The 142,832-nt window shown below is 51.7% G+C and overlaps 1 protein-coding gene and 1 long non-coding RNA gene across 5 annotated transcripts; one reads left to right on the forward strand and one right to left on the reverse strand.

Moving 5' to 3' along the window:
- Positions 1 to 5,987: 5,987 nt before the first annotated feature.
- Coro2b (coronin 2B) lies at positions 5,988 to 117,929 on the reverse strand. Of its 3 annotated transcripts, none has more exons than XM_006971453.4 (12): positions 117,405 to 117,929; positions 69,582 to 69,782; positions 32,525 to 32,641; positions 19,600 to 19,749; positions 18,495 to 18,659; positions 17,492 to 17,608; positions 16,310 to 16,414; positions 15,304 to 15,400; positions 13,893 to 14,005; positions 13,513 to 13,603; positions 13,194 to 13,333; positions 5,988 to 7,925 (listed from the first exon to the last, which is right to left on the reverse strand). In XM_006971453.4, exons 1-12 carry the CDS (start codon positions 117,417 to 117,419, stop codon positions 7,794 to 7,796), a joined length of 1,443 nt encoding a protein of 480 aa, XP_006971515.2. In that variant the 5' UTR covers positions 117,420 to 117,929; the 3' UTR covers positions 5,988 to 7,793. The 3 variants fall into 3 exon arrangements, with proteins under 3 accessions (XP_006971515.2, XP_042137007.1, XP_076432557.1); XM_042281073.2 differs by lacking the exon at positions 117,405 to 117,929 and adding an exon at positions 70,327 to 70,448; XM_076576442.1 differs by lacking the exon at positions 117,405 to 117,929 and adding an exon at positions 70,048 to 70,122.
- LOC121830875 (uncharacterized) lies at positions 24,849 to 30,616 on the forward strand. 2 transcript variants are annotated; one of them, XR_006074163.2, is made up of 4 exons: positions 24,849 to 24,977; positions 26,687 to 26,800; positions 28,518 to 28,601; positions 29,624 to 30,616. It is a non-coding gene; the product is annotated as an uncharacterized LOC121830875 (long non-coding RNA). The 2 variants fall into 2 exon arrangements; XR_013052771.1 differs by having other exon boundaries at positions 29,695 to 30,616.
- Positions 117,930 to 142,832: the final 24,903 nt, after the last annotated feature.

Below are 142,832 nucleotides of genomic sequence, written 5' to 3' on the forward strand. Positions count from 1 at the left end.
GTAGATACAGTCAGTGCTCTACCCTCTAAAGGCAAGAGAGGGAGCAGGTTAGTGGGTAGAACAGGCAGAGACCATCAAGCAATGTACATCAAGAAGATCCAGGGAGTGGGTGAAGGAGGGCTGCTATTCCAGAGGACTCAGGCTCAGTTCCCAATACCCACTCGGAGGCTTACAGTATCTGTAACCCCAGTTCCAGAGCATTTGACACAGTCTTCAGGCCTCCTTGGGCACTGGAGGCTTGTGGTGCCTTGCCATACATTCAGGCAAACGTTCATTAAAAAACAATCCAGGTAACCCCAGGTGTGGTGGCACATACCTGGGATCCCAACACTTGGAGTCTGAGGATGGAGGATCACGAGTTTGAGGCTAGCCTGGGCTACTTAGTAAGATCTTATCTCAAAAATGCAAGGACTGAGAGTTAGGCATGGGCAGTGGAGGCAGGGGGATCAAGAAGAGCCTGCACCACATAGTAAATTCAAGGTCAGTCTGGGCTATATGAAACACTGTCTCAAATGACAGCAAAACAAATGAAAACCCATCTCCTGTGGAAAACAACGGTGAACTGTAGAAAATGTAGACATGTGTGTGTGGGGGGGGGGGGCGGGCATGCCACTTGTGTGTGTGCCCGCAGGGGTCAGAAGAGGGCATCAGATTCCGTGGAGCTGGAGTTACAGCCAGTTGTGCGCCATGGGGCAGGGATGCCAGGAGTGGACCTCTGGCATCCTCTGAAACTGGAGTCCTCTGAAAGAGCTTTTGCCTCTGAGCCATCCCTTCAGCCTCCCAGGCTCGGTCTGCTCGCCCTCGCACTGAGACACCCCCGCTAGCTCAGTCCTTGCACACATGTGCTGCATATGCACTTAAGTTACACGCCAGACTGAATCTCTAAACAAATTACACACTGCACTCTCTCTGAGACCAACAATGGAGTCGCCGTCCTTGTTCCCCAGTTTCAGCATCCAGCAGAGTTTGGGGTGTGGAGGGACATGTGAGGAGCACCTGGCTAAATAAATTTTTAATGAAAAAATTTCCAAAATCTCAGTAGGCAAAAAAAAAAAAAAAAAAAAGAAAAAAGAAAAAGAAAAAAAAAGAGGAACTTATTATTTTTGCAAATAATTTTTGGGGAACTGTGAATTCCAGGCATCTTAAGAAGTCGATGGGAGATGATGTTAGGGAAGGAGACCCGTGAGGTATGAGGGAACTTTCTAATCATACTGCTAGGAAGCCCCAAGGGGCAGCCCGGTCTTTCAGTGATAAAAGTAGCCAGCAGGGTTGGGATGTAGCTTGGTTGGTAGGGTGCTTGTCTAGAATACATGAAGTCCTGGGGGTGGCTCTCAAGCGCGACATAGGTCAGGTGTGGAGGCTCATGCCGATGATCTCAGCACTAGGAAGGTGGAAACAGAGGGATCAGGAGTTCAAAGTCATCTAAGTCATCTTCAGCTACCTTTTGAGTTCAAGGGCACTTTGAACTCCAAGAAACCCTGCACCCCTCCTCACTCAGGAAAAAGAAAGTACTCGGCATATATTTTACATCTGATCTGAAAGGCAGAGAGAAGCAGTCTGCACATTTTCTAAGACTGACTCCTTCTCCGTTTTGTATCTCAAGGGACATCTGCTAAGCTCCATGGCGTGTCCCCTTTGATAGTGGGGGTCATCTCAATTCATCTCTAGTTCCACTCCCAAGCGTTCTCCTAATGTGTCCCTGTGCCCTCTGTCTCCCTCAATCAAGGTCAATTCCATAGCTCAGCACGCTCTCTCACCCTTATCCAGGCCACTGCCCCCCCATCCCACCCCGAGCTGGACCTGGTGTCGCTGCTGCTTCCACGATGCCCTTTAATCCCCTCCGGTCGAAGCAGCCGGACTAGTATCGCTTCACTCCAGGCCCTTCCTCCGCTTCTCATCCGAGAGGGGTGCAGCCTCTCTGGCTGGCTCCACCTTCATCTCTGGCCCTGGACACTTTTGTTTTCCAGGGCGGGAGGCGGGAACTGGGGAGGACGGCTTCTGTTTCTCTCACCAGCAGCTTCCTGGAGATTGCGTAGGCTGGAGCTGGCGAGCCCTAGGACTGGGCTGGGCGGTGACCCTCGGCTACCAGGGTCTGCCCTGGACCCCTGGCTCCTCCTCCCAGCTCCTTTCAGGCCTCCTCTTCTCTTTCCCTCTCTGCCCCAAACCTCTTGGAACAGCGGAGTCTCTGGGCAGAAAAGGCCCCTCCCAGTTATCGTCCCAGGGGGAACCTTGCTCAAGGTCACCGAGCAGGTCAGATCCGCGCTGGGACTGGAAGCCAGCCTCAGCCTCCTTCCAGCTCCCAGGCAAGCAGGCGCGCAGCCCGCTGTGACAGCGGGATCTGAGGAAGGGGGAGGCGAGCGCCCTCCTCTGGCCGCTCTCTGAACGCCGTCTTCCTGGGCCAGGAGGCTGTGGGTCCCTAGAAAGCCTCCTTTACCCGTGCCTGGGTGGTTCAGATCTGAGTGACTGAGTGCCAGAAGGCCACGGTGGTCTATGTTTGGGTCATTCATTCAGAAGTGGGATGGGAGATGGCACCCAGCTCAGAACAGTCTATAGGAAAGCCACAACCTACCACCTGCTGGCTAGGTTCGAGTTTCTAGCAAATTCTTCCTGGTCTTTGGCTCTTGCTGGGTGATCGCTATGACCTTGAAATCTAAGATCTGTATCCTCAGTTCTCCGCCCCCTTTTCCCTCTCATTTAGGCCTCCATCGTTTAACCAGTTCACACCAGTGTGTGTGGTGTGCTGGAGTGTGTGTGTGTGTGTGTGTGCAGTGCTCTGGGAAGTCAACGGCTAACCTTAAGTGACCTCCTAGGACCCAGGTGTGAGGGAAGGGGTCAGAATAAGGCTAACATTGTCCATGTTGCTGAATTGAAAGAGCAAACTGCAGGTTATTTCAAAATAGAAAACATTCCCCAGAACTGGGAGCTTGTTGTCCCAGCAGGAGCCACACACACACACACACACACACACACACACACACACACACACACTTCCTCCCTCTGTGCCACAGGCCCACAGGCCCCAGGGCATCTAGTCATTCTTCCAGTGGCCAAGGTTAAATGTCTGCCACTGCTTCATGCAGCCCCTGTAACAGCATCTTAGTTCTTCCAAGCTGGAAGGACGGACAGGGCTGGGGGTTGTTTTCAGTATGAAATCATTTCCCACAGTGAAGAAGCAGCCGGGTTCTGCATGGGTCCACTGACAGTCTTGGATGCCTGCCCAGTGCTAGAAGTCTAAAAATGCCTGAACCCATCTTAAGATCTCAGGAGACTGGCTGGAAGACAGCCTAGGAGCCAGCAACCTCCCCAGACTGATGACCACCCTATCTTGAACCCATCCCAGAGGGAAGCTCCTCCATGCTCAGTGCTCTGTGTCCTATTGATGGTTAGATGCCATAGACAGATATGGCTGGAGTCCCTGAGGCTCAGTGCCCAATACTCAGTTATCCAGCTCCATTGGTGGGTGCTAAATCAAGTTGGAAATTCAGTCAGGTTTCAGGGGAGGACAGGAGTTCTAGTCATGCCTAGGAGAGGTACCCTTGTCTGTAGAGACATAAAGGCCTATTCATAGAAGAGAAGGATCTGGAATTTAAGCCAACACATCCTTACCTGGGGAAAAAGCAAGAAAATTATCTGGTGGGCAGCATGTCAATGGAGGTGGTTCAAAGGACCATGAAGGGCTCCCTCCCCCCTCCATCTTTAAGTAATTAAAGCTGTGTGGTGGTTTGAGTCATCACTGGTAGAGAGACCAGCATAACAGAGTATGTGTAGAAGATATCATAGCATAAGAATTTTAAAAAATAACAAATAAACAAAAACAACAACAACAACAAAAAAAAAACACAAGGTCTCATGTAGCTCAGGCTGGCCTTGAACTCACTATATCGTCAAAAATATTCTCAAACTCTTGGACCTCATGCCTCCACCTCCCAAGTGCTGAGATTACAGGCATATTCTATCATGTCTGGTTTATGCAGCGGTGGGGACCGAACTCAGGGTTTTCGGCATTCTAAGCAAGCACTCTGTTGAGCTACATCCCCAGCCCAGCGTATAAGAATTTAAGGACACGTAGGTAATCAATGGGAAGCTAATTATTCAACAAACACAGTTTGGAAAATGGGCTACTGAGGGGAGGGGGCACAGGTGATACCGACCTTAGCTAATTTACCATTGCAAGTCATGGTTCAAGAGTCGTTCTCCTGGGCTCAGAGTGGGTGGGCCAGAGGGGCAGGCAGATCATCTTGTTCACTCATTTACCTGCTCCCCTGGGCCCAGGCCGGATAGTCTCAGCCAGGTGACAGCTCTATCTTTCCTGACATCTGATAAGAAGGAGCTTACATGGACCATACTCTGAATGGATTTAGGATTCCTTAAAACCTAGGCTTTGATAATTGACCTAGAAGCAGAAACTCCAGGAGTATCTTTACTCAAACTCACGTTTGCGAATGCTGCCTTCGGGCCTCACAGGAGGCCCTACCACTTCCCCTTTCCCTGACGAGCTTGTTTGTATCACTTGTGCCAGGCACTGGGTGGTACTGGGAATTTGTCCATCCTCTCAGCAGCTGGCATCATGGAAACCACAGGTGTTTGACCAGGAAGGGCCCCTGGGAATTGTTCCCACCCACTTTTTGTACAGATAGGGAAAATGTTGCCCAGTGCAGAAAAGTGACATGCAGGGTTTCTCACATTGGGGCCAGAATGGGATCCAAACCCTCACCTGCCCAGTGTCCTGTGCACAGTTCCCCTACAGTCTTCTCATGCTCCCCACTTCAGCTTGCACTAGTTCCTCGGGCTCCCTGAGTTACCTGTGACATCCCCTTGGCAAACTGACAACCCTCGTCTCAGAGAGGCCTGGCTTGGTGAGGGAGTACTGGTGTACTCAGTTCCTCTGCCATTAGACCCAGAAAAACCCCATCTTTTGGCTTCTCCACAACACTGGCTCAGTGTCCTTGGGCACAGCACTCATTGTTCCACCAATAGAGTAATAGGACCTAGGGAGTCAAACACATGGGCCAGTATCTGGCAGACTGTGCAGTGCCATTCCAATGTAAGACACTAGTCTTCCCAGACCCCAACACAAGACTGGATACTGAACAGACATGGTCTTATATAGCACAGACTGGCCTTGAATTCCCTATGTAGCCAAGGTTAACTTTGAACTTCTGACCTCCCCCCACCTCCCAAGTGCTAGGATTACAGATATGTGCTACTGCCCCCAGCTTATGTAGTGCGTATGACCACATCCAGGGCTCCATGCATTCTGGGTAAACACCCTACCGACTGAGCTACACCCTAGTGTAGACCTCTCCTCAGATAGGATCTTGCTGTGTATCTCAGCCTGGGCTGGAACTCTTGATAATCCTCCTTCCTCATCCTCTGAGTGGTAGAATTATAGATATGAGCCACTATACTTGGCCATAGCAAATACCTTTTGAATAGCTGTAGGAAGTAGTTCAAAAAATTGTGATTTGTGATGTGTGTGTGTGTGTGTGTGTGTGTGTGTGTGTGTACAAGTGCACAAGAGTGCCATGTCAAATGTGTGGAGGTCAGAGGACAATTAGAGGGAGTCAGTTCTCTCCTCCTATGACTCAGGTTGTCAGGTTTGGTGGTGGGTCCCCTTTTCCTGCTGAACCATCTCACCAGCCCCGGAACACTAGTTCTGAATTGGGGGGTGATTCTGATACCCCCAGAGGTGCTGAGGAACATCAGGGGGCATTTTTGTCTGTCAACACCAGGTGGAAATTGCTGATGTTAGGCCAGGGACACTGGTGAGCACTCGTAGGTGTACAGGGCACCCCCCCCCATAGCAAAGCACTGTTGGTCCCACGATATCCAAAGTGCCAGATGAACGGAACATGGCAGGAGAACTGTACAGAGGTAGCTGTCATCCCAGAAAGACAAAGGAGCCATGAGTGTGCAGCTAACCATAGAGACAAGGTGGTGACTAAATAGGGTCTCCCTGGGGCTAAATGACATGGCCATGCCTTGGCTTGATAAGTGAAAACATTTTATTTCAATTCTATCCTTGGGAGGCAGCATAAATAATCACAGAAGACCACAAAGGTCAATGGAGAGAAAGAAAGCTCCGGAAGTGTGGAGGAGGTGATGAGAGCTGGCAGTCTAGCTGTGGTGGTGCGGGAGGAGAAGCCGCTTCGGCAGGCTGGGAGCAGGAACCATCACTGGGTGGAGAGGAGAGGCCCTGAGACTGTGGAATCTTACCTTCCGGCTCCCCAGCAGGGCCTCTGGGGTTGGGAAGTTTTGCAGGGTGGCCACAGAAAGGGCAAGCAAGGAGTGTCCTTGTGTGTAGCAGATCCCAGGCCACGACAGAGATGCCCACATCTCCTCTGCCCAAGTGGCGGTGGCGGCGACTGTCATGACATCAGTGCTGCTGAGCTCCGTGTGGTAGGTGGGGAATGGGAAGAGGGAGGGGGGAGGAAATAAAGGAAGCCTGCAGAAGACCTGAGGGTGATGTAGCATCTCAGAGCGGCGTGCCTGAGGGCCACTTCCCTGTTTCTGTCACTGTAAAGTAGGGCAGATGCAAGAGCCGGTGAGATCCATGTGTCACAAAACTGGGTAAACGTCAAAGTGCTATGTGGATGGAGTGGCTGTGGTCGTTCTGCGTGTGTAAGGCTGAAAGTGGCTGAGAGAGCAGGGATGGAGTGGGAAGGGGAAGGCGGAGGGAGATACAGGCAGACGGCATCCCTGGAAGCCATCAGGCCCTTGCTCTGCCTGCCCTAGGGCCAAGCTCTACCCTTCTCAGCCTCAGCGTCCAGGAAGAGGCCTCATCTCAAATGGAGCCCCCTGGGAGATGGAGTGAGAGCAGAGTGCAGGCCAGGAGGGTCCAGGGGCACTGAGCGTGAGGGGCCGCAACCGGGCAGTATGGCGTGTTGGCACTACTGGTGTTGGGCAGAGAGTAGAAATGGCTTCCAGGTCTCATTCTGGGGGAGCCCACACAGGGGTTGGCATCTCAGTAGACAGAGAAAGGCCCTGGCCAGGGCGTCTGGATGCCAAGGGTACTTGGCCTGCTGCTGCCCCTCTGGGTGATTTTGAAAGTTGAAACCTGATGGTGACCCTCAGTTCTGTGACTTGACAAGTGGGGCCACCTAATCCCTACCCTGCCTGGATCACAAATGAAAAACGGGAAAGGGGTGTAAAGGAGCTTTGAAGAGAACCACGGGGAAGGCAAGGGGTCATTATGGCCTTGGACAGCGTCCTCTTCATCCCTGAAGACAAGGGGGGTCGGGGAGAGTTCAGAAAGAAAAGGACGGGCTGCCAGGTGCTCACCGCTGGGGGAGATGAGCAGGGCGTGCGGGGCCGCTGGGAGCAGAATGAGGTGGGAGGTGGGCAGGGCACTCACTCCACCCTCCATCCAGCCTCACTGTGCTTCAGAAGTGATGCTGAGACCGGGAGCAGCTAATCCCTGCGTAGGTAGGTCCTGGCAGCCCCTCTGCAGGGGGCAGATTCAAGTTCTAAGTCAGGCTGTAATCCTGCTCTCTCCGTCCCTTGGAGGGCATCCTGAAGGGAGCCAAGAGGAAGCCTGGCTCCCGGGGTTGCAGGGAGAGAGGCTGCCAGTCAAGGGTGGGCTTCTCCAGGAGAGGCAGGGGGACTGGTATTAGCATGAAGTCAGGAGGTCAAAGGTCAGCTTCCAGTTCTTGAGGTGGTAGGTAGGGTCTACCGGCCGGTCCCCAGCTCCAGTCCAGGCCCTGTCTCTGGGCTCAATAGATAAGGGGCAGTTTAGGGACCAGTAGAAACAACGGGGAGATTGGCTTGGAAGACAGCCCCCGGGGGGGGGGGGGCTAACAGTTCTTGGGGTTGTTGCGCAGGTTTTTCAGTTCCAGCTGGAGCTGACGGAGGCGTATGTCCTTCTGGGCCAGCTCCTCCTTCAACCTCCGGATCTCGTCCTGCTGCCTGAAGAACATCCTGAGGAGCTGGGGTGGAGCAAGGGGTGCAGGGAGAGAGCAGGTGAGGACTTGGGAGCACCAGGGCTCTCAGACATCCCGCCCCACCCAGGCCTGCCCTGCCCCGTTCACCTTCCGCATGCCTCCTGCCACCCTGGGACAGCCAGCCCAGTGCTCCCTACAACTGTGCTCCAGGCTCATCCCCCCAGAGCTCCTATCTACCCTGGAAGCGAGACGAGAAAGCCCACTGGCCAAGCAGACCTGCCCGAGGGAGGCCAGTTTCTGCCATCCCAAGCTTGCCCCTTGACGGGTCTGAACCCGAAGCCTTTGTTTGAGACAGGGTCTTACTCTGCAGCCCACTGTCATACAGCAGAGGCTGGCTTCGAACTCCTGACCCTCCTGCCTCCACTTCCCCTTCTTTTCTTTCTTCTCTCTTTTCCCTCCCTCCCTTCTTCTTGCCTTCCTTTTCTTCTTTCTTGTAGTTCAGGTTGGCTACATTCAAACTTGCTATGTGGTAGAGGATGGCTTGCCTTCCATGCACTCCTGCTTCTGCCTCCTGAGTGTGAGTGCTGGGGTTATAGAGAGAGGTATATACCACCCTGCCCAGGCTCTTAATGATTTTTTTTTTTTACCACGACTCCCAGCTTAGACTTTTTCTTTTTAAGACAAGGTCATAGCCAGCTGGCCTCAAACTCACTAAGTAGCTGAGCATGACCTTGAACTCAGGATCTTCCTGTCTCTTCCAGGTGCTAGGATTATAAGCTTGTGTCTCGGTTTTTGCAGTTGCAGTGTAGGGGGTGATTGAACCCAGGGCCTCAGGCAAGGCTTAGGTAAGCATTCTCCCAAGTGAGCTGCGTACTCAGTTCCTTTTCTCCTCTTGAGGAAACTGAGGGTACAGAATGGTGCTTAGCCTTGGCCACGGTGGCAATGGTGGTGGTGGCGGTGGCGGTGGTAGTGTGTGTATGTACAGAGCTCAGGACATGCTGGGAAAGTGCCGTACCACTGAGCGGTTGCCCTAGTCCTAGAATCTTGTTTAAAACATGAGACTGTGACTGTAATACCAAAGTCTGGGCAGTGGTTCAGTTCCTGGCAAACATGGATGGGCAAAGCATTGGTATTTTGGCAGCTCCTCATGCAGTCGACTCCCTGGATCTACCAGATTCTCGTGGCTTCAGTGAAATATTCTAACAGACGCCCACAAAACAATGAGTGGGAAGCAGGCTGCTGGGGAGCCCCTGCACTTGAGCACGCCATGAGGAACAGCCAGTAAGCTGCATTTCCCCATGGTCTCTGCTTCTGTTCCTGCTTCTAAGTTCCTGCCTTGAAGTTCTGCCCTGACTTCCCCCAGCCATGGCATGTGATGTAGAAGTGGAAGTTGAATCAACTCATTCCTCTCCAACTCACTTTTGGACACAGTGACTTATCAGAGCCATGGAAAGCGAACTAGGACTCCACAGCCACTGTGGTGTGAGACTCCAGCATGAATTCCATTTGATACTGCATGTAGTTTTGTCATTTAATTACATATAATGTACATTGATGAGATGAGTACAAAGAATTGCCATTTCTATATAAAAAAAAAAAAACAAGTATAAAGTCTTGCTAAAGTCGATGCTTAAACAATTGGGGCAGAATACAGAGTAAGGTTGATGTAACCATGGAGACGGTTTATAGTGGCCTTCCAACTATATGCACTTGTCAAAAATCACAGACCTGAGGCTTAGGGTGGAGCTCACTAGGTAGAGCACTTGCCCAGCATGCACACAGCTTTGGGTTTGATACCCAGCACCGTATAAATCAGATGTGGAGTCACATGCCTAAAATCACAGCAACCAAGAGACAGAGAAGGATGAGAACTTCCAGATGACCCTTGGCTAAACAGTGAGTTTGAGGGCAGCCAGAGCTACAGGAAACCCTGTCACAAAATGAAACAAGACACCCTCATATAGATACATATCAAAGAGTGAATTGTCTGCCTCATCGTACCTGCCTCAAAAGTAGTTTGGGGGCCAGTGGTGGAGCACTTGTAATCCCAGGGCTGGCTGAGGCGGGAGGATGGAGAGTTGGAGCTTGGCCTGGGTTGTTCAAGGAGATCCCTTCTCTGAACTATTGAACGAGTGCATATAGTTTATGTTTCGAACAAAAGTCAATGGTTTAAAGAATTCACCACTTACTTGGTCATGGTGGTGCAAGCCTTTAATCCCAGCTCTCAGGAGGTAGAGGCAGGCAGATCTCTCAGAGTTCAAGACCAGCCTGGTCTACATGGTGAGTTCCAGGAAAGCCAAGGCTATACAGAGAAGTCTTGTCTCAAACAAACAAACAAGCAAGCAAACAAACAAGAATGCCTCACTTCTATGATTCCCTTTTTTCATTGATTTTCCTTGTTTTAAAATTAATTAATTAATAATGTTATTGGGTGGGGGTTGCTGAGGCAGGGTCCCATTATATATAGCACAGGCTAGCCTGGGATTTGAGCTACTCCTGCCTAAACCCCTTGAGTGCTGGGACTACAGGCTTGTAGCCCAGGCTAGCTTTGAACTCAAGTCAGTCCCACTGCCTTGTCCTCCCAACTTCTGGTATTACATGCATGCACCACCATGCCCACTTCAAAACATGGCTTTTGGGGTACAGTTCACAGACCCTCACACCCACACATTTTCAGTAAAGTTACTGAGATATCCAACCATGTGCCTTCCCTCCCTCCCTCTCTTTTTCTCTCCCTCCCTCTCTCTCTTTCTCCCTCTCTTTGTCCTGTTTTTGAGATAGAGTCTTATTCTGTAGCCTAGTCTGGCCCAGAATTCACTCTGTAGTCCAGGCTGATCTCAAACTCATGGCAATCCTCCTGCCTCAGCTTCTTGAGTGCTGGTATTTCAAGCACGTACCAGCACGCCCTGCTTACGAGTTATCTCCTTGTCCTTACTTAGGTCTCCATGTTTTCCTTTCATGCCTCTCTTTCTTGTTGGTTGCTTCCGAGCTTTTGGAATGACTACAGCCATAGGTAAAGGCGGATCTGCAGGGCCTGACTTACTTCTTCCCAAGATGGGAGAGGCACAGCTTTGCTACGGGAGGATAGTGGACTCTGCCTCACCTGAGCAGAGAACCTGTGAATGTTTCCCCCGTCCTCAGTTCCATCCAGATGGACATCCTGGTAGCTGAATGTCACTCCATTAATCCCCTCTAGCCTTCCCTCTCCACCCTCGGGGCTGAGACAGAGCTCCACCGCTCACTGCTGCTCACCTGGGCAATCTCAGCAACCCATGTTTCTACCTCCAAAAGGCAGAGTACTTAACGTTTTAAAAACCGAATATTAAATATAAACGAAACTAGGAAACGTAGCACCAGGAACTCCCCAGTACCTCATCCAGCTTCACCCCTGCTCCAACTCTCTACCACTGTCCTGCGCTGCCCTCCTCCTGGAGGTTATTTTGAAAAGAACCCTGTTTATCACAGGACTTCATCCATTCTAGAAATCTCCCACAGTGGCACACGACCCCACATCCCTCTCTCCCCCTCTCCCAGGTATCTAGCTCAGGCTGGCTTGTACCTCAACAGCACTCGGATTATAGGTGTCTATCACCACGCCAGTTTATATGGTACTGGGTATTGAACCTGGGTCCCTGAGCATGCTGGACAAACATTTCACCCGCTCAGCCCCAGCCTCAGCCCACATAATCAGATTTCATGCCTGTGACCAAATGCCTGTCTAATTTTAAGGCAATCCCTGAGGTCGAGTGCAGTCTAACTTTTATTAATGGTGGTGACAGCCCACCTTTGTGGACCAGCAGCCTAGTCTAAGTTGTTATTCTCTTCCCTCGAGACTGAACTGGACCTAACAGTGTCAAGCAAACAGGAGCGATGATGTGTCTTCCCCGGATTAATTACAGAACTGTTTCGGCCTCCATCTTGGATTCTTCTTACTCTGCGGGAGGCTGGCTGCCAGGATGAAAGCTAGCATGCAGCGAAATCCACATGGCGAGGACAGTGAGGACTGAGGCCCTCAGCATGACAGCAGCCATGGGAACGAATATCCAAGCAGGTCCTCCCTTAGCCGGGGCCTGGCATGTGACTGTAGGCCCAGCTGATAGAACTGCAGCTCCATGAGTGACTCGAACCACAGGCACCCGCAGATGCTGTGAGCTGACAAACCTTTGTCAGGCATTGGGCTTTGAGTGCACCCTAGAGGATGGTGTGTTTTAACGCGGTTTCCGAGTTGGGGGAAAGGCTGTGTAACCTTTAGGAGGTGATGCCTCCCTGGATGAAGTAGGCCACTAGGGTGAGATTAGAAGTTTTATAGCCCCTGCTTCACTTCCTGTTCACTCTCTGCTTCCTGACTGTGGAGGTGATGTGGCCAGATGCCTCCCACTAATGCTGCCTGCCGTGACTTCCCTGCCATCATGGACTGTAGCCCCTCAAACTATAAGCCCAAGTAAACACTCTCCGCTTGCCCCTTCAGGTATTTTGGTCTCAACAATGAGAAAAGTAACTAATACATGGGGTGAAGTAAATGTGCTCTGGGGTAATTTATTACATAACAATACAGAGCCTAACACAGCCAGCCTCTTTGAGTACCTAGCATGAGCTGTGAAGACTACTGGGTACTTGTGCATGATCTCTTAAATGTCACAGCTGTTGGAAAAGTCAGGAAACTCATTCAGTTCCAGCCAGAAAATTGCAGAGCCAGTATTCACACACAGATGGGCCATACAACCAATCACTCTTCCAGCTGCATCAGGCCAAGGGCCTGGCACAGAGCAGGCATCCCCTAACTGCCAGCTGAGCTGAGCTCTGTTGGCATGTGGGCCTGGGGCTATAGACTGAATGGAGATGACTTCAGAGGGCATGGTCAAGAACGGCTCAGCTCCAGCTCTCCCAGAATGGGCTTGCGTCCCTTCTAGACGGTACAAAGAGCCTTTCATAGACCTCCAGCCTCTTCCACCGAGGCAGGAAACACCACAGACCATCAAGCAGGAAGGCAGGGCGGGCTCTGATGATGAGGCCTAGCTGGATCCTGTTTGTTGGTAATTTACAATCCTCATAACAACACCTGACAGTAGCACCCCATGGTGGACTCATGAGGAGATGTTCAACCCTCGTGTCGGTGAATTTGAGGTTGGAGGGGCACAGACCTTTCAGACTTCTCAGACTCTATTCACTGAGGTCAGAAGCAAAGCAAGCCAACCACACACTACTTACAGAATTTGCCACTGGAAGAAAAATGCCCCGGAATAGACCCGGCTTCCAAGTGGTAACAGGAAGGCCCGGCTCTTCCTGAGCTGCGGGAGACACCCTGCACCTTACCTCGTTTTCTGTCCTGGGTGGAACATTTTCTAATAAATCTATGCCATTCACGACAACACTCTTCTTTTCTCGGATGGGGGCCTTAAACACCACTTTTGAAGACTTCTTATAGCCTTCCTTCAAAGACATCAGCACAGGATCTAGGAAGGCAAGGGAGACAGAGTCATATAACAGGTCGGACTGTAGAGTGAGGGAGCCTCACTGCATTGAGCTGGCTGTGTGGGAGGGAGGGGACATCTGGACGGTGGGGGGGGGGTCATGCAGAGGAGGCTGGGTGAGGTAGGGAGGGCTCTTCTGTGGTGCCTGCCTGCTGAGGTACCTCGGTTGATGCCTCCCAGCCACTCATCTGGGGTCAGAGCTGGTTCCGTGCCTGGGGTCATGGGGTAAATGTCTTCTTGGTAGGAATCTGACTGCATGAAGGAGGAAGAAGAGAAAGGATATCTGGGGACTGCTGAGAAAGCCCTTGCCACCCAGCCAGGCACACCTCTGGGCTGTCACTGCCCTCCTCAGGCCTCCCATCTAGAAATGTCCCCTTTCATGCAAACCAACCATCCCCACCCGAGAGTGTCCTCCACCCTCTACCCCAGGTGGAGCCTGAATATTCTAGTCTGTGACACTTCTTTTATCTGGGTCCCTCTTGGCTTCTGGTTAGTGAGATTCAACATGGGGCCCTTTGTAGCCCAGCCCAACCCCACTCACCCTCCGGGGCACAATCATGGAGATAGGTTCAATCAGGCCCTTGAGTGTCACCAGCTTGTAGAAACGGAACACCTCACAGGCAGACACATCCAACCCATGCTTGGGCATGACGCCTACGGAGAGATGCATGACATTGTGGGGATCTCTCTGTCTCTGCTCACTGCCTGATGTTCTCAGGAAGAAAGCAGGGCAACGATCCATCCAGAGGACAGAGGGCGGCCATGATGTCTGGAGTCAGCCTTTGACTCTAGATGGTCACTAGTTTTTTGTGGGGGTGGGGTGGGGTGTGGGGGTGGCATGGGCAGAGTCAAGGTCACGAATCTCAGGCTGGCCTCAAACTCAACATATAAAGGTATAGCAAGGCTGCAGGGCCAGGACCTTCTGGGGTGACCTGTCTTCCCTAAGCCCTAGGTCTCAGTCTGCAGAGGACACAATGGAGGGCAAAGCCATCCCCCACTCATCCAGAGGTTTCAATACAGCCTAAGAGAGGGCGCCCGTTGTTTATCTCCTAGAACCAGCAGCACGTGTGTGTTTCCCTAGCCATGATGTCCCTAACAGCTTTATCTCCTGAACAGACGGAGGCGGGGCAGCACAGTGCTAAGCACTCAGCCTGGGGGTCCACAAACTGGGTTTGAACTGGCCCTCTTCTTCCACTCAGGAGTCCTCGGGTGAGTCACTAACTCTGAACTTTTTTGGTTCTTCGAGCAGAAACAGCCCTGTGTGAGGTCATCAGAGAGTGAGGCACAAAGATGATTGGCACTCGTCTGGCAGCATGCCAGGGGCAGGCAGCACACGCGTCTCTCCTGTAATGTGAGTGTGAGTGAGGGTCTAGGTCTTTCCCACTGGAGAGGAAGCTGCTCTTCCAAACAGAATTCTAGAATGCCCTCCCTCCCACGTAGCTCTCTTTCTCTCTTTTTCTTCACTGAGACAGGGTCTCGGTTCACAGCCCCTAATCTGACCTTGAACTTCACAGTCTTCTGCTCCCCTCTTTGAGTTCTGGGGTCCTGGGAAAATGGTGAACTTCTGCCTGCTCTGCTGGGCCTGGCCAGGGCTGCAGCTTGGGGCTGGAGTCCTGGTTTCCAAGCCACCGAGCCACCTCGTACCATGCGAGCCCCACTGTGGAGTGAGTCTCTCCATCGGCAGCTGGGGAAGAAGACACAGAGCCGGTGCCCTGCAGGCTGCTGCTGGGCAGAGATGGCCAAGCTAGTGCCTTGAGTGACAGCGGGCTACAGGGGCAGCTGACCAGCTGAAGCAGTATCTGTGGGTCCCATTCCCACCTGCCCTTTGGAGTCTGACTACTGTGTAAAAGGGAATATGATGCACAAGCCAACGCCATCTCCCGTTCCGCACAGAGCAGCCCTGCAGCCTCTTTGAATGCCGGGATCATAGCATGCCCCCTCTGGGTCCTTACCTAGGCCTTTCTGTGGGGCTGGGGAGCGGAACTCCATGAGGTAGCTCAGGTAGGGCTTCTCCGTGCTGATCTCATAGTACCGGATGTTTCCATCCCCCTGCGGGTAGCAGAGAGGCAATGAGGATGGAGGGCAGGGTCCAGCAAAGCCAGCCCCAGGGGGCTATGGAGAAGAGCTGCCTGTGTGCCTCAGAGGTGGCCGGGAGACCAAGGACCCACACCCCCCTCCCCACAGGAGGATCTGTGGGGACCAAGGAGACCTGCAGTTTAGACCTTGGTAGCTCTTCTGGAGGCAGGGGTGGAGGTGGGATGGTGTGTATGTGATATGTATGTATGTGTGCTCACGGTGTGTGTCTGTATGGTGTATGAGATCTGGGTGATATTGTGTGCAGTGTGTATGTGTGTGGCATGAGTACAGTATGGTATGTTTGTGTAGTGTGTATATGCTGGGATGTATAAGTTGGGATGTGTGGTACGCATGTGATATGGCATGTATGTAATGTATGTGTGGCTTGTGTGCACTGTGGTATGCATGCATGGTTTGTGTGACATGTACGTATGGTGTGGTGTGTAGCATATATTGTGGTATGTATGTACAGTACAGTCAGTATGTATGGAATGTATGTGGTAGGTACACTGTTATGTGCAGTGTGGTGTGTGGTGTGATATGTGTGGTGTGGTTGGTTTTATTGGGTACACACAGCCTTTCTGACGAGGTCATATTCAAAGACCTCCTGACAGGCGTTTCACCTTCTGCCCTTGGTCACTGTCTACGTGTCAGGGTTAGATCTTTATTCCTCCATGCCAGGTTGTCCTGTAAGGAGTTCTCAGTCACTGACACTTCAGGGAAAACGAGCGAGGTGTGGATGGAAGCCGTGGGAGCCGGGGCTGGGCGGGCTCATGGGAAGCCACAAAGGTTAGGTTCGTTTTCTTAGGGGTAAGGCAAGAGTGAAGGTCTAATGGGGACTGGAGCCCCCCACTAACTGGCAGCCCTCCCTCACCCCACTACCTTTCCAGCCAGGTAGAGCATGTGGGTGTCAGCATCATAGAACGGGAAGAGGAGGCCTGAGAGTCCATCAATCTCCTCCTCGATCATCGGCATGGACAGATCCTCCTGTGGGGAGGGGGGTGTGGGTCAGTCTGCATTTAGGAGGAGGGCACGTCTCCTTCCCACATCCCAACACAGCCCCTTCTTTTGAAGACTCCCCAAGATGCTGAAAAGACACGGGTTGGAAGGAAGGCCGCAAGTGTCTTGCAGGTGGGCAAGGCACTGTCTGGAAGCCTGTCTGGTCCCAGGCTCCATCTCCCGAGGTCTCTGTCCGATCCTTGCCGGTGATGCCATAAGAGGCTGGCTGTGCCAGCAGGGACCTGGCTTTCTGAGGACCCAGCTGGCCACTCCTGCTTCTCACCTCGTGGCCTTCCAGTCCACTCCCACTCTACCCATAGAACCCTGGGAAGCTCTGCTCAGGGCACAGCTAGGATGCGACTGGAAGGACCCGAGGAATGGCTTTCTGTCCTCTGTGTCGCCGAGAACAGAAAATGGGCCTGTCCTCAAGCCACACGGGGCTTTGGCATTCACTTCAGTGCTCAGCGCTGCCTTCCAGGCTGGTTGCTGGCCCATTAGACTGCTCTGGTGGAGGGGTAGGTGGGTGAGGGGACATGGGAGGGGGCTCCACAGGGGTGCTCACCGTCCTACAGACCCAGCTGGAGACCAGCCAAGCCTGCTGGATGGTGCAGCTGGAATATAGGCACGGATACATGCCCATGGGCATGGAGCTGGGGCAGTGGAGCTAAGCTGAGCTGTTTGTAATGGGAAAACGATGACTCAGTTGCTGGGGGGTTCTAGGGGCCCCAGAGGGTGGTCCGGGTACATATTTAGATGGATGCCCATGTCCAGGGGTTTGTGAGCACCATCTAAGCCTCACCTGAGGTGCCCTGTCCTGTCCACTCTCCACCCAGGATGGGCCAGGGTGAAGACTTTCGGAAGCACCACTTTCTTGGTCTCCTCCCCCACATGGGCTTCATCCCAGCCCTTTTCTAGTATATTCTCCGTCTACGTGCATGGAGGCCCCAGGCACCCAGACCACGGACTTCACTCTACCCTTGCCCCATCTGGAAAGCAGAGGTCCCGGGAGCTCAGATCTAGGCAGCCTGCCCCTCCTGGCCATCCTGCTGCATCCCAGCGGCTGACCTGGTCCCAGAGGGCGATCTGTCTCGTGTTCCACCTGGAGACCCCTGTCGTGAGGAGCCGCTTCATGTTGCCCAGGAACACTACCCGATTCACTCTGTGGTTTTTGCAGTTTGCTTCCTGGTGGGGACAGAGACCATAGGTGAGCCAGGACCCTCAACACGTGGTTCTGTAGAGAGCAGAATGGGATGGCAGTTCCCCTAAGAAACCCGTGGAATCAGGAAGCAAGGGTCCTGCATTATCCAGAGCAGCAGCCGGGAACAGGGAAGGACTGGGTTAACTTTCACTATCCCCCTCAGGGGACTGCGTCAAGAACTGTCACCATGGCATTTCTTTTAACCCACACAACATCTCCTGGAAAGAACCATCACATCCTCCTGTCTTTGTCTTCAGATGCTGGGATCCCGGGCATGTACTACCATGTGCATGGTGGGTAAGCTGTCTATCAACTGCTCCTTCTTAACCAAGTACTTCTCTGTCCCCTGTCCTGCCTATCCATATTTTCCATCTTCCAGAGCCGTACGGTTGCCATGTAGTGAGAACTCAAGAAACCGCCACTGGTTATTCCCAAATAGCACTCAGTGCTTTTAATCTGAGACTCGGGGACTAACCTCACCACCAGACTCCCCACGTGGAGCCATCTGTGGACCTGGACCCGTGTGCCATTTGCCCCAGGATCATTCTGTGCAGGTGGCTGGGCAGTGAGTCCAAAGTCCCCTCCCTCTGTACCCATGATGAGACTTGGTTAACTCCTGGGACTCAGGGCCACTTGAAGGCCCCTTGCAGCAGGCTGAAGAATCCCGTTAGGAGGAGTGGTCACTGTGCAGGAAAGAGCCCTCTGGTTCCTTTCTACCCACAACAAGTCAGAAGTCCTACAGGCTGAGAACGGCCCTACGCCGACAGGCTGACCAGCAGGTGTGGGTGAGGTGCATGAGCTCCAGCACAACCCCTTTCCCCTACAGACCCCCCAACACCTCCTCCCCGTCAACAAAATGTAGAGCTCCACCTGCAGCACCCGGCCGGAGCGGGGTTCAATCACGCGGAGCTTCTTATCTTTGCACGTGGTGGTGAGCAGGCTGCCGTCTGTGTTGAAGGACATGCAGAGGATCACGTCGGTGTGGCAGTCAATCATTTTCACTGGCTCGCCTATGTCCAGGTTCCAGATGAGGACCTGTGGAGGCAGATATGCGGGAGATAAAGTCGGCGGCGGCGGCGGCAGCGGCTGTGGTCCTGGGTGCCTGTCCTCCACCCACACCAACAGACCCTGGCCGGAGCTGCCTGCACATGGCCTGAACTATGCTGGGATGCAGGCACACTGTCAAGGGTTCTGTTCAGAGAGGCAGATGCAGCTCAACTACACCCCGCTGTTCGTCATCCCCCTGACAAGATCTATAAATCACCTAGACGACAAGGCTCTGGGCATGTCTGTGAGGGAGTTTTGGGACTGGGTTAGCTGAGGTGGGAAGCCCTTCCTCACATGGACAGCAGTTGAATAAAAAGCACCAGCATTCATCTCTCTGCTTCCTGACCACGGACGCAGTATGAGCAGTGGCCTCATGCTTCCGCTATCATGGCGGACTAGACCTTCCAACGGTGAGCCAAAACAATCCCTTCCTTAAATTGCTTCTTGTTAGGTATTTGGTCACAACAGCCAAAAAAATAACCAACGTATGTCCACTGATATCCCCCAACAGGTCCCCGTACCCAGTCTTGGTTTCTTCAAGAAACAAGGAGAGACATCCATGACGGGCTCCTGACAACTGGCGTGAACCGGTTTGGGGCTGCAGCCTCCCCTGTACTGCAGCGGGGGTTGCTCATTTTTTTCCTACCAGGATGCATGGTCATCTCTTGGTGAGGAAGTTACCGGGCAAAGGATACGGCCATTCTTTTCTAGTCCACAAAACTCCAGAGAAGACAGGAAAGATGCCTTAAGCCCCAAGGTCCCCCAGGAAGAAATTGTGCGCAGGAGATGCTCAATCTTATGCAGAGTGAATGAGTGATTGAAGGAACGGACCAATGCCAGTCAACATTTTTAGGCTATATCCCTTGCTCTCCCCAATCCCTCCTCACTGAGCCAGCTCTAGCCAGGCCGCCCCACACCCGAGTCCCACCTTGTAGTCATAGCCAGCACTGAACAGAATGTTGTTGGTCGTGGGGTGCCACTCAACCAGCCCCACACGCCGGCTGTGTCCGTGGAGCTCCAAGAGAGCCTCAGTCATGTTCCGCTTCAGCCCGCCCTCAGGAATCTCCCAGATCCGCACCTGCAGAGGAAAGAGTCTGGGCATCAGCTGGATGAGCCAGGGGAGGGAGGGCCACAGATGGTCCTGTTCCTAGGTTGCCGAGGGAGGTGCCTGCTGGTTCAGGGTAGTGGACAGAGACTTTGGGGGAGGGGGCTAGTGTTAGAGATGACAGAGAGCATCCTCGTTGGCCTCAGGTGTTCTCTTCTGCTGTGTCCTCAGACAACAAACATTGTTTTCACTTTTTTTTTTTTTTTGGACAAGATCTAACGTAGCTCGGGCTGGTCTCACTATGTATCTCACAATGACCTGAAGCTCCTGATCCTACCACCACCTCCAGAGTGTTGAGATTATAGCAGTGTGCCTAGTTTTTTTTACCACATCTGTTTTATGGGTTGCTGGGGATTGAACTCAGGGTCTCGTGCATGCCAGACAAGTACTCTACCAACAGAGCCACATCTCCAGCCCCCAGCATGCTGTCCTCCTGCCAAGCTCAGCCTGTCCCAGCAGCTTTTAGCAAGCGCCAAATTAAAAATCTGCCTTTGTTTTCCCCCAGCAACCACCCCCCCCCCAAAGAAAATCTGCCTCTCCTTCTTCTGCCTCAGCTCCTCTGTGTGTCCTTCATGGTGGGCCCCTTACTCTGTCCCTGATCCTGGATTGACATCTGGGCAGAGGGAGGTTCTGGTCTATGCTAGGAGATAATGGACTCAAGGGCAGAATCGTTGAGGTCAGTCTAGAGGTCAGGCCTAAGCCTGGATGATGGAGCTGCTGTTTGCAGTCTTGTGGATGCAAAAAAGCAGAAAAGGATGGTCTGTGGAGAGAAGGATGGGCCAAGAGTGGTCCAGGTGGAGAGCTCCAGAGAAGAGCACACACAGCTCCAGAGAGAGGCACTGGGCTGCAGACAGACCTTGCTTACTGATAACCACCCCAGTGGGCTTTGATGGCTCTATCCAAGCATGCTCTGGATCCTTGCCATGTCATCTGCAAGGCAGTGTGTGTGTGTTGGACGAGGATGAGGGTGGGGGGTGTCCTTGCCCTGCCTGGCCCACTGAGATGCAAAGTGAGACAGTGGTGGTAATGCTTATCAGCTATAAGGTGTTGTGTAGAGCTACAGAATTATGATGAGAAGTGGAGCCTGCCTCCCTCCCTTCCTCCCTCCCTCCCTCCCTCCCTCCCTTCTTCCTTCCTTCCTTCCTCCCTCCCTCCCTCCCTCCCTCCCTCCCTTCCTCCCTCCCTTCCTTCCTTCCTTCCTTCCTTCCTTCTTTCTCTCTTTTTCTTTCAGTGGTTCTGGGGTTTGAGCTCAGGACCTTGCCCAGACAGAATAACCATGCAGTTGTTCTTGTTTTTATCATTGTTGATATTATTTCCTAGAGATTAAGCAGCTGGAGAGGAAAGACCACCCATGACAACAACGCTGGGCACCTTTAGTTTTAATTTTTTTTTAATTTATGTATTCGTTGTGTGTGTGTGTGTGTTTATGTGTAGGTGTGTGTGTGTGTGTGTGTGTGTGTGTGTGTGTGTGTGTGATATGCTTGTGAGTATGGGCACACTTACGCCACAATGTGCCTGTGGAGATCAGAGGATAAATTTAGACAGTCATTTCTCTCCTTCACTGTGGGACCTGGGGATGGAACTCGGGTTCTTGGACTTGCTCAGCAAGTGTTTTTACTCAGTGATCCATCTCACTGGCCTTCAGATACCTCTAAAATAACTTCCTTTCAAAGCTTTGAGATATAATTTAAAGTTGACCATAGTAGGTAACTTGGAAAAAAATAGGCGGGGTGAGAGTCAGTGTTTGGCAAGACTTTGCTAGAATGCCTGGAAACTATGGGCATTGATGGTATCATAAGTTGGAGGGCCTCTTCTGATGCCACTTGGTAGTGGTTAGGAAGGGCCACCAAGACATATGATACTTTTAAATATTTTTTGAGGGGAATATATTAACATTTTAATGTAATTAACTTCAGGTTGGGCAAATACATACATATGTACATACATATACTGTACATTATTTTTTTATTTTGCTAATTAAAATTTTTAAAAAAATTAATTTCTTTATTTCTTTATTTTACATCCCAGCTGCAGTTCCCCCTCCCTCCTCTCAGTTCCTCCCCCGCAGCCCACTCTGTTCCCATCCCTAATCCACTTCTCTTCCATTTCTGATTAGGAAAGGACAGGTCTCCCCTGACCCAGAACATGACATATCAAGTTGCAGTAAGCATCTCCCCAAGTATTAAAGGCTTGGCAAGGTGACCCAGTATGAGAACAAATATTTTATTTTTTAAAATACATTTATTTTATTTTAAATTCTCTCTCCTCTCTCTCTCTCTCTCTCTCTCTCTCTCTCTCTCTCTCTCTCTCTCTCTCTCTCTCTCTCTCTCTCTCTCTCCCTGTGTCTGTGAATGTGTATCTATGTGTGTACGTAGGCATGTCTGTGTCTACGTAGGTATATGCCCTTGAGTGCAGTGCTCAGGGAGGCCAGAAGAAGGCACTGGATCACGCGGAACTTGACTTGCAGCACCTAATATGGGTGCTAGGAACCAAACTTGGATCCTCTGGAAGAGAAGTGAGAGCTTAATTAATCATTGGATCATTTCTCCAGCCCCTTCTGTGATTCTCTGCAATGTAGCATGGTGGTTTGAATGAGAATGTCCCCCATAGGCTCTGTGAACACCCCATCCCCAGCTGGTGATGCCATTTGGGGACGTTTAGGAGGCGTGGCCTTGTTGGAGGAAGTTTGTTATTGGAGGTAGGTTTTCAGTATCCAAAGACTCTCTCATCCAGTTGACTCTCTGCTTCGTGTTTATGGTAAAAGATATGAGCCCCCAGCTTCCGGCTGCTGCTGCCATGCCTCCCTGCCATGATGGACTCATCCCTTTGGAACCATAAGCCCAGATAAACTCTTTTATAAGTTGTCTTGGTTGTGGTACTTTCTCACAGCCACAGAAAAGTAACTGATATACCCAGGAAGGCATGCAAATATTCCCTGTGACATCACCTAGACACGATACAAGTGACTTAGTGGAACAACTCAATATATGATGTCATGCTAGCCATTTATTATAACCCTGAAGGCTAAACCATCACAGAAAGCATCTTAAAGGGAGCCAAAGGCAGACCCCAGTCCCAGGAGCAAGGCCAGAACTAAGGTGCTTGAAGGGAATGCCTTCACCAACTTTCTTGACCAATAGGGTACGACTTCCTCAGACTATGGAAACAAGGACCTCCCCTAGAAAGCCCCTATAACTCATCTATCAACTTGGTAAGAAAGAAAGCTTTTCCGTGGAGGACTTGAGACCACCATTCTCAGTTTAGGGAACACGTTTCCTCACTGGGACCCCTTGGTGGTTCTAGCTCTTCAGTAAAGCCCTGTGCCCACCACCACGTGCAAGTGTGCAGGAGTGACTGAAAGGGACCCAGTGGGACCCACTACTGTCTCCTAACAAGCCTGCACAAGGACTTGGGGATGGGGAGTAGTTTAGAAAAAATGGGGACAGAGAAGTCAGGGTGATGACTAGGAAGACACGCATTCCTTTTGTCCCCAAAATGTACTACAGGAAGGTAACTCTTGAACTGAGACAACTAATGCTTGGACTAGACATGGGTAAAACACACACACACACACACACACACACACACACACACACACACACACACACACATTCTTCTTTTGTCTCCAAAGGCTACTATTATGCATGTTCCTTAGCTTATTTTGTTGTTGTTTTCATGTGATTTTAAATAGTGAGTGTCTTTGCATACCGCTATGCACAGATATACTGAAAGGACCAAGCAGACCCTCATAACAGGCTGCTCAGTCTTCTCTCAGTTCATGGGTCAATGTGAGCATGTTAGGCCAGCCAGCCTCCATGGCCGTTCAAGGACAGAGCCTGGGACTTGTCCAGGCCTGCCCAAAAATGATAACTGTAACCCCCAACCAGTAAATTCAAAGGTTACACACCCTCACCCAATCATATGATGCAAAGGCTTGTACCACCTGCTTTTTTGGTTTTTCCTTTTAAAAATCCCTCATTTTGAGAGATCAGGGCTGTCCTCCTCCACCCACTGTGTCCGAGTGTTGTACACGAACCAAGCCTGGGCTTGCTTGTTATCAATAAACCCCTGTGTGTTTTGCATCAAATATTGGCTCTGTGGTGGTCTTGCTCGGGGGTCTCGTAACACGGGCACAACAATACCATACATACACTATATGTATAGGTATATATATACATGTGTGTGTGTGTGTGTGTGTGTGTGTGTATAATGTGAATGCATACATATATACACGTTCTTTTGTGTGTGTTCATGCATGCTGAGGCCGAAAGTTGAGGTATGGCCTCTGCCCGGGGGTCCAACCCCACTCACTAGCTGAGTGACACTGGGTGAGCCATTAACCCCTCAGAGGCTCTGGCTCTTAGTCTAGAAAATAAAGAGACCCATGTGCCTTGCAGAGGCTTGTGGGTTCAGAGTCATGCAAATTGATGTGTTAAAGGGGTAACATAAGGGAGGTGGAACCCCATCTCCAGCCCCTGGGAAGGATCTAAGTCTGAGAGAGAGAGCAAGAGAGAGAGAGCGAGAGAGAGAGAGAGAGAGAGAGAGAGAGAGAGAGAGAGAGAGAGAGAGAGAGAGAGAGAGAGGACACCAGCAATTGTTAAATGTAGGATCTCAAGGGGGACCAGGGAGAATGAATACCGAAATGAGAGGTATCCTTTTTTGATACCTGGCAGTTCCCCTCCTGGGCCCAGCTTTCTCATCTACATATTAAGCCCAGTTAGTTGATCTCCCAGACTTCACTGACATTGCTGTGTGAACACCTGTGGGAAGGAACCACTCAGCTTGACCCACAGCAAAAAGTTGGCACCAGATACTTTAAAAAGCTGAAGAGGAGCTGCTGTTCACAGTGGGCTTAAAACACCCAGAAGGGAACTCTGGTCCCTTAGAATGCATGGAATTTGCTGGAAACAAAGTGTATCTGGGATGTGGGAGGAACACTGTGGTTCTGCCCAGAGGGTGTGCTGGGATCTTACTTCAATAAAACAGGAAGCCCAAGAGTCTGCCAAACAGGATTTGGGGAAGGAAGGGGTGGAGAGAAGTGCTTCTCCAGCAAGCCAGCTGTGCCCCTGACAGTCCCCTTCCAGCCCAGAGCCAGGGTCTGGTCACATTCAGTCACATTTAATCCATTAGCTAAGGGGAGGGGGTGTCCTGGCTTCCAGGAGCTCAGAGTCTTCTGCAAGACAACAGATGTGTGCGTTAAGGTGAGTGCAAGGTCAGCATTAGGGACAGTAGATAAAGCCTCCAAACCAGTGTGGGGACAGGGCAGCTAGCCAACAAAGCTGGGCCGTGTGCTCTCACGGGCTCCCTGCAAATCCAGGCTCTGACCTCAGCCACTGTGTAGTCTGTGGCCAAGTTTCTTAGATTTTCTGAACACTTTCCCTCAGCTGAAGGGCAGCTCTGCCTGTGCCAATGTTTCTCATCTACAGAACTGGATATGTACCTTCCCGGGAAGACGACCATTGGCTAATTTTATGTCAGCTTGACACAAGCTAGCCTCGTTTTAGAAGAGGGAACTGCTGTTGAGAAAATGCACCCACCAGACCGGCCCACAGTGCATTGTCTGGATTGATGATGGATGTGAGAGGGTACAGCCTGCTGTAGGTGGTACCACCCCTGGGCTGGTGGTCCTGGGTGCTATAAGAAAGCAGGCTGAGCAAGCCATGGAGAGCAAGCCAGTAAGGAGCACTTCTCCATGGCATCTGAATCAGCTCTTGCCTCCAGGTTCCTGCCCTGAGTTCCTGTCCTGACTGTCTTGGATGATGGACTGTGATGTGGAAGTATAATATGAATAAATCCTTTCCTCCCCAAATTTCTTTCAGTAATGGTGTTTCATCACAGCAAGAAAAACCTAACTAAGCCAATGACTATGGATTTACAATACTTAGTTAAGTAATGTTCATGTAAAATTAAGGATCATAGACAACTTTTCTATAATTTATTTTTATTTTATGTGCATTGATGTTTTGCCTGCATATGTGTCTGTGAGAGGGTGTCAGAAGCCCTGGAACTGGAGTTACAGACAGGTGTGAGCTGTCATGTGGGTGCTGGGAGTTGAACCCAGGCCCTCTGGAAGAGCGGCCAGTGCTCCTAACTGCTGAGCCATCTCTCCAGCCCCCTATAGACAACTTTTCTATAGATCAAACTTTAGGTGTGACTCTTTTTTCTTTTCAAAACTAAATAGTCGGTTCTGGTGGCGCAGGCTGGTAGGATTTGCTGAAGGAGGCAGAGGCAGGAGGATCTCGAGTTCGAGGCCAGACTGGGATACATATTTTTGGGAGCTGTAGGAGTGGCTCAGAGGTTAAGAGCACTGACTGGTCTTCCAGAGGTCCTGAGTTCAATTCCCAGCAACCACATGCAACCATCTGTAAGGGGATCTGATGCCCTCTTCTGGTATGGGTGAAAACAAAGCACTCCTATACATAAAATAAACAAATATTTAAAAAACAAACAAACAAATGTGTTTGTGTGTGACTGTATGTGTGCATGTGTGTTTGTGCATGCCGATGCTTGTAGAGGCCAGAAGACAGCATTGGATCCCCTGGAGCTGGAGTTACAGGAGATCATGAGTCACCTGTCATGGGTGCAGGGTGCAAGAGCAGCAGGCACTCTTGGCCATGGGCCATCTCTTCAGCCCTTCTCTTCTTTCTTTCATTTTTGAGTTGGTGTTTTGAGACAGGGTCTCATATGGCCCAGGCTGCCCTTGAACTCACCATGTACCTGGGGATGACCTTGAACTCTGTTATCCTTCTACTTCTCAATGCTGAGATTGTAGGTATGATCTGCAGTGCCTGCCTTTTTATTTTATTATCAAAACCAAGGTGCGATGCCCACACCAGCCCACACCTACAGGGTCAGGATCATTGGTATCGCTGTCTTTGGCCTCTGTATCTTTTGTCCCTGCAATGTCTAGGTCTTCAGGAAAGCGACACACGCAGCCATGGCCTCCTGTGACAACAGCACCTCCTCTGGCTCTCTCCTGAAGGCCTGCCTGAGGCTGTTCCACAGTTAACTTGGCCTTTTAAAGGTAGGAGTACACTCTAAAACAACTATTAAAATTATGCACAGGCACACACACTGGGAACAAGGTGGTTTATCATCACTATCAAGTCTCAGGGCTGACTGTCATTATGTCCTGTGCTTTTGTTTTTAAAGTTGATTTTGTTTTGTGTGTGTCTGTGTACATGTGTGCAAGGGTTTTTAGTGGATTCTAGGGATTTGCACTCAGGTTCTCATGCTTGCACAGTAAGGGTTACTGCCCAGGGAGACATCTCCTGGCTCCCAAAAGGCCAGCCCTCTATCTGTCTATCTATCTATCTATCTATCTATCTATCTATCTATCTATCTATCTATCTATCTATCTATCTATCTACCTACGTATCCACCCACCCATCCATCCATCATCCATCCATCCATCTATCCATCTTTCTTGTTTTTCAAAACAGGGTTTCTCTGTATAACAGTCCTGGCTATCCTGGAACTTACTTTGTAGACCAGGCTGGCCTCACGGAGACCTACCTGCCCCTGCCTCCCGAGTGCTGAGATTCAAGACCACACTGGGCTTTGCACTTGCTGTTCTTCACAGGAAAGGTAGCACAGCATCTCTGTCAACATCGGTGTCAACATGTACAGTACTGTGGCATTACGGCGGTTACAGAGCCACCAGGCCATACGTAGCAGCTTCCTGTGGGCATGTCAGCTGCACTGTCCATTCTAATGGAAATGCCACTATGTACTTACCTCTCTTAGGGTGCAGAGACCACCCACTGATGCCCAGCTCTATGATGTAGGCCATTCTGCCTGCCTCCCCAGCAGGGAGAATGCTGCCTGGCACAGAATGGGAACCCAGGACATACTTCCTTCCTTCCTTCCTTCCTTCCTTCCTTCCTTCCTTCCTTCCTTCCTTCCTTCCTTCCTTCCTTCCTTCCTTCCTTCCTTGTAGTGGAGATTGAATGCAGGCCCTTAAGTCTGCTAGGCAAGTACTCTACCACTGAGCTCCTCCGGAGAGATATTAGCTTTGGGTTGTAGAGAACAGATGCGATGCGGTGGTAGGGTTTGAACAGAAGGTAAAAGAAAGACACCGAGCTTGGCCCACCAGGGAGAGGGATCTCCCTCTCGATGCTCGGCGACCCTCTTTTCTCTTGGGAATCTTCTCCCCTCTCCTTGAACTAACTCTTTCTCTCTGTCTCATGCTCTATCATCTCCCTCTGAGTACGGGGTGGGGTGGGGGTACCCCATGAAGGTCGGGGAGCTTGAGCCTTGGAAAGAAAGCTGTACTGCCCTTCTCTGCCTGCCAGCCAGCCAGCTGCCCTCCCTAGCTGCAGCAGCAGAAGCTATAAAAAGCACAGCCCTCCAACAATAGGTGACATCACCCAGCAGGCTGGTGAAAAGAGCTGGATTCTCTGCCAGATGCCAGGCAGAGTTATGGTCCCTTCCCTCCCCCAGGATGAGGCCTCTGGGGGAGAAGCTTCCTGAATCCTGCAGGGATGTAAGGGATAGACTACAAAAGACTCTCATGCCTTGGGGGAGGGGAATTGATCCCAAGGGACACAGCAATCCTGCCTGTGCTAAAGATTTCCCCAGGGAGAGGGATGGGGAGGAGCTGCTGGACTCTCCCTGTCTCCCAGTAGCATCCTCTGGATGTTTTGGGACCAGAGAACAATGAGGTTAGTGAGGGGTGGACACATACTTCCAGGGGAAAGGGCCAGGCCTGCAGCAAAGGCTTCTTTCTGAGATCCTTCCAGATGCCGTTCCCAGTCCTGCTAGGGGCCACTGTGTCTGGCATACCTGTGGACCTCCCAGACCCACCTCCGCATGTATGATGCACAGTAAGTTGACCCTTCAGGCTGGAATGGGTTGGCGGAGGAAGTCCAGAGAACTTAGAGCAGGAAGGCCTGTCAGAGACTCCTGACATTCTGGTTTCCAGGCCCAGATGGAGATGACTCTCTTGCATGGGCCACACAAAGAGGACACCAAGATGGAGTGTTCAATGGCTCCAGCCTGCCAGCCTGTTACGGTTGTGAGCCTCAGTTTCCTCCCCTGTAGAAACAGAGCCTTGGCAAGGTAGCAGGGCAGGAGTGTGGGGAGCTGATTAGGTTCCCCATGTAACCTTGGTTTCGGGGTTCAGTTCTCCAGGGGAGGGGAGCTTCACCCTAGGGCCTGTGGACTCCAAGGTCCTAAGCCCTGGACAGGTGTGGGCAGAAACCCGAGGGCTAAGGTGGGACTCAGAGCCTGGCTTCAGGAGCAGCTGGCCTGACAGCTGCCTAAAGCTTAGCTCCTCCCTGATCTCAGACTTAATCACCTGTCTAGATCAGCAGCCTGGGGGTGGGGGTGGGGGTGGGGGTGGGGGTGGGGGTGGGGCAGGGGGCTGTTCCTATTCTCGAGCTTGCTTTTTCCGCTCCCAGCCTTCCACCTCAGAGCTCCACCCCCCAGTGTGTGTATGTGTGTGTGTGTGTGTGTGTATATGTGTGTCTTTCTGTCTGTCTGCCTGTCCATCCTTCTCCCTGCTCATCCATGCTGTGTGCAAACCTCCATCCAGTTGGCTGGAGCTTCATGTTCTCCAAAAAAAAAAAAAAAAAAATGTGGCTGTGACCCCTTGAGGCTCCCCACCCCCACCCCCTGGATCCCAGAGGATGCTCAGTTGGCTTGGGAAGCTCAGGTATCACTTCTCACCCAGCCTTATCTATCCCAACCTCCCTTTGCAGCCTTCTTCCTTGCTCACCCCCCTGGTGACATCACCCACTCCACCATGCTGGAGGACCCTCCCTTTCTTAGGCACCCTGTGCACCTCCTCCAGGCTTGGGCCTGGGCCAGGGCTCTTCCTGGGGCTGCTTTAACCCTTTCTCTTCAGGTCAAAGTGTAATCATACCGGCAGGAGTGAAGATGCACTAAGGAAACACGTGGCCTCCTTTTTGTTACCAGACTGTCGAGACCATGGCCCCCAGGAAATTACAATTCCCGAAGGAATCTCACGCAGGGAGAAACAAGAGGCTGAATCCTGATGCCAGCCAGAGGCAAAGCCTGTCTCCAGGAAAGAGGTTTCGTACAGTTTCGGTACAGTTTCGGAAGCTCGTTTGGCCACCTTGAAGAAGAGACTGGAGCCCATCATTGGTGGGCCAGTGATAGATAGGGCTGTACCCCACCAGGAGCGCCTACTGGATAAATAATTTTCCAAATGACTCGCCTTTCTCTTTGCTTCACTATTACTTTGTCTGTTGAATTGGCCTATTGCGCATGGGTGGCCCAAGCTCTGGCCCTAACAAAATAACCCCGAGTCTTCCAGGTCCAGCCCTCCCAAGTCCGCTTTCCTGCATCTGGGTCATCATTAGTCCCTCCCTCTTCTCTGTGCCCACACTATTTGTGGAACTTCAGTGTAGCCCTGACTCATCTGCATGTGTCTTCTCTCCAGCTGGTGGGCCCTGCCTCCTTGTGGGGGCTGTTTGCTGAGCCAGACTGAGACAGCAAGTATCTGTGAGGTGCCAGGCGCAGGGCTAGGTATGGGCTTCCTCATACGCCTCCACTGATGGGGATAAGGGCCCTGTTACTAATGGCCTCTCAAATGAACAGAGCCAGGGCCCAGAGAGGTGAAGCCATATACCCTGGGCACCCTGCTTAGCTGTGGCCCTGAGGTCTCATTCCAAGGCCACCAGATCCTGTAGTCGAGTTCTCTTGGGACCTCAGGAGCTCATCAGGCCCAGTTTGTCAGTGGGTACCAATCATCCGGCTCCTGTAGCAGGACTGAGCCCTGAGCTTATGTGACTACACACCGTGGATGTCTTGTGCATCGGCTGCATCCAGGAGGATGAAGCAGCAATGGGTGGAAAAGGAGGCCAAGCTAGCACCAGGCAGGTCCATCTCACCTTGATGTAGGTGAAGGAATCTGTGACCCGAGGGAGACGGTAGTCCCAAGGGCTGGGGCCTGATCTGCCCCTCTCCAGACCCAGATGACCTGACTGTTTCTCCTTCCCAGCTGGGTCTTACACTGCCCTTTGTGTGCTACATCTTCCCTCAGCGGGGCCTGTCTTCCAGGGTGGCATGTCATGTGCCCCCCCAATACCACCACCAGAGTGCATGCAAAGAGCCCCACTTCTCAGAGTGCTTCCTGCTGGCTGGGAGTCACGTCGATCACACTTCAGCAGGCAGGGACAGAGCCAGATGCAAGCCCTGTCCTTCCAGGCTCCCTGGATGGGTAGCCATCTTGCCTGCCCTCCTTCCTCCTGAGCCCCCGAGCCTTTCTTGATCTGACCACAGTGTTCCCTGGACTCACCTGCTCCACCTGCCTTCTTCCCAGGCCAGGGAGCAGCCCACGATTTTCCCTGTCACATGTCCTGGCTCCACCACCTCCTGCCCACATGTCTGCAGCTCTACTCTTCCTGTGACCTGGCCCCTGCTAGCTGTCCCCCGGTCACTTGGACCCCGAAGCAGCTAACGACAGTAACAAAACCACCAGGCTTCCTTTCCTGCCTTCATTCACTGTCCCCACGGGCACTTCCTTCAGGATCGCTGCCCTCAGGAATCCCAGTCAAGTCCTCTCCACTTCTCCAGCTCCCTTCACCTCTCTGTCTGATCTCATCATCAACTTGATGAATTCATGGAGATGCTACGGTCAATATCTCCTTTCCCATCATATCCGTTCACTCATTTATTCATTATCTATCTATCTATCTATCTATCTATCTATCTATCTATCTATCTATCTATCATATATCCATCCATTAAACCATTTCTCTGTCAGTCCATGCACCCAGACGTCCACCCATCCATCCATGTGTGCATTCTTCCAGCCATGCATGCATCCATGCACAAGTCCTTCCATTGATGCATCTAACTGTTCATTCAATCTGCAGTAGGTTTTTTTTTGTTTTTGTTTTCGTTTTTTTTGTTTAGATATGAGGTCCTGTGTTAAATGCCAGTGATGCAGAGCCAAACTTCCCTCTGGAGTTCATAGTCCAGCCTGGGAAGTTAGGGACACAGCTCTGAAGTTGTTTCCAGTTCTAGTACCCTGGGCTCGTGGCCTGTCCTCAGACTATGCGGTGAACACAGGTAGCCCCAGTGGGCTGGCTGAAAAGCAGAGCCACCTTCACTTGGGAACAAAGGGACCCCCCCCCCCCCCCCGTGCCAGCTTGGCTAACACTGTGAATCCGCCTCTGTTCCACTGCCCCTCTGACACATGCAGACCTGAGTGGGGAGTGGGGAGAAGGCTGTGTTGAAGCCAATGTCCCTGGATTTTTCAGCCCCCTTTCTACCTCCATCTCTGGGGACTGAACGCAGATCCTCATGCTTGCCAGCCAGCACTTTACCAACTTGAGCGGTGTCCCAGCTCCTCCTCCTTCGCATCTACACAGTCACCTGCTCTCCACCCAGGTGACCCGCAAAGCTCAGGAGCCCTTCTCCCCTTGCCTCAGCCCTTCCTTCCTTCTCCTCTGCACCTTCCTCCCCCACCCCCCCCCACCCCCCCGCCCTGCATCACAGAGCACGGGCAGAGGCTGAATCACACCGAATTTTTTGATTCTAATTCTCACCTACACGTCCACACTCAGTCAGCTATTGAAGCAGGGGTGTGCCCAGCAAAGATCCTCTCCTCAGTCCCTCCCTGACCCCATCCTCTCTATCTTGGGACTGGCTGGAGGAGGGAGGGATCGGGCACAGGGCTGAGAGGAGAAAGAGGGTAGTGTGTGGACAGAGGCTCTCTGGGGGAAGCGGGAGGTGCGGGCTCAGGGTCGTTCCTGGGGACCACCACTGCTCAGCTCACCGAAGTGTCCTCGGAGCACGAGGCGATGATGTTGTCAATGAAGGGGTTCCATTTGATGTCCAGCACGTTGCCTTGATGACCGCACACCTTGGGGTAGTTTGGCTCGATTCTGCCGGTCTGCAAGGGAGAGACGATGCATTAGTTTGGTGACCCCACTCAGAGTGGCTCAGAAAGGAAAGATCTTTGCCTGGGCTCCTTCACTGGGGTGGGCTCCTTCACTGGGGTGGGCTCCTTCACTGGGGTGGGCTCCTCTGCTGAGGTGGGGCTCCTTCCCTGGGGTGGGCTCCTTCCCTGGGGTGGGCTCCTTCCCTGGGGTGGGCTCCCTCCTTCACTGGGGTGGGCTCCCTCCTTCACTGGGGTGGGCTCCCTCCTTCACTGGGGTGGGCTCCCTCCTTCACTGGGGTGGGCTCCTTCCCTGGGGCGGCCTCCTTCACTGAGGTGGGCTCCTTCACTGGGGTGGGCTCCTTCACTGGGGTGGGCTCCCTCCTTCACTGGGGTGGGCTCCCTCCTTCACTGGGGTGGGCTCCCTCCTTCACTGGGGTGGGCTCCCTCCTTCACTGGGGTGGGCTCCTTCACTGGGGTGGGCTCCTTCACTGGGGTGGGCTCCCTCCTTCACTGGGGTGGGCTCCCTCCTTCACTGGGGTGGGCTCCTTCCCTGGGGTGGCCTCCTTCACTGAGGTGGGCTCCTTCACTGGGGTGGGCTCCTTCACTGAGGCGGCCTCCTTCACTGGGGCGGCCTCCTTCACTGGGGCGGCCTCCTTCACTGGGGCGGCCTCCTTCACTGGGGCGGCCTCCTTCACTGGGGTGGGCTCTTCAGGCCCTTTACTTACTTTCTGTGCTCTGATGGAAACTCATAGGCTGTTTGGACTTTTGTGGCCCAGCCAGCTGCTGGTTTTTCTCAGCAGGCTGGAGCCACAGCCAGGACCTTGAACATTCCTAGGCTCTGATAAAGGTGTCAAGGCTATTACCAAAAAAGGGGGGGGGGTAAGAAACCCTGCCTCCTCCATTCCTGAGCCCAAATCCCTTAAACCCTCACACAGGCTCCACCCAGCCCCTTCACTCGGGAGGGGACACTTCAAGGCCAGTTACAGCCCTCAGTGAGTCAACATCATCAATGCTTGAACCTTGTCACTTGCAGTGGCTCTTTCCTCAGAATCCCAGGTGTCTGGGGGACACCTTGGGAGTCTTCTCTTGTGAGAATTATGCTATTTTTTGGAGTGTGTGTGTGTGTGTGTGTGTGTGTGTGTGTGTATGTGTGTGTGTGTGTAGGCTGGAGGTCAGGGGTCAACCTCTGGTGTTCCTCAGAAGCCATCACCTTATTTTTAGAGACAGGGTCTCTCACCGTGACCTGGGGATCACCAATGAACTGGATTGGCAGGCAACCAGCTCCAGGGGTCCCGTGAGATCCTTCCCCCAGTCGCTGGGGTTGTAAGCATGTGCTACTGTGGCCCCATCTGTTATGTGGATTCTGGGGGTTAAACTCAGGTTCTCAGGCTTGCACAGGAGACACTTTGTACTAAGTTGAATCATCTCAATTGCCTCATGAATGTCATCTTTTGTTTGTGGTGGTATTGTGTTCCCCAAAATATTGTGCACCCTAATAAACTTATATGGGGTCAGAGAACAGAACAGCCACTAGATACAGAGGCTAGAAAATGGTGGCACTCACACCTTTAATCCTAGCATTTCAGAGGCAGAAATCCCTCTGGATCTTTATGAGTTCAAGGCCACACTGGAAACAGCCAGGCATGGTGACACATGCCTTTAATCCCAGGAAGTGATGGCAGGAAGCAGAAAGGTATATAAGGCGTGAGGACCAGGAACTAGAAGCTTTTAGCCTGGTTAAGCTTTCAGGCTTTGGAGCAGCACAGTTCAGCTGAGAGGCATCCAGTCTGAGGAAACAGGATCAGCTGAGGAACTGGCGAGGTGAGGTGGCTGTGGCTTGTTCTGCTTCTCTGATCTTCCAGCATTCACCCTAATACCTGGCTCCAGGTTTGGTTTTTATTAATAAGAACTTTTAAGATTCCTGCTACATTTGTTTTAGCTTATTTTTGTGTTATATGTATGTCTGTGTACCACACATGAGTCCTCAGAGGCCAGAAGAGTATGTCAGATCCCTTGGAACTAGCTTTAGAGACAATTGTGAACCACCATATCGGTTCTGGGGTTCAAACCTAAGTCCTTGGAAGAGCAACCAATGTTCTTAACCACTGAGCCATCTCTCCAACAACATTTCTTGTTTGTTTGTTTTGTTTTATTGAAGCAGGTTCTCACTCTTAACTTGCTAGAACTCACTCTGTAGCCCCAGCTGGCCTGGAATTCCTGGCGCTCCTTCTAACAGCCTTCCAGGGGCTGGGATTACAGGCATGCACCACTGTATCCAGTGTATTTGGTACTAAGTGGGAGTGGGATCCAGTGCTTTGTGCAACCCAGGCAAACGCTACCAACCAATCTACACACACCTCCAGCCTTAGACTATAATTTTTTATAACAAGATGCAAGCTGAGACTGAGCCATATATGACCCAGGATCTACTGAGGTGTTATTATTAACTCTCTCCACAAACCTGTGCATTAGACGTGAGGAAAGGAAGCGTCCCCAAATCAAACAGCAGAAGTCCAGGCTGGGATTTCCAAACAGTGTGATTCCTCAGGGCAAGCCCTTTGAACCTTCTCGCTCTTAGCCAGTGCCCCTCCCCCAGTGCCCCTCAGCTTGGCAGCGGGATCCTGCCAGTGCCCTCACTCTCTCCCAAAGCCGTGGTTCCGGCTCATCTCAAAGCTGCACTTGAGTGTCTGCTGAGCAAAGCTGTCTGCATCAAGCTTCTGGCACCCAGCCCAGCCCAGGCCACTCTGAGAGGCACCAAGGCCATCCATAGCCAGCCATCAGGAATACTGATCTAGGAGCCCACGGGAACACACTGGCACTGGAGGAAGAGGTCTGCCACATTCCTGGACCCTGTGCAGAGTGAGAAGAGACAGATGGGAGCCATGCTCAGAGAGAGAGAGAGAGAGAGAGAGAGAGAGAGAGAGAGAGAGAGAGAGAGAGAGAGAGAGAGTGTGTGTGTTTGGGTGTGCATCCCACAGCAGGCATGTGGAGGTCAGAGGACATGAATTCTGGGACTAGACCTCAGGTCATCAGGCTTGTGCTGTGTATAAGCATCTTTACCTGCTGAGACATTTTTCTGTTTTTTGAGACTTGTTTGTCTTAAAGACAAAATCTCATGTAGCCCGGACTGGCTTTGACCTCGATACCCATTGTTAACTTTGAACTTCAGTTCCTCATGCTTCCAGCTCCTGAGTGCTAGGATTGCAGGCATGCACCACCACTCTCGGGCTTATACCAGGCTGGAGACGGAGCCTAGGGCTTTGTGCCAAGGTTAGGCAAACACCCGACCAACTGAGCCACATCCCCGGCCCCGAAAAGACTCTTAGTAGGACACAGTTGGGCAGATGTAATAGATGCAAAGAGCCTCGTGAACACAATGAAACAGTTAAGCTGTGATGAATTTTTAATACTCTGTGCCTCGGCTTTTATTATAATTTATTTAATTGTAAGTTAATGTAATTTAATTTTTAATAAAGGCCATACTTAACAATCGGCTTTAAAAAATTCCTAGAAACTTAGCTGTAGGCTCTCATAAGACAGCACACACTGATACAACACAACACTCCTAGTACTTCCAGGATGTCTGCACATTTGCTACATTGACATAACGATGAAATAAGTCAGACCTTCTAAAATCATGTGTGTGTGTGTGTGTGTGTGTGTGTGTGTGTAAATCAGCGACAGGAGGATCTGAATTTGAGGCTAGACTGGGCTACACAGACAGAGTGCCTCATAAATAAGTGAATGAATATACAAACAAACAAATAAATAAAGTAGCTAATCCATTCCCCATAGGGGCTATGAATAAAGTAGACCCTCGTCTGTCTGTCTCCAAGCCTGGCTGCAAGCTGCTGACTTCTTCCAATACTTCAGGCTGGCTCCACTAGTACTCACGCTGACACCAGTGTAGACAGATACTACTAATATGTATTAGTATAATCAAATCTGGGGCTGGAGAGATGGCTTAGCTGGTACAGCGTTTTCAGACCCGAGGACCCGAGCTTGGATCTGTGGCACCCTGTAAAAAGCCAGGCACAATGGTGTTCATCTATAACCTTGGAAGTACAGACAGGCAGATCCCTCGGGTTTGATGGACAGCTGGTCTACCTGAGTTGGCTCCAGGTTCAGTGAGAGAGCTCCTCTCAAAAACTCAAGGTGTAGAATGGCTGAGGAAGACACTCCATACCAACCTCTGGCCTCTACACACACACACACACACACACACACACACACACACACACGATCAAAGGAGAGAGTGGATCCTTTCACCTGCCAGTCTTCAAAGCCGCTCTGGCTGCCATCCAGTACCACCTTCTCATACTTAATATGAGCTCCCCACCGATATTGCTGCTGACTCTAACACAGACTATTATTAATATATCTTACCAAATACGATCAGATTTAAACCTCAGGACAGTTCGATTTTACAGCCAAGAAAACAAGTTTGGATTGCTTGTGAGTGTGCCCAGGGTTTTCCAGTGTGACACATCAGAATGACTTGCAGGCTTGTATTGCCTGTGGCCTGTGGGCTGCACGTATCCCAGAAGAGCCATGAACACATCCCAACCTATTTGTAGATACAATGTTATATTGTAGTGTCAAAAGGTTGGACAGCCTTGATAGATGATCGGTGCCCAGAACTGTCCCTATAGTAGGTTCCTTGGGGGCTGGAGTGTAAGATGCCATCTGGTCCCTGAGCCTCTGAGGGCTTTAGCTTCCACAGAGCCAGACAGGGACTTAGTGTAGGATGGATGGGAGGGCTCATGGGGAGGGGAGAATGCAGACCAGGATTAGGTTGCATGGGAATCCATTCCACCTGTCGATATTCCAAGCTTGGGGAGTGGCTTTCCTGGAGGCCCACTGGGCAAGATCATTTTAATACTTTTATTGCATTAATTTTTTTTTAAAAAGTACTTTATTTATTTAGTGTGTGAAGAAGGGCACACATATGCACACATGCACAGGTATGTGAGTAAGCATGCCCTGGTATCTATGTGGAGGTCATGGGAAAATTTTCATGAGTCAGTTCTCTCCTTCCATCCTGTGGGTCCTGGGGTCAAACTCAGATCACCAGGCTTGATGGCAAGAGCCTTTACCCACTGAACTGACCATCTCACTGGTTCTGTGTCTTATTTTCAAGACAGTATCTCAAGTAGCCCATCAGGTCAGCCTCTGACTCAGTTTGTAGCTGACTTGAACTTATCTTCCTGCCTCCACATCCCAAGTTCTGGGATTCCAGACATGAACCACTCTGCCCTAGCATCACAGAGCTCTACCACTCCCCACACTTGTAACAGGTTCACGGCCCCTGGGTAACAGTCCCACTTGGAGAATTTACTCCAGGGAAGTACACCAAGACACCATTATTTTCCCCCTGCAGAAGCCCTGCACAGAAGAGTCACAGCATGCCAGTTTAACAGCAATGGCGCTGTTAAACTGAGGAACATTTATCGGCATGAGGAGTGCTAAAGATCTAACATTTACTGAAACAGAATTGTGTTCTATACACGAAATGATCATTACTAGAAACTGCACAATCTGTAAGAAAACACACTATAACGTTCAGTGTGAGTATTCCTAACTAGCTGAGTATTAGTAATGACTTCTGATTCTTTTATAAAGCTACTGGCTAGTTTTTTTTATTTTTTTTCCAACTTGACACAAGCCAGTCATCAGAGAGGAGGGAGCCTCAACTGAGAAAATACCCCCCATTAGATGGGGCTCTAGGCAGGCCTGTAGGGCATTTTCTTAATTAGTGATTGATGTGGGTGATGCCACCCCAGTCTGGTAGTCCTGGGTTCTATAAGGAAGCAGTCTGAGCAAGCCACAGTGTTGTAGAATATTATTTTAAGGTGTGTTACTTTTGTTTATGTTGCATTTGTTTAATTCTGTGAGGCTGTGTTACTGTGCCTGTCTAAAGCACCTGATGGTCTAATAAAGAACTGAATGGCCAATGGCAAGGCAGGAGAAAGGATAGGTGAGGCTGGCAGGCAGAGAGAAGAAATAGAAGGAGAAATCTGGAAGAAGAAAAAAAGAAGGAATGAGAAAGGAAGGAGGTGGACCCAGGGGCCAGCCACCCAGCTGCACAACAAGCCACAGAGTAAGAGTAAGATTTACAGAAGTAAGAGAATGGAAAAAGCCCAGAGGCAAAAGGTAGATGGGATAATTTAAGAAGAGTTGGCAAGAAATAAGTCAAGTTAAGGCCGGGCACTCATAATTAAGAATAAGCCTCCGTGTGTGAATTATTTGGGAGCTGGGTGGCAGGCCCCTCAAAAGAATAAAAAAACAACCAGCAACACCATAGGAAGCAAGCCAGTAAGCAGCACCCCTCTGTGGCCTCTGCATGCATCAGCTCCTGCCTCCAGGTTCTCTTCCTCACTGCTTTTGATGATGAACTGTTATATGGAACTGTGAGTGAAATAAACACTTTCCTCCCCAAATTGTTTTTGGTTATGGTGCCTCAGAACAGCAATAATAGACCCAACTAAGACAATAATAAACATTTAATTTTAAAACCTTTTTAAAAGATTTATTTTTAAGTCGGGTGGTGGTGGCGCACACCTTTAATCTCAGCACTTGAGAGACAGAGGCAGGCGGATCTCTGTGAGTTCAATGCCAGCCTGGTCTACAGAGTGAGTTCCAGGACAGCCAAGGCTACATGGAGAAACCCTGTCTCAAAACAACAAAATAAACAAAAATTATTTTTATTTATGTGCCTCTGACTATCTGTGTGTCTGCCACATGTGTGTGCTTACTTGTAAAGGCCAGAAGAGGGTTTTGGAGTCTCTGGAGCAGGAGTAATAGATTGTGAGCCACCTAGCTGGGTTCTGGAAATAATCTCTTTTAGCCACTGAACCATCTTTCTAGCCCCTATCTTAAAATTAAAATCTTAAAAGTAAAAAGATTGTTTTTAATTTTGGTGATAGAGCCAAGGATGTAGGTATGCTAGATAAGTACTATCCTGTTGAGATGAGCTATACCCCAATATTCAACATTTTAATTTAAATGTTAAAGATAGAATTTTTTTTCAAATTTAAAACATTTTTTTGTAGGGTTGGGGGTTGAACTAGGATCTGGTGTATACCAAGCAAGCTAAGGTTCACCCCTAGCTCCATGAATGTTGTTATAAAAAATTAAACAGCTGGGGCTGAAGAGGTGACTCAGTGGCTCTTGCAGAAGACCCACATTTGAGACTCAGCACCACGTGGCAGCTCACGATAGTCTGCAGCTCTGGTTCCAGTGGATCAGGTCCTTCCTCCCTCCTTCCTTCCTTCCTTCCTTCCTTCCTTCCTTCCTTCCTTCCTTCCTTCCTTCCTTCCTTCCTTCCTTCCTTCCTCCCTCCCTCCCTCCCTCCCTCCCTCCCTCCCTTCCTTCCTCCTTCCTTCCTGTGTGTGGAGGGTACTTATGTCTCATGGTTCACATGTAGAGGTCACAGGACAACTTGTGGGAGGAGTCAGTCCTCTCCTTCCACCATGTGGGTCCTGGAGATGGAACTTAGGTCATTAGGCTTGGTGAGAGGTGCCTTTACCTGCTGAGCCATTTCGCCAGACCCCTGGTTTAATTATTATTATTATTATTATTATTATTATTATTATTATTATTATAGAATGTGTATGTGTGGCAGGCAGAGGACGACTCTGGAGTCGGTTCTCTTCTTCCACCGTTACGTGGATCCCAGGGATTGAACTCAGGTTATCAGGCTTGCAGGGGGCAGGGAGACGGGGGGGGGGGGGGGGGGGGGGGCGCGGGCAGGGGGCAGGGAGATGGAGGGCAGGGGGCAGGGGGCAGGGAGCAGGGAGATGGGGGGCAGGGGGCAGGGAGATGGGGGGAGGGGGGCAGGGGGCAGGGAGACGGGGGGGGGGCAGGGAGACGGAGGGCAAGCAAGATCCAAAGAAGGAGGCAGGGGGACACCTAAGCTTCAGGAGGCCCTACACCTGCAGATGTCTGGACCTGCTTAGAAGAGCTGACAACATGGAGAAGGACCAGACCAGAGAGGAAGGCTTGGTTCAGACTGCTGAGGAACTTCCACCCTGGGAAGCACTCTGGGCTCTACAGGGAGTGGGGGCCATGGATGATCCTCTGCAGGTGGAATGCCCTGCTGGAGCATTCAGAAGCCCGTCATAGAGTGACCAGGATTCTCGGAGAGGGCAGGGGGCATTGACCCCATGAGCAAGGCTTGCATGACACCAACACCTTCACACCCCATGCCATTGAGGTCCCCCCCCCCCCCATCCCTTCAGCCAGCCATTTCCAAGTTGCTCTTCTACAGGAGAGGGCAGACAGGTAGCCGCTGAGCCCTGTAACAGCCAGCCTACCTGGAGGACCATCTCCAGATCGTTTTCTCTTCCTGCGCACCTGGCAGGGCTGAGCTGATCTCCAGCTAACCTCTGTCCCCTGCTCTCCAGCAGGACCTGTAGGTGGCTGAGGCATGTGGCCACACCTCTCAGTGTGACCGATGAGAGAAACCCGAGGCTCGGAGCCAACAACCAACCACCTTGTTCAAGGTCACGCAACACCACAGAGCGGGTGGCACTGCTACCAGACCCTGCCCAGGACTCACTCTCAGGGGAATAAGCTGTCTATGAAGAGCCTCGTGCCCTGAGCTCTTCTGGCATCCAAGGCCTGACACGTGACAGCATGGGAAGACAGTGGGAGGAGGCAAGTTGCCAGCCTTCTAACCCCAGCGCTGAGTCTCCATACCATGGAGCAGACTGCGGCACACAGAACGCTGGAGCTGTGGGGAATATTTAAGAAGTGGCTGCAAACATCTGGAAGCTCACGGGCCTGGTGGTGATGCCTTCGCATTACGTGGATTGTAGCGAGGAGAAAGGAACTTTCTGGTCCAGGCAAGAGAAAGAGAAATTGGGGGTCCCAGCCCTGGGCTGTCATCACCAGCCAGATCCTGTGCCTAACAGGAAGGCGTGGAATGCTGGAGATGTGGCCCAGACCACCATGGTGTGAGCTCAGGGACTTCAGGGGCTTCTTGATTCTTGCCCTGAACAGATGTCATCTGGGAAGAGGGAACTTCAACTGAGAAAATGCCTCCACCAGACTAGCCTGTGGACATTTTCTTGATTAGTGATGGATGTGGGAGGGCCCAGCACTGTGGGTGGTGCCACCCTTGGGCAGGTGGTCCTGGGGTGGATAAGAAAGCAGGCTGAGCAAGCTAAGAGAAGCAAGCCAGTAAGCAGCACTCCTCCATGGCCTCTGCTTCAGTTCCTGCCCTGACTTCCCTCAGTGATGGGAGTGTAACCTGAGGATTGTAAGACGAAATAAATCCTTTCCAAGCTGCTCTTGGTCATGGTGGGTTTTTCTGGTTTTTCGAGACAGAGTTTCTCCATGTAGTTTTGGTGCCTGTCCTGGATCTCACTCTGTAGCCCAGGCTGGCCTCGAGCTCACAGAGATCTGCCTGGCTCTGCCTCCCGAGTGCTGGGATTAAAGGTGTGCCCAGCGGTCATAGTGTTTTTAATCACATCAATAGAAACCTGAAATAAGGCACAGGCCTTAGTCATTCTGGCTTTTTCCTGGACACTGTACCTGCTCCAGAGGAGGCTGTGCAGTGGGAGAGGCCTAGACCTGCAGCATGGATGACACTGGGCAGGAGAACCAGAGAGCCACCCTCCAGATCAGTCTCCAGTGAGGCCTGGCATCTGTGGTACAGAAGCATCTCTCAGAGGGCCTGCCAGGCCTCTGTGTTGGTCCCTGTCTGTAGACCTCTTCTTCCATAACTCATCAGAGCCAGGAAAAGGAGAGGAGAGGAGCCGGTAACTAGAATATCTTCCCGTCACATGCGGTCTGTTCAGCTCATCTAGTGTAGTCGTAGGCTAGTCCACCTGACAGGAGCATGATCAAGCCACTGTCTGGACAGCAGCAGCAGGTGACAAGGACCTTTCATCACCCCCCCCCCCCCATGGTTCCATGGCTGTGTATCCCTGCCTGAGTTTTTGCCTTTTTTGGTCTCAGTGAAGGTTTAAAGAAAGGGCAGTCAGACCGTGGTCCTTCTGCCTCCCTGGCGGACATTCCTATTCATTCACAGAGTCCTGTCCAAGCCTAATATTCAGAGAGTTGTGGGCAGGAGACCTAAGTGGGTGAATGAGATGGAGTTTCGGTGTCAGCCTGGTGGCATGGGGTTCAGAGAGCTCTGACTGCTGTTCACTTCTGAGCCACCCCTAAGCCCCACGGAGGCCTTGTTGAATTAATCCCCACCAAGGCTGAACATCAGCCCTTCCTTCCTTTCAGGGCCACCCGACCCTCAAGAGAACTCCAGCTAAGATATATACCTCACATATAACATATATATGCATGTACATTTTTATTGAGTGAGCAGAGGGTGCACATGTAGATGTCAGAAGACAACTTTCAAGAGTCAGTCTTTTCCTTCTACCAGGCTGGTTCCAGGGATTGAACTCAGGTCTTCCGACTTGGCAGCAAGCATTCACTGAGCTGTCCCTTCAGAGCTCCAGCTGGCTTCTAAACTAGTCGGCACGGGACCCCCCCCACCCCCCCACCCCCCGTGTGGGTCTTTCTGTAACTGTGACTTTCACCATGCACTCTACCTGGCATCTTTGGTGGACTCCACAGCCACCTTTATGATATCTGGGGAGTCAGGAATCCCCCCACTTCCTTGTTTAGAGGATATTTTCATTCTTCAGCTGCCTTGACCCATGCCCCACGCCCCTGTGGCCACCTTGGGGCTTCTATTACAGGTGTGCACCACCACAGCCAGTTTACGTGGTGCTGGTTGTTGATCTCGGGGCTTTGTGCCGAGAAGCAGGTACCATACCAACTGAGCTGTGTCTCTTTTCCCCAACACGCCTTGTCTCTCCGGGCAAATCCCTGGAGCCCTGGGATCAGGCCTCAGCATCTTTCCTGACAGCCCCAGGGCCTTTGCTCCTGCTGAGGCCTGAGCTGCTTCTGCATTATCTGTAGAAAGCTGTGTGCTGAGTAACTTCTGAGGTCTCTGTTCAGGCTCATGGGGTGCAGGGCACCTTGAGGGGCTCCTGGAAGTGAGAGGACATCTCCAGGGTTCCTATGTATTGGCCCACTCAGAGGCAGCCCACTCCAGGGTTGCTATGTATTGGCCCACTCAGAGGCAGCCACAGGCACTGGGGTGTTAGATCCCAGTCCTGCCTCCGATGGGTGGGGTATACATGGCCCACTAGCAGTGGGCAGGTGGAGGCAGCTGGCACTGCAGGGCACATGGAAGGTGGCTATCCCTGCTACTGGAGCTAACCTGTACCCTCCTACCTTAGAACTGCCTTTAGTCAGTGTCCCAGGCCTACAGGTGGAAAGGGAGCAGAGGAAGAGGAAGGGGATGGAGAGGGAACTGGAGGACTGGTTCACTCTGGCTTTCTTCCCCGTGCTAGATGGAGAGCCGAGCAGCTGCGCTCAGCTCTCACATGCTCACATACAACATACACACTACCACCCTCAGCATGCTCACATACAACATACACACTACCGCCCTCAGCATGCTCACATACATACATACACACTACCGCCCTCAGCATGCTCACATACAACATACACACTACCACCCTCAGCATGCTCACATACAACATACACACTACCGCCCTCAGCATGCTCACATACATACATATACACTACTGCCCTCAGCATGCTCACATACATACATATACACTACTGCCCTCAGCATGCTCACATACACACACACTAAGCAACTGGATCGGAATGAGCAGCGGCTAGTTCAAGCCGAGCCAATCACACGTCTTGGTCTCTGGCCTCCACCCTCTCACACATACACACAGCTGACTGGATCCGGATATTTAATTCAGACTGAGCCAGTCAGGTGCCCTTCACCGTGCTCCCGTGCCTGCCCCTGGTTTATTTCTCCTCCAGGTCTTACGTCCCTTCTTTGAGGCTCTGGGTGCCTTATTTTATTATCTGTTTCCCCAAGAAGGCTGGGCTTTTTTTCCCTTTCTGTCTTTTTTCCCCTATTTTTGTCACTGCAGGGTCCCCCAGCGCTCTGTACACAGTGCCGTGTACATAGTTAGGTGCTCGTGGAGGGTAGTGGAGAAAGTTCTCACTTCCGGGGTAAGTCACACCAGCTAGTGAAAGTTCTCTCTTCCAGGGTAAGTCACACCAGCTGGTGAAAGTTCTCTCTTCCAGGGTAAGTCACACCAGCTGGTGTATTCACGGAGCACCTAATATGTGTTAGGACTTTCTGAGCACTGTAAAAGTGCCCTAATCTGTTACTATCTCTATTTTATTTATTTAACTTTGTTTTGTGTGTGTGTGTGTGTGTGTGTGTGTGTGTGTGTGTGTGTGTGTGTGAGAGAGAGAGAGAGAGAGAGAGAGAGAGAGAGAGAGAGAGAGAGAGAGACTAGTACTCTAGTGCAGGTGCCCACAGAGGCCAGAAGTGGAGGACATCAGATTCCCTGGAGCTGGAGTCACAGGCCCTTGGGAGCCACCGGATGTGGGTGCTGGAAATCACACTCCATCCTCTTCACTTCACCGTGAAGTGCCAAGCTGTTTCTCTAGCCTCTTATCTGTTTACATGACTGGCCCAAGGTCACAGGAGAGAGGCAGAATTCAAAGCGAAGATGTTTGGGGACTAGAATTCTATTATTCCACTAAGCCATCTTGCATGGACGGTTTACAAACAAGTTTATACACACCTTACTGAGGTTCCACCATCCTCTTGGGGGAGGTGTCATCTCCCTAACTTTAGGGATAGGAGACTTGAGGCTCCAAGGGATGAGGGGACCTGCTCAAGGTCACACCGTAAGTAAATGATGGAGCTAAAACTGGAACCCGCGACTTCACTTCCTCCTAGTCCCCATCCTTCCAGATCCCAGGATACCCTGCGCTGTTGGGGAGGAGCTTGAGGATGTAAAGGAGATCTGGGGGCCTCCCCCAAGGAAGGGTGAAGGGGCGCAGGCTTGTTCAAGTCACAGAGGTCGGAGATTGGCTGACAGAATCTAGAAACACTGACTGGAAGGGGGATTCAGAGCACACTGCAGGGGGGGGGGGGGGAGATACAAACTCCCCGGGCCCTGCTCGATTAGCAGCATTCCGCGAGGACGGCTGCTTTCTCCACATTACCTTCTGCTCTATTTCCCAATTACCGCACGGCTCAGGGAGCTGAGAGCCACGCTAAGCCCTCGGGCAGACTGGAATGAATGGGAGGGACGAGATCACCGCCTTTCCTAACCTTGCTGCTTTGTGAAAAGGACTCCAGTCGGCCGAGAGCAGAAACCCTGCCACTGAGATTCATTCCTTTAGTGCTCCGCCTCGTGGCTCCAGACTTCCCCGTTGCTAAGGCGATCGCAATGGGAGGAGCCAGCTTGAGTGACAGCGAGTACGTGCCACAGCGCACGTGTGGAGGTCAGAGGTCTTCACCTTCGGCGTTATTTGGGACAATGGAACTTCTTTTTGTTGGTTGCTTTGTTGTTGCTGAGACAAGATCTTACTGTGTATGCATATTGGTTACGTTTCTATTGCTGTGATAAAACACCATGACCAAGGCATGCGGCAGGAAGGGCAGAGCGCCCGTATCTTCTGAAGCAGGAGTCAGAGAGAACTCAGAATGGCAAAAGCCAAGAGTCCTTCAAAACCTCAAGGCCCGCCCTCAGTGACATACTTCCTCTAGCAAAGACACGTCGTGTCTCCTAATCCTCCCTAAACAGCCACCAACTGGAGACCAAATAATTTAAATGTTCAAGACTTATTTTGGTCACCTCATTCAAACCACCACACTACGAAACCCTGACTGGCTCGGAGCTCACAGAGGCATGCTTGCTTTACGAGTATGTGTGCCAATACCTAGTGCTTTTTGTTTGCTTTTTAAGATGCATTTTCATTTATGTGTCTGTGTGTGCCTGTGGAGGCCAGAAGAGGATGTCAGATGCCCGGGAGTTGGAGATACGGTGGTTGTGATTTGCCTGACATGGGTGTCAAGAACCAAAGTCAGGTCCTTTGCAAAAGCAGCAAGTGCTCTTAACCACTGAGCCATCCGTCCATCTTAACCACTGAGGTGTCCTTCTAGCCCCTTCTTGTTCTTCAGTGTGAAAGCCAGGCTAGCCCACCTGCCGGTTTCCAGGGACTCTCCTGCCTGCTGTCGGGCCACTGGGATTACAGACACATGCTGTCACCTCCAGTTTTACATGGATGCTGTGGATCCACTATCCCCACAGTCCCCCTCTCGCAGGCTGGCCTTGAACATGAGATTCTCCTGCCTCTGCCTTCCATTACTCCCCAGGTGGGTACTCTGATGATAATCTGCAGCACTTGGTCACAGGAGAGGTGGGCTAGCCCTCTGATTGACGGAGGGCACACATTCAATACCTAGAGGCAAGACCTGTGGTCATTCCCCTATTACAGACTCAAGGGGTCGTTACCAGGGAGGGTCACAGTTACTACAAGGAGGCTGTGCTACTGCAGTTTCACCAGCAGAGGGCAGCGGCTGCACTGCTCAAGGTTTCAGGCAGGAGGCCGCTCAACCCTTTCCAAGGCAAAGACAGCTTTGGAGAGGGGGTTCTTTCCTTCTACCGCGTGAGTCCCAAGGATCAATCTCAAGTTTGCCAGGCTTGGTGGCAGGCAGGCACCTTCACCTGCTGAGCTATCTTGGCGGCTCTAAACAAAATCTTTGTTACCTGGAAATTGTCAGAGATTTCTCTGATGAGCCTGCCCTAAGAATGATCTCTCCAGCAAACTTGGGTTTCTTCTTCAAGCTCAGAGGGCACGCATCACAGCTATAACCCAGAGGCAGCCTCACACACCGCTCTTCAAGAAACTGGGGCCCAGGGTCAAGTCAGTCACAGAGACGGAGTCACCTTGTTGCTTCCCTGGCTGCGGCCCAGCCCGTGTTTATGCGAAGTATTGCATTTCTCCCAGAGAGAATAGCCCTGCATCTCTCCTCCCCAGAAGATCTACCACACTCTGGCCTCCTGTTTCTGAATCTGCCTGGGCCAGAGGGGGTGCGTGGGGTTCCCATCGGGAAGCTGACCATTTTCAGGGAAGCGGAGGGGCCTGTAGATGTAAACACCAAGGCGTGACACAGCTCATTTGGTTATATGTATAAGCCTGGCATTCATGAAGCCCTGCATTTAACCCCCAGAACCAGTAAAGTGGGTGTGGTGGTACATGCCTATAATCCCATTCTAGGATAGGGAAGTAGAGGCAGGAGGATTGATGTTCAAGGTCATCCTTGGCTGTCTAGGAGTTCAAGGCCAGGCTGGACTACCTGAGACCCATTCTCAACAACAAAACCCCGCCCAGGTAGGACCTGAGAGACAAAGGCCACAGACTACTTTCACCTTAGCTGAGGGTCCATGAAGGAACAGGAAGTCCCACCTCAAAATCTCAGAGATGTATTATTACATGGTTTTCATTGTTTAGTTCAAGTACGGTGCCAACTTGAACTTGAAACCCTCCAGTGGCTTCTCATGGCTCATAAAAGAAAATCCAAAGCCTTAGCAGATCTTTAGCCTCTGCCTGCCGCATGGACTGCGCATGCTCACCCTTGGGGCTCCACCCCTATGGGCCTTTCCCCTGCCTCAGCCCATGTGTCTCTTCCTAAGACGTCCCTGATCCTGCTGCTGCATGCCTGGCACCTTTGCATCAGAAGTGTCTGGAGGCCTCCCTGACCCACGCACCTCAGAGCCACCCCGCCAACACCCCCAGTTTCTACCATATCATTATGGTTGGAAATAGTCATAGCGTATGTTTTCTTTCTCGTTTATCTCTTGACTGGCTTGCCAACATCCAGAAGGGTCTCTGATCTCTTGGAGTTCCCGGGCTTCTCCCTCCTGCCAGACCTGGGTCTGCAGATGGACACGTGGAGTGGCAGATGGCCCAGGCCATCTCTCAGATGGGGACTCGCTGAGTGCCAGGTTCTGTGTTCGCTCACTGGCTCACGTCTCCCATTCTATTCTGGCCTTGTCACTTTCTGGCTGGGTGAATTTAGGTAAGTGGCCCAAGTTCTCAGTGCCTAGTTTTCTCACCTGTGAAACAGGGGCCCTTTGTTAGGGTTGCTATGACTATCTGGTGAGAACCATCCCGATTCCACCAGCCCTGGGCCCATGAGAACCCTCAACAGATGCGTGCTGATCATCCCTCAAAGCCCTGCAAGGTAGGATTTATTGGCTTCTGGTTTGTAAATAAGAAGACAAAGTAGCCACTCAGGGTGGCTCATGTCTGTAACCCTGGCACTTGGAGGCGGAGGCAGGAGAATCAGAGCTTGCTTAAGGTCAGGCAGGGCTACACAGTGAGATCCGGGCTCAGACAGAAGAGGAGAGACGGGACTGAGGGAGAGGGCTCAGTCAGTAGTGTGCTTGCTAGCCAAGCACTCCAACCTGAACCCCATCCCCCAGAACCCACAGAAAAGTCAGGCAGCACCTACTTGCAATCCCAGCTCTGGGAGGTGGAGACAGGTGGACCCCTGATGCTTAATGGTCAGCCAGCCTACCTGAACCTACCTGAACTACCCATATTCAGTAAGTAAGGGGGACACATTAGATGTCAACTTACAGCACACACACACATATATGCACACATGCACACACACAGTCACACACACTTGCACATACACACACACACACACACACACGCACACACGCATGCACACACGCATGCACACGCACACGCACACAAGGAAAGCTAAGGCTCTGGTTCTAACTGGGCTAGGAAGTGGCTGAGTCAGTGTTCTAAGACTCACCACCAATGTCCTTTATGGCCACACATGCTATTTACTGCTCTGCCGTCCCTCGCCCCCCTCCCATCTTCCTTCTGCACAGCCCAGAGCCAGCCCGTCTTCCTTTACCAGCTGTCTATCTTCAGTGCATGCTCCCATGCCACAGATGTGGCACAATGAGGCTGAGAGGGAGCAAGGAGCCAAGCCCAGTGCAAACCTGGCTTCCAGACTCTAATTTGCTGACCCCCAAAGAGGCTGTTTGTCCTTGAGGGAGTGGTTGTGGGCAGAGTGGGGTCTGCAGGAACCCCTGCCCTGTTCACAGAGCTTGCAGATCTCCTCACTGACCCAGGGGTCTGCAATCTAAAGCCCTATCACCAGGCAGACCTAGACCACAGTCAACAGTCTGCAGCACACTCGGCCATTAAAGGTCTCCTTCCAACAGGACTGCCTGGCATCCCAGCCCAGCCTGGCTGTCCAGGAGGAAGGATGGTCTGGTGGAGCGGCTGGCTGCCTCAAAGAACTAGCAGTAGGGCTGAGCATAGCAGGACAGTAGGGTGGAGGTAGGCTGAGCTCTACATTCCTAACGTGGAGGGGACACAGTGGGAAGAAGCAAGCTGGCCTGGAATGGGTGGCGGGGGGGGGGGGGGGGGGGGGGGGAAGGCGGGCGGGGGGGGGGGGGGGGCATGGCAGTAGGGAAGCCCAGGAGAGCTAGTCTCTGAACTGGAGCCAGGACAGGAGAGGCAGGGGGTGGAGCCAAGAGGGGTTTGGACTAGAAGCAGGGAGCCTTGCGGACTTCAAAGTAATAGGTGACCCTAGACTAGAAAAGGGCTGTTTGTGTTGGTTATACTGGGGACAGGGGAGCCAAGCAAGATTCCCCCAGTAAGGGCAGTGTTTGCCTCAGCTGAGAAGGGCATCATCTTCCTCTGGGAGCAAGAGTTGAGGGCCACCAATTCAGCTACAGTCGTGCCATAGTTTCTGGCAGCATGGTCACCAAACCCACATCCTGACCGAAACCCATGTGTGTTCTTATCCATTCATCCACCTATCCATCTACCCGTCCATCTACAAACCTACCTATCATCCTCCTTATGTGTCCATCCATCCATCCATCCATCCATCCATCCATCCATCCATCCATCCATCCATCCACCTATGTATATGTATGTATGCAAGTGTATTAAGTGGATGTGGTGTGTGTGTGGGGGGGGGGGTACGTGCACATGTATGTGATGCTGCACAAATGGAGGCCAAAAGAGGAGGTCGGGTACCCTCCTCTGCCACTCTCCATTTATCGCCATGAGTCAGGGTCTGTCACTGAACCTGGATTTAGGTTGGCAGACAGCAAGTCCCAGAAATGCTGTCTACAGCCCTCAAAGTGCGATGGTTATATGCGACCATGGCTATACCTGGCTTTTTTATTCAGGTGCTGGAGACTCGAACCCAGGTCCCAATGTTTGCACAACAAACTTTATCCACAGAGTCATCTACTCAGCATTGCATTTTCTTTGCTAATTTTTCTGAGTAATTTTACTCAGGATGATTGCAATGGTCTATCAAGTGTGTCCAAACTGGATCCCCACGCAGCCAAAGTGACTTGGAATGCAGACAAACTTATAAACTTGCTTAAAACATTATAAAGGTGTCTTTCATGATTTAATTTTTATGTAACTCAATCGGACCACTTGAATGTGAACCTTTTTAGATGACCATGTTGTGTCTCAATGTCAAGAGGTTGGAACCACTGGGAGGCCCCTTGTCTATCACAGGGCTGGGAGAGGCCCAGAGCTGTCTGTCTTCATCATCCTCCAACACCAGCACACTCACTCCATGCCTGCACCCTTCCTCTCCTCACAAGCCATCCGGAGTTCGCTCAGGGAAGCTAGAAGGACCTTCTCAGGCCACTTCCCTGCCTTTGGGATTCTGCCAGGAGAATCCACCGGGGAGGAACTGAGGAAGGGAAGCAGTGAAGAAAGGAAGTTCCCACCAGCTGTCAGGAGAGAGCTGATCTTCTGGAATATCCTCCAGCCTCCTCCCCCATCCAGCCCCAAAACTGTGCAGAAGCTTAGAACACTTCAGGGAGGGGGAAGGCTCCTTCATCTCCTGTCCACTGAATATTATTCACCCTGCCCTAAATACAAGCTCGTCTCTACTTCTGACACCACATATCTTCTACCCCTAGGGCAAAGCACAGAGCTCCCCATGGTCTCACTTGGTACCCACACATCTGAGCACAGCCCGGTGACTTACTGTGTGCCAGGTCTGTGTCCCTAAGGAAGCTTTCTATCTTGAAGACTCTACCTCTGGGAAGATGAGATGAGACATGGGTGAAGAGTGAAGGCCCATCCATGTAGCAGAAGGAGAGAACTGGTTCCCACAAGCTGTCCTCTGACCTCTTCATGTGTACAGTGACACACATACACACACACACACACACACACACACACACACACACACACACACACACACACACACACACGCAAGCACACACACACACACACACACAAACTTATACAAGTAAATAAATACATGTAATAATAACCATTGAAAAAAGACTCTGCCTCACTTTGCACACATGGTTATCCAGCCCTGTTGAGTATAGAAAGTTGATCAAAGTTGGATTTAGATTGTGCTTACTATAAAATCACCCAGACATTGCAATGTGCTTGAAATGTCAATGGTAAAATGTTGGGATGCAAATTGATTTTTCTCATCCAAACTGCCTATTGGATAGATAATGTATTGTGATCAAAGTTGGGAATAGGCCATCACCATAGAGCAAGACTTTGCTGGAGGTGTTGGCCAATGCAATTAGAAAAGAAAAAGATAGCAGTTATGAAGAGAGGCAGAGCTGTCCCTACTTGTGAATGCCAGTATCCATTGAAAACTCAAAGGAAACCACAGAAAATTATTGTCAACAATTAGTAAATACAATGACATAATAACATTAGTGTATTTCTACCCACGACTTTCAAAGATGCAATCACCAATGAGTGGATATAATAGTAAAAGATAACAAAATGGCAAACGTACATAGCAAGGAATGTGAAAGACTTATACGGGGCTGGTGAGATGGCTCAGTGGGTAAGAGCATGAGGACCTGAGTTCAAATCCCCAGAACCCATGAACAAAGACAGATGTGGCCACATGCAGGCCTGTCACCCCAGTGGTGTGGGTATGCATGGGTGGAGGCAGGAGAATGACTGGAGCTTGCTGGTTACCAGCCTAGCCCCAGATGTAGTGAGAGACCTGTCTCAAGAGAATAAAAGAAAGAACAAAACAGCAGGACACCCACATCCTAGTCTGGCCTCTGTACTTGTGTTAGGGTGCCCACCTGCTCCTCCCATGTGCATACACACATACTAAATAATAACTAATTTAAAGAGATATGTGGAGACTATTTTCACATACTACAAAAGGAAAACATCCGCATGGCAAGTTATTCCCAGAGACACCATCATACGGTCGCCTTTCTCCTTCACTTAGCTTCTGGAGCTAACATGACCCCACAGTAATAGTACCCAAAGAGCCAAGTATGGTGAAGCCAAGTATGGTGAATCCCAGCAGTAAGGAGAAAGAGGCAGGAGGATCGAGGTGTTCAAGGGTAGCCTCAGCTACATAGAGGCCAACCTGGCCTGCCTGTGATTTCTGTCTCAGAATAAAACAAGATGAAACACCCAAACAAACAGATGAAGAAAATAAAGTAAATTATCTTCAGAGTGCAATAAGTAAATCTAATAAATAAATAAATAAATAAATAAATAAATAAATAAATAATAAAAAAATTAGTCTCCTCACACATCTCTATTCCTGTAAAAGGGGCTTGCCCACAATTATTTCCTGCCACACCGTGATGGTGAAGGCTGACAAATGGTCTAATCACCGATCAGTGTGCAAATGCAGCTGACACACAATACACATGTAGACAAGGGAGCCTCACACTCAAGTGAAAACGGAAGAGGAAACTGTTGCTATTTGATGATGTTCCAGGCATGTAGTTTAGAAAGAAGGCGAGATGCAGAGAGGACAAGATGTTCGTGTAGAGGGCATACATGTGCAGGGACTCCTTCACAGGCAGCCTATGTCCTAATAAACCCACCATAGGCCATACATGTAATATGTGGATCCCCTCAACATCACAGCTTTGCTACACTTCAGTCTCCTTGCTGGTCACATGATGCAGGCTGCTGCCACTGTATACCTGCTTCACAGGGAGTGCTGTGTGCAACTGTAAACAAGGGAAAAGCTCAACATTCCAGTCGAAGTGGGGTTTCCACTGAGCACATGGAAGTTTAAAAATTTTTTTTTCCCATCTGTTTGTTTACTTTGTGTGGTGTGGACATAGTGTGAGGACAGAGGACAGCTTTGCGGAATCACAGTTCTCTCCTTCTATCATATGGGTCCCAGGGATTGAACTCAAGTTGTCAGATCTGGGAGCAAAGTCCCTTTACCTGCTGAGCCACCTTGCTAGTCCACACACACACAAAAAAAAAACCTTGAGTTTCTGTAAGTAGAAACTTCTGTGTCTGCATCCTTGCGTCCCTGCTGTGAATTACTCCTCTCTCTCTCTCTCTCTCTCTCTCTCTCTCTCTCTCTCTCTCTCTCTCTCTCTCTCTCTCTCTCTTTCTCTCGTGTGTGTGTGTGTGTGTGTGTGTGTGTGTGTGTGTGTGTGTGTGTGTGTGTAAACCTTGGGGGAAGACACTGATCATGCCGATTGCCCCCAAGGAGGGTCTGAGTAGCTTCGCTTTTGAGGTTTATGCTGTATGCAGGATCCGGGGTCTGGAAACGTGCTTGTGTATGGGTAGATGGGTTTCTAGGTGGTGGAGTTTCTGTAGGTGGATCCTAGTGGGGAAGGGCAGTGCAAAGGGAGGAAGATCCGGAGCTGGTAGAGGTGCTTGCAGCCAAGCCTGATGACTTGAGTTAGGTCCCTGGTACCCACACAGTGGAAGGAGAGAACCAATTCCTGCAAGTTGCCCTCTGACCACGTGGGCTAACTGGACCTGGGACTGTGGGTCCCCTCCTCTCCAGAACTGTATGAGACCTGGATGAGAAAGGGCAGGGGACATGTTAACCTCCAGGAGCCAGCAGGCTGGTACTCTCCTCCTCCAGGCTGCAGTCTGGCCCTGCCTGGTCCACACCCCCACTGCCCTGCGGGGAAGGCAGGAAGGAGGCCCAGATGGCAGGCGTGGCCCAGGCCCCCAGCCAGGCTCACCCAGCTGTCGCTTTGGAGAGGCCCCTATGTAGCCCTCCTCCACTCCCTTGAACAATTGGGAGCCAGCCAGGCTGGCCCCAGCTGTTCCTGCTCAGCGCCCAGGGTGCCCACACACCCCCCGCTTCTGGGGCTTTGTCTCTTGGGGTAGGAGGAATGCAGATTCCCGGATGTCAGAGACTGCAAGACCAAGACCTGGGAGGACCACTGCTCAACAGCTCACTCTACAGATGAGGGGAACAGAAGCCCAGAAGGGACAAAGGACTTGCCCAAGGCTCCAAAGAACCTGTCAGAGAAGGCAAGCTTCCTGACTGCTAGACAAGCTCTGGATCTTGGGACACTCCCCGGGTGAGGGACACTCAGACCAGCCATGCTGCCCTTCTACAGGCCTTCATCTAGGGCAGCTCTGCCCGGCCTCATGGAGTGATTTCCTGTCTGAGATTCTGTTTCTGGGGCCTTTAGCCCAGGTGGGTCCACACATTCCGCAGTGAGGCCATGAGTTTTTTGAGGAAAATTGAAGCTATATTTTCTTAAGCATGGTCCTTAAGTCTCACACATTCTTTGTTTATAAATACAAGGAACAAAGCCCCGTGGGTTTAGCAGAGCCAGTAATGCTGTCATTAGTAGGCAGCGTGAGATATCCAGGTCATATTCTGCCGTGGCTTCAAAATACTCTCTTCCTCCCTCCCTCCCTCCCTCCCTTCCTCCCTCCCTCCCTCCCTCCCTTCCTCCCTCCCTCCCTCCCTCCCTCCCTCCCTCCCTTTTTGTTAGCAGTGTTAGGGATTGGACCCAAGGCCTCACAAACACCACACAAGCTCTTTACCACTGAGCTATGCCCCTGCCTCTCACTGCTAGTTTGAAGTTCTTTTTTTTTTTTTTTTTTTTTGGTTTTTTCAAGACAGGGTTTCTCTGTGTAGCTTTGCGCCTTTCCTGGAACTCGCTTTGGAGACCAGGCTGGCCTCGAACTCACAGAGATCCTCCTGCCTCTGCCTCCTGAGTGCTGGGATTAAAGGCGTGCGCCACCACCGTGCTTTAGTTTGAAGTTCTTTAGCGCAGTACAGTTAAAGCTCCACCCCGCATGTTCATAGGGCTGGTACACATGTAACGGCTACTGTCAGGGAACGCGTTTCTTCTGTTCATCTGGCTTATGCTCTTACCAACTTCGTGCTAAGGAGGGATCTGTAACTTTCTTCGAACGCCCAAGGGTCTGTGCCTGATTCCCACCACCGGGCATGCCGCCTTCCTGTTGAGGAAGCCAGTACTTCCTAAGGCAGGTCCCTGGAAGGCCTGTGCCACCCGGGCCTGCCTGCCTCTTTCAGTAAAGACCAGGGGGTTGGGGAAATGAGTCAGTTCATGAAACGTCGGGACCCAAGTTCAAGACCCATTGTTCATGTAACTGTGGTGGTGTGATCCATTCATCCCAGGGCTGGAGAGGAGAAACTGTCTTGCTAGCTAGACAGTGGAGCCTGTCTCAAAAATAATAAAATAAAATAAAATAAAATAAAATAAAATAGATGGAGAGCAGTCGAGTAAGATACCTGATATCAACCTCTGACCTGCACACACACACCACACACACACACACTAGCTGTGCAGTCTCCATCAAGTCTCTCATTCTCTCGGGCCCCTGGTGTCTCCACACATAGACAGCAGTTTTAAACACTGCTTCCCCCTGACTTCCTCCTTCTGCATTCACCTGAAGACCTACTTGGAAATTTAGGCACAGGTTGCTTAGCAACTAAAATCAAGGTCTTTGATGAGTACAGCTGGGAGGGGGAGGCAGAGGAGAAGCAGGAACACTCCGTGAGCATGAGTGTGAGCGGATGCCGCAGAGGCAGCAGCGTGTATCCTGAGAGGCTGTGGGTGCAGTGACCCATTCTTCTCCCCGACAAGTCAAGATGACTTTAAAAGCCTTGGGATGGAAATGGGGGGCAGGGAGGAGGAGGGACATGCAGAAATGGAAAGTGCCCCAAGGGCTAGCCCAGGCCTGGGGGTTCTCAGGAGAGGCACACAGGCAGCCATTGTTCCTCTGACAGAGGAGCCTGGCTGAGGCCTCTGGACCCCACCGGGCCCTGAGAAGAGGTTCAGTCCCCTCCCTACTCTTGCACATCCTGTGACACTTTTGTTCCTTGAAGCTCTGGGAGGCTCCAGTGGAGGGGTGCTGTGTGCCTGTTCTCGGTCTCCCTCTCCCAGGGGCTTGGGTATGGCTACCCCACGTGGCACATTTCACTGCCAGCTGGAATTTCATCAGCACCTCCTTCAGGGCTCCCGTGCACGTTCCCTGGGGGAGGAGCTATTGTCGTCTCCATCACCTTTGTGGAGGGACTTAGAACTCTGAGAAGTGACCGAGGGCAGAATTCCTGGAAAGGAGCCAGAGGGTGTCCAGGCACACCATGCAGATGTGGTCACAGCACATCTCTGAGGGGTCAGAATTTGTGCCAGTTGTGAGGCCCTTAGATAGGTGACCATCAGGTCCCCTCTGACTTTTGTATCTGTCTCAACACGAGGTGGCATGGGGCGGACCCTGTGGCACCAGGCAGCTCAGCACACAGAATCCCCAACTCGGGTCAGTTTCCAGGAGGGTTGGTCTCCATCCGCACCAGCGGGGTTCAGAGAGGCCCTGGCCCCACCCTCTTTCTCCCACCCACCTGGAGTTTATCCTACAACACAATGGAAGCTCTGGCCTGAGGATGCCCAACCAGAGGCCGGGAAGGAGCCCGGCTGTGCCTTACCCCACGTTTCCAGCAGCCAACCCCTCCTCAGAGAAGCTGGCAGGGGAACCACCAGGCTCCCCAAAGCTTCCATCTCCAGCACCCAGCCACAGCAGCCATGACCCTGGAGCCTTCAATACCCTCCCTGCAATTCCCTTCAGACAAAAATGGTTTCACTTGTGTGCGCGCCTCTCCTCTGGACAGGTGAGTGCTCACGGACAGGGCTCCCAGGGGACTGTTCCAGGCAGGCCTCCCTTTTGCTGGCTGCAGGCTTTAGTGGCCATTGCTGAGAAAGTGGCATGAAAAGAAGCCCCTTTACATCACTGCAGCTCCTGGTCATCGAGCACATGCTGTGGGGCAGACTACGTGTCAGGCATTTTACGGAACACCTCATTTAATCACCGCAAGACCCCGAGAAACAAGGACCGTTAGGGTTTCACACATGGGGAAACTGAGGCAAAGTGGCTGGGGTTGTATAACTAAGGGTTGGGCTATGATCCCCAAATGCCTCAGAGCAGATCAGACTAACAAAGAGCTTTGCGGTGCAGACCTGGGCAGAGGGAGCATCCATTCACGACCTGATTCAGCACTGCAGGTTCCTGGTCCAGGAACCCCGGTGGTGCTATTGTTTCTAGACGCTGGTGGGATGGGAAGCCCCTTTTGGCGCAGGGGTCAGCTCCACAGATGAATTCTCAGCCTCCCCCGGACTACCCACCAGTCATGCTGCATTCCTGGCTTAGAGACCCCCAAATCACAGAGTACCTCATCTCTTAACTTTGAAAATCAAATGAATTCGAGACATTCCCATCTCTGAGGAAAGGCTTGTTTCACCTTTTTTCCAAAAATAAGAATCTATTCTTCCAAAAAAGGGAACACCACAAAGCAAGACTGTCAATCTCAGGCCTCAGACAAATGGAATGAAGTTGGGACTTCTGGTGCATGTTCTCTCTCTCAGCCCAAGTCTCCCCCCTTTCCCAGAGTCACCTACTCGACTCAGCCTGTCACGGGCTTTGAGATGCAAATTGCATCCAGCGGAAGGCGGGCTTGAAGAACAAAGGATAACTGAGGAAAGATGGAAAAATGGATTTGGAAAAGCTCTCTGAATTCCCTAGGAGAAGGGGGAGGGGGGGAGCTGTCTAAGTAGGAAGTAGTTCAGAGCTGATTGCAGAGGAGGGTGGAACAGCAGGAAGGCCGATTTCCCTGCAGTCCCCTAGGCTGGGCATCCTACCATGCTATGAGCCATGGAACTGTCTGGCTAAGTGATTTTTGAACTTGACTCCATAGTGAAGGCTGCTGCTGGGTCAGCAGGCTAGGCTGTCTGTAAGGGGAGGGAGGGACCACGCCTCTGGGACAAGTCTCAGGTCGGTCCCAAGTGCCAGGTGTGAAGCCATCCATAGCTGGTCTTTCTTTTGCCACCGTGCAAACTAGACATGCCCTCATCACCCAGGTGGCCAACCTGACTGTGAACTCATGTGGATAAGGTCTCGTTTACTTCCGTCCCTGCTGTAGCAACTGGCTTTTCCTTTGTTTTGCTTTTGGCAGGGTCTTACTTTGTAGACTTGGCTGGTCTGGAGCTCACTGTGTAGACCAGGTTGGCCTCAGATTCACAGAGATCTGCCTGCCTTTCGAATGCTGGGATTAAAGTCATGTGCTACCACCCCAGGCAGGAGCTGGGACTGAAGGCTGGTGGATGCTCAATCAGCATTTGTTGAATGGTTGTTGGATGGAGGGGTGGATGGCTGTGTGTGGATAGATGGGTGGGGTAGATGGATGGATGAGTGGATGGATGATGGGTGAATGGGTAGATGGATGGATGGGTGAAAGGGTAGGTGGATGGATGGGTGAATGGGTGGATGGATGGATGGGTGAATGGGTAGATGGATGGATGGGTGAATGGGTAGATGGTATAACCATATGGTCAATAAGGAAGCAGGTAAGTGCTCTAGCAGGGGAGACATGACTATCTGTAGCAAGGTTTGGGGTTAGCAAAGATTTCACAGAGCTGGCATCTGAGATGGGTCTTGAGAGGGAGCAGCCATCTTTGTCTATTGTCCAGCACCAACTTGCAACACTGGTGAGGGCATTTCTGAATAAAATGGTGTTAGCAGGGAACAGAAATGTAAGAGCTACAGTGAGTTCTATAGATCATGGAGTCTAACCTGCTGCGGGCCGCAGGAATATCATAAGAACTCAGCTGGTTATGGCAAAGTCACTACCTGGAGGAATCAGGGAATTCCTCTAGAGGAAGCCAAATTCCAAGGAGATTTTGATGTTACTTGGCTTGTTATATATCAGCTGTATTCTGTTATGAAAATCATGTGTGCCTTCATAGATTTCCCAATTGACTTTTCCCTAAGAAGGGCTAACAGTGTGGACTGATCACTCTCTGGACATACACATTCCAGGTATTTGGAGAACAGCCTCGGGAAAGGCTTTCTCTGGAATCAGATATCTCCCTTGGCTACTTTCAAGGACTAGCAGTAATAAAAGTCCACATGCAAGTCTCCTGACTTAAGGTAAATTCCACAAGGAGACACCACCTAGGTCAGGTGGACGTTAAGTAATAGCTTTACACAATTCAGCTTGGACCCTCCTTTCTTACAGCCTTACCAACTTTATAGACTGCTAACTCCTTACCTAACCACTTCTAGGAATATTTAGATAACCTTCTGCGCTGACAGCTATGCTCAGCCAGAACTCCAGTTCAAGCCTCCCTGTAATTATCATTAGCAGCATCCGGCCAGGTCCATCCCTAGATGGAGGAAAGTACTTTATCAGAGATACCTCTGTACTCTCTAAGAACAGACTTAAGCATCCAGGCTACCTGTTTGAGAAGGCCTGGCAGATGTGCCAATTAAGCCTTACTTCCTCTTTTCCCAAACCTTACCACCAGTTCCAGATCTCCCTTTAGATCACCAGAGGCATCTAGCTGTACACAGGTTGCCTAGCAACTGAGCACACTTTCCCCCACCCTGCAGAAAAACGGCAGATAGCTTGGACAGATAGGAGCTACAGGAAAAAAGAAGACAGTTTTATTTTCTCCCATTGACCTAGCAACTTTTGGAGTCTTAACACTTTCTACCAACCACGTTTAAGATTATAGTTGAGCACATAAGAGCCCTCTTCTTAGATATTGCCTGAATTTAGCCTTTAGTTAATTCATTTCCCCATTGGTCACTTCCCTTTGGGGTTGCAAGTGATAATTAACGGTTATTGCCTCCCTGTGTGATTCTTATCACCCCTCCATTTGACCCTGGAAGCCTGGTTTTGCACTGCTAAGGGAATACTGTTTGTAAGTGTATATATACCAGGACTCCCAGGGCATGAGAGGACAGAGAAGAGAAAAGAGAATGGAAGAACTAGATGGGTAAGAACTTGAGAGGAACAAACTGAGATGGGGAAGAAGTAGATTGAAGGGCTACAAGAAAGTACTAGAGGAACGAGATGGAAGAGGAGGAAGAGCCAGATGGGGAAGAACAAGATGAGGTAGAATGAGAAGAGGAGAGAGGAGACGGGAAAGGAGATGATATGGGAAGGAACAAGATGGATGAGAACCTAGAAGGGGCAGAACTAGATGAAGGAATTAAGATAGAACCTAGAGGGGATCGCAGACACGTGTAGAGAGAAATCAGGCTAAAGATGACCTAAATATGAGAGCAGAATATAAGCTTGTAACTGTCACAGAATAATAAAGTATATGGACTAAGGAGTTCCGTGTACATAGATTCATTTCTTCTCATCAAAGACTAATTATCAGCTGGTTGTAGATTCTTCCCGGACCCTGGGAGGGGACTATCGAGGGGCTGGATCCCCATCAGTCCTCGATACTAACCCTATCCAGTTTGTGGCTAGAAAAACCAGGGCATAGGAAGGCTAAGTGACTCCAGAGGTCACACAGCACCTGAGAAGCATGACAGAGATTAGAACAGGATGTCTGCCCCGGAGCCTGGGTCCCAGTCACCAGCCTGAACTACTGCTCCCGAGCTCTGCTGTCCTCAGACTGCCCGGTGGATTTGTGCTCCCTCCAGAGATCAGAGACAAAGAAAAGGCAAGAGACGGCCACGGAGCCAGGGGCAGTGTGCTGTTTGTAACCTCAACACTGGGGAGGTAGAGGCAGGAGTATCAGGTTACACAGCTCGCTCTAAGCAGACTTGGGCCAGCGAGACCCAGGTCATAGGTTGTAGGATGTGTTTCCCCCGTAAGCCAAGACCTCTGCAGGCTGAGCCATGGCATGATGGGCAAAAGGCAGGGAAGCTGTGGGTTTGACCCCACCCAGAGACGAACAGCAGCTGAGAGTGTGTCGGCCAGAGGCTCCAGGACATGGAGCAGGGAATCACACTCTATCCTTTTTCCCCACTAGTGAGAGTCCTAGATACTTAAACTCAAATGCTCATCCATCTGATAGAGTTGAGGCTTGAGCCAGATGCATGACCCACACGGTAATGCTCACCCACCAGGTCCATTCATGGGATACCCATGGGGCCTTCTGAAGATCAGACCTGGTGGCACATGGATCCAGGATTCCCAGCATGGTGCTAAGGCTCCCGCCCTTGCACAATGGCTGAAGGAATGAAGTTAAGGTGTCTGGCTTCCTCTCCAGGACCCCTTCCTTCCCCGGCTCTCTTTGACAAGGGGCCACCCTTGCTTCATGCCCCCACCTGGTCTCCTCGCCTCTGGCTAGCACATGGCAGAATTCCCTAGAGTAACAGTGACAGGGACATTTGCGTTCTACAGCTCTACCTCACATTGCAGGAAGGAACCTGCACATACACATTGTAAACAGCTCAGGAGGAATGTGACTCAGTGGCCTTGGATATTTGGAAAATCCCGCTTCGCAGGGAGACAATACTGAGGGAAATATGAAGGAAACGATAAGGAGAGAGACTCGGAGACGAGGCTGACAACATGCTCAGAGGGACACAACTAAATCTTGGAATGAGTGACTGACTACTGCCTCTGTTCTGGTATAGGCTATACAAACTGGCGATGAAATGGAAAGGTGTATTCAGATTTGGGGACCAGAGTCCTCTGGCTTCCTCAACTGCTGGCTCTCAGGCTAGACGGTGCAGCTTTGAGATTCAATTCCTGCTTCTGCTCAGTGGCTTCTGTAGAGCCAGGCAGCACGCGCCCTGTATTCCCATCACAGTAACACGGGACACGCCCGCAGAAGAGCCGCTTTTTCTAACCCTCTGTGTGGTAACTAGGTATGCATCCGGGAGAGCTGCGGCTTTCGAGTCTAGCTGTGTGCCTTGGATGCTGTGCCGTCTTGGGGGAGTGGATTTCTTGGTGCTTCTGTCTCTTCCTCTGTAAATGGGGGGAAAACTGCATTTGCACAGTGTGTTACACTCTCAGAAAGTTCTCAGGTGATGACAGAACAGTTTCTTGGCTGTGGGAAGAAGCTAGACACTTGACATCCAGGCTGGGTCCTTCTTGCCCACCAGCTGCCACCTAGTAATTGGCAAGGACCTGTGCTTCCAGCCCCGGTCTTCTAGGGGTTTGGTTCAGCCCTGGGGAGTGCAGCAAGAAAGGGGTGGGGCACTGGGTGGCCGGATGGCTAGTGAGGTGCTGGGCACAGCGCCTAGCTTCTGTAATATTCATAAGGGCCGCCAGCCGTGCCAGGCAATCAGGGCGCTGACTGCTTGCCCATCTGCAACTTAACATTCCACTCCCGAGAGGCGGGAGCTGGAAGCTGCATGTTAACTAGGAAAACATCAGGCACTGGCCACCACAGCAGAGGCTGAGCAAGAGCCAGGAAGACGGGCCACGCCTCCGAACCCCACCCAGAGCCAAAAGGACCTGCCTGTCAGCATCACAGAACTGCCAGTCCTGGGTTCAGATGTAGGAGAGCAGGCTTTAGTCAACGCCTGTTCTGGCCTGGAAGCTGGCCTCAGATCTAGCTCCTGTTGTCTCTGCAGCCTCAGTTTCTCCGCAAAGAAGATGGAGATGGCTCTCTGAATTCTGAGATTAAGTAAGACTGAGTTTGTTCCTGCCGTTACAGCTGTCTGCAGTTTATGAGGACAGGGCCTACCTTCCCTGGAAAAACATCCTTTGAGAGGGTTTCCTATAGTCCAGGCTGGCCTCAAACCTACTTTATAGCCAAGGATGATCTTGAACTTCTCCATCTACCAAGTGCTAGGATTAGGGACATGCACCACCGGGGGGATGGACCAGGGCCTCTTACATGCTAAGCAAACACTCTCCCAGCTGAATTGTATTCTCAGCTCTCCATCCCCGCCCCCCCGCCCGACACAATACTTTTTCTATACAGAATGCTTTAAGTGCTCATCATAAAACAAAATCACAGAGAAAGAAGAAAACTTAAAATGTAGAGCTAATCACCTTTAACCCTGACTAACGCCCTTTTGGTCTTTTCTAGATACGTAGGTGTTTTAAATGAGACCAAGAATGTATTTCCTTTCAAAAATAGCACATCACAAATAGTTTTCTCTCATTAATGTCCTTCTGCACGGATGATTTCCAAAATATGATCTGGGGTCTTTAGACTCTTCAAGACCTTTCCAGGGACCAATCAGATGTCTTAGGTGGTCAGGGCACTTGCTGCCAAACCTGACAACCTGCGTTTGATTCCTGTGCCCACATGGTGTCAGGAGAGAACCAACTGTGGTAGGTGTGGTAGGTTGTCCTCCAACTTGCAGGCATCTCCTGGGGTGCTTTGAATAGGAACGCCCCGTAGACTCATGGGGGTGAATGCTTGGCCCTTAGGGAATGGCACTATTAGGAGGCATGGCCTTGTTATAGTAGGCATGGACTTGTGGGAGGAAGTGTGTCACTGGGGAGGTGGGCTTTGAGGTCTCATATGCTCAAGCCACGCCCAGTGTGACAGTCTTCTCCTGCTGCCTGCAGATCAATATATAGAGCTCCCAGCTCCTCCTCCAGCATCATGTGTGCCTGCATGCCACCATGTCCCACCAGAGACTAAACCTCTGAACTGTAAGCCGACCCCGCTTAAATGTTTCCCTTCATAAGAGTTGCTGTGGGCATGGTGTCTCTTCGCAGCAATAGAAACCCTAGCTAAGACACCTTCCATCAATAAATAAAATGTAAATAAAAAAAAAAAAACCCAGGACCTTTTCAGGGAATCCATGGGCTCAAAACTGCTTTGGACGCAGCGCTCACCCTCCATTCTGCCTGTCCAATCTCATGAGTATATGGTATTTTTTCAAAGCAACTTCTCGGGCGATACTGCCAGAGGCTGAATGTAGAAGCAGCTGTGGGAGTCCAGCTGTGCTCTGTCAAGCCAGGGGAATAGTAAAAGGGGATTGAAAAGTGGAAAACAATGCCGTTCTTGTCGTTCTCTTTTTTCAGTGCTGGGAATCTAGCCAAGAGCCCTCTGCACGCTAGGTGGGCACTCTACCCCCCCATCTTTAAACCCTCATTAACATTGGGGCTTTAGAAAATACTGTTTCTCACTAAAATATTATTTTTTCATAAAAATATGTTTTCCCGGAGTATGTGAAATGAGTTTGCTATTACTTTAATTCATTGATACATATTTTAAAGATTTTATTTTTATTTATTATTTGTTTTTGGTTTTTGTCCAGACAGGGTTTCTCTGTGTAGCTTTGAAGCCTCTCCTGGATCTCTCTCTGGAGACCAGGCTGGCCTCGAACTCACAGAGATCTGCCTGGCTCTGCCTCCCAAGTGCTGGGATGAAAGGCATGTACCACTGCCGCCTGGCAGGGTTTTATTTTTAAAGACAGGGTCTCATATAGCCCAGGATAGCTTCAAACTCACTATGTTGCAGAGAATAGCCTTGAACTTCTGATCCTCCTGTCTCTACCTCCTAAGAACTAGGAGAACTACGAGCCTGAGCCATGAGCCACTACACTCGATCTGTGCGGCACGGCACGGGGGGTGGGGGTGGGGTGGGGGTGGGGTGGGGGTGGGGGGGTGAGGGGGCGCCAGGATTCACGCATGCTAAGCAATCGCCTACCAACTGAGCAACATCTCCAGCCCAAGATGATTTCATGTTTGTGATGAACATGCTGTGATGGCAGATCTAATCCAAGTGAACAAAAGCCCTTCAGAATTCTTCATCATCCGGAAGTGAGGAAAGTGATCCGGAGACTGTGCTGAACAGGGCCTGTCTTGATGACCACGGAACCCACGGAAAGGGAGACATGCCACCTGCTTTCTCCATGACGGGCCTGCAGGGTGCATGCAAATTTTCACTATTACAGCACACCTGTGAATCAGGGTACCTGCTCCATGTGAGTGGAACCTCAGGAATGTGAACAAATGAAGTTGAGAGGGTGTGTGTGTGTGTGTGTGTGTGTGTCACTGTTTCCAGGGAGGGCAACTTCTCTGTATAGAGTACAGAATTTAAAAGCTTTTAAGCAATTTGTGATAGTTTGAATAAGAATGGCCCCTGTATTATATATGAATATTATATATGAATAAGCTCATATATTTGAATGCTTAGTTAGCAGGGAGTTGGAACTCTTTGATAGGATTAGAAGGACCAGGTGTGGCCTTAGTGGGGGAAGTGTGTCACTGGGGATGGGTTTTGAGGTTTCAAAAGCCCATGCTAAGTCCAGTTCTCTCACTCTGCTTGTAGATCTGGGTGTAGCTCTCAGATACTTCTCCAGCACCACATCCGCCTGCCAGTCATGCTCCCTGCCATGATGATAACAAGCCTCTGGAACTATAAGCAAGTCCCCAATTAAATGCTTTCTTTTATAAGCATGGCCTTGTGTTTCTTCAGAGCATCAGAACAGTGGGTAAGACACAACTTTACAAAGGAGGTTTTGTTGTTGTTGGTGGTGGGTTTTTTTTTTTGTTTGTTTGTTTGTTTTTTGTTTTTTGAGACAGGGTTTCTCTGTGTAGCTTTGTGCCTTTCCTGGAACTCACTCTGTAGTCCAGGCTGGCCTTGAACTCACAGAGATCCGCCTGCCTCTGCTAACCCTGGAGTTTAAAAATGCTTCAAATAAGCCAAGCATGGCTGTGCATCCCCCCCCCCCCAAGTTTTCTCTGTGTAGTTTTAGTGCCTGTCCTAGAAATCACTCTGTAGTCCAGGCTGGCCTCGAATTCACAGAGCCTGGCTCTACCTCCCAAGTGCTGGGATTAAAGGCGTGCACCACTGCCTCCCAGATCAATGTGAGTTCAAGATTAGCCTGGTGTGGTGGTATTGTGTTCCCCAAAATATCGTGTACCTTCATAAACTTATCTGGGGTCAGAGAACAGAAAAGCCACTAGTTAGGCAGTGATAGCACACGCCTTTAATCCTAGCATTCCAGAGACAGAAATCCCTCTGGATCTCTGTGAGTTCAAGGCCACATTGGAAACAGCCAAACATGGTGACACACACCTTTAATCCCAGAAAGCCAGCCTTTAATCCCAGAGAGTGGTGCTAGAAAGCAGAAAGATACATAAGGCATGAGGACCAGAAACTAGCAGCATTTTGGCTGGTTAAGCATGTGGCTGGTTAAGCTTCAGGCTTTCCAGCAGCAGTTCAGCTGAGAGCCATTGGGATGAGGACACAGAAGCTTCCAGTCTGAGGAAACAGGACCAGCTGAGAAGTTGGCCAGGTGAGGTTAGCTGTGGCTTGTTCTGTCTCTCTGATCTACCAGCATTGACCCCAATAACTGGCCTTGGGTTTGATTTTATTAATAAGAACTTTTAAGATTCCTGCTACAGCCTGGTCCACACAGCGAGTTCCAGCCCTGCCAGAGCTATAGGTAGTGAGACCCTTTTTCAAAATAATTAAAGAAAAGCTGCAAACATTTGAGTGTGTGCATCTGTTAGAGACAGGGTCCTTCTGTGTAGCTCAGGTAAGGCATGCCTTGGACATGTGACCCTCCTACCTCTACCTCCTGAGCATTGGGATTCCAGATGTGTGTCACCATGTCTGATGTCCTTTTTGATTTTAAAGACAGTCTTGCTATAGTCCTGGCTGACCTAGAACTTGATACACAGCCCACAGGCAATGGTGGGATAACTCTGCTTCCTCCTGCAGAGGTCACAGCACTGTGCCACGACACCCATCTGCTAACTTTTTCAATACACCTGAAGACAATCGGGCTGATGCCCAGGTGGAGTGCCGTCTGTCCGTGTGTTCAGAGGTGAGCAGGCAGTGGTGCCTAGCTCCCTCCCTCGCCTTATCTCACACCTGTGCTCCGCATTCCGCAGTCCTGGGAGTTCTCTGTTAAATGTGGTGTCTTCTGTGAATCGCTTATGCGGGTCTTTTGTCCATTTTTCTTTTGTACTGGTTTCTCTGGGACTCCCCATGTGTTCCAGAACACAAACCTTCCTCTTGTTACATACTGAAAACATTCTGCTCAAGCGTGTGTTTCCTTTGAGTTTTGTGTAGGCCCCTCATTGTAGTACAGGGACTTAGTTGTTTGCAAATATATTCCATTGTATCAATCATTTCCTGGTGTTTGTGGAGACGCTTTGACACATCACGCCTTTCCACACAGCATGATTTTAAAAATGTTCTGCTGCCCGTGAGATGGCTCAGTGGATAAAGGGGTTGCCAATCCATGATGACCTGAATGCTGTACCCGGGACCCACGCAGTAGAGGGGAGGAACTGGCTTCTGAAAGCTGTCCTCAGACCCCACACATGCACCATGGCACATATCCTACACATCATACACATGTGTACACATACAAACACATGCATATATACATACCACACACATACACTGCACATATATGTATATATACAAAACACACACCACATACATACACATATGCACATATACCACACACACGCACATACACTGCACGCACCACATACACACACACACACACACACACTGCAAAAACCACATACATACATACACACTGATCACACCACATACACACACACCACACACCACATACACCACACACACACACATATATACATTCACCACACACACACACATATATACATATACCACACATGCACACACATCATGTACATACACACATATACACACATGCACACACCACACACACAACACACATACACACCAAACACTATGCACACACCACACACAAACACGTTCACACCACACATACAACACACATACATACACATCACACATACATGCGCACACAAAATAAATATAATTTAAAAACTAATATAAAAACCTTTTTAAATGTTTTCCGCTTTTTCCTGATATACCAGCCATTTTCTCTTTTTACCCCCTTTCTTTTTTCCTTCCTTTGAGAAAAACCTCACGTGAGTACCTGCTCCAACCTCCCAAGTGCTGGGATCATAGACGCACACTTCCTGCCAGGCTCCCCGTCTCTTCCTCTTCCCTTCCCCTTGCCTCTCCCCGTTGAAACACTCATGTCTTGATTCCATCTAGGACTTTTGCTGTTGACTTGTCTAAGTCATGAAGTAAACATGACATGGTGCAGGCGGCTCACCCAGCCTGGGGTGCACAGGCCCACACGCCTGATCTCGCCCCGTGGCAGGGAGTTGAGGGTTTGGAAAGAGGCAGGTGGTGTTTCAGAGGTCGGTGCACAAAGCTGCCAACTTCACCAAGGAAACAACAACCATCGATACCGTGTGACTCACAAAGGACCATCGCCGTGCGGCTCATACCCTGCCGTGCGGCTCCTGAACAACACGCGTGTCTGTGGCCACTTGAGGCCATGTGACCAGGGCAGGGAGAGGAGCTCACCCCTGCGTTATCAACACAGAGAAACACAAGACACACGTGAGGAAGGCCTCCGGGCCGGCAGGTGCCTGAGTCACCCCTTGGCCCTTCCTCAGGACCACAGTAGCTGTGGTGGGGAGGAGGACATGTCCCTACACAGTCCCCAAAGCTGCGCCCCCTCCGTGGGAGGAAAGCCTGGAAACTGTCCCTGCGACCAGCTGACTGCCTCTCTAGAACCCGAATTTCCTTTTCTGAGTGCCTCCTCCCTGGAGCCCGGATGAGTCAGGCCAGGAAGGGGAGCTCAGGCATAAACAAGCCAAACTGACAGCAAGCCCTTTGCCTGAGGCTCGTGACCTCCCACGGGCCTCCTGGGACTGTGCCTGAATGGCTGTGCTGCAAAATCGCAGCAGTAAGCTTTATGGGTTTAACCTGCGGCAGGCAGTCACGTAAGCAGCCCCTTGGTGAAAGCCTCCAGGCGGGAAGTGGGTGCCAGGGCCCAGCAGATGGTGGCCAGCCTCCCAGCAGAGGGTGATTTCCTAAGTGCACAGGTTTTTTGCAGATCCCAAAGTACCCACAACTGTCTCTGCTTCCCTCCTGCTCTATACCAAAAGGACATCGCAATGGCAGAAGCCAAGCTGGCCCTAGAGACAGGTGTGTTCCAGTCCTCCAGGCAGGGATCCATCTAGATGCACAGAAAACAGAATCTCAGGCCTCCCAGGTCCAGCCCTGTCCTCCTTCAGAGTCTCAGGGAAACCAGGGCCACCTACCTGCTCCAGGGGGATGACCAGGAAGGAGCCACCTCCCGCACTCTCGGTGACTATGGCCAGGAAGCGGGCATTGACCGCGCAGAAGTGGTTGTCGTGGACATTCTTGGTGATGGGGATCCCATCAAAGCAGTGCTCCCGGTTGGCCACCTTCCCGTACACGTTCCGGAACTTGGAACTGCGGTACTGCGGTCGCCAGGACATCTGCAAGGGACCGACAGAGGCGAGTTTAGGCTGACTGTTCATGAAGGAGCTGGGCAGGGACCCGGAGAGTCAGAGATGCAGGGAGCAAGCGATCTCTCCTTCGTGGAGGGATGAGAGCGATGGGGCCACCAAGAACATGAGGCCTCTAGTGGGCTGGCTGCTCACTGAGAGGGTCTGACCGAGCCAGCAGGAGGCTGTCCCCAACTTTGCTCTTTATTGTCCACATGCCCATCAATATTATAGAAAGAAGGTAGGGTCCTCTCACTATCCATGATAATGACATGTGATACAGCAAGCCAGCCACACGTGATGGTATCCCGACTGTCCAAGCTCATTTTGCTCAGCCCTGGAGGTCAGTAGGCTGGGTCACAAAGACTGAGGACAATGGCAGTGGTAAGGGTGGGGTCACCACCTTCTGCTCAAGGAAGTAAGCCACCACATTTCATCATCTCCTCTTTTGATTCTTCCTAGAATTCCTTCCCTATGAGCATTCCCTCAAAAACCTCTTAGTTTTTACCATCTCCACCATCACCACCATCATTACCATCAGGCACAGAGAAGTTAAGTGACTGGACAGGTCACCCAGCTGAGTGTGCTATAGGGGAAGACAGTGAGTGTGGAGCCTTCTGAGTCTGGAATGAAGTCCTCAATGTGTGACCCAAAGATCACCTACATCATAATCACGGAAGGTGGGGGAGGTCTTTGAGTTCCTGCATCATTTCTTGAAGATGCAGTTCCTGGGCCCCAGGCTGAGTTTAACAATCCAGTGCAGTATTTTAAGAGTGGAGTCCAGCCGGGTGGTGGTGGTGCCCGTCTTTTATCCTAGTACTCGTAAGGCAGAGCCAGGCAGATCTCTGTGAGATCGAGGCCAGCCTGGTCTAGAGATCCAGGACAGGCACCAAAACTACACAGAGAAATCCTGTCTTGAAAAAGCCAAAAAAAAAAGAGTGGGGCCCAACACTCAGTATGGTGACCCAGTTTCCTTGCCCACCCCTAAATGACACAGAAGTACCCTGAAGTTTGAGAGTCTTGTTCCAGTAGGCTCTCCTCAGCCCACCCTGCCCACTATCTAGGCTCTGACTGGTCAGCAGGCCCTACTTTTGATGCCTGTGGAGGGTGAGTGGAGGATCCATGGTGGCCTTCTATGGGATGGTACCTCTTGCATGGAAGCCTGCCAGTGTAGAAGTGAGCCCAGCCAGGGCACACACGCAGGCACTCGGCACTCAGTAATGGTCCTGTGCAGTGATATCACAGCTTTCTACTTGATCTTAGCCAAAAGGTCAAGAAGGAATCTTTTTTTTTTTTTTGGAGGGGGGATGGGGTCTCAGCATGTACCTCTGGCTGGCCTAGAACTCACCATGTAGACTAGACTAGCCTTGAATTCACAGAGATCCTCCTGCTTCTGCTTCCTGAGTGCTGAGATTAAAGGCATGCACCACCTGACTAGGAGATGAAGTTTTTAATTTTAGATGTTGTATGTTTATTTTAATTTACATTAGAAAAAAATATAACACAAATTTCAGACCCTGGATGTCACAGATGCTTTCGTGAATGAGTGCTAATGAGGCTAAAAAAAGAAGGAAGGAAGGAAAGATCAGTTAAAAAAACAACATAGCGTGAAAAATATACTATGGGTCTGTCACCCACTTAGAGAGCCACCTGAGTGGTAAATTATAGAAATCACGCTCTCCCTGCCAGGTAGAACATTCTAGGTTCCACAGTTCCCTAGGGGAGGTGCTGTGTTTGCCCGTTCTAGCTTCTTCCAGTACCGTTCTAGTTGGGCATGCACTTTTTTCTGCCCAGCCACAGTTTAACATCAGGGCCAGCCTCAGAGCTGACTTAGACCCCTTCCTGTTATTGGTATAGCCCTCAGCCCAGGTTCTCCTTCTCAGGCGCCCGATTCCTCTTGGGGACAGCAGGAAGAGGGACCAGGGCCTTCTGAGCAGAGCTGAGTTTCAGCACGGTGTTCCTAGCCTGCCCAGCAGGGTTCCGCAGTCAGGAAGTCCTGTCAGGTCCATGGTCTGAAGGTGACCCAGCCCCTCCCACATCCTCCAGGGAGCCCAAGGCAGAGAGAGCTCAGAAAACCTCCATCACCAGTGCCTCCTGTGGCTGGGTCCTGGGACCTGCCCAGTTCCAGTGAGGACCACCTTGTGAGGCCTCCTGGAGCTTCTAGGCAAGGGTGACAAGCCTAAACTGGAATCTACATAGATCTAGATTCAAGTCTTCTGCAGAGCAGCTGTGTGACTTGGACACGACTCTAAACTTCTCTGTGCCCCTTCTATCTGCTCTTACAGAAGGGAAGCTAATATCCCCTCACCTCCAAGGGCACAGGCAGAGTCAGCATCAAGCTGCCCCCAGCTCAAGCCCACCCCAGGCCATGTTGACCTCAAGTTCTCCTGAGCCTCCTACACCTCATTTACCCCAGATACTCCTGGGGAGCCCTCAGCTGCACCATCTCAGCTGACATCACCTCCGCTGACGCCTCTCCACCCCCCCACCTCCTCCACCCCCGGTCTCTCCCACTCTGTCCTTTTTTCTCTCTCGACTGCCCCAGCTCCCAGTTCTCAGGCGCAGGGACAGATAAATGTGGCTGGCTCTCGATAGGCATGCTGACATGCTGCCTCTTCCTCCTCTCTCTAGAACATGTAGCCCAGGCTGGCCTCAATTTGGTATGTAGCTCAAGATAACCTTGAACGCCTGATCCTCCTGCTTATATCTCCCAAATGCTGAGAGGTGTGGGATACTACACCCAGTTTCTGCAACACTGGGGATCAACCCTTGCATTTCATGCATGCCAGGCACACATTCTATAACTTGAGCTATAATCCTAGCCTCTGCTTTTGTATTTATTCATTCTTTTGATATGGACTCTCTATGTAGCTTTGGCTGGTCTTGAACTCTCCATGTTTGGCCAAACAGAGTCACTTTATAAACCAGGCTAGTTTGCAGTTGAGGCTAAAAGCTGAGCTGAGCAGACTTATCTGTGAAATGTGGTCCTTGATGTCTGTAAGGTTTGGGACTCTGTGTTCAGAGAGCCTCCAGGATAGGGATCTTTCCTCTTGAGGGGTGATAACCTCTGGGAGTCTCCAAGCCAGGGCACATGGTTATAGTCATGCGGACCTAGGCAGAAAACCCCTCCAAATGATGGATGTGCCATATGTGCATGCAGGGGAGGGAATCTGTGCTGCCCAAGGGATACAGGGAATGAGGTTCTCTCTCTTTGGCCCTATGGCCCTACATTGGACCATACACTTTGGTCCCTAGAGCCAGGGGGCCTTCAGACTGCTGCCTCGAAGATGAAGAGCTTGGCTTCCTGTCACTTGGCAGTGGAAAAGAAAGGGGTACTGATAAGGTGTCCCTGGGGAACTTGGTGATAGGGCTTGGCTGCCCCTTCCCTTCCTCAGATGACCTCTTGGGGTTACCACTAAGGGGGGTGGGGACGCTTGCTGGTGGAAGCTGTGACATCTCTTTTGAAGGAGAGGAAGCAAACCTCAGCACTCTGAGTGATGAGAACACTGTGGTACTGTCAATCATTGAGAGGAAAGTAGGCGTTGCATCACCTGGCCCACAGAGAAGCGGGTGCCAAGCCACACACCTGCGCGCGCGCGCGCGCACACACACACACACACACACACACACACACACACACGTGCACTCATGTGAATCACATCTCCTCCTGAGCCTTAGGAGCCCTTCAAGGGGCCTCAGCAGCTGAAGCCTTTGAAACTGGAGCAGCAGCTTTCTGACGGGACTTCATGTTGCCGAGAAAATAGAAGGGCTTTTGTGTGAGCACCCTCTGCTAACTCTCGGTGCCCCCTGCTTGGCACTCACCGCCTTGCAGAAAGAATCTGAGTTAGCAAGGAAGGAGGCATCTTTGTGATCCTTGGCCAACAATTCCTGGGCAAGAGCCTCTCTTGTCCCAACTCACAAGGGACGCAGCCTCACCCTAGGTGACTGTGTTGTATTCCACATGGCCCTTCGGCTCAGAACGCTGCTCAGAAAGAGTGGCTTACTTTGGGATGGCAGGCTAGTCGGCTGCTCCCCTTGAAGGGCAAATTGGGCCAGGGCTGGCGGCAGAGGCAGGGATGCAGGGAAGAGGGTGGGGGAGAGAGGGTAAGGGAGTATGGGGGAGGGGGCTGGCTCTGTGTCTTCGTGTTTGCAGGTTTGTATGAGTGCATGTACAGATGTGTCAACCTCTGGGGTCACTCCTCAGGAGCCATTTACCTTGCTTTTTGAAAAATGTATATATATTCTCCCATTTTCATGGTGTGTGCGTGTGCGTGTGCGTGTGCGTGTACCTGTGGAGGCCCAAGGTGAAATCATCCTCCATGGCTCTTTCACCTTACTTAATGAGGCAGGGCCTCTAAATCAAACTCAGAGCTCACCAATATGGCTAGTTTCCCTAGCCAGCTTGCTCCGGGGATCCCCTGGTTCTGCCTTCCAAGTCTAGGATTACAGGAGGTCCCTGAAACCCACCTAGTATTTACGTGGGTGCTGGGGATCCGAACTCTGGCCTGCACACATTCCCGCCAATGGCTGCCCTGGTCCCTAAGCGAGTGACCCTGGGCTGTGTAAGAAAGCTAGCTAAGCAGGAGTGGAGGGAGCCAGAGAGTGGTGCCCTTCTCTGTAGACGAACTGCTGCACTTCTCCTTCTGGCGTACTGTAGTGTGCAGCAGTTCCTTGGTCGGAGGTAATGTGTGTGGAACAGGTAGCATGCGTGGCTTCAGGTTCCTGCCCCGCCTTCCTTAGTGATGGACAGTAACCTGTCAGCTAAAACAAACCGTTTTCTCCTCGAAGCTGCTTTTGCTCAAGGGTTTGTCGCAGCAACAGGATGAAACTGGAGCATGCTCTTTCCAGAACTAGCACTCCCTTACCCAGAGAAGGGTGGGACTGTGAAAGCAGTGTTCAAACACTCCCAGCTCCGACACCCACCCCTACACCCCGACTGGGAGTTTGCAGGGATGCAACAGCCCAGAGGTGCACGAGGCATGGCTAGCTTGGCCTCCAAATGAGGGCCACAGAGAAGCCACCCTAAGCTAGAGGCATCCTGATCACACCCAGAGGGGTAAAAGGCCACCTCTGGCCACCTGTGATCTCATGGGTAAGAAGGGAAGCAGGCTTGATTGCTGGCACTTCCGGCCACTGTGGGGAGTCCACTCAGGGACTTCCAGGTTGGGGTCTGGAAGGAAAGAGAACACTTCGGAACAGCTGGCTGAGTAAAAGATGGCTTAGGTGAATCAGGATGGCTGGGGGCACAGAGCAGCAGCCAGGGCAGCCTAGGATGCACCCCTTGCTCTAGACCTATGATGGGTGTGGAGGTCTGAGAGTCACAGGCCACCAGGAAGATGCCATGTGAAGGGACAAGTCATTAGCATTAGAGTCCACAAAGAGCCAGCCTGGGCCTGAGTAAGATGGTCATTGAGACTAGGGCCCAGCAAGGTCAGCAATGGCCCTGTTGAGAAATGGCTCTTGCTAACAGAACCAGGAGGAAAACGAAACAGGAATTAGCCAACTGCAGATGCCCAAAGAACGCCCAGGATCAGACAGAATGGTTACTTCAGTGGCCGTCTGCCAGGATGTGTGCCATCTCCCCCCTGCCCATTTCTGGCATCCAAGCAGAAGCCAAATCACCCCAAAGAGCCTGGGGTCTTCACATGACAAGGTGTACTCAGGCTGGTCCCACTAACGGCACATGTGTTTATCCTGGTCATCCGCAGGTGGAGCTCATCTGTATCTTTGCCCATTGGATTGGGAGGGATCACATGGGGCATGAGGCTGCACACTGCTGAAGGGACAGTGTGAATGGTGTCCCCAGAGTCATGAAGAAGGGGCCCCTGGTTCAGGAGGCCAGGGCAGGGCCATCATTGTTACCCCAGAGGCAGACAAGACCAACAGGGAGTTCTGAGTGCCTGCCTGCTCTGCAGCAGAGGACCCTGCTCCCAGGGGCAGGAGGGTGGCTGCCAGCTTCTCTCACTACTTCTAGCTGAAGATGGGTACAGTGTGTTTTGACCAGACTGCAGAGGTACTGAGGGATGACCACTGCAACTCTGGCCATTCCCAGCTGTCCCAGCAGCCCGTCCACATTAGGCTAGCAGAGGCAGCCCATTCCTGGAAGTTCCTGGGAGGCCTCTCCCTCCCAGGCGTGCTGGAACTTCTTAAGGTTGGTGCTTTGTAAACTGGCCCCACTGGGGCTTTGCCACCCGGCACTGGCAATGCATCTGGTCTCTGGCACTCCGTATGCACCGTGGGATTTGGCAATGCGCTGAGGTTGGTAGAACTTAACTTCTCTATAGATTCATCAGTTGTCACCTGTTAGCCCCGAGGACATACAGGGACGCTAAAGTCAGACGTAGCTGGTCCGAATGCCGGCACTGCCTTATCAATCTCGCACTAGTTCATGAACTTTTGGGGCTATGTCCTCATCTGTGGAAATGGGGCACATGAGCCCGAGGAGATGGCTCAGTCAGTAAAGTGCTTGCCAGACAAGCCTGAGGATCTGGGTTCAATCTCTAGAACCGTTGTAAAAACACACCCTCTGGGCATGGTGGCATGCGCTTCTAATTCCAGTGCTGGGGAGTGGAGACAGGTGGATTTATGGGGTCTGGAGGACAGCCTGATTGGTGGTCCTCAAGTTCTAGTGAGAGAGCCTGGCTCAAATAACAAGGCAGACAGCTCCTGAGGAGTAACACCTGAGTGCACCTGCATACACACACCTGCACAGACACACTTGCACACACACATGTACACACATATACATATACACATATATACATATGCACACACATACCTGCATACACAGGCATGCACACATACACACACACACACACACACACACACACACACACACACACACAGGAAATCTGCTGGGGAGGAGGTGGGAAAGATCTTATTTTTCTTAATTAACAATAGAAAAGAGACAAACAAGAAAAGTTTTCTCAGCACGTTATCTAAGGCACGGCTTCCTGTCTTTGTTTGCACTTGACAATGTAAAGCCTGGAGCTGGAGCAGCCATCTTGAAGCCAGGAGGTAACAAGCATAAACCCAGAAAAGCAAACAGAAAGATAAGGCAGACCAAAAGGATTAAAAAAAAAAAAAACCATCCAAGCCAACAGGTGCTTCCCCTGCTGGGGGCCCAGGAAACCAGGGGCTTCTCTATGTTCCTCCCGCCCCTCTGAAGAGGCCCTCAGTGAGCTGATGTAACAGCCTGTGTCTGGCACACGTGTTACATAGCACAGGGTCAGAACCGGGATGGCTGGGAAAAACAATAGATGACCCTCCCTTCCTACCCCTTGCCCCTCAGAGCCCCGCCTGGAAGAGTGTCCATGCTGAGCCCGGCAGAGCGATAGCTCTCTCATCTTCATCCTACGGATGCTTGCTAACCACAGAAGCCTGGAGGAGGAAAGGCGAGATGGAACACGGTGAAAACTGACACACAAGGGCAAGGCTGGCGACCAGCACAGCCGCCCGTGGGCACCTCTAACCCTGATGGGGCTGCTGCCTCTGGTCCCGACTCTTCCAGTCTTTCTGAGTGCTGGCTCTTTCCCCTACAGTATGTCTGACCTGACACTGTAGGTAAGTTTAGAATTTGTACTGGGTTGTATTCACAGCTGCTCTAGGTCTCATGAGATCCGTGGGCTGCAGGTTAGACATAATGGCTAGCTGCAGTACCAGCACATGTGAGCATGCCCAACATCTTCCCTCGGTGAGCTGGGGACATGGTTATCATGTCAGGATTCTCAGTTTGCTTCTTCCAGATCCTCCTGATCTGACCCAGGCTCCTAGACCCTTCTGTAAGTGCTAAGAATCCCTGGGGCTCTTTCTACATACTTTGTGGTGGTCTGAATGAGAATGGCCCCCATAGGCTCCTATATTTGAATGCTTGGTCCACAGTTGGCGGAACAGTTTGGGAAGGATTAGGAGGTGTGGCCTTGTTGGAGGAGGTGCGTCAGAGGATGGGGCAAGCTTTGAGGTTTCAGACACCCATGTCATTCCCAGCAATCACACACACACACACACACACACACACACACACACACACACACACACACACACCCGCTTGTGGATCAATATGGGAGTTCTCAGCACTGATTCAGGGCCATGATGCTTGGCTGCCTGCTGTCCTGCTTTCCCCATGATAGTCATGAACTCTAACCTTCTGGGACGGGAGCCCCAAATAAAAATTAAAGGTAACTAAGACAGCCACCCTCTCCGTCCTGTCCTGGCCACAGGCTCTTCTCTCTGATAGTCTCAAATCCAAGGTGAGGCCACTCGAGAACCATACTGTTTCCACTCTGCAGACTGGCTTCCGCCACTAAAGTCTCTGCTGACCCTAGGCGTGCATCTGGGACCCCAGCCCCCAGGGAACAAGGAAGTGTGCATCTCCCTGTGACAGTTTACACAGTCTGGAGTCTGGGTTGGGTTTCAGCTCCTTCTCATTTCTGCCAGCTGCTTTGATGCTGGGTACAGTCCGAATGAGGAGCTTCTCAGACCCTCCTGAGCTCCCAACCTCAGTGCCATTCTCAAGCATTAAAACACTCCAGAGTATCTGTTGTGGAGCTCTGTGACCAGCTCAGGGCTGCCCTACCCGACGCTTCACACACTCTGGAGCTCCCTGGCATCTTCTCAGTGGCCTCATCACCCCGGGGCTTCTCCACTAACCCTGACCTGCATGTATGTCTGCATGAGGGTGTCAGATGCTCTGGAACTGGAGTTACAGACAGCTGTGATCTGCCACGTGGGTGCTGGGAATTGAACCCAAGTCCTCTGCAAGAGCAGCCAGTGCTCTTAACCACCAAGCCATCTCACCAGCCCTGCCGTTTGGCTTTTGAAGTACCCAATGTGGAGTAATCTATGTGCGAATCAAGCAAATCACATTTCTGGATAGATGGTGTTGTTTGGATGAACACTGACCTTGGAAAGATAAGCTGGGGCTTACTCATGCTGAAACATGGCTGAGAAATACAAGGCCCAAGTCTCCAATCCCCAGCAGCTCCTGGATGAGTCCCAAGCACGCTCAGCTGAACAAGGTGAGCAGAGCCAAGAACTACAAGCTGAACTATTCCATTTCTGGGTTATATACTGGGGAAGCCTGAACTATGAGGACAAGACAGGTGAGCTGTGGCAGGAACAGGAAGGAGGAGAGCTGACCACAGACAGGAGGGCATCTCTGAGGGTGGGGAGATGCTTTCTATCCTAGGAATAATGGTTTCATAGCTTCATGCATTTGTGTCAAGCAGAGCACAGGATCCTGAGGGGATGGGGAACCCATGTAAAATACATCTCAGTAAACTGGACTTTAAGAAACTACCTGGGTTATACATGTGGATAGTGGGAGAGGACTGGCCTAGCATGTGCAAAGCCTTGGGTTTAATACTCAGGACTTCAGGGGCTCCAACATACCCATCTCCCTCCCATCTCATCCTGACAAGTGCCACAAATGAGATGCGTTCATTACTTCTCTTGTTTCTATGACGAAATACCTGTCGAAGTCAAACTAAGGCACACAAGGTTTATTTGGGGTCTGTCTTAGGGTTTCTATTGCTGCAACGATGTATGATGACCAAAAAGCAAGTTGGGAAGGAAAGGGTTTATTAGGCTTACAGTTTGACGTTGCTGTTCATCACTGAAGGAAGTCAGGGCAGGAACCTGGAGGCAGGAGCTGATGCAGAGGCCATGGAGGGGTGCTGCTTACTGGCTTGCTCAGTTCACCTTCTTATAGAACCCAGGACCACCAGCCCAGGCATGGCACCACCCACCATGGGCTGGCCCCTCCCCCATTGATTGCTGTCTTAGTTAGGGTTTCTATTACTGTGAAGAGATATGGTGACCATGGAAACTCTTACAAAGAAAAACATTTAATGGGGTGGCTCTCTTACAGCTTAGAGGTCCAGTCCATTATCGTCATGGTGGGACATGGCAGCGTGCAGGCAGATGTGGTGCTGGAACAGGAGCTGAGAGTCTTGCATGTAGACTCACAGGCAACAGGAAGTGGTCTGTCTCGCTGGGCGTGGCTTGAGCATATGCGAGACCTCTAAGCCCGCCTCCACAGTGACGCACTTCCTCCAACAAGACCACACCTCCTAATAGCGCAACGCCCTTTGGGGGCCATTTTCTTTCAAACCACCGCAATCACTAATAGAGAAAATGCCTGACAGCTGGATCTCATAGAGGCATTTCCTCAACACAGCCTCCTTTCTCTCTGATGTCTCTAGCTTGTGTCAAGTTGACATACACAACCAGCCAGTCCAGGTTCCCAGGGAAGTCACGGCAGCAGGAACACAAGGCAGCTGGTGAACCCACACTGCATCTCTAGCCAGGAAGCAGAGAGAGATGCGTGCTGGAGTTCAGCTTGCTTTCTCCTTTTTATTTAGTCCAAGATCCTACTGCATTAGCGTGGCACATACAGCTGGAGTGCATCTTCCCACCTCAGTGAACCCAGACTAGAAACTTCCTCATAGACATGCCCAGAGATGTGTCTTCCGGATGTTTCCAGACCCTGTCAAATTGACAATATTAACCATCACACTGGGTTTTCTGGGACCTGGGATTCAATCTGCAGTGCCCTCCCCCCCACCCCATGGTAGAGAGTGACTGAGGAAGATACCCAACATTGACCTCTGAACTTCACACACGTGCACACACCCACATGAATTAACACTCCCCAAGATGTTTAACACACACACACACACACACACACACACACCAAGATGTATAACACACATACACTAAGATGTATAACACACACACACCAAGATGTATATTACACACACACATACACCACCCCCAAGATGTATAACACACATATACACACACACCAAGATGTATAACACACACATTCAGCCTGCCCACCACTGCCATTCCCAGGAGACCAGGCCCTGGACACCACGATGGAGCTCCCAGTGGGGTTTCTGGACAGACAGAAGGCTTCCCTGGGCTTCTCCCTAAAAGCCACCCTACTGGCCCGAGCTGCCTCCCAGTCCTCCTGATTGGCCTCAGTTCACATGGTGTGTGGGAGGGCTGACCTCACCCACTGCTCTCCCCTAGGATGGGTTGGGTGGGGTAGGGAGGTGGATGGCGCACAGCTGTGGTGGGGTGGACTGGAGGTCACACATGTCAAGTTTCCTCACATGTGCCTGCTACTAGGATTCCCGTATGACCTCTGTTTCTGACTCCCCGTCCTGACCTCCGAGGAGGGGGAGGTGAGAAAGGACCCAGGGCCTGTACTGGTAGCAGACCTGGCTTCTGCTTGGCTGCCCTAGCGTGTCTAGGTGTCCCGAGTACAGCGAGGGGTGCAAGATGGAGGCTGCTTCTTGCAGTGCCGCTCCAATCAAGCACTCTGAGCCATCTTCTTCTGAAAAACGCGTAGTGAAAGTTGGATGAGGTGGCACATCCCTACAATCCCTGATCTGGGGAAGCCGAGGCCGGAGAATAGGCTGTGTGGACAGCCTAGGCTACGCAGTACGACTACACAAACTAAATTAATAAATCAACGTGGGGGCGCTGAGGAGATGGTGACGGTGCTGTTGGTAATGTATGTGTGGTGTTCACATATCTAAATTCAGATCTCCAGAATCCACAGAGAAACCAGGCATGGCAGCATGTAAACGAAACTCCCCAAGGGTGGAGCATATGCCTGCTTTTTCCTCCGCGGCACCCGGGACTTTGGGCAGCCTGCCTATGGAGGCTCTTCCAACATGTCCGTGAGTGAGTGGGTGTGGGGCGTCCCTCCTGAGCACCCCCTGGGGTGAGCTACTTTAGTCTCTAGTGGAGTTGGTGGTGTCCAGCGGAAGGCTGGGCTGAGTTGGGAAGAGGTGAACTCCTCATCACTGAAGGCATTAAAGAATAGGAAGGCAGAGTTAGGGGGATGGCTCTGTGAGGAAAGTGTGTGGCGTGCAAGCATGAGGAACTGGGTGCCCAGCACCCATGTAAGAATCTTGGGGTGGGGTGCATGCTTGTAATCCAGTGCTGGGGAGTGGAGACAAGGGGGTGTGTAGAGCTCACTGACCAGTCAGCCAATCAGTGCACTTCATGTTCCAAAGAAAACCCTGCTTCAGAAAATAGGTAGAGAGTGACTGAGGAAGACACCCATCATTGACTTCTGAACTTTACACACATGCACACACCCACATGAATTAACACCCCCTCCCAAGATGTTTAACACGCACACACACCATGATGTATAACACACATACACTAAGATATATAACACACACCAAGATGTATAATACACACACACACACACACACACACACACACCAAGATGTATAACACACACATGAAGATGTATAATACACACACACACACACACACACACACACACACACACACACACACAGGAAAGAAGACAGAAGTGGAGAGCCCCTTGGCGAAGGTGTTAGAGCTGGGACTCAACAGCAGGTTCTGGTTGACTTGGGGGACCCAGAGTGAGTGACAGGCTGAATTGTCCACTCTGCCTCCCGGCCACTGGCAGCTCTCAGGCACATCATCTGGCTCAGCAGTCCACACACAAGTGAAGGTCACCTTGGTACATGCTGTGTCGCATACCCTAGCCAGCAGGATGACATCTGAGTCCCCATCCTCCACAGCCACCCCTGGACATCATCGTCACCATTCATCTCCTGAGCACTCAAGGTCAGCCAGGCTTTGTCCTCTGTCATCTCCTGTCATTCTTGCTTCTAAGAGAACCGTGTCCCCAAGTAAAGATTTGAACATAAGATACACGGCCAGGAGATCCCTACACTCAGGTGGTAGAGTGAGTTGGAGGGGGAAGCCCTTCTTCACCCCACGGCTTAAAAAAACTGGCAAGACCCACAGACACGTGATCTGTTCTTCTGGGGACTCAGTTTAGTCATCTATCCAACAAGGGGTAGAATGGAGTTAGAATTTTCCAAATGTCGCTTTGTGAGTGGCCTAGCCATCAACCCTCACCATTTCTGCCAACCATACAAATAACATTTGGACTCTCTGTCTCTCTGTCTCTGTCTCTCTGTCTCTCTATGTGCGTGCGTGCGTGTAGGCCTATTTAATTTCGGCTATCTTCCTCAGTTGCTATTCTCACTGAACCTGGAGCTCACTGTTTGTCGGGGCTGGCTGGAGGCCCCAGGGACCCTCCTGTCCCCATCCCCCCAGTTCTGGGATTACAAGGGCAGGACAGCATCTTGGCTTCTGGGCCTTGAACCGTGTTTGCCTGGTAAGCACGTTGTCCACCGAGCTATCGTCCCAGCCCCCGAGTCACGTTTATTTCAGCTTTTTGTTTGCTTTTACACAATGGAATGTGCTGGGAAAGTACTCTACCCTGCACCCCAGCTCTTAGGCCTTTCTTTCAATTGTCTCACTCAGAAACTTAAGCATCTACCTGAGCCTCCTTCTCAGCAAGTTTAGACTTGGTATCGCTCATATATTTACTAAATAAACAAATGGCGATTAAACCAAAGCATGTTCATGGCCTCTGAATCTATCTTCATGGCACTAGTGGTCCCCGGTCGTTCCTTAAGAAGCAAAGAGAAGGAGGACCCTTCAAGATAAGGACCATATCTGTCCATCACCTGACACTCGGACAGATGCCCAGAAGTCCCCCCCTCCTCCTAATTTCTCCTGAGAAAAAACAAACTCCTGTTACTTCCATGGGGTTTAGATAAAGACTACTCTTTTTTGGTGGGGGAGGTGAGTCAGGGTTTCTCTGTGTAGCCAGGCTGGCTTTGAACTCACAGAGATCCACTTGCTTCTGCCTCCTGAGTGCTGGGACTAAAGGTGTGCACCACCACCACCCGGCTTGAGTTAAAGCCTACTCTTAAGACACTGCACCAAGATGACACAATTCAGCAGCATCAAGGGAGATGATGAAATTAAGGTTAAAGGATGGTGGGGTTCGAGAACCAAGGCAAAGTGAAGGAGTCCACACAGGGGTTACCGCTCTCACCCGCTCCCTAGAACACACACACCGTAGATCCGGGTTTCCAGCTTTCCAGCAGTCAACGTAAAAAAGGAAACATGAACTGTTTTTCTTTCTTCTCATCAGCGTGTGGCATGGGAACAACGCCCTCGCCTGTGCCCCTAAAGCTGTGGTTCTCAACCGGTAAGTCGTGACCCCTTCTGGGGGAGGTCATGTGTAAGATATCTGCCTATCAGATATTTGCGTTATGATTCCTAACTGTAGTGAAATTACAGTTACGAAGTAGCAATGAGTGATGTGATGGTTGGGGTCAGCACAACACGAGGGACTGTGTATTAAAGTGTCCAGCATTGGGGAGGTTGAGAACCATTGCAAAGTAAAGATGGTTGATGGTCTCTGAGGCTGCTGACCTGCAGCAAGATGATGGATACACCGATCTCCAGACAGGGACCCTGCCTTCCTTGAGTCACCCCCCCCCAAGAAAGGCCATCTGTACATTTGGGATCCCCCCCAAAAAAAAAAATTGATCAGGGTATTTCTCTTTCTCAAAAAAATAAATAAATAAATATGATGCCCTCCTCTTACCTACAGAATAACATTGAAAAACCACAGCTTGTATTCCAACATTTCTTTGAATTAACCTCAAAGTAAATGCCTGAATTAGAAATCTGCTCTACTACTATGCCCCTGGGCAGGACACACAGCCCCTCTGAGTCCCCACATCCTTGAAGATGCAAAGAGGCCTCACGCCCGTGCCTAGGACGACCCCACACTGAGCCTCCGGACTAGAAGAAGCCCGTGCATGCACCGGGCACATCCTCTTGTGCCTCCACTCCTCCTTGCTCCTGCAGGCTGTGTTCCTGCAAGAGGAAGCTTCCGTCTGGCTGTGGCCTCCCTTTCTGTTTACTGAATTCCCAGCACACTTCTGGATCAGGTTCAAGTGCCACTTGAACTGGGGATCGCCTCTGATTTCTCAATCAAAACAGCTCATCCTTGCTCTCTTTTCCCACAGCATAGAATTAAATGCGATACAGTCCATCAACACAGGAAATACTGGCTGGTGTCTCACACTGGAGGCCCGCCTCCTACCAGCAGCTTATCCAATCAGAAAGATACCTTTCTATCAGTAATCTTTTTTTTTTTTAAAGCACATTAAATTTTTTTTAAATTACAATTTTATTTATTTTATGTGCACGTACACACACACACACACACACACACACACACACACACACACACACACACACACGAGCTGGTGCTGGTGCATCTACCATGGTGTGCTTGTGGAGGTCAGAGAATAAATTGTGAAAGTCAGTTCTCTCCTTCTGCCAGGTGAGTCCTGGGCATCAAAGCTGGATCAGCAGGCTTAGAGGCCAGTACCTTTACCTGATGGGCCATCTTGAACCCAGGAAGGTTTTTGTTTTGTTTTGTTTTAAGTGAAGCCGAGTAGAAGCACAATAAATGCTTTTTGTGCAGGACACTGTTTTAGATTTAGTTTTTGTACATATAAAACATACACTATGTCTTCCCTTCCTTCTCTTCTTCCTTTTTATTTTATTTTATCTTGTATGTGTGTGTGTGTGTGTGGTGCCACGTTTGGGCCCACAGCCTGGACCGTGCTAGGTAATTGCTGTACCAACTGAACTCCACTCCCAGTCCATAAAGTAATTTTCTTCCTGGGCCTTGTAGCCCCCAAGTCTGCCTGCCACAGCGCTCAGCATGGGCTCCTGGAGGGTGGCGATTCACCTCTGTCTCCACGGCTTAACGCAGAGCTTGACACATATCAGCTGCTCACTAAGTACTTGTACTTCTCCAAGTGAGCTGGAAAGTTCGGAAATCCAGGGGACGACTTTCATGAGTGAAGTGTGGGTGCCTGCTCAGGGGTCAACCATACCATCTGCCCTCACTGCCCAGGGACCCTCCAGAATCGGGGGGATGGCAAGCCTTCCGTGGGGACTTGAGACTGAGGCTACCAGGTGTGAAGAGACGAATGTGCCTTTGTTCCTGCTTGCCTGAGACTCACCATGAAGACCCCACTTTCATACCTTAGAAAGTGGGAGTGACGGGGAACACAGTGAGGGGAAGACCCAGTGGTCATCTGATCCAGCTAACCTTGCCGAACTTGCTGACAGTGAACCCCCACACTCCCGATGGACGCTGGTGCTCACGGCCTGCTTCTCCTCACCTCATAGGTGGGAATGCAGCGGCCCAACATGGGGTTGAGGCCTAGGACAGACTCTCAGTGAGCTGAGGTAGAGCTAAGTCTCTCGAGGGACAAATTAGATCCTACATGGAGAAGGGGCTGGAAAGCAGGCCAGGCCCCTCTGAGAAGGAGACTGGAGCCAGTGGCTAGCTCCAGGGTCTGCGGATAGGAAGGGGAGGGCAGTGGCTGGCATGCCCAACCCTCGATCTGCTCTTTTATCTCTGGGCTCCAGGGTCCCTGTGGCAGGCAGACTTGTGGGGCTACAAGGCCCAGGAAGAAAATTACTTCGTGGACTGGGAGTGGAGTTCAGTTGGTACAGCAATTACCTAGCATGGTGCAGGCTGTGGGCCCAAACATGGCATCACACACACACACACACACACACACACACACACACACACACACGGAAAAGAAAAAAGGAAGGAAAGCAGGAAAGAAGGAAGAAGGGAAGACATATGTACAAAAACTAAATCAAAAGCAGTGTCAAGCACAAAAAAAACCCAGCACAGTCTCCGGAGCCACCACGCCAGATTGGTTCCCCATTGGACTGCAGAGCCATGCAATGGAAGGTGAGAGCTGAGAGGCTGGTGGGCCTAGGCTGCATCTGTGTCCTGACAGTCCCTCAACCATTTGAACCTCTCAGAGCCTGGTGGTCCTTCCGGCAGCTAGATTACAACTTCCCTCTTCTTGGCTTTGACTGGGAGGATTGAACGAGGCACGTTAAACACCTAGGAAGTGTTGATGACGTGCGCCCTACCTTCTCTCTCCCACCTTCCCTCAGAATGCCTTCCTTCCACCTCAGCGATTCTCCCAGGTTAAAACAGAAGCCCTCGGTCCATATCTCCTGCGCAGACACCCGCAATGTCCAAACTCCCCCAGTTTTTTGTAAGTTGGATGCCATTACTTCATTTCAGTAAGCTTTTTGTCCACCCAAGTCCCTTGTCCCCTCAGATTCCTGTTGGCTGAGGGCACGTGCACATGGACACACACGAACATTCATCCTCTCTCTTCAGCCATGGCTTCCACACACCCTTCTTGTAAATCTCCAGTTTCAAATCCCCTCTCAGATCTGCACGCTTGGAAGCGTCTGGCTGTGTGAGTTCTGTACACAGTGCACCAGTTCTCGCCTGTCTCCCCGTGAGCCCGCCTGACTCCTGTCTATAATGGTGGGTGCTCCACATACAAGCCTCAGCTCCCTGCTCTCGGTACCCCCCCCCCCCTTTCTTGAATGTACGCTGCAGGTGGCTCTGGCCAGAATTGGCCGAGCATGTTGTGTTCCACAGGCTGGTATGGCACACTCACGGCCTGTCTCACAGTGGACATTACCTAGAAGACTTAAAATGGCCCACAGCATCCAGGAGGATCTTTAAATCTGGGTCCCTTAGGTAGCTTCCTGGGTGAGGAGTGTTATAAGATAAAGACGGGCAGGCCAGACCACGGGGGACCAGGGGCTGGATGACCTTGAGTGAGGCCTTTCTCTGCTGTGGGAGTCACAGCACAATTCTGAAGTCTATAAATACGACTTTAAAAAGCTAACTGTCTCTCAGAAGAGAGAACTAGGACAGGAGGAGCTTTTCCCAGCAACGCACATCCTGCCTCAGGGTTTTTTGCTTTTTATTTTTTGGTGCTAACAGTTGAACCTAGGGCCCCCCACTTGCTAGGTACCTGCTTTACCACAGTGACACCCAGCCCCCGAGATGCTTAGCCCTCCCTGCCCCCAGTGCTACATATGGTAACTTGGAGGCAGAGAAGGAGCAAAGGCCCTGGTGTATACAGGAATCTGAGGTCGTTTGATTAGCGGTCCCCAGCAGTGACCTACTTAGGCTTGTCATTATGCTGTTCATAGCACAGCTATAGATCAGGCCTTGGGAATTCATCTAACCAACCTGACCAAGGATTCTCATCAGAACAGGTTTTTCCCGAGGACTGGAGACCTCAGGTAGACAGGGCCACTTGAGGAGGGCATGAGCCATGTGCACAAACTGCCCTACATCACATCATAAACTGCCCTGCCTCGCATCTCCCCAGGCTGGTCCTCTCCATGACTACTTCTCCACTCTCCTGGTTTGCATCTTCCACCCAGTGGTCAGCATCAAGCAGCGGGGCTCCAGAGTCTCTCTTGGCTTAGCCCATTCTGGTTGTTCTAGATTGGGTGGCTTATACATAACAGGGACTCCGAGGTCAAGGTACCAACAGTTCTGGTATTTGGTGAGGACTCACTCTCTGGCGCATGGGTGCAAACTTCTAGTTGTATTCTGACATGGTGGGAAGGGTAAAAGCCTGGCAGGGTTTATTTATTTATTCAGTTAAATTTTGAGACTCTCATACATCCCCGGTTGCCCTTAAACTCTATATGTGGCCAAAGATGGCCTTGAACCCCTGACCTTTCTGACTCCACTTCCTAAGTGCTGGGAAGACACATGTGCACCTCCATGCACTATTTATTTAATGTTGGGTATTGAACTCAGGGCCTCATGCATGCTAGGCAAGCACTCAACCAACCATTCACGAAGGCTCTGCCCTTGTGATATAAAAAATCACCACCTAAAAGCCCTACCTCCTAATATCACCACTTGGGGAATGAAAACCTCCACATAAGAAATTTAGGAGAGGCAGGCATGGTAGGATAAGCCTTTCACCATAGCTACTTAAGCGACTGAGGGAGGAGGATTGCAAGTTCAAGTCCAGCCTGAGCTATCTTGTGAGTTCAGGGGCAGCCTGGGCAACTTACAACGATCCCATTTCAGAAAAAGGACTAGAGAAGTAGCTTAACTGATAGAGCATTTTCTCAGCATGCACAAGGCCCCAAGTTCAGTCCCCAGTACCATAAGACAACAACAGTAATAGTAATGTTCTGGGGAGGATGCACATGAGCAAAGCACATCACATCTGCTTCTCTAAGTTGTGTGCACATAGCAATGGGACAGTAACTCTTCTACACCCCATAAACACTCATCATGGGGACGCCCTATACCAAGCTCTGGATTAGGGTGCTCAGAGAGAAACAAGACCTGGCTATCCACTCAAGGAGCTCCCTGACCTCTGGGAATGAGGGTGTTTGCTCTGATCAGGGGATCACCCCAAGTCTTCTCTCTTGGGTGTCCTCAGGACACACGATAGGCATCCCAGGGAATGACTGGCTGACTGGGGGGGTGGTGGTGTCACAGTCAGTTGTAGAGTCCCTGCTAATGGCCAGGAAAGCCTGGGTGTTCCGGGAAGCAGAGGGACAATTTCTCTCAAAACTCCTTTGTCAACCAGCAAGATCTACAGCCATGCCCATGAGTCTGCATGCCCCTCTCCTCTCGGGGACCCCTCTGAGAAGCCTGTTTTTAACACTCAGCACCCCAGGCCACCCTCTTGCCTCCCAGTGCCTGGTAAACAGGACTGTGGGGGGAACGGCCTCCCCCGCAGCCAGCTCCTACACACTGCAGCTTTGTTCCAATTATTACTGCATAATACATGGGCGCAGGCCTGGACCAGCCTCGGGCGCATCTTGGACAACGGGCCTGTCACTAAGAGGCTGCGAGGGGCATAGTCAGGACACAATGATTTCTAGTCACGGCTGAAGACTGGACAAAGGGCCCTTCCCCCAGGGCACAGGATGGAGATGGAAAAACGGCCAGTCTCCCAAGGACTCTGCAGAGTCCTGAAATCTTCCCAGTGACCCCCCAGCCACATCCTTGACCTCGAGGCTTAGCTGCTCCCCCCTGTGACTGTGTGTGTGTGTGGGGGGGGTGCTAGGCACTCTTCCTGTCTCGCGCCCCCCCCCCCTTCCCATGAGCAGGTATCACTGCCTCATCGGGATCTGGGATGCTCCTTACAGTCTTAGGTCATGGTTTCTGATCCTGTTTGGCTCATAGGTTCCTCAGGCTCTTCTCTCCTACCTGGGCCCACACATGTGTAGGAAAACCACCCAGGGACAAAGAACACAGAGAGCAATGTCACGAATCAGCTACTATAAGCTTCCAAAAAAAAAAAAAAAGAAAAGAAAAAAAGAAGAAGCTGTTCACAGCTTTGCATGATGACACCTTTCTGTCGACAGATATTTGAGTGGAATGAAACCACACGCAGCCTGTCCCTCCACGCGGAGTGGGTGTTGTACAGTCAGCTGTTGTCTCAGGAGGGGTCTTCGGCACTTGCTTTTGAACCCTTCTGCCAATATATTAAAGATGAGTTCCTGGGTTCTCCCAGGTGCAGACACTTATTCCAGGGCCAACCAGCCAGCGTTTGTGACTCAGGAGGCCAGGACGGGAGCCCGAGATCCACACTTTAACAAGCACCCCGGAGAACCCGATACACGTGGTCACAGACCACATGTTTAGGACACAGAGGGTAACGAGGAAATGATACAGGCTTCAGACAGGGACCGTACGCTGGAGGGCAAGCTGCCGGAACTGAGTCTGTAAGAAGCTGAACGTGCAGCACCCTGTGGTTGAAAAGCAGGAGGGATGGTAACTGGACTCTGGAGCCACCTCCAGATGGCACAGGGGCAGAGTCTTCACGGAGACCCTCTGCATCTGTAGCCATTGACACAGGCACATACAGAGGGGTTTTGTCAGGGGCTAGGACAGAGGCAGACATCTTAGTAGATGTCAGGTCCCAGACTCAATAACCTCTAGGATGATTCTAGTTTAGGTTTATAAATGCCATGGTCTGATAACCCCTGTTGAAGTCAGGAGCGTGTTTGAAAGTAAGCTTTAGTTGCATAATGAAACAGGAATTTATGGAATTGTGTTGTCAGTCTTGAAGAAGCCAAGGAAGGGAGGGGTGGGATTTTGTAGAACATTTGCCTAGCGAGCACCAAGCTCTGGGTTCCGTGTCCAGCACCACAGAAACCAGGCCCGATAGCACGTGTCTGCAATCAGATCACTCACAGGAGATGGAGGCGGGAGGCTCAGAAGGTCAAGGGCATCTTCAGCTACACAGGGAGCTAAGAGACCAGCCTGGGCTTACGGGAGAAGGGAGAAGCTGCCTCAACAGGGAAAACAAATAAACAAACAAGAGCCTTGCTCCCTGCCGGTGGATGAGAGACTGGTCCTTCAAGGTTCACTGCATGGAAATTGAAGACAGCTGAGAGGTCTAAGATGGGGGAGTAATCACGTTTGATCTATTCTGACACATGGCAGTTTGGTAAGCCATGCTAATGAGCGGCTGCCATCACCACACAGATGTTTGAAGCCAAGAAGCCCTGAGTTTGCAGGTTTTTTTTTTTTTTTTTTTTTTTTTTTGCTGAGATGGCTCATCTCATTTCCCTCCAGTGTCTGCCCTGGTCTTTCCTAATTATAGCCTTAGTTTTTAACCAGAGATGAAAGGACTACATTTCCCAAGAACCTTTGCAATGTAGCATGTGGTCACATGACAAAGTTCTGGCCAATCAGATAATTAACACTGGCAGCACCTGGTAATCTGCGAAAGAAGGGGCTTCTACTACCCTCACTTTGCATAGAGAGAAGTGTGGACATTTCGGAGAGCCATTTTAGACGACTGAGCAACGAGAGAGAAGGAACCTGGGCCCCTACAGCTTAGAAAAGGAGAGTCACCTGAATGGCCATCACACTTACTTCTAGATTGTGAAGGACAGGTGAATGGACTTCTGTTTTGGTCATGCTACTTTGAGTCTTTATTAGAGCATCCCGAATCATGTCTTTGCCCGAAGCATTGTGTCTAACTCCTCTAAGCTTTCATGGCACTGCGTAGGTGCAGGGTGTGGACGGCCTGGTTTTGAGAGTGCCAGCTTAGGTAAAAGCATACAGCGGCAGCTCAACACCTCCACCCTCCACCTTCCCACCCCCTTGGACCTAGCCGCAGGAGTCTCTGGGGGACTTGGCTGGAGCATTCTCTCTGCAGCCCGGGGAGTGGCCCTGACATTCTGGAGCAGGGTAAGGGATTCAGAAGCTGCTCAGGGAAGAGAGAAGCAAATGAGCAACCAAGAAGCAGATGGCTGGGGTCAGTTAGAAGCCATGTTGGGAAGGCCAAGTGCAGAGCTGGAGGGAGCCAGACACCGTCCAGGCCCACTCTCTTATTTACAGAGGACGCTATGAAGGTGCGAAGATCTGAGGTCACATTCCGAGCTGGCGGAAGAGAAAGCGATCAGCAGGCCCCAGCTTGAACCCAGATGGCCCCGTCCTGCCCAGATCAGGGTTCTTTCTAGACGGCCCCAACTGCTGGAACAGCCCAGTCCAGAGGGACTTGGGGGGATGCCAATCTTACCAAACACCCCCTTTCATCCCAATAGCTCTTGGCTCTCCAGCTCCACCCCAGACCCCAGGGCCCTCTGCCTTCGTTCCCCATCATCGCAGGAGCATGTGTGCCGAGAGCTATTCCCACAAGCCACGGCAGGGCCCAGTGCCTGCTCAGCTGAATTGTCTAGAACATGGACCATTGCCCAGTCTCTTGTGAAGACAAATACAACATTGTCCAAAGCGCTTCTTTTCTTTCCCGCTGGTCTCTTTTCTTGGCTGCTTCTGTGGTGTGAAAGGGAAGGTACCACCTGCCACTGTTGGCTGCCTCTGGACTCTAGGGCTAAGGGCAGGGTGGAGTCCCTGGTCCATTTCTACTCGGATATTGTCCCGTGCTGTATTGATCCCTTCCCCAACACCCCCCCTCACAGGATCTGAAATTCTTCAGCTAGACCTCAGAGTATTTTATTCTGCAAGGCAACAAGCTGTTTTGATAAGTGAAATAAACATGTTAACTCCCCGAGAGACCAGAGAGGGCCGGAAGTAACAGCTACTCAGGAATAGGAAACAGACACAGGACTTGGTACATTCATCTGGTTTTCATTGCTATGATATAATACTTAAGGTTGGCAATTTTATAAAGAAAAGAGGTTTGGAAACCCCCAGGTCAGGGGGATTCGTCTAGCATTGGACTTTCTGCGGGAGAGTCTCTCAGGAGCCCCACTCTGATGGTGTCAACCGGTCTTGATTACTTCCCAAAGGCTCTACCTTTAAACACCATTGGTAATCGTTAACAAACATTGTTAATAAACACCTTTTCACCCTATTTTTTGTGTGTGTATATGTGGAGGCCAGAAGTTGACACTAGGTGTCTTCTATCACTCTTCACCTTGTGTTTTGAGTTGAGGTCTCTCACTGAGCCCTGTGTGTGTGTGTGTGTGTGTGTGTGTGTGTGTGTGTGTGTGTAGGTAGGTATATGTATATGGAAGGCATGTCTCACTATACAGTCTTGGTTGGGTTGAAACTCTCTACATAGACCAGGTTGGCCTCAAACTCACAGAGATCCACCTGCCTCTGCCTCCTGAGTGCTAGAATTAAAGGCGTGTGCCACCACCGCCAGCTTCTTGCAGATATTTTTGACCTACCATCCTGAACTTGAACTATAGACCCCTCGATCTACTCAGCCTGTCACTGCGACTCCCGGTACATGGGAGAGCCATCCCCAGCCTGCCTCTAGATGCAGTCCACTCTCCCTTTGCGTTTCAGCCTCAGAGGGCCTGTAATTCCGGAAGACATCTGCATGGCCTGTCATCATGACCTACATGAAACCTCGTGTCCCACCATTTCCACTTAAAACCTAGATTTGAAAACGACTTATGGTTGTGTGTATGCATGAAGTATGTGTGGGTCCACACCACAGCACACATATGGGGGTCAAAGAACACAGAGTCGGTTCTCTCCTTTCACCGTCCCATGGGTGGCAGACATCTCACTCACGTAGTCACACAGCAGCTATCTTTACCCTCTGAACCTCCTCACTGGCCCCCACCATTGTTTCTGCTTAGCTGACAGAACAGCACTTCAGTGTTACCAGTGTGTGTGTGTGTGTGTGTGTGTGTGTGTGTGTGTGTGTGTGTATACATATACGTGTGCAGGTGTATGTGGAGGCCAGAGCCGCCATTCCTTAAGACACTGTCTACCTTGTTTTTTGAGATAGGGCCTCTCTCTCACGGACATGAAACTTGCCAAGTAGTAGGCTAGGCTGGCCAAGGATCCTCAGGGCTCCTCTGTGTCTTCCTTTCCGCCTTCGAGTATAAAGCACTATCATGTCTGGCGTGTGTGTGTGTGTGTGTGTGTGTGTGTGTGTGTGTGTGTGTGTGTGTGTGTGTATCTCAGGATAGGAATTCAGGCCCTGGTGCTTGTGTGGCACACTTTACCAACTTAGCCATCTCCCTAGCCCTTGGTACTGTAGTTTTTAACAGCTGCAGAATGCTCCATGGATGTGTGCTCCTTAATGCGCTTAGCCAGCCTCCTATTGTCAGGCCTTCCTGCTTCCCCTGTGGGGCTGTGTAAATTGTGCTGTGATGAGCATCTCGATGCTCGGAGCCTTTCTCTGGGCTGGATTACTTCCTTTGGACATGTTCCCAGAAGTGGGATTACTAGGTCACAGGATGTGGACATTTTTATGGCTTGTGATACATGTTGCCAAATTGCTCTCCAAAAGGCAGACACCTCTTTACTTTGTGCATCTTTGATAATGGTTTATACAGTTTTGGACCACGTTGCCCCAGGATCCAGGATGACGCTAGGCAGCTGAGACTTTGGACTTTTTTTTTCTTTTGAGAAACATCTTTAAAGTTGCATAATATTCTCCTGACTATCGAGATAATATATGCGTGGCGTGGAATGGCAGTCAGAACAGCAGTAGCCAGACAGAATAAAAGTGCTGGACCCTCCTTTCTCTCCTTGTATTCTCAGAAGGTAGGGATTTCCGGTGTTGGAATGCTAGGTTGAAATTTGGGGCTGAATTCACCAGGAAGTGAGAAGGTTGATTTTAATCACAGCTTACACACAGAGTGTCCCTGGGAATGCACAGTCACGTGGACACCACATCTCCTTCCTTTAACGATGTGAAATCCAATGGAGGGCCAGCAAGGCTCCATCAGGGATATCTTCTAAGCAGGCATCTTTGCCTTCACCAGCTGGGTTCCTGTCCTTGGGCATGATGCAGACACACTCAGACACAAGCTTGGTCCAGTCACAGTGGGGAGATGCTAGGCAGGCCGTGAAGAGCCAAGCCTGTTTCCTAACCTTAGAGGCTAGTGCTGACGAGAGATAACAAGACATTCTGGGCGATGCTGGGACCACTGTGCAGTGACAGCCTCGAGCAGACATAGTAAGGGTGACAAGGGACGGCTCCGGTCTGCAGAGTGTCGCACACATTCTGTGTCCGGGGCTTTGCACATGGAACACACACTGAACACTTAGCAGCACCTCTATCTGTGGATGGGCTATTGTTCTCCCCACTTCCTGGTGAGGAAACTGGGGGTTCAAAGCTTGTCCAGAACCTCAGAGCAGTAGAGAAGGATTGGAACCTGGACCTCCCACCCTACAGCCTGGCTCTGAATCTTGAATGAGACCAACTACACTGAATTCTGGTACAGCAGGCCTGCTCTGCCCTTATCCTGTCTATCTCGACCTCTCACCCCAGGCTAGCATCCTCACATCTCAGTCTACAGCAGCTGTGCAACAGAATACCACAGGCGGGATGCCTTAATTCTAAGAATTCTTTTCCCAGAATTCTGGAAGCCGGAAATCCAAGAACAAGGCCCAGGAAGGCTGGTTTCTGGTGAAGCCTCTCTTCCTGACTCACAGACTCTCACTTTCTTATTACATCCTCATGTGACCTTTCCTCTCTTCTGTGACCCCTGCACCCCACTTAGGACACCAGTCCCACTTGAGGCCTTAACTTCTTGAATGCTCTCAACTTCATCTGAAGCTAAGCAGGGTTGGGCCTGATTAGTTCTGTGTGGGAGGACACCAGGCCCCGTGGGTTAGCTCCCCTCCTCCTCCATCGTTCAACCCTAATTACCTCATCAAATGCATCATCTCCAAATGCAACGGGGTGTAGACCTTCAATATATGAGCTGAGGAGCACACCGACCAACTCATTCTGTCCCATTTGGTCAGCAGTACCCTAACTCTGTCTCCTACAAACCTACATGTCCGGACATTGTCACGTGACCTCGCACTGTGACACAGGCTGTGAGAACGACTCAGTCAGCAGAGTGCTTGCCTTGCAAGCACCAGAACCTGAGTTAAATCTCCAGAACTCACATAAAAATGCCAAGCATGATTACAGGAGTTTATAATCCCAGCAGGAGGGAGGTGGAGACAGCTGGATCCCCCTGGAGCTTACTGGACAGCCGCCAGCCTTACCTAACTGGTGAGCTCCAGGGCAATGAGAGATTCTGTGTCAAAGGAGGCTGGCTGTGTTCCCAAGGACGACACCTGAGATCGTCCTCTGGCCTCCACATGAATGCGCGCACAGGTGCATGCATGCCGCCTCCCCCACACACCCATTCACACATGAACACACACATTATTTTTTAAAGGCTGCCCTACCGTGGGGCCTCACGTCAGGGCACGCCTTTCTTTCTCGCTAGATCGTGGTGATGTGGAGGTTTCAAGTCACTTTCACTCACCTGTTCATGCTTCCCATTTACTCGTTCACTTCATCCACTCATTTGGTCAGACCTTCAGCCCAGCTGCTGCCTAGCGAACACCTTCTCTCTCAGCCCTGCACTGTGCTCGCCCAAGCCTGCCCACCTCAGACACTCCCTGACCTCTCAGAGCCCCCCAACACACACACACACACACACACACACACACACACACACACACACACACACACACAGCGCTTTCAGACACTTTCTTGCTTGGAGTGGGGGCAGGCAGAGTTGTAGATTCAAGGTGGCCGCTGTTTCTGGACAAAGGATTGCAAGTCACCCAGAAGATAAGAGGACACAGGTGTCAAGATGAGGCACACTTCGTGTGTGCTGGTGACACTCAGTACACATGGTCCCCAGAGCCTGAGACATAGGCATGCTTCTGTGGAATGTGGCCACTAGGAAACAGGCAGGCAGTGCGTCTTGGTGTTTTATCACAGGGGACCTATGGTGTGGGCTTCGTTCAGTCCTGGAGCCCCCTACCTGCCTGTCACCTACCATGCCTACCTCGAGGGAGCCGGGAGAGAAGGGGAGACTGTACAGCAGGTAGAGTCAAAGAGGCTCCCACCAGCCAAGCTGATCTGAGCTCTGGGACACCTGTACCCCTGGGAACACAGCACCCTCCCTTCCCTCCACAGCACTGAGTAGACAAGAAAGCTTAGACATGCTGTTTTGTTTTGTTTGCTTGTTTTTCAGAGTTTCATTACACAGCTCAGGCTGGCCTAGAACTCAAGACCTTCCTGCCTCAGACCCCCCAAGTGCTGGGATTACAGACCTGTGGCACCATGTCAGGTGGATTCTGTGTTTTCATGAAAATATTTACAGTTTAGGGAGGATCTTTTGAAACCCGAATCCGGAGTCAGGCATGGCGCACACACCTGTAGTCCTATCACCTGGTAGGCTGAGGCAGGGGGGTTGCAAGTTCCAGATCAGCTGAGCTACGTTAGTGAGACTCTGTCTTAGAAAAACAAAACAAAAGCAAACCCCCAAATCTGGCATGACTCCCTGCGTAGGGCCACTAAGCCGTTCCCCAGTCCCCGTCCCTGGGGTCAAGTGCATGGTCCTTACAAATGGGATTATGAGGGTCCTCCAGGCCTGAGCCCCGGCAAAACACAGCGAGGCGTGGGCTGTACTCGGCTTTTCCGCATGCTTCAGAGCCCTCCGCACCCCAGGGCCTTTGCACACCGGGCTGTCGTCAACTGGTCACCGTCTTTCTCTTCCAAAAGATTTCCATCAGTGTCACCACCGGAAGCAAATGTCCTCTCCTCCGCTGCCCCTGCCCTGCCCTGTCTGCCTCCCCTTACCCCCGCATTCCTCATTGCAGTGTCTGGCAGTGGCCTGGTCGCCCCCAGCAACCTCACTCCCACACTGCCTTTGACTGTGACCTTGCTGGCCACCACATTTATGTTTTAATTCCAGAGACTTACAAAAGGCAACGTTCAGGAGATACTGGAGGGATGGGGTCCAGGACAGACAGGTCCCCAATCTGTGAGCCCCACCACCACATACCCACTCACTTGCCCACAGCCCCAACAACGTCAGGGCAACAGCATCACCTTGGATGCAGCCGGGGCTGATGCAGACTCAGCGCAGGTGCAGCATGGATGCTAGGTGTGCTCGGGCCCTAGGGGTGGGGGTGGGGGTGCGGATCCGCAGAAGCCTCTGCTCTCCGCATAGATTTTCTGACTGCTCTGCTTGCTAGCCACCCCCACACCGCTCACCACCTTGTTCCTCTTGGTGCAGACACATGCCCCAGGAATGCCACTGCCCCAAAGGGTAGCTGGGAGGTGTCCAGTCCCTTTTAATTAAAAATCAGCCAGCCAGCTTCCTCCCTCCTCATTCCTCTCCCTCTCTTTCTAGAAACCCACAATCAGCAGGGCACTGGGGGCCGGGGCGGGGGTGGGGGGTGGGGGGTGGTGGCAGCGTGGAGAAATTGCTGGACCTGCATCTCTGCCAAACATTCTGCGGCACCAGGCTGGAGAGATCAAGGGCTATGGGCCTGGGAGCGCTGCAAGCTGGAGGTCATTGGGGCTTCCTTTAATCTCCCCTCCTTCTCCAGAGTCCTGAGTTTAGGGTCACCCTCTTCCTCTGGGGGCTTTCATGGCTGCCATGGGAGGCAGCAGAGCTTGTAGCGTCCCCAGGAACCATATCAACAGCCACGCTTCCAGGCTTAGGAGAAAGGGGATACGGACGATCCCTTTCACCAGCTGAATGAGCCCTGGGGGAGAGAGAGACCCACCATAGGAGCTGTCACCCCATGGCAAAGAAGTAGTGTGTCCTTTGTGAGGTGCAGGCCTGGGACCGGGCTGCAAGAGGACCCTGGGGCGTGAGTTAGCCAAGTATCATCCTAGAAGTAGAAAGGACAGTCACTCCGAGGGGGCTGCCTGGAGGAGGTGCCCAAGAGCCAAGGAATGTCACTCGTGTCAGGAAAGAAACTGCAGAAAAAGCAGTCCTTACGCTCTTAGAATTTGGAGTGTTGTGTGTGTGTGTGTGTGCCTATGGACAAATGCACGTGTGTGCAGGCAGGCATATGGATGCATGCACATGTGTATATGGGCGAGTGCATTACGTATGTGTGCAAATATGTGTATGTACGCATGCATACACGTATGCATGTGTGTTGTGTGTCTGTATATGCACGTGTACCATTCACTTTAGATGAAGGGCTGTTTGTAGGTTGAAGAAATCTTTGGCAGCAGCCGTGAGATCAGCTAGAAGATTCTTCCTTGCGTGCAAGTACAAGGACATACCATAGGCCACTCACAGTTTGACCCAGTACCGGGTCCCTTCTCAAGGGGGCCTGTCTCAGAAGCAGAGGCAGCAAAAGCAGTTCACACAAAGAGACAGGCAAGGGACCCCCACCCCCAGCCAGTCTCCAAGGACGTAGTTCATTAGGACGCATCCTCTGTTGCCATGGAGACCCGGGGCCCCCCAGAGCCTGGCTAATAGTCTCTGAATTCACTCAGGCCTGGAGCACAATTAGACAAGATGGATTTTTGAGTTGTGGCATAATGAGACCCGGATGTCCGGGAGGCATATGGCAATCTCCCAGGGGAGGCCTGAGCCTAAGAGGGCACACTGTTGTCACGGGGTCACCAGGGCCTGCCTCTCTAGGACTGGAGAACTAAGCTGCCCTGAGGAGCACTTCTCATTCAGAACTGTTCCAGGGCAGCCCTGCCTCAGTCTGGGCAAGAAGAATAAGGCCCCTATTTATTCTAGATACTTCCCTTCCTGGGTAGAGGCTGTATTCTGTACCCTCTAGAACAGTGGTTCTCAACCGGTGGGTGGTGACCCCTTGGGGGGGGTGTCATACAACCCTTTCACAGGGGTTACATATAAGATATCCTGCATGTCAGATATTTACATTATGATTCATAACAGTAGCACAATTACAGCTATGAAGTAGCAACAAAAATAATCTTATGGCTGAGGGTCATCACAACCTGAGGAACTGTATTAAAGGGTCACAGCGTTAGGAAGGTTGAGAACCACTGCTCTAATTGAACATGTACAGCACCAGGCAAAGAGGGAGCACCCCCTGTGGAGTCCCTTACTCCCCGCCGCCGGCCTCAGAGCTCACTCTATGGCGGTAAAGGTGAGACACATTCCAATACAGCTATCTCACCCTGGCAGTGACCTAAGGCCAGGGCTCAGAGAAGAAGCAATCAGAAGGCTCCGCAGAGCAGCCTTTTGACCGGGTCATAAAAGATGACATCAGGAGGCATGTCCAGTAGAAAGGAAGCAGAGATGGTCGGACGGAGTCGAGGCCAGCAGGAGCAGCAGTCAATCTAAACAGCAGTTACGGAGGTGTGCCTGGCCAGAGAAGGAAGGTATTCAATGTCCAGGTGCGTGGTTGGGAAGAATGCTGGTGGAAGGTCCCTTCTCTACTTCCTGTTCCTCTCATCCAGCCAGGCCCTCTCTGGTGCACCCACAGCATGGCTACCCTGACTTCAGTCCCCACCAGCTCCTCTCAAAGAAAATCTCTCTTTCAGGTTCCAGCAACCCTCATTGGAACATACTTCCTTCTGCAAAAGCGCCTCTTGGGCCTCGCTCATCTCCACACAGATCTGTTTGTTCCCCCAGGTGCCTACCTCTACCAACTAACTCCGCCACTAACCTGTGGGCTTCTGGAAGGTGGAACTTTCCAGAGCATCACCTCTGGGCCATGCAGTATCAGAGGGGTAGGGTGGTATGCCCAGCCTGCAGACCTCCAGCTCTCACGGCTCCCAGCTGGCAAGTTTGCGCCTGGTACATGGCCTACCACAATGGCTCTGACACTGGCCAGCTGCCTCTGAGCCACCAAGAGCCGTGGGTCACACTGTGCCAACGGGGAATGGGGAACAGGGATGGGGACAGAACCAAAGCTGGAGTCTGGCCGGAGCCCTCTTCTCTCTGCCCTGGTTTACCACCGTCCCTCTGGTGATACTGCTGAGCTCCATGGCAACAGAATGGTTTGTTTGGTAGGGCTTTTCCTTTTCTTTCCTTCTGCGATGGGAGGGGAGCAGCGAACCGGAGACATTATTGGCTACAGGCAGTGCTTCTGAGCGAGGAGGCAAGCGTCATAAGACATGTGATAGGATCCGGAGCCATCTCAGCCTGCTATGTGACACTGACTATGTTACCAAGCCTCTCTGAGCCTCAGTGTGGCCCTCCACAAGACAGGCAGTGTTCACAGGCTGTGGGCAGGATGCTAGGAGACCCAGGTGGAGGACTCCACACAGGCTAGGGCGGGATAGAAAAGGAGGAAACCTGTGCTTCTCATTCCACTCCCGGCTCTCCTGACAGATTTAAATCTCACAGCAGCTCTACCACCTGGGTCCCCAAACCAGGCCAGTCCAGAAAAGCTGTGCCCAGAGGCCTGGCAGGCAGTGAACTCTTTTCTTCCTGTCTCGTCTCCTTGACCAAGAACTCTGTGACTTAATTGCTCTCTGCTTTACTCAATTTGAACCAACCAGAGCTCCAATTCCCCATAGGGAAGGAAGACAGAGAGAGAGAGAGAGAGTGAGCTGCTTCTGCTCAAAAACACTAATGAGCAGAGGCTGGGAGACAAGAGAAGGCAACCCTGAGGACGTCCTGAGCCATCCTGAGCTCAACTGGCCCAGCAGGAACACATGGCCCCGTTTGAAGAATCCTCAGGAGAGGAGAGGAGAGGTAACAGGTGAAACTACTGACTGGATCCATGGGCCACAGGTCAGCAGGTCTGGGCAAGTGATGCCAGGATCCCCAAATGTTTGGGGATACCCTGCATGTCACTTGGTAGCGTTCTGAGTCCCACTCAGGCACCAACATTCAGGCATCTCTGATTGCATCTCTTTCCACACCTGTGCCCTGGCTTGGCCCCTCATAGTTCATCATGGCTGCTGGGTAACCACGGCTGCCTCCAACCTTATTTCCCACCCACCAGGCCTCCCTCCCCACAGCTCTCAGTCAGTCAGGAGCCAGAGGCAGAGAGCGCTTCCTCCTCAGCCCCCCTTCTGACCCGTGCTTCTGGTACTGCCCCCAGGGGCTGCGTTCTGTCTGTGGCAGGCAGGTTCTCCCTGCCTTCCAGATGGCCGCTCTCAGCCGGAGAGTCTTCAGATTTCCCGTGCTCCACCCTTCTCTCCACTCGACTCAGATGGCTGCTCCGTCATTCCGGCCCTTGCCTGGCTGGCTGCGTTAATGTCATTTACTTCCAACGGATGGGATGTTTATTTGTGCTCTGCACAGTCTCCCCGCCCTCCTGAGCCGGTCCTTGAGGGCAGGGACCTTTTCTGTTTTGATCACCGTGTGGATGTGTCCCACTTTCTAGAACATTCGCTGGTCCAACACGCCCTTAGTGAGGAATGCTGCGGACTCCACTGGACTGCTTGATCGCATCGTTCCCCTTTCCTACCGTGGGACGATGCACAGCTGGACAGGCCTCCATTACCTCCCCCCCCAGTCACCAGCCTTCCACCTTCCCAACCACCAGGGCTCCTCACTCATATTCACGTGCAAGCACGTGCCTCCCCTGTCCCAGAGCCTGAGCAGCTCTGTGGGTCCCCTCAGTCCTCAGGATTCCTGCTCAGTCCTCATTCACACACCTCCTCAAGTGTGTCTGCCTGCTCGCTTCCCAAACAGAGTTCGGCTTCCTTAAAAGCGGGGCAAGTCTGTCTCCTCTGTGTCCTCCGAGGCGGAGCAATGGCCGGCCTACAGCAAGTGCTCACTGGGTGAAGGTTTGTGGATAGCCTTGATTGCTCTGAGGAAACTAACTGTGATTAACTATACCAGGTCCCAAATCCACCCTGGGACCAGGGGCAGCAGGCTGCTCATGAGGCTGAGAATGGAACTTCAGCCCAGGAGGGTCCCAGAGACACCTGATACAGTGCCCTGGGGCGAACAGAGGCTGCTCTGGGTCCCTCTCATGAGTGACAGTTGAGCTGACTTCTGCTACACCGGCTGGCGTGGAGGCCCAGGCTTTCACGTCTGAAGCCCATGTACTGTCGGGAGGAATTGCTCCCTTGCTCCTTGGTGCCTGCAATTCCCCAGGGGATGTAAACCGGACAACAGACAACGAATCCCCTTCCTGGGAGGAAATCCTGCCGGCATTCTCAGGGACAAGGGACATGCAGGCCTAGCTAAAGGAAGAAGGGGCCTTTTGTCCCAGCTGCTGAGGCAGGGCAGTGCCTGTGTCAAGGGGACACACCCTGTCCTGACCCCATAGGCTCACCTGGGCTGTGGACTTCTCATTCAGCCATTTCTTTGGCTTTAAATCTTGCATAGTGGTACCTTGGCACGGTACAACAATTCTTCCATGTGCCTGGCCACGCCAGAAGCCTTCTGACCCTCCGAACACTCTCAAGGAGCAGACAGGACTGAATTGATAGCTCCCTCCTTTCAAAATTGGAAATAAAGGCCCCGAGAGGTTAAATCAGTTGCCCGTGGTCGCTCAGCATAGTAGAGGAAGAGCTTAGAACAGAAGGCAGGCTAAGGTTTCAGTTACTGTCTGAAGTTAGCAGGAAAGGCTTTCTGAAGCCTGGATGGAGTCGGGAAGGATGAGAGGCCTCTTCAGAATTCTCACTCCTCCTCAGAATTCTCACTCCTCCTTCCTCCAAAAGCTCAGGCTCTGCCAGGCTTAAAACCCAGACCAATCCCACTATTGCTCACTGAGACACCGGAAGCCGCCTTTCCCCGCGGCTTCTGCCCTGGAGGATATGTTCAATAAACATAACTACTTTCTCATCTTCCTGTAAACATTTCAGGCAACACAAACAAACAGACCTGCTTTTGATCTACTGCTGCTAGCTCAGAAACAGGGCGTCTCTCCCACGCGGAGCTCCCCACCCCCAGCACTCCAGAGCCCCCAGGGTAGCGGGGGACAGGGGATGGCAGGAAATCAAGGCCCTTCCTGCTGAGGCTGCTCATGGGGATGTAACCTGCAGAGAGCTGGAATCCAGAGTTCAGTCCTTGTCAGAAGCATCCCTCCCCACCGCCCGCCAGGAGGTCTGCTCTGTGTCTGCTGTTCTTGGGGACACTTCAGTCACCACTGCAGGGACGCCAGGATCCCCCACAGAAAGGTACCACCCACAGGAGAATCGAACCTTAAACTACGAGGAAACTCAAACTCTCCGAGGGTGCCCTGCACCAGTCCCCTTTTGTTTATTTATCCCAACTTTTGAGGGGGGGCACATTATTCTTGGATCTGGAATATTCGGTGGCCCCTGTAGGCAATGGAGTTCTGATTTCCAGATGGTTGTTTCCTGTGCTCCCATCCAGCCCCACCCTGCCTCCCAAGCTCAGGGCTGTCTGCTCCACACTCTCTGGAAGCCGAGATCCTCCTTCAGAGCTTCCCCCTTACTCAGACCAGTCCTTCCCTTTCCAATAGACTTCTGGAAGGACCTCTTTGTTTGCTTGTTTGCGTTTTCTCTTTGTCTATCAGTTCAGAAGTGCCACTGTCACCTTACTTGATCATCATCCTACATTGCCTTGCCCCTCTCCTCTCCCCCTTGTGGTTCTTGGTTGCCACCACCCAGGAACCACTCCTATGGCATCCCCTTCATCACACTGTCCCTGGAGACAGCTCCTGTGTCACCGGCTGTCTGAGGGCCACTGCTAGGTCTGGAAGGGATCTCTAGGAAGCCCACTGCCACCCAGGCCACCTCCCTGAAATCCCTCAGATGCCAAGATACAGGGAGGACCAACTAATGAACTCTGTTGCAGAACTCTGAATACCTTCGAGCTGGTCACTGGAGAACAGAGAATCAAGCACCATCCAGGGTGCAGATCCACAAGCCAGCCCCAGAGGCAGGGGTCAGATGGGGCCAGGTGAGTCCCCGGCGGGGCTGAAATCACCACCAGTGGCAATAGGGAGCCACTGTGGGTTCTGCATTCCTGAGGTCCCAGTGCAGACCCCAGACCTACCACCCTGGTCCCCCAGATCTGGGCTCCCTGGAACACAAAGCCGCATCCTTAGAGTGGGTTGGTTTCTGAGAGTCAGAGAGCATCCTTCTTCTTCTGCTACGCCTTTACATATTTTATATGTGATATATATATATATATATATATATATATATATATATATATATATATCACATATATAGCACGCCCTGGTGCACAACCCCTAGGTGCAGAGTGATGGAGCAGTGGATGTTTATACACATGTACATTCATGTCAACCACTGTCCATCTAGAAGGTTCTTGTGCACGACCTCACACTGAATACCACTGAAAGTGGGAAAAATCCCATCAGAGAAGAGCTCTGTTGCTGAATAAAGGCAGACAGGCCCAGCTAGGCAAGGCCCTGGCTGGGAAGATCCCCTTCCCATGTGTCCTGGGCACCAGGGTACCAATCATGCAGCAATAAACCTAGAACTCAAGAGATGAATACCTTTTCTCAGGCTACTGGGCAGGTGGGGGACAGGACATGAGCTCACCTCTCTGCCTGAAGTCTCCTACAGTCCTCCCTGAAGGAGGAAAGAGGAAGTGTGTGCACGTTGGAGAATGTGCTCGGAAAGAGATGCAGGTTTCAGGGTCTGGGAACTCGGGGAGGAGAGGAGGATAAGCAGGGGTCACAGTGGGACAGTGGCAGGGCTCAAGTCACTCCTGAATCCAGCCGCACCAGGTGATATCATCCTTGGACAGCTGAGGAAACGGAGTCTTGGCAGGAGGGACCAAGCCAAGGTCACATAGGAAGTGAGGTCAGGATTCAGGCAGGAGCCCCTTGTCCCACACAGTCTTGTCACTGTGCTCTGGCTATGTCTTCCTGGAAGGAGATGGGCCTTACCCAGCTTCCTCTACATCCATCATTCTAAAGTCTAGGATGAAGGGCAGGGCAGCGTCATGGAGTGGCCTGCTCGGAGCTGTCCTTAGGAAAAGGGGCAGGCGCTGGGAGCGTCTGCTCCTTCTCTGTCTCCAGGCCAACACAGGTTGAGGCAGGCCCCCCAAAAGTGCAAACAGGGTCATCATGGTTTACTTCACTTAAACTCTCTGGAAGGCTCAGAATCCAGAGTCCCATGGCTCCTCCTTGCCGCTCTGCTGTGGTTCAACCTCCCTGCTCAGTAGCTCCCAGCTCTTGTCTGGCCCACAGCGAACTAAATTTGTAACCTTCCCACACTGTTGCTCACACACCCCCATCTGGAATGTCTCCTGGCCCCTCACCCATCCTCACCTGAGCATCCTTGAAGGCAGAGCCAGGCTGCTTCCTTCAGATACTGCTCCAACTTTCCAGCCCACTCCTAAGGGCACCATAAGTCTGAGCAGGTATCTCTCTCACTGTTCTCTATGCCCTGCCTGGCATCCTCTTCCCCAGCACCCCTGCATCCCTGCGTTTTTCTGAGTGGCCCGGTCTCCCTACAGAGACATGACACTTTGGTTCAACCCTGTCTGTATCCCCAGGGCAGCTGAGGGTCTAGCTCACAAATCTTCGCAAGTGTGTTCTGAGTGACTCCAGGGCCTCTCTGTGTTTACACAGGGGCAAGGGGTAGGAAGGTGCCAGTCCAGAGCTGGCCGGAGAAGCTGCCTATGCCCCTTCCCTCCTCTCCCCTCCCCTCCCCTCCCTTCCCTTCCCTTCCCTTCCCTTCCCTTCCCTTCCCTTCCCTTCCCTTCCCTTCCCTTCCCTTCCCTTCCCTCCCACCACACCTCCTCTTCCCTCCCTGCCTTCAGAACTGGAGCTCACCCTGCCTCACTTTCTCTTCAAGAACCTCTCCTGACTTTTCTGGAGGCCAGGCCCAGAAAACGACAGCTGCTGAAAGGTTACCCTCCAAGGGACTTATGTAATCCAAAGACCCAAAGGGGTTCTGAGATGTAGCTCAGTTGATACAGTGCTTGCCTAGCATGAACAAGGCTCTGGGTTTGAGCCTCGGAACTTCATTTAAACAACAACAAAATAAAGACACAGCATGGTGGTGTACAATTATAATCCCAGTGTTGGGAAGGTGAAGGCATGCGGGTTAGGAGTTCAAGGTTATCCTAGGGATGTATAGTAAATTCAAGGCTAACTTGGGCTACATGAAACCCTGTCTGAAAACAACAAAAACTCAAGGCCCCAAAGGGACTGAACTCTAATGTAGGTGTAAGCGGGAGGCTTGGGAAGGCACATGCAAGGTACCATCCATTATCTACCGTCCACAGCCAGGCCATGGTCTTCAACGCTCCTGTAGACACCTGGTGCTATGCATCCCAGGGTTGATTCCCTCTATCCTTCCCTGCTGTGTGAGCCAGGGTGTTCCTAGTTTTATGCACCTTCCTGGAGACTCAGTTTCCCCAACTGAAAACTGTGGATCGCTGCAGAGCTGTGGGGAGCATGAGGTAGCGGCCATGCATGCACAGTGGAGGGGCAGGCTTCCCACTCTTTTACCTAAAGCCAAGGCCTGCACAGCCCCAGCTCCAGGCCGCCCCAGCAAGATGGCCCTCCCTGGCCCCACATGGGTAGCTTTGTTCACGGCTTTTGAGGACCCATTCCTTCCCCTCCCCCACTCTCCCTTTCTCTTCCTCAAGCCAGAGTTTCAGCCATGACTTGGCTGAGAATCTCCCCTGGCTGGTGACAGGGGCTGGCCGGAGGAGAGCTCTTAGCAACCCAGGCTCCCAACCCAGAGCCTCCACGATAAAAGGAGAGAGAGCTGGCCAGAGCCCAGCCTGCCAGGAAGAGACTCCCAACAGGGACAGCAGAGGCCACAATGACAGCCTGGCATGTAGAGCTGGCAGCTGCCAGCCCCCCATAATCCCAGCTCCTCCTATCTCTGCCACTGCCAGAACCAGGCCTCAAGACAGAGCACTCTTGGCTGGTCCCCTGGGGAACCAAGCCTCTCCACTCAGGGCCCCCCTCCAATCCAGGCTGAGTTCTCTAAGTTTCAAGATTCTGGAACTTTCCACCTTCAACCTTTCAATCAGTCCTTGAACCGTTAGTATCAGGCAAGTACAAGAAGCTGAGAAACTCCTGCTTAACTGGAGCTGACTCATTTGGGGGACAGGGACCATCATCCCACAGAACTATATCTTCCCCCAGAGCTTCTGGGCAGTAGGGGAGGGGCACATCCCTATGTATCTTCAGTGCACCTCTGGCTCCAGTGGACCCTGGATCTCTGACAGTGAGAGCTGAGCCCCAGCACCAGCAGCAGCAGCAGTGGCTGATGTTTTGAGTTTTGCTCAAATCTTGTTCCGGAGATTCTCATGTACCCTTGCTAAAGTGCATGGCCCTTGGACAAATGTCATGAGAGGTATCAAAGGGATAAGCCTAGAGTCTCAACAGACTCACAGTTAAGTCAGGGAGCCAGAGCAAATACTCAGAAATCATCAAGTGGCTAGGGATGTAATCCAGTGTGTAGAGTACTTGCCTAGCATTCATGAAGCTCTGGGTTCAGTTACCAGCACTGTGTAAGCCGGGGTGGGAGTGGATGCCAGTAATCCTAACAGTCAGGAGGTAGAAATCAGGAGTTCCAAGTCATCCCTAGCTACACAGTGAGTTTGAGGCTAACCCTGAAACTATGTTTGGGAAAAAAATAAAAGGAAGGAAGGAAGAAAAGAAAGAAAGAAGGAAGGAAGGAAGGAAGGAAGGAAGGAAGGAAGGAAGGAAGGAAGGAAGGAAGGAAGGAAGGAAGGAAGGAAGGAAGAAGAAAAGTCAGTAGCACATAGCTACCTGCTGGCTGGGATACTAGAGTCTAGGAGTCTTAGAGCTCCAAGAGCTAAGAAATTAATATGCCCCAGGACCCCAAAAGAAAGGGCTAGCTTAGGCCCCAAAGTAACCTCAATCTATAATAACTTGGGTCTGTTCCCAGGGGCCATTATGAGTATAACAGGAAGGTAGACATGGGATCTTTAGAAGACAGATGGTTGACAAAGTTATCAGATGACTCCTCGGGTCTGCAGAAATCCCCTTCCTCACAAGCCCTACGTTCGCTGGGGATTTCTGCAGAGGGGCCTTTCCTGTGGTCAGCAGAGAGACACAAACAGAAGACCCAGGAGTGAGGTTCTTCTGTTCCCTTCCTTCCCGATAGCTTCCCCAGGCCCTGGCAATCCCACCAGCTTCCAGACCCCAAAGCTGTGAGTTCAGAAAGTCAAGACATTTAAGCCAGCAAGGGTATGCCTTCCCAGGAACCCCAAGGCAAAGCAGGCCAGTACTCCAGGGGCCAGGGTGTATCTGCAGCAAGGATCCTGTTCATCTGATGGTGACCTGCAGTGATGGGCCCATCTGGGACCTTCCCCTTCCATGGGGAGCTCAGCTGCCTGGAAGTGAGATGCCACATCAGGGTTTCAGTGCTTTATCTGTTTTTTGTTTAGTTTTTTTTTTTTTTTAATTAAAGCAACATACCAGTGTGTGTGTGTGTGTGTGTGTGTGTGTGTACGTGTGTGTGTGTGTGTGTGCGTGTACGTGTGTGTGTGTGTGTGTGTGTGTGTGTGTGTGTGTGTGTGTGTGTTTGCCAAACCTGAAACATCAATTAGGCCAGACTGGCTGGCCAACAAGCCCCAGGTCCTCCCGTCTGTCTGTCTGTCCAGTCCTGGGGTTACAGCACATGTAACCACGCCTGACTTTTTACGTGGGTGCTCAGAGCCAAACTCAGGTTCTCATTCTCATGCAAACACTTTGCTGCCCGGGCCATCTCTCCACAGACCCAGAACCCAGTCGTTTTACAGGCATTTTGTCTGTCTCAAGCAGATTGAAACAGCACGCATCCACCAAACAGGGAGAAAGAACAGCAACTTCTCTTCCACATGGAGCCGAACAGGAACTATTTGGAAGAGCTTCCTTTCCGCCCACAGACAATGAATCAATTCTGGTCAGGACTGCAGTAGGGGAGCCAGGAGCCAGCTATAGGGAGACTGCCTAGGTCTGCAGACTGTGAGGTACTGGCATGGACGGAGGGGGAACAAGGAGAAGAGCACAGCAGGTCATCTCTTTCCGTGACGTCTACAAAGCACCCAATGTCCACATGACTTACATGTTACAGGGGAGAGGATACCGTACGGGTACTCGGAGACGGAGGACCTAGCCCAGCACCTCACAGTAAAGAACAGAAACAAAGACAAGGCCTGGATCTTCTGTCTCCAACTCTCTTCTCTCGCCCTGTTCTGGGCTCGGTGTGTCCTTCTGGAAAGACTAAAGGCCCTGGAGTCGGGCTGAGCCAAGGACTTGCTGTGCATCCTTAGCTGTCTCTTCACTGGCCTCCGTCTCTGTGACTACAGGAAGAGGACTGATAATAGCACAGACCGCACAGATTTCCATACAGATTAATAAACTAAGAATGTAAAGTAAAATTTTTTGCAGAGCTGGGGGTAGAGCCCAGGTCCTGTCATTGCTGGGCAAGCACTCCATCAGTGAGCCAAACCCTCGGCCCCTCCAAAAATACTTCTAGTGTGGGCGGGGGTGGTAACTCAGTAAGATGCTTGCCTTGCAAGCATGAAGTCTTGGGTTGGATCCCAGTGTGGTGGCACACGGTTCTAATCCTAGGGCTCAGGAGGCAGGGGTGGGAGGGTCACTGGGCCGGCCAGACTTCCAATCAGTGAGCTCCAGGCCAGCCTTCCCCGTGCATGTGTTTTCTCTCTCTTTCTTTCTCTCTTACACACACACACACACACACACACACACACACACACACACACACACACACACACACACACACGACATAGCCTAGGGGAGTGTTGGCTGCCTCTCTTCCTTTTTGCTGTCCCGTCTGTGTGTCCCTTGGAAACAGGAATCTCCACCTGGAGAAAGGCTGAGACCTGCTTCCTTACACAGCAGAGCTCACAAGCAAACGGAAGGGACAGACAGGACCCTTCCTAACCCTCAAACGTTTCTGTGGGGTTCACAGGTTCAGGGAGCTTGACCCTACGATCCTAGGCTCCCCCGGAGTTATCTCTGAGCCTGGAGCCCCTGGAACTGTCCTCAGTGGGAACGTCCTTTTGCCTTTGTCTCGGTGTGGCCAGAGCCTCCTGGGTGTGAGCCGCGGTCCTCACAGGCCCCCGTGGGGTTAAGCCGGTGGCATGTGTGCTGTCTTGAGCCCTTATCTTCTTGATGCTCCTGGTGTGTAGATGGCCAACCGCAGAGCAGTGGCCTTCCGAACACCTGCATGTATATCCCCATAGGCCCACTTAAAAGTCCCAGGCCCATCTAGATAACAAGAAAAGCTGAACGAACACCAATGGTCATGGCTGATCTCCCTGGAGATGGAAGGCAGGGAGCTCTCTGCCAAAGCCAACTTGCTTTTTTTTTTTTTTTTCCAGAGCTCATCTGGAAACAAATGATCTCACTTTGCAGCCTGGGGCCAGCATGACCACTGCCCTCCTTGAAGTCCAGGAAGGCTCTAGGGACAGAGCCAGAGTGACTGACCATGCCATGTCCACATCCCCTGGCCAGGTTGGGGCCGCTCTCCCATCGTCGACTCTTGGGCCAAGGGAGAGAAGGAAGCCGTGGGTAGGAGGCCCACATCTGGGTGGCCTCCACTCTGCCTGACTGCGCCACCTTCTGCAGTCACTTGGAGTGCTGGATTTTTCATCTGTAAAGTGGAGATAAGAAGAGCATCCCGCTGCACGGCATCCCGAGGATTGCGTGAGCTGATGCCCATATTCCACACTCCTCCCTGCGGTCACCAGCGACAGTGGAGTCCAATTCCAGACATTCGCCCATCCTGACCCTGTGCCTCTCACCCACCCCTAGGCCACTCGTTTCACCTGCTCCCTCCTCTTCATTCTTCTTAGCACAGCTCACATCACTTTCTGACCCCTACCAGAGGCATCAGGGCAGAATGGAGGCCACTCCAGAGCCCCCAAAGCTGCTGATTTCACAGCCCCCAGGATGCACGTTTATTGTCTTCCCGCCTTCTGTATTAACACTCACTGCCAGGTGTGTGGTAAGTGCTTCACATGGACAGGCTCCCTTGGAGTTAGTAATAATAATAATCCTTGTAAGTGTTCCTGTTATCAATCCCCACTACTAGATGGGGAAGCATGTCCAGAGAGCTTAGGTAGTTTGGCCAAGAACGCAGAGCAAGCACATGAGAGAGACCATCTATCTGACCTCAAAGTCTGCCTTCTCCTCCATGCCGCTGGCACCCCTCACCAGCAGGAACCTTCTGGAAGTCAAGGCTACCTCTGGATGGGTCTGCAGGCCTGGACCAAAGTCTGCATTCTCAGTGTCAGGGGAATAGAGGTGAATCTGCAGCTGTCACTCGCTGTTGTGACCAGGCTGGCAGCACCGTCCAAGTAGCCCCATGTCAGACACCATGTGCTGGACAAGATACCCTCTGTGCTTAGAGCAGACGATACGCCCACTCCCAGTTCTGCGAGGTCTGTGTGTTCACATGCGCCCAGGACATACACTTGGTCCCACTGGGATGCTGGTTAATGTTGAAGGAGCGGGAACTAGGAAGATGAGATTGGAAAGGAGGCTGAGCTCCCAAGCCAGATGTGGGCTTGCGGCTGCCTCTGACCCACATCAGCTCTGTGACTAGGGTGTGGTGACCTCTCCACCCTCAAGGCTCTGTTTGCTCATCCTTAAACCGAGGGGACTCTCCGGGTGCAGATGGTCTAAGGATTCAGGGGGCGGGGGGGCTCGCGCAAATACTCTGTAAACCGAGCCCCCTAGCAGACCCTCAGTGCTTCCTTAATTAATTAGAAGGAAGGACCAGGCCAGAAACTGATTACAAAGTCCCCCCAGGGGCCTCCTCAGGGGTGAGAGAAAGAAGGAAGTGGCAGCTCCCCTCCCCCACTCTTTGGTGTCCCTGAGCAGCTGGTACCACTCCAGACCTACAAAGGGAGCCTCATTCTGAACGGCTCCTTCTCATGTGGCAGCCACTGGCTTTGCATCTGCCCTGTCCTGGCAGGGTCTGCCTGCCCTGTGCCAGCTGCTCCCAGCTGCCCTGGCTCCAGGCTGCTGTGGAGCTGGGGCCTGGGTCCCCAGAGGCCACCTAGTAAGCTCAGGACTCTACAGAAGGGGAAAGGAGCAGGGTTGGGCACACAGGGAATCTGCACATTCCCTCATCTTCTGGACAGCCGACAAGCTCTGTGGGCCAGGCAGATGCAAGTCAGTCCCTGGCTGCCCCGGTGCCAGGAGCCGAGACTCTGCGGGCCGGCAGTGGTGGCTGCCACGGTGCTGGCTGGGGCTGTGTCTGCTCCAGTGAGCTGGGCCTGCCCAAGAGCAGTGGAAAAACTCACTCCATCCCTGAGACTCCAGGCCTGATGCCGCCAGGCCAGGGATCCTGCCAGGAGCCATGCTCCTAACTGGCAAAGCTCAGGTCTGCACTGGCTTCACAGTCCTTCCCAGACATCTCTCAGAGTGACCACAGGTGCCCAGGATGAGGCCTCCCATCAGAGAGCACAGGGCCTCTGGATGCAGCAGGAATAAAAGATCTAATGGCTTTTCTAGAGGATGGGTTTTAACCACCCTGTGGCAGAGATGGGAAGGAAGAAGGAAGGACAGACGGAAGGAGCCTGCTTCTACTGAGTGCTTACAGCATTCAGGCAGCTCCTGACTGCTGCCCACGCAGCCTTGAGATCTAACTTGGGACTCTTGTCACACATCTCTTCTATCTCTGCTCCCCTGAGGTCCTGGAGGGCAGGGGCTATGGCTTGTGTTTTCTGTGTCCCTGGTAACTAGCCATGGCCTGGTCCAGGTAGGTATTCTGAGGATGAGGGCCGAGTGCATACTGAGTGGTTGAGCCACACACCTTTCTGAGGAACACCAGAGTACCAGACACCTGGAAGCAGGACAAAGGCAAGAGGAGGCAGGAGGGCCTGTGGGATGGAGAGCTGGGTCTTCTCTGACACTTCTGCATCATTGGACCTGGCTTGTGACCTGCAGCCCACCCCCCTTTCCTAGTCAGAAGTAGTCAAAAGCACACACACACACACACACACACACACACACACACACACACACACACACACACAGGAGGAGGAGGAGGAGGAGGAGGAGGAGGAGGAGGAGGAGGAGGAGGAGGAGGAGGAGGAGATGGTCTAGCAGAGAGAAATCCAGACCCCAGCAACACAGACACGGAAAGCTGAGTAAGGAGGGTGACTAGAATCCAGCTGAACACTTCCATTCAGGCTGCCTGAGGTCCCCTTTGCAGAGTAACTCCACACGGAGAGAGGCCATTCAGAATCTGAAAGACCAGCTTTCAGCCCTCCAGCCCTGGGCTGGCCAATGGCTGGAGCAGGTCACGACCTGTGCTCCCAGGATCTTGGGTCCCTCATTTTCCAAGGGAAAGCGTAGGATGTTTGACGTCTCCGACATTTTGTTCTCCCCTGGTGGCTCCCCAGATGCTCAGGAGGCATCTGATCTTTGCTAGACTCTTGTTTGCTGGGAAGGGTAATGCCATCCTTGGCCCGTTCCCTTTCAGTGGAAGGCAGGGGCTCCTGCAAACAGGCTGAGGCTCCGATTAAGGCAGAGGGAGAAGGCTGGCTTACAAAGAAGGGCACAGGCGTGGTTACAGTGTTACCTGCTATCCTGGAATCACTGTTCAGATAGAAGGAGGCTGCCAGAAAGACTCTACTCAAATGCTCACCTCTAGGTTCTGCTCCTGTACAGCTGGTTCCTGCCATGTGGGGTACACTGTGATCTCCAAGTTAGCCCCAGAGCCTGAAGACATCAAGCCCACAAGCCTCTACCTCTACACAGCATATAGAATAGACAAGCCCAGCCAGTGTAAGGGATCTCTTCCTAGACTCACAAGCTCCAAGAGATCAGGCTAGAGGGACTGATCAGTGAAATGCCTACATGCAGTGCACAGACTTTTCTTCCAGCCCATGAACTTGTACTTTGCACTCGATTCTGATTCCTTTTAATGATCCGATCTTCCATCCGACAGCAGTTCAGATGTTGCAAGCGCGTGTCAGGGACTGGATCGAGGTGGAACACTAGGAAGGGCAGGCATGAAAACCTGAGCGTGAGCGTGGTCTGGAGCTCCTGTCAGCCAGGAAGCAGCCTCTGGGCTCTCCCTGGAGGGCTTGCTGTGTAGGGGCACAAGCAGAGGCGTGGCCGTGACCAGGTGTCTACAGGCTGGGAAGCTGCCTCTGGTCCTTCCCTCTACTGCATTTCTTCTTAGCCCCTCCCCCTTCCATAAAAGAATTAGGTAGCTTGCTAAAACACATCCAAACAGAGCTGAACATCATAACAAAGATGTCCTAACATGGCCACCAGCCTAGAAGGCCACAGCATGACCGTGTCACTGTTGGCACAGGCGTCAATTAGGGCAGGTATCCCTCCACAGATCCCTAGACTTTAGATGTAGTGGCTTCCCACAAGGAAGGGGCTGGGGAACATGAGAAAGACAGAGTGGTAAGTGGGAAACCGAGGCTCAGTGCCATTAAGGAAGTGCCGCTGACAGTCTAGCGACTTACTGCCTGCTTTTGCCCTCTCTGCTTTCCAAGTCCTTTTGAGGGCTCAGAGCCTGTGACCTCCCCCAGGCACTGGCCCAGAGGACTCTAGCAGGGGACATAGAGGGACACCATGACTCTTTACCTGGAGCACGGTGACCAGGAGATCATCTCTCGTCACTCTCTCCCCTACAGTGATTCCCATCTCCCACATGCTTTATTGGATTCTTCTTTCTAATCAGGGAGTAACTGGACCACCCCCAGATGACAGAGCCCCAAGCACACCTTGCCAAGAGCAGAAGACGTGGGTCACTGGCACCAGCTCCTGCCAGAGGCCTGGGGAGAGAGACGGCGGGTCCAAGGTCATATCTCCTGTTAGTGGTCCATCTAGCACTAGAGGCCATGCCTTCTAAGTCTCAGGGCCACGTGCAGCCGGCCTCCCTGTGCCTTACAGGAGTGGGGCTGTGCTGTGCAGCGCTGGTGCGGAGAGAAAAGACAGGGTTAAAGTGGGGATTTTATTTAATCCTCTGATCTGGCTTAAGCCAAAGCCACATTGGTTTGAGCAGGAGACAAGAGACACACAGAAGGGCTTGTTGGGGGGCTGGGCAGGGCGGTGTTAGAGAATAATCTTTGTGTACCTAAAGGCAAGATGGGCTAAGTGGCCCCCGTGATCATTACCTCCCCGTTCCATTCCAGTCCAGGGTCCAGGCCTCCAGGCAGTGACCCTCTGCCATGGAAGTCCAGTAGTCCCGGGGGTTCAATAGTACTGAGCAACGGGAAGGTCTCCACCTGGAGACTGAGGCAGACTTGAGGGTAAATCCTAAGCCTGCCACGTATTTGCTGTGTGACCTTAGGCACATCACCTCGCCTCTCTGAGCCTCTGCTTCTTCCTCAATTAAATAGAGTCTTATACAACAATGGAGAAAAGTAGTCCGAACCTGTTTACATGGACAGAGGGATTGCTGAGTCAGCCCTCGGTGCTATGATTCCCAGTCCCAGCCCTTACTCCCCCACCCAGGCTCATGCATTACTCTTCAGACCCCACTGCCTGCAGCTTTGGCATTCACAACCTCAATAACCATCCCTCAGCCTAACGACATTTGGATTAACTTAAAAACGCCAAGCATCCCACCACTTGATACAGCAAGCTTGACGGACCACCCCAAGCACAGGCGTATACACCCCCAGCCCTCAAGTTCACATTCTCCTGGTAATGCTCCCCAAGTCCCAGAACTGATGACAAGGTCTGAAGTGGAGTTCAAGCCGGAGTGAGCATGTCACTGGGGCATGGGGCTTATTAGAAGGATCTAGAATGGATAAGCTGTCTCGGCTGACTCTGGCCACAGCAGGCTGCCTGTCCTGCTTGGCTTCCACCTCCCCAGCTGTGAGAGCCAGTGAGCCGTTGGGAATGGTAGAGTCTGGCCTGAGGTGTATGGATGACTAAATCCACGGGCAATGCCAAGGCCCAAGCCCACTGCCAGGATGTGAGGTCTGGCCTCGGACAGAACCTGGGAAGAGTACAGTTCATTGTCTTCACTAGTTTTTCCATCACCACCGAGGCCCATCTTATCGCTCTCCCAATTGCACAAGAGGAAACCGAAGCCCAAAGTAGGCCTAACCCTCCTGGAGCGATGAGGTCAAGTCTGTCTTAGCTCTGGGCCCATCCCACTGCCCCAATGGGCTCTCCTCTTAACTCTATGCTTCCTACGGCGGCGGCGGCAGGGAAGACATCCCACAAAGTTCTTTAACAAACCCGGGCTCCTGTGACAAGCCCAAGAACTTCCTCCAGCATGGGGTCGGCCAGGGCACCCACCTTCTCTTTCCAGCTCCACTCCTACCCACCCCGCCCTGATGCGGTAGAACCTTCCCTATCTCTGGCAGCTACTCAGGGATCAGGCAGCGCCTCCACAGGGTAGCTTTGGAGTGGGGCACCGGCTCCTGGGGTACACAGCAGAAGCGGGCAGGTGGGGTGCAGCTCCCCTCGTGAGCCTGACCAGGATGGCCAGCCTATCCCTGCATCATCAGCATGCGGGGGCCCTCAGTCCTCACGGCGCGTGACACTGAGGGACAGACAACCAGTGCACCCGCCAGCCCGAAGCAGCTCTCCAGGGGTTAAAACTGCAGCATCTTCCACAAGGGTTAAAAAATGCAGTCCCAGGGCGCGCAGGGATGTAGTCCACACCGCCCAGGGCAGCAACGAAGGAGCATCCCTTCCTGGCATCTTGCAGTCTCCCCGGGGGCCGAGCGACTCCTGGGAGCCGGAGAGTGCGCGCGATCCTTTCCTGCGCCCCTCAGCCGGGGCCCGGGAGGCTGCAACGCCCGCGGGTCCCCAGAGCGGCGACGGTCTGCGCTGCTTACCTTTGTGACAGTCATGCAGAAAGCGGGCGGCGGGGCCGGGCGCGGGCGGCGGCGGGCTGCTGGGCCGGGCTGGGGACCGCACGCTCGGGAGGCCGCTGGCTGATGTCAGCCGCGGCCGAGCATCTATAATAGATGAGGCCGCCGCGCCGCAGGAAGGCGAGGCAGGAAGAAAGGCGGGCGGCGGGCCGCGCGGGGGGCGGGGAGGACCGACCGGGGACTCGCTACAAAGAGAAGGCGGAGGCAGAGGCGGGAGCGCAGTCCGGACGCCTGGCGGTCCCCAGCCCGGTGCGTCCAGGCTCGGCCCCCTTGGGCTGCTGGCACCTGCGGCCGGGGGCGTGGGCGGCAACCCGGCCCTCTGTGCCGCGTTGGCTCCGGGCGCTGGGTGAAGTCACACGCTGGACGGGTGCGGCGCGCGGCCGAGATGCCTTCCCAGGTCCGGTCGCCCCCTGGAGGTTCCGAAAGTCCACCCGCTACGAGTCCCACAGCTGCCACACCAGTTCAGGGTTGCCAGGAGGGCTCGTTCACGGTTGCCAGGAAGCACTCCTTTGGATCTAAGTCCTCAGAGAGGAGCTCGCCCCGAGGCCAACGTGGTCCACGTTACATCGGAAGAGACAGGACCTGAGTGGGAAGTGACTTGGACAGGGGCATAGGACCGGGTTGGCCCACCAGATTCGCCTGCGGTTCTCCACTTGGCGGCAAGCTTCTTGGTACCCCCTTTGCAGACCCTGCGTTGTATAGTTATAAGGACAGCCAGGGAGCCCTCTATAGGAGGGACAGGGCCGACCCTTCTCAAGAATGTCCACAGCACTGTTTTGGGGGAGACGACAGGTGCCGGTGTGCTAAGGAAATCCGGGCCTGGTCACCTGCACCCTGCAGCCGCTGCAGGAATTTGAACTACAATTGTCTGAATATAGCCATGCAAACTACCTGGGCAGAACCGGTTTGGACAGACAAGGAGGTGCTGCGGCCATGGGGGGCGGGGAGGAGGGAGCGAGTTATTGGGGCACCTCACTCTCTCCTGGGGTTCTGAAGTGTGCCACTTGCTCCCAGAGTTTCTTCACAGCAGTTCGCCGGAACAACCAGACCCACGCCACACATGAGCACCACCTGCTCTGGAGGAAAGTGCGCAAACAGGAAGGGGGGATGCATTCCCTAGCTGTACTTGTAGACTAGAACTACAGTCACATAGTGACCAATCTGTGTGAAGTGCTTTGCGGTAGACCCGATGTTGTTTGTATGCTTTCTTTCTTTCTTTCTTTCTTTCTTTCTTTCTTTCTTTCTTTCTTTCTTTCTTTCTTTCTTTCTTTCTTTCTTTCTTTCTTTCTCTCTCTCTCTCTCTCTCTCTCTCTCTCTCTTTCCTTCCTTCCTTCTTCCTTTCTTCCCTCCTTTCTTCCTTCCTTCCTTCCTTCCTTCCTTCCTTCCTTCCTTCCTTCCTTCCTTTCTTTCTTTCTTTCTTTCTTTCTTTCTTTCTTTTTCAGCCCCAAATGCAAGGGATGGCATAGTGGCAGAGCCAGGACTTGAGCCCGTGAGCTACAAGGTTCCTCCACAGCTGTTGCCATCTTTGAACCTCTTATGTGTCTTAGGAGGGATATAAATGCCCGACAGTCTCCAGGGGCCTTGGAGCAACTTACTAGGTCTCTAGGGAGAGTAGATGCAGCCTCCAGCCTCAGGCATTGGCTCTGTGCCAGACCCCTCCCAGGTGTGGTCATGTGAGACCTCAAGTCTTTCCTGCCTCACCCCTGCTCCAGGAACGCCCACCTCATTCTCTGCGGCTGTCCAACTGCATCCCATCTCTGGCACCCCGCTCTTACCTGGTACTCCAACCGCAGATCTGTGCACTCATACACTTAGTTCAGAGTATCTGAGTTTCTTCCATGTGTGTGGCAGTGCTAGCTGACTTCTAGCTATGCCTTCTCCTCCTGTGTGTGCTGGGGCACACAATAGAGACCCTGTCTCAACAATAACAAAAACAAAGGCACCCAAGTGTGATGGTGGCATATACCTTTAATCCCAGCACTTGGGAGGCAGAGGCAGATGGATCTCTGTGAGTTCAAGGCCAGCCTGGTCTACAGAGCGAGTTCCAGGACAACCAGGGCTACACAGAGAAATCCTGTCTTGAAACAAAACAAAACAAACAAACAAGAACAACAACAAAAAGATCCAATGTTGACTTCTGACCATCACAAGCATGTATGCACACACACACACACACACACACAGAGAGAGAGAGAGAGAGAGAGAGAGAGAGAGAGAGAGAGAGAGAGAGAGAGAGTATCTCAATGATGGAATGCTTGCCGAGTATGTGTAAAGCTCCAGGAAATATTTAATGTCACCAGGTACAAATCAAGGATGTTGTATAGGAGCTAGGGAGATTGCCTTAGTCAGCAAAGTGCTTGCCGTGCGAGCATGAGGATCTGAGTTCAAATCCCCAGCTAGGTAAGTTAGTGCACACCTGTAATCCCAGTGTGGGGCAGGTGTGAGGCAGGTCTAGCTAACCCGGGCTCAGTGAGAGACCCTGTCTCAGTAACAACACTAATAAAGGCAGAGAATGATTGAGCAAGACACCCAGTGTTGACTTTGGGCTATCATAAATGTGTGCATCTATACACTCACAACAAAGATAAGGTGCATCTGGATGATAGAATACTTATCTGGTATGCACAGGGCTCCAGGCTTCATTCTCTGCAACACACACACACACACACACACACACACACACACACGCACACGCACACGCACACGCACACGCACACGCACACGCACACGCACATGCACACGCACACACACACACACACTTCGAGCAAAATAAATGTTCTACCAGTGGAAGAAATGCAAACTAGACCCATGAAAGCATTTCCCAGCAGCCAGCTGACCACTATCAGAAGGATTCAGATACCATGTTGGGACAGGTGGTCTTGAGTTGGCGAGCCTTAAGCCAGGCTACTCCAGCCCTATGACCCTACTAGAAACCATTGGAGGGCCAGCCAAGAACACCAGCAACCAGCACCCATCACCCATCTCACTTCGGATCCCAGACTGTCATCCTCAGCTACCCAGCATGCCTCTTGGCACCTCCCCCACAGGCTGCTGTTGTTATGGGCTCTGGGAACGAGACAAATGCTTGATGTCATCTTGAGCCAAAAGTAATTAGGAGCATCAATCTGCAGCCCCCAGGACCCATTGTGACAGGCTCCAAAGGCAGAGAGGAGACACTCTGGATTCCTCGCACGCCTGCCGGCTCACCCCTTCTATCACATCTTCATCTCCTCAGAAAGAGACGGGGTCTGGATGGGCTAGAATATTTCACCGAGAAGCCCAGTCCTCTGGTGCCAGGCGCAGGATCAGCCTGAAGGAGGGACTCAGAGCTGTGAGCATTCCCACGATACGCTGTCAGCACCACCAGGCCTGTCCCCCAGCCACAGTGCCTATCTTGGTTTGGTCCACTTGGAGCCACGCTTGAGAGAACACAGATGGACTCGAGGTTCACCTGGAAGGAGAACCCAGGAGTGGAGGAGGAGATACAGTGGCCCCGAGGTTGGCAAAATGTGTTTTCAAGGGCACTGCTGGGGCCCATTGGAGGAGGGTGCATATGGAGAGTCACGTGGCTGCTGTCAGTCAGGGAGGGCAGAGCACTTAACCACACTCTTCTCAGCACTGTGCTTTTAGGCTGGGAGTCCAGGACACTCCACTTCAGGGCATGTCCTAGACAGAAGTTGGGGAGTCCCTAGCTCCTACGTATAGTGGTATCCACGTGGCTCCAGTCTGAGTTCCTTGGATCATGTATTGAGCTATGTGTCAAATCAAGCCCAGGCTAGCCCAGGCTGTACATCACAAATCATGGGGTAAAGAAGAGTTCCCATCATCAGCTCCAGTGTCTTTCAGAGGCATTCATGCCCCCAAGCTTTCTGACGCTTTTTGCTCACCCTCCAACACTTTTATCCCTTGTTTTTAGCAGGACAAAACTCACATTCATCCTCCAAAGCCCAGCTCAAATGGCGTCTCTGTGCGGCTCTCCTGGTACTGCCTGAGTCCCAGGGTAGAAATCCCCTAGTGGAATCTGTTTACCTGTCTCTTTAAGACCCGTGACTACCCCTCCTTCTCCTCCCCCTTTTCTCTCTCCAGCAGGCACCTAGGAGGTTCTGGGTAGCTTCCAGCCACCCAAGAAGGCTTCTTTAGCGCCTGCCTCAGTAGCCATCTGATTCAGGTCCCTGCTCCACACAGCAAGGGGTCAGGTCCTCTAGACCCGAGGCTTCCCTGGCCTTCGATGCTCGCTTGCCCAGCCTTGGCCCAGCCCTGTATCGGACGCCTCCATACAGAATGAGGGAGGCTTGTTCCTGGCCTGCCGGAGGCTCCAGTTTCCCAGGAAAGACGCACTGAAGTGGGCACCCCCTGGGTACTGAAGACAGGAGGTGTCCTACAGCAAGGAGCCAGAGAGGTGGGGCAGAGAGAGAGGGAAAGAGTGCCCCCCCCCGGAAAGAAGCTGGAGAGAGAGAGGAGTTCCCCTGGCCCCCATCTCCATCATGCCACGTTCTAGCCTCCCTCGGCTACTCAGCCTTCCAGCTCTGACAGTCTTGCTGGCCCCATGGCAGCAGCCCAACCTCCCCCCTCCTCCCGTCCTCCCTCAGCATTTTCTTCTGCTTCCCTTGGCCTTGGCTGCCTGCCTCCTGCGCTCACCATCTGTCCTCTCGCTGGAAGTTCCTGCACTTCTGCTCAGACACATGGATCTGCGTTTGTAAAACCTTGCAGCGGCTCCCCGTTGTCCTCGGTTTAAGGCCCCGGACGGAGTTCTCAGGACCCATCTCTGCCCCTTGTCCCTCTAGGTCCGCCTCACCTAACTCTTGCCATTCCTTGGCCTGAAGCTCTAGCTGCTTCTCCAGCCTTTCCTCCAGCTCTGCCTCTTCCAGGAAGCCCTCCTGGATGCATCCAAGGAGGTTTCTAATCCCCAGTTGCAATGGCACTCTGAGCCCTCTCTGTGTGCTTAATCAGGATTTCACTCTGCCTGCCCCCCATTCTGTGCGTGTGTGTGTGTGCGCGTGCTGTGTTTCATTTCCTGTGAGAATGAACGGGTGAGCTGGGGACTACAGGGGCTGGCTCTTCTGCCTGGCGGGGCCTGGACATGGCTGTCAGCTGCTGCTCCCCACCCCTTCCCTGTTCACGGTTCTTAGGGCTGCATTTTTCCGTCCCCATCTCTTTGTCTTGCGGCCTCTCCCTTCACCGCTCCCAGCCGCCCCTGCAGCTCAGCGCACACACACACACACACACACACACACACACACACACACACACACGGATTTAATCACCCAGCACCGCTGCCTCACCCACTGAAAGTCCCACCTGTGGCTCACTGGCCTCCATGGACTTCTCTATGCCCCCTTGCTCTCCTTCCCCTGCCGTCTCCAGCCCTGTGCCCGGCCATCTCAGCTTATGTCACTTTGTCCCTCCTACCCCTGCCTCAGCCTCTGTCATCCTGTGATGGCAGCTCCATGTGCCTCATCGTTTGTTTTTTTTTTTTTATTTGTTTTTATTATGTTTTAATTACGTGGATGGAGTGGGGAGGTGTGTACCCACGAGTGAGGTGCCTGCGGAGGTCAGAGGTGACAGGTCCTCCTGGAGCGGAAGTTCCAGGTGACCGTGAGCCACCAGTGTGGGTGCTGGGGGTGGCACTGGGGCCCTTGAAAGAGCAGTGAGGTGCTTAGCCATTGGGCCATCTCTCTAGGCGCCGCTGCCGTGTGCCTCAGCTTTGTCCCGCTCTCCCGCTCCTCTCCACGGCTATCGTATAGATGAATCTCACGGCGCTGACTTTAGTGAGGGGATGTTGGCAGGTGGACCTTCCCTCCACTCCACATCTGCAGGATGAAAAATGATGGGCTACCCTTAGGACGGAAGCCTAGACTAGGCTGCCTCCTCTGAGCTGCAGTCTCTTGGTCCCTTGACCTTCTCTGTGAGGTTGAGAGTGTGTGTGTGTGTGTGTGTGTGTGTGTGTGTGTGTGTGTGTGTGTGTGGTGCTGGTAGTTGGGGGACGGAGAAGCCGCAGAACCAGGGTCATTAAGGGTCCTCTGAGGCTAGTTCCTCCCAAGCGGGAGCCCCAATAGTAAACACACATGGTCAGCGTGGGAAAACAGATGGCTGGCCCCAAAGGGCTCCTCCTCGGCACTGTATGGGCAGCCGGGAGCTGATGGTATCCAAAATTCTGTTCAGTGTTTAGAGTACGGCAGTTAGAAGCCTGGCTCCAGAGGCCTGGGTTCAAATTCTGCCTCTCCTGCATCTCGGCCATGGGGTGTGAATAGTCACTTGTTCGAGCTTTCCACACAGTGTGCTTCTCTCCACTGCAATGCACAACAGTAATCGTCTTGGTCTTAGAGATCTACTGCTTGGGGCTGGTGAGACAGCTCAGCGGGTAAAGGTGACTGCTGCTAAGAATGACAGCCAGAGTTCAATCCCCAGAACCCCCAAGTCTGAAGGAAAAGAAGAGACTCCAGTAAGTTGTCCTCTGACCTCTACTTGTATGCTGTGGCACACAAATACTCCCCTGTGAAACAAACAAACAAACAAATAAATAAATTTAAAAAGAGTCTCGACCAGACCCCACTGAGAGAAAGCAGGGGGCTCTGGAGCCACCCCTGACCGCCACTATACATGGCAAGGCAGCAGGAAGCCCCTACCAGGCAATCTGGGGGTGAGGGTAGACTAGACAGCTACAGTCAGAAAGGAAAATGGAGGCACTGTGGCCACCTGTGGACACAGCACCAGCAGTAGACTCAGACCCGAGGTGCCACTTCACTTGGCTCTGCCTAGGAAACCTAGTCTTAGCAGGTGTCCTGCTTTTGTGACTCTCGCTTCCCCAGGGCCCTGCTTCCTGCAGACACAGAACTCTTCCCTGAGGGGTGTATTAAGGAGCCAGGGAAAAGTGGAAGGACTCAAGGGCCCCAGTTCCAGGTCTCCCAGCATGGGGCTTGCAAACCCCACACAGCCCATCCAGCCTCAGCTTCTATCCACAGACTGGGATCAGAAGCCCACACGCCTCTCAACGACTCGAGGGGGAAGGGAGCTTTCCCAGCCTCAACCAAGGGCCTATGAAGTAAACCGAAAATCTACCGAAGACAATGGCAGAGTCACGATCGCACACGAGGTGTCTTGAGAACCTGAAGGCTCGTCCGTTGCAGAGGGAGGTGGCTCCCTCGGAGCAAGCTCTGTCTGTGCTGTAGCAGCCATCTGTGTTGTTATGTTTTGAGACAGGGTCTCTTAAATCCAGAGCTCATGAGTTTGTCTAGACTGGCTGGTCAGCAAAGCCCCCCGGGACTCACTCGCCTGACTCTTCTTTCCCGGCACACTGCATTCAGCTCTTTATGCAAGGGCTTGGGGTCTGAACTCAGGTCGTCAGGCTCATGAAGCAAACACTTCACCACCTGACCCGTCCCTCCCAATCTCTAGATTTGTTTTTACAAAAGGGAAGCTTTTCTGAGTCATTCTGGTGTCTGCAATGTCCCTGAAGGACCATTGTGAAACATTCCCAAGAAATGCTTTTGGGGTGGGATAGACTCTTTCTCTTTCTCTTTCTTTCTTTCTTTCTTTCTTTCTTTCTTTCTTTCTTTCTTTCTTTCTTTCTTTCTTTCTTTCTTTCTTTCTTTCTTCCTTCCTTCCTTCCTTCCTTCCTTCCTTCCTTCCTTCCTTTCTTTCTTTCTTTCTTTCTTTCTTTCTTTCTTTCTCTCTTTCTTTATTTATTTGAGACAGAGCTTCTTTGTGTAGTCGTGGCTGTCCTGGAACCCACTCAATAGACCAGGCTGGCCTTGAACTAGGAGATCCACCTGCCTCTGCCTCCCAAGTGCTGGGATTAAAGGTGTGTGCCACCACCACCTAGCTTTTTTATTTTTACTTTACTTTTTCATTTTATTTATTTATTTTATGTGCATTCATTGGTGTTTTGCCTGCGTGCATGTCTGTATGAAGGTGTTAGATCCTGGAACTGGTGTTACAGGTAGCTCTGCCATGTAGGTGCTGGGAACTGAACCCTGGTCCTTTGGAAGAGCAGCAGCCAGGGCTCTTAAATGCTGAGCCACCTCTCCAGCCTGTCTTGATCCCGCCCACTCATGTCCCCTCTGCAACTGCCACTCTTCGGGAGTGTTGTCCTAGAGGGATCAGCAGAGAGCCTCTTATTCGGATGGATCCCTCCCACCACGCACTGGATGTTAGCTGTGCTCATTGGCGAGAAAGGCCTGCTGACCTCACCAACAGAGGGCATCAGTAAGCCCGACACAAACTGGCTTGGAAAGTAGACTCCTCCCTAACCTGTGGCACCACTGGGGCCTGGACTTTGCACCACCTCTCAGAGTAGGTGTGCGACCCTGGAACATGTTAGAAATGCAGATTCCCCACCTCACCAGGGTCAAAAACTCCTGGGTAGCGGGGTGGGCTCCTGAGCCTTCCCATGTCCACCCCAGGTTGCAAAGAACTATTTGTTTTTCCCTGTGTGGTGAGTGCCCTGTCAGACAAGGCATGCAGAAGCCACGTTATCTCCGACTCCCGAGTCACACAGGGGAGTCAGAGGCTCTTCAAAGCCTGTCCTGGACACAAGGGGCCCGCACGGATGATGGAGAGCAGATAAGGTGAGGGTCAGGAGGCTGAGAGGGACAGGAGCTTTGATGGTCCTTGTGTGCAGATGTGGCAGCCCCAGGCACCAGTCTACATTAGTCCCTCTTGTCCTCGAGGTGCCCTAGGTGGAGGGAAGAGCAAGTATCCCAACTGCCTCATGGGAGAGGCTTCCTCTATTTGGTAACAAGAACGTGGCCTCAGAGACTGGGAGGAAGACCTGGAGTTCCACGTGTAAGCCAGAAGCCGCTTCCCAGATGTCTCCTCTTCTAGAAGAGTATCTCCAGGGCTGCTCACTCCTGTCCCTCTGCGCCTGGGCCCCTGGGGAGCATTTTTCTCCCCATCTCAATGGAGGGTATTCTCATGAAGAGGAACTCCTCCCTCCACCCCAGCAGCGCTGTCCCCCCCCCCCCCCCCCCCCCCCGCCCCCAGTGAGCTCCTCATACTTGGCATCTCCTCAAGGTGAAACACCAAGCCTGAGGACCTGGGTTTCATCCCCAGGACCCACATGGCAGAAGAAGAGAACAGACCCTCAGAGTCCCCCGACCTCCACGTGTGTACCGTGGCATGTGCACACCTCCACACACACAGTACATAAACACCACAGTGGTTTTGAAATACAGAGTCTTTGCAAGGTCCAGGAGCCATCTTCTCCTGTTTGGGTCCAGAAACCACCTCTCTGTGTTCTTTCCTGGTTAATCCTCAGCCCCACCTCCAGGAGAAGGTAAGGATGTCATTCTTATTCCTAGCAGCACAGGCCTTGGGGACCTGACTGCATCAAAGCCAGATGACTCTCCTTGCCTCTCCTCTCACTTTTTGGGACTCATCATACCACCCAAAAATATGACTTTAGGAGACCAGAATATGCCACCCCGAAATACACTTCCTTGATGTATTTTGAGGCAGCTATTCTGAGGAACTGAAGGCATGGAATTGCCGAAGAGCTGTACTTCTGTGGGAGAAATTGACATCCACATGGGTAAATTATATCACGATGACGGCTGCTCCCAGCAGCTTCTATCAGCCAGGAGGTGTTATCTGTAACAAGCCGATCATCACCCCCACCCCCCTCCCAATGACTTGTCCCTAACACTCTCAGAAGCCCAAGTTCCCATGATTCCATCCTGTATTTCAGGACGCTGTGCAAATGACAATTATCTGACCCATCTTTGGGTCCCCCGTGGGACTCCCCAACACACCAACATAATTAAATATGGTTTTGCTCCTGTTCATCTACCTCATGCCAATTTAATTCGTAGCCCCAAACATGAGCCTCCTTTTCTGTCTGGCTGGAATATTGTAATCAGCCTTGAGCACTGGGGCCAGCGCCTCTGTTTTCTTTTAGCAGATGTATTACTTACCTTCAAGTAATGTAAATGTGGTAGTTGATGCTCGTGATTAAAGAGCAAGAATTCCAATGATAAGTGAAGGTCACCAGATGTTCTGGGTCTTGTAAATCAAAAAAAAAAAAAAAAAAAAAAGATGAGTTAGCAGTTAGCATCTTAATCCCATAGAGGAGCCTTTCCTAGACTTTAGGATGTCAAGGGCCAGGTGTGATAGCACACACTTTTCATCCCAGCATTCGTAATTGAAGATCACAAGTTCAAGACTCGCCTGGACGACTACATGATGAGTTCTATACCTACCTGGGCCAAACAGTTAGATCCTGTTTCAAAAAAGCAAAAAAACGTCAATGAGGGGGTGGGGGTTGAGAGAGCATGTGTGTGTGTGTGTGTGTGTGTGTGTGTGTGTGTGTGTGTGTTCACACATGTGTATGGAGGTCACAGGATAACCTCAGGCACTGTTCCCCGGGCACCTTCCTTTCTTCCTGCTCCTTCCTCTTACTATTTTATGTGTATTGGCATTTTGCCTGCCTGTCTCCTGCCAAGTTCACCCAGGGCAGCTGCCCCACCCGGCTGACTCCCTCCCAGTGACACAGAGGAGGTCAATGGGGCAGGAATAGCTCCTGTCAGCCGAGAGGGACAGACTGAAAGAGCATCTGGGACCACAGGGTGTGGAGGGTGCAGAGGAAACCAGAGTCTGAGGTCCCTGCAGGCACCTCCCCTTTGGTGCCCAGAAGGCTCAAGTGGCCTGAGGTTAACAAGGAGCCTCCCCAGAGAAGAGGTTTGGGGGACCACTAAGAAAGACTGGGGGTTTGCTTCAGTGATAGAGAGCTTGCCTAGCATGCATGAGGTCCTGGGTTCAAAAGTGAATAATGACAGCATCCATCTCACGGGTACAAGTCTGTCCATAGCCTGGTACAGGGACTTCCAGAGCAAGGGTTCAAAATAGAGTAGCTGCGTCTCACATATGAGGTGAGGGTTCTAGGACCGAGGAAACAGCTGAGTAGATCACTTGGTGAGTGCACATGAGGACCTGCGTTCAATCCCCAGAACCCGTGTTTTTTAAAAAAAAAACAGGGATGGTGGTTGTGGTGGTTTGCATAGGAATGGCCCCCACAGACTCGTGTGTTTGAATGCTTGGCCCATAGGGATGGCACTGTGAGGAGGTGTGGCCTTGTTGGAGGAAGTGTGTCTCTGTGGGGGCGGGCTTTGAGGTCTCATGCATGCTCAAGCTGCCCAGTGTGGCACACAGTATCTCCTGCTGCCTGTGGATCACAATGTAGAACTCTCAGCTCCTTCTCCAGCACCATGTCTGCCTGCAGGCTGCCATGTTTCCCGCTATGACGACGAAGATGCACTAAACCTCTGAAACTATAAGCCAGCCCCAGTTAAAAAAAAAATTTTTTTTGCCTTTATAAGAGTTGCCATGGTCATGGTGTCTCTTCACAGCAATAAAACCCTAACTAAGATAGTGCCTGCATCTAATTCCTGCTCTGAGGGAGCAGAGACAAGTGGATTCCTGGAGCTTGCCAGACAGACAGCTCAGCCTACATGTATGGTGAGCTCTAGGCCAGTGAGAGACCCTATCTCAAAAAATCCTGAGTTGGCTGGTGTCTGAAGGATGACACCGAGGTTAATCTTTGGCTTACACACACATGAAAAAAATGTAAATATGTACGCACAATAGGGATTTTAATCAGGCTTCCCATGTACTGATGGTTACACGAGGAAGACATTTTGAAGGCACTTCAGGGGGCTCTGACGCTATTTTAAACCTCACTCACATCCTGGATCTCTCTCCTGTTCTCACCCGGCGGGGCACCTCAGGTGGCCACGAGCGCTGCTTGCATTTAGTGCACAGAGCACCGAGCCAAGGTGCTGTCTCAGCAGCTTCCTGCCGCAGCCCAGGAAGATGCAGAAAGGGCTGCAAGAATTCATTAGCGCCAATTAACACAGGGAGGCTTCCTCCTGCTCATCCGGCTCCCTGCTGGCTTGGGGCCAAGAACACAGGAAAAAGGGGGAAACAGCTGGACCCAGAGGAGAGGGGACCTGGGGAACATGGCCGAGGCAGTGTGTCCCAGCAGGGCCCAAGCAGTTTGCTGCTAGCGTGGCTGGAAGGTTCCAGAAAGTGAGGACAGACACACGGGCATCTGCTGGGCCAGGTTCCTCAGGGCTCACAAGGGCCTCTCTGAGTCAGTGGTCTCCGGAAGGCATCCGACCCTGAGCGCTGAGCTGTGCCCCTTCCACACAAAGGATCCTGGAATAGGGTTACCGGTCCCCCTACACTGCGAACTCAGTCACGCATGGTCCTTGTTGAAAGAAACAGAGGTGAAGCACGTCTTTAATCCCAACACTAGGGAGGCAGAGGTGGGAGGGTCCCTGAGTTCAAGGGCAGCCTGGCCTGTATGTGAGCGAGTTCCAGAGAAGCTTGGACTAAAGAGATCCTGTCTCAAGCAACAACAACAAGACAAACAAGCCAGAAACAAAATATGAAATTTGAAAGTAAAAGTTCAGAAAGAGGACGGGGGATATGGCTCAGTGGGGGAACCACTTGCCACACGAGTGTGAGGTCCAGAGTTCGGTTCCCCAGCACCCGTGTGAAAACTGAGTGGGAGTGTCGAATGGCCTCGATTACCAGTGTACTGGAGGTGGAGACAGGCGCAAGCTGAACCCACAGCCCTGTGCTCAGTGAGAGCATGTGTGCTCAGTGAGAGCATGTGTGTGCACACAGGTCTTCCTTCTTGGTCAACCTCACTGCGCATGTGCCGGTTCTGTGGCTCTCCGAGAACCAGCCTTTGGGCTCCTCGGTCTTCTCTGCTGCTTTTTCCGCCTATCTTGTTCACCTCTGTTCTAGTTTGTGTCCTTCCTGTCCCTCTTGATTTGAGTCCAGTTTCTGCTTCACTTATAGTACCTTAGGATGTCGAGAGAATCCACGATCTTCTCATCCAGTGCTGGCACAGGGCACTAATATTGCCCGTCTGCGGACAGTTCCTGCTGGATCCTAGAAGTTTTAATATGTTGTGGTTTTGCTTTGTCTCCAAGCATTTTACTCCGCCCCTCCACCCCATTTCTCTGGTGATTTTTTTCATTAACACATTGGAGAATGCATTGTTGAATTTTCCACATATTTGTGAATTCTCCAGTTTTTCTTCTGTTGTTCCTAGTTGTAGCCCACTGTGGTCAGAGAATGTGATTTTGGATGATTTCAGTTTTTAAAATGTACCAAGCTTTGTCTTCTTGCCTGACGGATGGTGTGCTCTGGACACTGCCCGTGTGTACTGGGGAAAAAGCTGGACTCTACTGGTTCTGGGTGGAGCATTCTTTCTATGTCTGTAAGAGTCTGCTTGCTGTTGCTATAACTGAATACTACAAACTGGGTAGTTTACGAGCAAAAGAGGTTTATCAGGCTCATAGTTTAGAACGAGGAGAAGTTCAGACTTTGTATCTGGTGAAGGCTCGGCCAGTCTCAAAGCACTGTGAGACATCACCCTATGACAGGAACAAAGTGTCCTCTTTTTATATGGCCATGTTCCCATTGGGTGACTACTCCAGCTGTATGATTCCATTAACCTTATCACCCCCTACCGGTCCCACCTCCAAAAGCCACAGACAAACTGGTGTTTTCTTCTCTTAATTAATCTCTCTCAATGGGGATTAAGTTTCAGTGAGCACTGATTGGGAGGTTCAAACCACAGCCAGTCTACTTTTGTGAGCATCCTTTAGGTCCCCTGTCTCTGTACCGACCTTCCATCTAGCTGGTCTATGCAGTATTGAAGATGAGACATCAAAATTTCTAACTATTGTAGACTGTCTTGGGTTTTTGTCAATATTTGCTTTATATATTTGAGGACTCTGTTATTGGGCATTTATATATTTACAGTTATTATATCTGGGTAGGTGACTTTTTAATCAATGCATATATTTTTATCTCTAAAATTTTTTAATGAAATGTCATTTAAAAATATTGGTTGTTATTTATGAGGAATATTTTTACTTATCTTTTCACTTTAATCTATTTGTGCCTGTGGTGGGCTTCAGTATACACTTACTAGATTTAGCAAATAAAAACACAGGTTGCTTAGTTATATTTGAACTTCGAGGAACACTGAGAAATTGTTTTATCCAAGTACTTTCTGTAAAACACATGGGGTTCATTTATGTTAGAATTTTTACAATCTGAAATCCAATTTTTATCTGGGAACACTATACCAAGGAAAATATAGAGTCAATTTATTTATTTTGATGTGTATGTGCGTGTGAATGCCTTTACTGTAGACATGCAGTAGCCTCAGAATCCACCGGAGCCAGAGTGACAAGTGGTTGTGAATAACCCTGCCATGGCTTCTGGGACCCCAACTCAGGTTCTTAGGAAAAGTGGAGAGTGCTCTTAGCCTGAGTCATCTCTCCCTAGGCACAGCATTCTTTAAGGACATAGAAACAGTCAAGGGGTGACTTCAAACCCTTGCACTGGGAACCCTAGACTTAGCAGAAGAGTTAGGAAAGGGCAGCTCAGCCTTGCCATGGAAGTTGATGGAGTTAATCAGGCCTTTGCACCAAGGCTCCTGTTCCTTCCTGGGTCCATCAGGTCCCCCCACTCCCACTCCATAACCACTTAGTGTCCAGCATCTGAAATCCCCTTTCTATAGTCCTGGGTATCAACCAGCCACCTTTTCTCAGATTGTCCAGGTAGACGTGGGGCATGGGTAGCAGGAGAAAGAAACATCTGGGCCTTCCTCTTGGGCTCTGAGCCTGGGTACCTAGTTAGTGCTGCTTTTGTGGGTAAGGAGGGTCACAGGCCTGGGGAGCACATGCAACCACAAGCTCCCCACCCACTTCCATTCATATGCATGTGCACACACGTGTGTTCACGCCTGAACATCTTACTAGACAGACATTCCCATGTACAAACACAGACCCATCCCATGTGCTGGTGGGTAGATACCATTTCACACTCTGAAAACCACAGAAGCACACTCTACTCACAGACACACGGCTCCTCACACATGTCGACAAGAGGCGACCATCTGGGCTTGGGAGATTGGAGCTGTAGGCACTGCCCATGTATTCCAGAATAGCAGATGGGCATCATGGTGCCTGAGAAGACTGGGAAGAGGGAACAGAGCACGTGGCATCTGTAGTGCTCACCCAGCTCCCCTTTCACTCCCAAGTTCTTCCCCGATTACCCCAACCTTATCTCCCTGGAGTCTCTCAGATGATCGGTCTGAAATAGCTCTCTCCAGTCCCCTTTCCTGAGACCCAGTTAGCACTGAGAGGAGGGTCTGTGCTGGGCTGTGTGTGAGAGAACTCCGAACAACCAACCGCAGGACTTCCTGGTTCCTCTGACGTAAATGCTCCACTCTGGTCCTGTGGTGGACACTATTCCTGAGGGCTGGTGAGGAGCCATGCTCCATGGTGCCACTGGCAACCCAGAAGATCCACTGCAGGTCTTGAAGGTGAACCTTCAAGAGGTTACAATTAGCCCAGCAGGAGAGTAGGACGATGGCCTTGCAGGGGACCTTGCTTCCACACCTTGCTACCTCCCATCTAAAAAGGACTTGGGGTTAGTGTCTCTTGCCTTCCGTCTGTCTCCTTGCTGGACTCCCCAGAGGAATCCCTGGCTCCCAAAGTCTCCTGGTGGTTTGGAAGGCGGTCAGATCTCCAGACAGCAGAGACTTTAGCTTTCTCAGGGTGGGGCCGATCCTAAGCCCTTTGCATCCCTAACTCTGTCTCAACACCCCAGTTGGCACCCCAACTTCCAGATGCGAGATCCAGTCCTCTGAGCGCCTGTGGGCTCTTGTGCTGGACAGGTGCCACTGAATCCAAAAGAGTGTGGTCGCTGTGCCTCCTGGTGGACACTTCTTGGAACTACAGCTCCAGAGTCTGGGGCTTTGTACAGGGCATGGAGAGGTGTCCCCAAATTGCTGTTCCCTGTGAGACCCTGAAAGGTCACTGCAGGAACTGGAAACTGAGGAAAGGAATTAGACGTAAAGGGCCTTGGGACTATCCTACCACCACCAAGGATGTCTCTTCTGTCCCTTTATCTCCTCTCGTGGGTCCCGGGTGGTATTGCAGACCCTACCCCTCTGTATTTGGTAGGCCAGGGGCTGGTCTTGGAATCTGCTGATGCGCTCCGGATCACCCAGACGCTGCCGGGGTTCTCTGATGGTACCGTGAAAAATCTCCTAAACCTTCAAAGCGAAAGCCTTCAAGTTTTCTAATTCCGGAACCAGGCTGCGGCTCTTCCTGCAATAGGCAAATCTGCTGCAGGGAATTTTTTTTTTCCTTAAGGGGACCCTCTGGGCAAAGCCGATGCTCAGTCAGTGTTCACCTAGCGGAACTGAAGATGAGAGGTAAGGGAAAGAGAGGTACACATTCCCAAGTGGCAGCAGGGGCGGTGTCCTCAGGGGTCACCTCAATGACAGAGATCCAGGGACAGGCTGCAAGGTGAGGCCTGTCTCTTCTAGTATTCCCCCAACTTTGTCATAAATGGACAGGCTTCCCTCAGCTGAGAGTGCCCCTTCTCTGGGCCCCCCTGTTTGCGCATGTGCAAAACCCCAACTGGCTCCAGAGCCTTCTCTGGCCCTGTGGAGGGGGTAGCTGCAGGAGACAAGCCGTGGGGTTGCCCATGGGCGCTCTTACTGCTCAGACACTTGGGCGGGAGGTTTGATCACAACACTCCCACCCCGTCTCCCTGCTGTCCAGGGGAGGAGATGGCAGGCCTGAAGTCACCAGGCGTGAGAGTCACCTGTTGGCGCCTACCCTGGGTCGGTGTGCCAGGTCCCACAGGCAGAGCTGATAGTCCGTTCTGTGGGTGGCTTCCTTTCCCACAGCGCTCTCAGGTTGTTCTGAGGGTGCAGGCCTGGCCACCGGCCTCTCTGTCACCGACAGAGGCTTCAGAACCAGGCAGATGGCCCAGGGTGATTGGCCTGGGCTGTGGAGCTGAAGCCGAGGGGCAGGGCCTGGACCCACCAAAGGAGGGCATCTGAGCTCCTCGGGCACAGCCACACCTCTCTGCCCTGGTGTCCTCACCACGGAGTCACTGGAGACCCTCTGGAGACAGCCTTCAGAGCTGGGGAGGCTGGGCCACAAGCCCACGGAGACAGCAGACTCCCTCACAGAAAAAGGGAGAGCCAAGCCTGCTCTAGCCGGGACAGTGTGGAACACGCTGCCCACCGCTCAGGTCCTCTGCCGGGGGCCTGGGAGGTCCCCACTGGACAATCCAGTCCTGTCACTGGGCTGCTCTCTCAGACTGGGGCCTGCATTTTAGAGTCAGGCCTGGCCCCGCCTTTTAATGGCTGGTGTCCGATTTCAAAATGGATATTTTGGTTAACCAATTTTTTTCCTATATGTTGAAATGGTGTCTATTTATTGTGGAAAATGTGGTAAAATTCATGAAACTATAAAAGACCAACAACAACAAAAACCAAAGACAAGAACACCAAAGCCTCGAAACGATGGCCAATTGAGATTTCCTTTCACATCTTGCCTGTAAGTTTCTTTGTAATGTTTTATTATTTATTTGTTGGGGGCACGGCTCATGCCCTACCACACATTTTGGAGGTCAGAGGTCAACGTGCTTGAGTGGGTGCCCTCTTTCCACCAGGTGGCCTTCCACCCAGAGACTGAACGCAGGTCCTCAGGCTTGCCTCAGAGTGCCTTTCTCTGGGGAACCATCTGGCCGGCTCATTTGTTTCTCTTGTTCTTGTTACGTTCCCGGGTTGGATTACAACCAACATGAAAACGATTTTGCGCGATATAAGTTTGTAACATTGTGAGTATATACTCATGTGTATATATATGTGGGTCTTTCCCCCAAATGTACCCCTCGTTTGTTGAAACAAGATCGCAGATAGCCTAGGCTGCCTTCAAACTCACTATTTCAGCAAGGATGACTTGGAACGCTTGATCTTCCTGCCTCTACTTCCTCAGTGCTAAGATTACAGCTGTGCGCCCCCATGCCCACCTCAAACATCTCTTTGGGGGATTATAAGAGTCTTTTCTCTAACAGCAGCTCTATCACCCTCACTATTGCCCTGTGGTTAACTAGGTTGTTTCAGTCTGGCCAACTCCAAATCCTGCCACCGTACACATCTCCGCACATAGATACTTCAGTTCCCATTTCCGTTTATTCTTTAAGACATGTCTCAAAAACTGAAATTACTGAGTAAAAGGAGTACATTTTGTTTATTTAACCTATATATTTGAGACAGGGTCTCACTATGTAGCCCTGGATAGCCTAGAACTCACTTCATAGACCAGGCTGGCCTCCAACTGACAAAATCCACGGGCCTCTGACACTGCCTCCACACCTGGCAGGAGTGAGGATATTTTTAGAGTGGAGATTTTTACGTTACTCTCCAGTTTACCAGCTCACACCCCAGCGTTTCACGCATGTGCCCCCATAGTTGGACCTGAGGATGCTTATGGGTAATTGTCACTTCTTCGACTTCCCATACAGCCGATGTAGACTCTTTTCTCCACCTGTGTTCTGGTTACTTCCAGGCCCCACACTCACCCCCAGAGCCCCTGGATATTGGGGCAACCGGAAGATGGGAGAGGCCAGCACATCTACAGCTTGCCCGCCCCCAGGGCAGAGTAGATCCTGCCTGTTTTTTAAAAGAAATTGGAATCGAGGGATTGAAAACACAGGGCTGTTCACTAGGACCCAGCCAGTGCCCCAGCCTCAGTCTGTCTGTGTCTGGTACCTTCTTCTGGCTTGGACTACAGGAGAGGGTGACTGGGCTGGTGTCTCCCTGAAGGAAGATAAGCTGGACCCTGGCAGTTACAGGTTCTCTGGGGAGTGCCCTCTCGTTCCCAGTAAACATTTCCCACCTCTTGGGGAGGTTTTGCTCCAGAACAGTAGGTTCCTTCCTACAGCTATCTCAGATTGCAGGCTCCCTATCACCCCCTCAGCTCCCCAAATATGGCCAATGGCGCCACCTACTGGCAAGAACAACGCCACCATTACCTGCTTTCTTTTGTCTTTCCCACAGTAGGATGGTGCCAGCCCTCGGTTCAGCCCAGACTAGCCCAGCCCTCCATGCCATCACTGCTGTTCTCATATCCTACCTGGACTATACTGTTTCCACACGCCTTTCTGCTGAAGCCAGTGACCTCCCCAGTAACGCAGTGTGATCAAGCCGCCTCTCCCTATGACCTTCAGTGGCTCCCTGTGGCTCCCGAGGATGTCTGGTGTGACTGGCCGCTGACTCATCTCCTCCCTCACGACCATCAGCTTCTCCCTCCCCTCACTGCCCTTACTGACTCGCTAAAGCACAGCGGTACCAGGGCAGTCTTGTCCTGGCCTTTGTCCAAGTGGGTTTCTCTGTCCTTTGAGGGACTCATTCTTAATTCTTTAGAGTTCTGCCAGACGTCACCCCCTTCAAGAAACTTTCCAACCTCCGTTAGTTTCCTGTGGCCACTCTAACAAATGACCACAAATTTGATGATTTGAAATGAGGCCAATGTATTCTTACACAGCTCTAGAGTTCAGAAATTCAAAATGGATGGTATGGAACCAGGATCAAGCAGATGGCTCTAGACACACACCTCGTTTGTGGCCCTCCTCACAGACGCCTGCCTCCAGCTTCTACCATCACTTCTCATCTATCTGTCTATCTATCTGTCTATCTATCTGTCTATCTATCTATCTATCTATCTATCCATCTATCTATCTATCATCTATCTATCAAGTCTTCTCTCTCTTTCTTAGAAGACCGTGGTTACATCCAGGACAGCCAAGATGATTTGGGTAAAACTCCCCATCACACAATCCCCAACTCAGTCACAGCTCCCTGTTCCCTTTGCCTCAATGCGAACTGCTCAAGTTCTGGAGAGGAGAGCAAGGCATCTTGGGAGTTTGTTACTCAGCCCGCCCCTTCCCCCTTTCCTCCCTCAGATCCGGAGGCGGCCCCCTCCTGTGCCTCCTCCGTTCTCTGGTATTACTGTTGATCAGGCGTATTCACTAACCACTTACAGGTCGGCCTACCCTGTTAGGCACTGCTTGGGACTGTGTGGTCCTACTTGCTTCCCCTACGTCCTGGGGCCTGGCCGAGCGCTTACCAGAGTGCACCATCGGCTGGCTGCATGTGTGTTGAGTGAATGAGTGCTTGAACAGGATGGAGTCGGCCGCAAGCTGACCACCTGGACACCCAAAGCACGGGATTCCGTGTCGAGGGATCCTGTGCAGAAGGCAGGGGGTGAGGTGGGGAAAGATCTTAACCTTGCTTGGGGGGCTTCCCATGTGTGCAGGAGGCCGTGTGAAATGGGGGAGGGGGGCCCAGCCAGCTGGTGCTACCAAACTGGAGCTCATAGGCACACTCTGCATACAGCCTCCCTCTGATGGGGCTGTCACCGAGGCAACAGAAGAAGTTGGTTGCCCAGCAACAATGCTCTGCCCCCCCCCCCAATCCCTCCTATGGCCATTTCTGTCCCTTGAGAGCTCTGTATCCTTTCTAGATTGTGTCCATGTTTAACCAAAATGGATGTCTTCTGTCCAAATTCCAACAGCAGAAGATGAAAGGGTTGTTTTGTGTGACTGTTGTGGTCGGGGTCATGGGTTAAGCATCAGAATAAAAGAGAGTAGGAGTGGCCTAGGTGAGGAGAAGGGAGCAGAAAGACATTTGGGCCAAAATTTTTCCTGGGTACTTCCCCCTGCCCCGTGGGCCCACCCCCCAGGGTTTGGTTGTCCCGGAACTAACTCTGTAGACCAGGCTGGCCTTTGCTTAGAGCTCTGCCTGCCTCTGCTTGCCAAGTGCTGGGATTAAAAGTGTGAGCCACCACTGCCCTGCTCCTGTATACTCTTATCTTTCCCATTTGAACCACTACAAGCTGGAAGGACATCAATCTAGGAGGGGAAAGACCTCGGCCCATTGCTGGACCAGCCACTGGCTTCTGGAATGTTTGATCAAATGACTTCACTGAGACCCCAGTATCCCATCTGTGGGAAGAGGGCTTGGCCGAGCTGATGACTAAGGCCCCTTTGCATCTCTGTCAACCTGAGGGGCAGAGACAGCCCTTTCTGTGACTGGTCCCTGCTCTACCCCTGTGGCATCTTGATCTACGGAGCAAAGAGAAGGCAAGAAGGGCCACTGGGCCACGGTCTCACCCAGTCTATACTTTACACGCCATCTCCAATAAGGTGCTATTGTCACATTTCTAGAAGCGCAAGTTGCTTGTCTGTGCTAAGTATTTTAAGTCAGCTGTAGCCTCTAGAACTTGATTTTCTTTTTTTTAGAAATTATTTTAAAAGTTATTTTTAGAAATTATTGTAGAGACAGTTCAGTGGTTAAGAGTGCATACTGCGTGGCACACGCTTTTAATCCCAGCTCTCGGGAGGCAGAGCCAGATGGATCTCTGTGAGTTCGAGGCCAGCCTGGTCTACAGAGTGAGATCTAGGACAGGCACCAAAACTACAGAGAAACCCTGTCTTGAAAAACAAAACAAACAAACAAAAAAACAAAACAAAAAACTTTAGGGCTGGAGAGATGGCTCAGAGGTTAAGGTTAAGGTTGTTCTTTCAGAGGTTCTGAGTTCAATTCCCAGCAACTACATAGAGGCTCACAACCATCTGTAATGAGATCTGGTGCCCTGTTCTGGCCTGCAGGCACACATGCAGACAGAACACTGTATACATACTGGGTTTGATTTTATTTTCATAATCCACATTGGGTAGCTCACAACCACATGTAATTCTAGCTCCCTCTTCTGGTCTCACTTTCATTCACCTGTACACACACACACACACACACACACACACACACACACACACACACACACACACACACACTTTTCTTAGTCTAAAGGGTCAGACATGACCCAGGTCTCTGACCATCTGTGAGGGCCCTGGCTCCCTGATTCCTCACTGCCTGGAGTCCCTGCTGGAGGGGTCAGGGGTCTGGGTGCCTTCCTATGGAAGGAGGAAGTTAACACAGGCTCTAGAGGAGGCTAGATGCTCAGTCAGGGCCTGGGGCTGTGGGCACAGTAAGGTCTGAGCATGGAGGAATTCTTGAGAGGGTATTTGAGAAAATCGGTGGGAGGTGAGTGCTCACCTCTGCTTTCTCCACTCCCAAAGACTGGCCAGGGACAGCAGCCGTGAGGACACTGCTCAAGCCTGTGGTGACCTGGAAGCTGAAGGTCTCAGAGATGAGAGCCACTGCCACAGAACCAGGCTGTGCCTTGAGCCGGCAGGGGATCCCTTGGCGGGGTGGGATACATCTCAACCTCCTATCTCCTGAGAGTTGGGGCCTAGGCAGCTTAGTGGTAGTGTGTATGGGTCTGGGGGTGTATTACACAGAATGTGTCCCAGAGAGCACCCCAGCTCCTTTCCTGGGAGCAGCCCATCTTTGGGGTCATACCTTGGACTCGCCCCCACTTCATCCCTCCCTGCCCACCTGGGAAAGTAAGTGTGAGGGAGGCTGGACAGGATTGCATGCAGGGTCACTGTACCGGAGAGTTTTGTGTCAGCCTGACACACACTAAAGTCATCTGGGAGGAGGGAACCGTGATTAAGAAAATGCCTCCCTAAGATCGGGCTGCAGGCATGCCTGTAAGGCATTTTCTTCATTCGCGATCAGTGGGGAAGGGCCCAGCCCATTGTGGGTGATGCCATGCCTGGGCTGGTGGTCCTGAGGTCTATGAAAAAGCAGAATGAGCAAGCCATGGTGAGCAAGCCGGTAAGCAGCACCCCTCCATGACCTCTGCACCAGCTCCTGCCTCTGGGTCCCTGCCCTGCCTGGGTTTCTGCCCCCACTGCTCCTGATGGTGTTATATGGATACTGTTACATGGAACTTTCCTCCCCAAATTGCTTCTGGTCATGGCATTTCATCATAGCATAGTAACCCTAACTAAAGTAGTCACCAAGGGGCAGGCAGTCTGAGCTCCTCTACTCCGGAGTCGGAAACTGCTTCTCCACCCAGACCCAGGTCAGCTGCTCTGGGAAGCAGGTTATCCTGACTCCAATGGACAGCTCTGTTCATCCGTGTATCCCACACCATCCCGGAGTGGGAAGCCTGAAGGAAGGGAGGCTGGGGATGTGGACCACATCTGGAAGGAGGGTTTGCTGGGCTGGAGCCCTGGCTCTGTCACTGCTGGTGGAAAGTAGTGGGCCCTTCTTGATCTCAGTGACGCCCTCTGGAAAAGGAGGGGGCTGTACTCTCTGCAACTTCTTCCTCTCCCCAAATCCACCTGGAGGAAAACCTGTGCAGAGAAACTAGTGGAAAGATTTGTTCTGAGACAGCACCACCTGCTGACCTTTCTGGGTATGACACCAATCCTTTAGGAGATGGAGAAACTCCAGACTCATGATAGTAAGATGGTTGTTACAATGTAACGTATGCTCATTTTGCACCTGGGTCATTTCATTTTATATATATATATATATATATTATATATATAATATATATTATATATATAATAAGCTATGTGAGATAAGTACTACGATATCCTTGTTTTATAGATGATGGAACTTAATTTCAGACTATGAGGGTCTCTGATTTGAGGGAGAGACTGAGGCAGATTCTCCTTTTAATAAGAGATTTATTAGGACAGTTTTTAAGGACACAGCCAGACAGTCACGATGGGTTCTGAAGAGGGTTCAGGCCCATGAAGCTAAGCGTGGGAGGCCCTCTTCTATAGGTTTCAGAGAAGGGAGAGGAGGTCCCACGTGATGCAATTGATAACCAGAGTCCCTTGCCTGAGTCAGGCTGATTCCCACGCAGCACCGGAAGTGGGAAAGATCCAGACCCTTAATTACTGTGTAGCCATCATGTGGAATTACTACGTGTACCCTGGTACCTCGGGGTCTGGTAACCTGCAAGAGGGTTGCATGGAATCAGCCGGGGATATCAAATGGAGGAGGAGGAGGGAGGAGGGAGGAGGAGGGGGAGGAGGAGGGAGAAGAAGGAAGGGAGTCCTCCCTCTTCCTCGGGAATGTTAGCATTGGAAAGTGACTGCAGCCAGATGGGAGATATCTTCTAAGTCACAATCCCACACAAAGAATTGAACTTACCACCCGTGTCTGCCTGAGTGGGGGGCAAAAAGAGGAGCGAGATGTAAACTGTACTCATGCGCAGGATGCCTAACGCACAATGCCATGTGCCTTTTCCACATCAGTAAAAACAAAAACCAAAAATAGGTGAGTGAATTCCACCTCTCCCCCAAAAAAAGTTAGGGAGTGAAGGAAGAAGGCCCAGAGGCAGGCATTTCTGAGGAGGGGGTCATCCTGGATCACAAGCCAGCAAGTGGCTCCAGGTCTTTCAGGTGGGGGTTGTAACCTGGTGGGAACAAAGCTATTCCAAAGAGCCTCCTTTTGGTTACCAGACTACGGAGACAATGGTCTCCAAGAAATCAGTATTTCCCTGGGAATTCCATGCTGGGCAGGAAAAGGCTGAAGCCCGCTGCCGGCTAGAGAGGAACTCGTCTCCAGGAAAGAGATTACACACAGTCTGACCATCTGTCAAACCACTTGGCAGTGGAGATGATGGGCAGCATGATCACACCTTGATGGTTTAACAATGCATACCTCTAGCCGGGCGGTGGTGGCGCATGCCTTTAATCCCAGCACTCGGGAGGCAGAGGCAGGTGGATCTCTGCGAGTTCGAGGCCAGCCTGGGCTACCAAGTGAGTTCCAGGAAAGGCGCAAAGCTACACAGAGAAACCCTGTCTCGAAAAAACAAAAAACAAAACAAAACAAAACAAAAACAAAAACAAAAAACAATGCATACCTCTAACCTTCTATCTAAAGCTGAACCTATGCTAGGTGTCAGACCCCTGCAGATGAACTTGGGATGGGGCAGGGTCACTGGGCCTCTCTGTTCCTTTTCCCAATATAGTCAGTGTCTTAGGTTTTCTATTGCCGTGAAGGGACTCCATGACCACAGCAACTCATATAAAGGAAAACATTGGATTGGGGCTGGCTTACAGTTTCAGAGGTTTAGTCCATTATCCTCACGGTGGGACATGGTGGCATCCAGGCAGACATGATGCCCGAGAAGGGGCTGAGAGCTGTACATCTTGATCCTCAGGCAACAGAAGTGACTGTGTCCCCCTGGACATGGCTTGGGCATATGTCACCTCAGAGCCCGCCCCCACAGTGACACACTTCCTCCAACAAGGCCACACCTCCTAATAGTGCCACTTCCTGTGCGCCAAGCATTCTAACACATGAGTCTATGGGATCCATTCCTGCTCAACCACCACAGGCAGGTTGAGTAAACCTTCTTTTCTGCCCCCTTCTATTACTTATCTCTTGAACTGGACTGTGGGGGACCGATGGCTGAGCCTTGACTATCACCAGGGCTCTGACTCTAACAACCCCAGTAACAGAGTGCCAGCCTGAGGACCCTGGTTCCTACCTTGGGGCAGGAGACTGGGACTTGCTGACTTCCAAGGACAGAGTGTGTAACCCACCAAGGTACCGACCCCAGGATGCGATCTGTAAGAAAGTAATGTCTGAGTCCAGGAAGCAGCCTCCCCCTCACAGAGCCCAGAGGCACCCTA

Source organism: Peromyscus maniculatus, chromosome 7 (assembly GCF_049852395.1).
Source record: "Peromyscus maniculatus bairdii isolate BWxNUB_F1_BW_parent chromosome 7, HU_Pman_BW_mat_3.1, whole genome shotgun sequence".
NCBI classification, from domain to species: domain Eukaryota; kingdom Metazoa; phylum Chordata; class Mammalia; order Rodentia; family Cricetidae; genus Peromyscus; species Peromyscus maniculatus.

Excerpts from the sequence above, each read along its gene's own strand:
- Coro2b (XM_076576442.1), bottom strand. Across the intron at positions 19,750-32,524 it reads CGTGCTCCGAGGACACTTCG|GTGCGGATCTGGGAGATTCC; the intron begins GTGAGCTGAGCA and ends TTTCCTCTGCAG. Across the intron at positions 18,660-19,599 it reads GTGCTGGCTATGACTACAAG|GTCCTCATCTGGAACCTGGA; the intron begins GTGGGACTCGGG and ends CTGCCTCCACAG.